The sequence below is a fragment of the Xenopus laevis genome, chromosome 3L (assembly GCF_017654675.1).
Source record: "Xenopus laevis strain J_2021 chromosome 3L, Xenopus_laevis_v10.1, whole genome shotgun sequence".
NCBI classification, from domain to species: domain Eukaryota; kingdom Metazoa; phylum Chordata; class Amphibia; order Anura; family Pipidae; genus Xenopus; species Xenopus laevis.
The window spans coordinates 134,046,557-134,190,735 of NC_054375.1; the positions used below are offsets into that span (position 1 = coordinate 134,046,557).

General features: G+C 40.9%; 7 protein-coding genes and 3 long non-coding RNA genes across 11 annotated transcripts; 5 read left to right on the forward strand and 5 right to left on the reverse strand.

Annotated features, from left to right (window-relative positions):
* Positions 1-4,216: 4,216 nt before the first annotated feature.
* nudcd3.L (NudC domain containing 3 L homeolog) lies at positions 4,217-24,134 on the reverse strand. 2 transcript variants are annotated; one of them, XM_018250938.2, is made up of 7 exons: positions 23,979-24,134; positions 20,426-20,626; positions 20,077-20,348; positions 18,875-19,007; positions 13,514-13,657; positions 8,702-8,890; positions 4,217-5,929 (listed from the first exon to the last, which is right to left on the reverse strand). In XM_018250938.2, the coding sequence occupies exons 2-7, from the start codon at positions 20,615-20,617 to the stop codon at positions 5,819-5,821; spliced, it is 1,041 nt and encodes a 346-aa protein (XP_018106427.1). In that variant the 5' UTR covers positions 20,618-20,626; positions 23,979-24,134; the 3' UTR covers positions 4,217-5,818.
* Positions 24,034-28,802, forward strand: LOC121401577. Its single transcript, XR_005966375.1, has 3 exons — positions 24,034-24,152; positions 27,959-28,164; positions 28,519-28,802. It is a non-coding gene; the product is annotated as an uncharacterized LOC121401577 (long non-coding RNA).
* Positions 28,803-31,416: 2,614 nt separating this feature from the next.
* On the forward strand, positions 31,417-37,939 carry LOC121401578 (protein spinster homolog 1-like; the record flags this gene model as incomplete). The annotated part of the gene is made up of 12 exons (XM_041586984.1): positions 31,417-31,681; positions 32,288-32,353; positions 33,582-33,718; positions 34,022-34,173; positions 34,311-34,380; positions 34,917-35,068; positions 35,222-35,374; positions 35,918-36,107; positions 36,268-36,333; positions 36,531-36,629; positions 37,193-37,379; positions 37,775-37,939. Coding segments are annotated over 11 exons (1,533 nt in total), but the record flags the coding sequence as incomplete, so codon positions are not given.
* Positions 37,940-41,670: 3,731 nt separating this feature from the next.
* LOC121401249 (protein spinster homolog 1-like) lies at positions 41,671-47,217 on the forward strand. Its single transcript, XM_041585586.1, has 9 exons — positions 41,671-41,681; positions 42,338-42,370; positions 43,310-43,551; positions 44,154-44,219; positions 45,432-45,568; positions 45,882-46,033; positions 46,171-46,240; positions 46,756-46,907; positions 47,061-47,217. Exons 1-9 carry the CDS (start codon positions 41,671-41,673, stop codon positions 47,215-47,217), a joined length of 1,020 nt encoding a protein of 339 aa, XP_041441520.1.
* Positions 47,218-47,763: 546 nt separating this feature from the next.
* LOC108710620 lies at positions 47,764-49,608 on the forward strand. The gene is made up of 4 exons (XR_001934766.2): positions 47,764-48,172; positions 48,370-48,468; positions 48,728-48,914; positions 49,355-49,608. It is a non-coding gene; the product is annotated as an uncharacterized LOC108710620 (long non-coding RNA).
* Positions 49,609-61,845: 12,237 nt separating this feature from the next.
* Positions 61,846-73,832, reverse strand: LOC108711580 (melanin-concentrating hormone receptor 1). Its single transcript, XM_018253458.2, has 3 exons — positions 73,425-73,832; positions 66,458-67,009; positions 61,846-62,601 (listed from the first exon to the last, which is right to left on the reverse strand). The coding sequence occupies exons 1-3, from the start codon at positions 73,796-73,798 to the stop codon at positions 62,385-62,387; spliced, it is 1,143 nt and encodes a 380-aa protein (XP_018108947.1). The 5' UTR covers positions 73,799-73,832; the 3' UTR covers positions 61,846-62,384.
* A 588-nt stretch (positions 73,833-74,420) lies between these two features.
* On the forward strand, positions 74,421-75,853 carry LOC121401579. Its single transcript, XR_005966376.1, has 2 exons — positions 74,421-74,568; positions 75,356-75,853. It is a non-coding gene; the product is annotated as an uncharacterized LOC121401579 (long non-coding RNA).
* Positions 75,854-81,640: 5,787 nt separating this feature from the next.
* On the reverse strand, positions 81,641-87,087 carry pgam2.L (phosphoglycerate mutase 2 L homeolog). Its single transcript, NM_001086617.2, is given in 3 exon segments — positions 81,641-82,262; positions 84,493-84,673; positions 86,562-87,087. Coding segments are annotated over 3 exon segments (762 nt in total). The 5' UTR covers positions 86,973-87,087; the 3' UTR covers positions 81,641-82,092.
* Positions 87,088-106,419: 19,332 nt separating this feature from the next.
* Positions 106,420-125,508, reverse strand: LOC108711581 (peptidyl-prolyl cis-trans isomerase). The gene is made up of 5 exons (XM_018253460.2): positions 124,726-125,508; positions 110,985-111,015; positions 107,529-107,617; positions 107,224-107,396; positions 106,420-106,839 (listed from the first exon to the last, which is right to left on the reverse strand). Exons 1-5 carry the CDS (start codon positions 124,792-124,794, stop codon positions 106,689-106,691), a joined length of 513 nt encoding a protein of 170 aa, XP_018108949.1. The 5' UTR covers positions 124,795-125,508; the 3' UTR covers positions 106,420-106,688.
* Positions 125,509-132,228: 6,720 nt separating this feature from the next.
* ppia.L (peptidylprolyl isomerase A (cyclophilin A) L homeolog) lies at positions 132,229-139,547 on the reverse strand. The gene is given in 5 exon segments (NM_001089190.1): positions 132,229-132,625; positions 133,353-133,525; positions 133,724-133,812; positions 134,564-134,594; positions 139,412-139,547. Coding segments are annotated over 5 exon segments (495 nt in total). The 5' UTR covers positions 139,481-139,547; the 3' UTR covers positions 132,229-132,492.
* Between the last annotated feature and the right edge of the window lie 4,632 nt (positions 139,548-144,179).

Consider the following 144,179-nt stretch of genomic DNA (forward strand, 5'->3'; position numbering starts at 1 on the left):
ACCCTATGAATGGCATACTTTATAGGGGCTATTACCGCACGCAGCACAGACTGGAGAATCTTTCCTTTCTTTATTTTATCCTAAGGTGCAACACTCACTCAAACACACAATCAGAAATGGAGAGCGGTGGCTGGTTGTCATGACAACAACTAGACAGATTTGTAATACTGTGGCTCTCATACACCCCCTCATGCCTCTCCCTCCCCCACACAGATTGTAGCCCCCCTATACGAAAAAGTCACTAGCTGCCTTCCCAGAGCCGGCAGAGAAACTAGGAAGCCTGCACAGGGCTGTGCTCAATATAATGATACTGGGTATCTCTCTGGCACATGTACTGAGCAGATACATTCATCATGAACATGCGGCTCCCAGGAATGACACTCAGTATTTTTAGTAACCAGTAATGAGCAGGATGCTGTGTATAATAAAACCGAGTACCTACACTGCAGGTTAGGAACATACGGCACTAGGGCATAGTATTTCTGCACAGTGATAAATAGCCAGGCTGGAATATGGTGCAGTGCTGCTTGTACATAGATAAAACACATGGGGATTTGTGCAAAGTTGCAGGTTCCTTTTGTACAGAAAATTTAAACGTGTGTGTGTGCATCATTTCTTCCCAGGGGCCACTCTTTCTGCCCCCCAGTACTGCGGCACAAAGGAATTCCCTTGATAAAGAGGATATATATTGTATATATGTCTTCCCCTGCCCACCCCTCTTGAATGCAGAACTGCCAGAAGCACAGGCATTGTTCCATTCAGGGCATATCCCTCAGGCCTGCAACTATTTGCACAATACCATACAGTGGGCAAAGTGCAAAACAATGGCAACTGTGGTCTTTTTATGCACTTTGCACACTATGGGGGCTAATTCACTAACCTCAGAAAATTTGCCAGCAACAGCTTCGCTCACAGCGCAACACTTCGCCAGGCGTAGATTCGGCAGGACAACGCTAATTCACTAAAATCCGAAGTTGCGTCCAGGGCGCCAAACGCTGGTGAAGTTGCACTAGTGTTACTGCGCCAAGCAAAGCGAAGTTGCGCTAGCATGGCGTAATTTGCATACGACGGGAAGTTAAAGTTCAATGGACGTATATGTTGCAGCAAATACACCAAATTACACTACACAAGCCCGGGAAACCTTAATAAAAAAAAAATAGAGTTGTTATATTGCCCTACACATGAGCCCAGTGTATATTCCTAAGTGCCACAGATGGTGGAACTCAGGGGTCCCCAACCGCCGGCCCGTTGACATACTTGAACTGGGCCGCTGAGGCGCAGTTCACGCCCCACCCCCCTTGAAAAAATTAGGGCAAAAAAAGTCCCTGGGGCAAAAAAAGGTTGGGGACCACTGGTTGCCCTATGTTGGAAACATCACATTCATCTTGTTCTAGTAGTTGTATAAACAACATGTCCCAGCATGCATAGCCACCATCAGCTGACCTGAATAATGCCTCTGTTCTTAGGCAGAGCTGTTTCTTATACAAAAGCAATGTACACTGCTTTATGGGCCCTTACTCACGGGTGTTTGAAGCTGCGCTCCTCTGCGTTCTTTTAAATAAATAGTGACTGTCTACGGCATCTTACAGCAGCCCCTCAGAACCCACAGATGGCCAGTTTGGGCCTGCTTGATATGGTTTTCATGTTCAGCCAGTAATCCCCATGTTAACCCTGATTGTTTCTTCTACATGTGCACTTTGCTGAAGGACCAATCAGCTTATAGGCAGCTTATAAGTAGCACGGGAAGTTAGTGGCTTGATCCCAAGTTAGGGCTCTTACAGACGAGCTTTGAAGCTGCGATTCCCTTCGTTCCAGTTTTATGCGTTCAGCCGCAGGGGAGCGCAGGAGTAGACGCATTCATTTTTTTTCAATGGGGCTGTACTCACACAGGTGCCGAACGCAGGTTGATACGCAACATGCTTCATTTTTCCTGCGTTCGGCATCTACATGCGCTTGTGTAAGTACAGCCCCATTGAAAAAAAATGAATGTATCTACTCCTGTGCTCCCCTGCGGCTGAACGCATAAAACCGGAACGCAGGGAATCGCAGCTTCAAACGCTCGTTTGTAAGAGTCGGGCAGCCCGGCGACAAATCTCCTCTTCTTTGGGGCGACTAATCTCCCCAAACTGCCTCCCGCCTGCTAGAATGTAAATCGGTGAAGGGATGGCACTCGGAGCGATTTGTTTTCCGAAGTCGCTCGAAGTTGCCTCATGAGGAAACTTCGGGTGTCCTGACCCTTATTTGAATTGTGTTGAACACTAACTTAACTGACCTATGTGAACATGCTGAATTATATTGTAGGTCTTAGAATTCATTGATTTTTTTTTACTGGGTATATTCTATTACACTGAATGGCAATAGGACAAGTCCATGCTTAGGATATAATTAGCTTGGCCTAACTAATCACCCAAAAAAACACTTCAAAGTCCTGAAGAATAGGGGACAGTATAGACATCGATGTTTAGCTACTGAGCTCTATACATTTATATCCATTACGTTACTTCAACAGGCAAGTCGCTGGCAGTTTCAAGGCTCATTTATTATCTTTGTTTACATTCAAAGGGAAAAAAACACGTCTGCTTTTCCCAGCAGCTCAATAAAAGCACTCAGTCATGAAGCTGTAAGCCAGTGGCCTGCAGGACTTGGCACAGTACTACAGCATTCCTAACTGGCAGCAATGGCAGTTTGGTGGGCTGTAAAACTCAGATTTAGTAACTTGAATTTCTGGGTCTGGTATTATCACCCCCCTAATTTTGCAATGAATTTGAAGGCAGGAACTGCATACCCTCAGCATGAACCAAATAAGTACGCCGTATTGAAAATGTATTCTACCTTTCACTCATCGTTTGAGAAGGCGAAATCTGCACAAGGGATTCAGTGTTGAAATCCATCCTCCATTGCCCTACAGCAGCAGGCAGCCATCTTGGGAAATGTATAACCTGCTCATACTCTAGTCCAAATGCATCCTGGGAGTCAGAGGAAACATAATGCCCATGGGCAGAGGAGAGTCAGCTCCCTGCTACTCAATAACCAGCACTAGGGGAAAGAGCAGTGATGTTGCCATCATTGATTACAAAGCCCCTGTCAAAAAGGAAAGGAAGCCTGACATGTCTCTTTTAGAGTGGAGCCATTATACATGTTTATATATCTTATAGGAGGCTTTAGTTTTCCTTTAAAGCAGCTAATGGATCATAGTTTTGTTTTAATCCTTACTCCCTTATGGGGATATATGAAACCTCTGTATAATAAACATCTTCCTTGCTATCCAAGTTACCCTTTGCCTTGAGAAAAATATACAATACAGTTAGAATCTGACCCAATAGGGTTCATTTACAAACAAACAAGTACAGGTATGGGACCCGTTATCCAGAATGTTTGGGACCCTAGGGTATTCCCAGGGGCAATCCTGGGCATTTTGCCGCCTGAGGAGGCCTTCCATTTTTGCTGCCCCCCTCCCCACGGCACTCACCTTTTCAGCGCCGGAGTGGGTCTGGGGCGGTCCACGCTGCACTGGAGGGGGTCGGGGGCGTTCCACCTCGCTAGTGCAGAGAGCGCAATTTCCGGGTTGAAAAAAGGAAATTCGGCTCTTAGTTACCAGAAGCAGCATTTTTGCTGCCCCTGGAAACCAGGGGGCGTTGCCGCCTGAGGCGAGTGTCTCAACTTGCCTCATTGGTGGAGCGCCCCTGGGTATTCCGGATAAAGGATCTTTCCATAATTTGGATATTCATACCTTAAGTCTACTACAAAATCATGTAAACATTTAAATAAACCCAATAGGCTGCTTTTTTTAAGTAATAATTATAGCTTAGTTGGGATCAAGTACAAGCTACGGTTTTATTATTAAAGAGAAAAAGGAAATCATTTTTAAAATGTGGATTATGTGGATAAAATGGAGTCTATGGGAGACGGTCTTTCCGTAAATCAAGAGCTTTATGGATAACGGCCCCATAACCTGAACTAAACTTGCCAACAGCAGCCAATCAAAATTAGTTTTGAACAACCTATTACAAAGAAAAATGAAAAGCAAAATCTGATTGGTTGCCATGGGTATCGACAACTGACAACCGAGCAGCTCTTTTCGTAAGACAGCCACATTCACATTTGCAATAAGGAACCAGGGGAAGTGGGATTAACTGTAAAATCTAACTATTCATCATTTGAGCTGTTTGAAACAACAAATGTTTTTTTTTTGGTAACAAATAATTGTCAGAATACATTTCCAACACAATTCTTATTTATTGGCTCAAAATAAACAAAGTTGTGTATTTCCCCTTTGAATACATGTAAACACTATGTCAGACCATAGGGTTCTTATATTATCTTTATGAATACAATGTTACCCATAGTGAACGCTTCACAAGATATAGAAATATGTTGTTTTCATCATGTAGTGTGGCATTAAACGTCTGTAAACGGCTTTAGGAGATCATTTTTGATCCAGTGTGCTCCCATCTGCCTGCCAAATATCAAAGAGGAAATATATTCATATAACTTACTGTAAAACTGCTCTTCTGGCCACTTTTGTAATTGACTAACTATTTGCAGCTTGGGTTTTTTTTGTTGTTTGAGAGCATATTATTTACATCATGAATGTGTAACAGGAGTGTCCTCTGTTCTATTGCTCAGTCAAAGAGGAGCCACATGACAGAGCTCAGAAGACCCTTCCTGTGTCAGAAATTATTTTTGCTGTTAGCTCCTATTAAAGGAGAATTCAACCCTAAATGGAAAAAGCCCCTACCCTCCTAACCTACATAGACCCCCCCCCCTCCACCCAGCCTAATTGCTACCCCTAGCAAATGCCCCATACGTTATACTTACCCCTCGGTAGAGTCCTGCAGCGGGTCAGGTACCTACGGGTTACCCGCAAAAAAAGCGGGCACCATGCGGAATGAGGGGTATAAATGTGGGTCTGATCTAAATTTCTTATCTTATGTAATATTGTCTATAAATTTTTAAAGTTTTACAAAACTTGTTTCTGTCCTCACCCACTTTTGATGCCTTCACTTCCGGTTTGCAGCACCATCACTTCCTGTTTGTTGGTGGTTGGCGGGTTGCGGATAAGGCAGCTGTGGGTCCGTGTCTGGTAGCGGATCAAAGTGGGTAAATATGCAGGTTGCGGTTCGGGTTCGCGGGCTGCAGGTTCAGGTCTTAGAAATTGGTCTCTACCCCCGTGGTGCAGATTCAGGCATCGGACTTCACAGGCGCCATCTTGTGCCGCTTCGGTAATCTTCGAAATGAGACCGGCGCTTCGGCAATTTTTGTCGCAAAACAGAAAATTGCTCCAACTGCGCATGTGCCGACATGCCGGTCTCATTCCGAAGATTACTGAAGCGGCTCAAGATGGCGCCCGTGAACCCTGATGTCTGAATCTGCCCCGAGGGGTAAGTAAAACGTTAGGGGGATTTGCCCGGGGTAACACTTAGGCTGGGGGGAGGTGGGGGTCTATGTAGGGCAGGGGGGTAGGGTTTGTTAGGTTTAGGGTTGAATTCTCCTTTAAGGGAATAAATGCTAAAATGACTCTGTGGCACACCAGTGATATAGGACAAAGCCCCCGGTAGGGTTACGTTATAATTCTATACAGACTGATCAGACCTCTCCTTATATGAATAGCTAGTTAAATAAAACCCATATGCGTGTGTAACTGCTCTGATACACAACATCAGGTTCAGGTAGAAAGTCATCCAGTCTCAGCAAGCACCAAAGTCACGTGTTTACCAAAAGACATGAAACTTGGTTAAGAAAAGGCAATCGTATCCCAGCTGGGAAGCAGTAAACTAATGCCGGGGCACCGATGATTTCCAGTAGGTGTTTTCTGAGCTCAGAACTGAACGGCCCCTGACGAGATGTTGAACATGCTCGGATCAAAATTCTGCCCTTTGAATGGTGATCCCTCTGCATCCCATCCTTTCTTCAGCATTTCATGCACTTTCTGCCAGGGATAAACACAGGAGGAGACATCTGAATGCTGCAATGCTAATGTAACATACGGGACAACAGGTCTATGTGTAGGGCCAATGCCGGGGGCAAGAGGAATGGCAACAAACTGCGGGACTGTGGAGAGATTTAGGGACAACTAGAGGGTGATATTCACAAGTTTGCTTTAATTATGGATTGACTCAAGCTATGTTTAGTGTATGTTTGTGTAACGCATATATATATATATATATATATATATATATATATATATAAAATTTTTAATAAATACATTTATTTTTGGCAGTTTAGTTTGTATGCATTTTAATACAAGTCCAAGTAAATAAAATTATGTGAAAATTGGGGAATTTGTTCAGTTAAGGGTAATGGCAATTGAAGCACTTTTCTGCCCACATGATTTCTAGCTCACGGGATAGGGTATTAAAATTAGGGATGCGCCAAATCCAGGCCATTTTTAGCAGGATTTGGATTCAGCTGAATCCTTGTGCCTTGTCGAACCGAATCATGTGACTTTTCGTGACAAAACAAGGAATTAAAAATTTTTCCCCGCGCACGGCTCTCTTTCCCCCCCCCCTTACTGATTTGCATATGCAAATTAGGGTCCGGGTTTAGTTTTCGGCCGAATCTATTACAAAGGATTCGGGGGATCAGCTGAATCCAAAAAAAGTGGATTCGGTGCATCCCTATGAACAGTAACATCAAAATATTAAAGTGTTTTAAAGTACAGGTATTGGACATGTTATCCAGAATGCATGGGACCTGGAGTTTTCCGGATAACGGATGTTTCCGTAATTTGGATCAGGCCACACAAGCAGATCCGCGGAGATTAGTCGGCCCAGCTGGACGACAATCTCCCCGAACTGCCTTCTCCCTGCCCTCCGCCGGCTTAAATGAAAATCTCCTGGGAGAAGGCACTCGCGGCGCTTCGTTTTACGAAGTCGCCCGAAGTTGAAACTTTGCTGGGGCAACTAATCTCCCCGAATCTGCTTGTGTGGTCAGACCCTTAGGAGCATATTTATCAAAGGTCAAAGTTAAAAAAACTTCGAACTGCGAATTCTAAAAGACTAATCGAATGTGGTTTGGGGGCGAAGTGGGCCGAATTCGGCCTACTTCGGATCATACGATTGTACTTCGGTCGAAGTTTTTTTAACTTCGACTTTCGATCTCCTAAACTCGCCCCAATTGCCGCCATACAGGTTCTAGGAGGTCCCCCATAGGCTTAAACAGCACTTTGGCAGCTTTTAGGTGGCAAATGGTCGACGTCGAAGTTTTGAAGAGACAGTACTTCAAAAAAAAATTTGAAGTTTTTTCAAATTTGAATCAAAGTTAGACTATTCCCTAGTCAAAGTACCCAAAAATTACTTCGAAATTCGAAGTTTTTTACTTCGAAAATTCACTTCAACCTTTAATAAATCTGCCCCTTAGAAAATCATGTAATAAACCCAATAGGCTGGTTTTGCTTCCAATAAGGATTAATTATAACTTACTTGGGATCAAGTACAAGGTACTGTTTTACTATTACACAGAAAAAGGACATTTTTTAAAATTTGGATTATTTCATTTCAATGGATTCCATAGGAGAGGCCATTCCAGCTTTCTGGATAACGTATCCCATACCTGTAGTACACATATAATGCAGTGTTGTCCTGCACTGGTAAAACTTCTGTTTTTGCTTCAGAAACACTACTATAGTTTATTAAAAAAAAAGCTGCTGTGTAGCAATGGGGGCAGCCATTCAAAAGGGAAAAGGCTCAGGTTACAAAGTAGATAAGCTCTGTAGAACATAATGGTGTTATCTGTTATCCACTATTTAACCTGTGCCATATAGCCTTTTTTCAATTTCCACCATTGCTACACAGCAGCTTGTTTATATGAACTATAGTAGTGTTTCTGAAGCAAACACACCAGTTTTACCAGTGCAGGGCAATAGTACATGATATTTTATTACTTTAAAACTAGGGATGGACTGAATCCACTATTTTGGATTCAGCCGAACCCCCGAATCCTTTGTGAAAGATTCAGCCGAATACCGAGGGGTGGGAAGGGGAAAACATTTTTTACTTCGGCCCAATCCGAAATCCTGCTGAAAAAGGCTGAATCCTGGATTTGGTGCATCCCTATTTAAAACACTATTTTGATGTTAATGTTCCTTTAAGTGATGGAAAATACCACTCAGCACTGTCAGCTTCTGCAAACTGACACAGAAAAACACATTATGTATTTGTTACATATTTTTCATTTAACACCGACACCTGTTTTTGTGGTACACCTAAAAAATAGTCGTTTGCCGTCCCATCGGACATATTGATAGTAAAAAGTAGGGATGCACCTAATTTAGGATTCAGCCTTTTTCAGCAGGATTCAGATTCAGCCAAATCCTTCTTCCCGGTCGAACCGAATCCTAATTTGCATATGCAAATTAGGGACGGGGAGGGAAATCACATGACTTTTTGTCACAAAACAAGGAAGTAAAAAACGTTTTCCCTTCCCACCCCTAATTTGCATATGAAAATCAGGATTCGGTTCGGTATTCGGCCGAATCTCTCACGAAGGATTCGGGGGTTCGGCCGAATCCAAAATAGTGGATTCGGTGCATCCCTAGTAAGGAATACATACGCAGAGATGTGGAAATGGAATCTAGTGAGCTTATAAATATAAATATAAAACAACCTTCCCCCCCAACACACCCACTCACATGTAAAATCAATAAATGAACAGAAGGAGGGAAATGTGTGTGGATCATATAACCTTTGTTTTCAGGACTTACCAGCTCATGGCTCTGAGGCTTCCCCTGAAGCTTCTGGTGATAATCAAATGTCAGTCGGTCCAAAACGGCATGTTCCTCATCATCCACAGTAGCCATGCTGCGTTCTTTGTTGATCTTGTCTATGTCAATCTTTTCTTCATCTTCCAATATGGCGTTCCACCAAACCTCTCCGCACTTACTCAAGCTGATCTGTGGGAAGTTAGCCCCTACACTCGTTATAAATGGCCTACAAAGCTCCAGCAAGTTCTGCAGTGCTGTACAATACATGGAGGGGTTACAGTAATAACTCAAGACAAGATTCGGAGATCACTGGTGTAATCTATAGAATTAGGGTATGTGAGAGACATTCTATCCCAATGACTGCGTGGCTTTCCTTAGGGTATTCATGTTTCGTCTCAAACTCTAAAACATACAGGCAGGTTAATTGGCTCATGATAATGTATGTGTGAATATTATAGAGATCTTAGATCGTAAGATACAGTGATGAAAGGGATTTTTTATGATGTCGTTTTTATTTCTAAATTTTCACTGCAAATAATTCACTCTACAATATAAAATTTCATTCCTGAACCAACACGTGTATTTTTTGTAGTTATAATATCGTTGTGTAGGTGCATTTTAGGTAATTTTGCCTGGTCATGTGATTTCAGAAAGAGCCAACACTTTAGGATGGAACTGCTTTCTGGCAGGCTGTTGTTTCTCCTACTCAATGTAACTGAATGTGTCGCAGTGGGACCTGGATTTCCTACTGAGTGCTGTTCTTAAGGCCCCCATACACGGGCCGATATAAGCTACCGACAGACAAGTCGGCAGCTTATCGCCCTTGTGTAAACCCCCCCCCCCCCGACAGGCAAAAGTCGGCCAGATGCCAATCGGGCAAGTTAGAAAATCCCGTCGGATTGCGGCCGCATCTTTTCGTTGTTGCGGTCCGCGATCCAACACCTGTTTGGCCTCTGTTCTGATCCAATCGTTGGGCCGTAGGGCCCACAATCGGATCAGCCCGATATCTCCCACTTCAATGTGGGCATATCGGGGAGAGATCCGCTTGTTTGGTGACATCTTCAAACAAGTGGATCTCCCTGTGTATGGCCACCTTTAGGTCTACCAGGCAGTTGTTATCTTGTGTTAGGGAGCGGTTATCTGGTTACCTTCCCATTGCTCTGTTAGGCTGCTGGGGGGGGGGGGGTGATATCACTCCAACTTGCAGTGCATCAGTAAAGAGTGATTGAAGTTTATCAGAGCACAAGTCACATGACTGGGGGCATCTGGGAAACTCACAATATGTCTAGACCCATCTCAGATTTCAAAATTAAATTTAAAAAAAATCTGTTTGTTCTTTTGAGAAATAGATTTCAGTGCAGAATTCTGCTGGAGTCGCACTATTAACTGTTTTGAAAAAAACATGTCGTTGCCATGACAGTATCCCTTTAGGGCTGGGACACACTGGGCGATTTGGGGAGATTTAGTCGCCTGGCGACTAATCGCCGCGACTTTCCACGACCAATCTTCCCCGAATGCCTCCCCTCGCTCTGCGCCTGGCTAAAATGAAAAATCGCCTGCGCTAATCACACGCGGCGATTTTTTTCCGAAGTCGCCCGAAGTTTCCTCGTGAGGCAACTTCGGAAAACGAATCGCCGTGTGTGATTAGCGCCGGCGACTTTTCATTTTATCCAGGCGCAGAGTGAGGGGAGGCATTCGGGGAGAAAAGTAGCTGCGATTAGTCGCCAGGCGACTAAATCTCCCCAAATCGCCCAGTGTGTCCCAGCCCTTAATGTGAATGACGTATAATGTAAATCTCTACAGAATGTGTTGCTGCTATATATAACGAAGAAGAATGTGTTTATGGCAAAGCTGCGTATGGATTGTTAATGTACAAAGAATGAGGAAGAGCAGGGATGAAGCAACCATTTTGCACCTTGACATAGAACTTCTAGCTGGCGCCTCATAATGCGCTTCTTATGGTCCTCACAAGAGCTTCAACCTTCAAAAGTTGAAGATTATATCCTAAAGTTACATATTTCCAGTGTTGGCTGAATGATTTACTCGACTTTGCCTCGTCAGGGTGGAAAAAACCAGGACAATGCAGGAAATGATATTGTTTGTACAAAGGAGAGGTAGGGAATGTGAAAACATCTGGAAGGTGTAATGGAGTATGGTTGGACAAACGGAAAGAATCATATCATGGGATGAACAGAAACTGAAGATTTAGTGGAATGCAAACATTAAGAAGGCATTGGAGTTTTTCACATTTAATTTTCTGAGAGGACTTTGGAGGCATTGTCAGAGAAGGGCTGCAGAGGAGGAGGAGGAGGAGGAACTATCAAGATAAATAAGCTTAACAGCAAGATTCACTGTAGACAGCAAGGCAGACAGTCTGCAGGGTGGAAGACCAGACAGCAGGGGACTGCAGCAAATCAAGATGTGTCAGGATTATGGAGTGAATAAAATCTTGGTGGAATCTGCCATTAGATACGACTTCACTCAAACTATGTTGGAAAGACAAAAACAACAGGAGTTCCTGAAAATGAAATCTGGGGAGCGAGGGAGGTGGCTGAGAGAAATGCTGGAGGATGTTCATTTAGAGAACCTGGAAGCTTCATGGAAAAGCCAAAAACATAGAATTTCTACAAAGCACAACAGGTCTAAGTTTAGGGAAACTTATATTTAATGCCAATTGTACTGTGACTAAAAACCCAGAAGTATATGATGTGTGCTCAAAAAAATATTGTATGTACCAACCATAGAGTGCTTGTAGTGTATGGCAGAAATGTGACATGCGCTAAATACCCAAAACAACTGAAAATAAAAATGGGGGTAAATTTATTTAAAAAAAAAAAAAACACAAAGGGGGTTATTTATAAACACTGGGCAAATTTGCCCGTGGGCAGTTACCCATGGCAACCAATCAAATTGCTGCATTCATTGTTCTACCTGCAGCTGCCTGAAAAAAAAAGCCAAGCGCTGATTGGTTACTATTGGTTACTGCCCATCAGCAAATTTGCCCAGTGTTGATAAATGAGCCCCTAAAGTGTTAACTGTGGAATAAACCTCAGGCCATAACGATTGGTTTCACCTGTGTATTTTATGGGTCTTTTTTTTATATCTATTCTCTAACCAAGGTCTGACCTATGTATCTAACCCAATTATCTACTCCACAATCTCATTTATACTGTTATTAATTTCATGTTCTTTCTAGGGATGCACCAAATGCGGGATGCAGTTCGGGATTCGGCTTTATCAGCAGGATTCGGCAAAATCTCTGTGCCTGGCTGAACCAAATCTGAAGCCTCATTTGCATATGCAAATTGGACACAGGAATGGAAATCACGTAACTTTTTGTCACAAAAGAAGGAAGTTAACGTTTTTTCCACTTTTTCCCTTCGCTAATTTGCATATACAAATTAGGATTCGGTACAGTATTCGGCCGCATTTTTGATGAAGGATTCGCCGGAATCCCAAATAGTGGATTTGATGCATGCCTAGTTCCACCCAGTGGTAGCTATTTATATAGGACAGAAGCAATGAAGGTGCAAATTTGGGTATCATTATTAAAAAAGAAACTCATGAGATGAAATAAAAACTATTAGGTATTTATAATGTGTAAATTAATTTTTCTTAAAAAACTGCTGCTCAAACACATCCACCCATAACCACAAAGGTTATAGGAGTAAGTGTGGCAGTAACCAAGGCGCTGACCAGTAGTAATGAGATGAATGGAGTTTTCTGGGTAGTGTGGTCCTGTTAACTCCAAATAAGCTGGTACAGGTATGGGACCTGTTATCCAGAATGCTTGGGACCTGGGGTTTTCTGGATAATTGATCTTTCTGTAATTTGGATCTTCATACCTTAAAGGGGTGGTTCAGCTTTAAGGTAAATTTTAGTATGTTGCAGAATGGTCAGTTCTAAATAAACTTTTTAGTTGGCTTTCATTATTTATATTTTCAAGTTTTTTAACTATTTGCCTTTTTCTTCTGACTCTTTGTAACTTTCAAATGGACGTCGCTGTCCCCATCGAAAAAACAAATGCTCTTTAAGGCTACAAATGTATTGTTATTGCTGCTTTTTATTACTCATCTCTCTATTGAGGCCTCTCCTATTCATATTCCAGTCTCTTATGCATGGTTGCTAGGGGAATTTGGACCCTAGCTACCAGACTGCTTAAAATGCAAATTGAAGAGCTGCTGAATAAATCAAAAACCTTAAATGATAAAAAATGAAAACCAATTGCAAATTATCTCAGAATATCACCCTCTACATCATACTAAAAGTTTAATAAAAATTAAATAAACCCAATAGGCTGGTTTTGTCTCCAATTAGGATTAATTATATTTTAGTTGGGATCAAGTAGAAGGTTCTGTTTTATTATTACAGAGAAAATCGTGTTTAAAAACTTGGATTATTTGGATAAAATTGTGTCTATGGGAGATGGCCTTTCTGGATGACGGGTTTCCGGATAACAGATCCCATACCTGTAATAACTTATGGTTAAACCATGGACGAGGGTCTTTAAGATGTGATCTATATGCAGGGTGGGACCTTGTGCATGGCAGTAACAGAGGGAGGAATGTGTATAGCAGAGTTAATGGTTACTGTCATCTTTTAAGACATTTCTGAAACTGTTCCCATAAACTGACCTAAAAAATGACAAGAAAGTGGCATGAAAGAACAGATGGGAAAGTGATTAATTCAGTTTGTGATTGACGCCACAAATGAATTAAAAAAAAACCCTGCTTATTCATAGAGATAATATTTGCCTTTAGAAGCTGCACACTGAAGTCAGATTCATGTTATTTTAGACACCCATTGTCTTACCACAATACACTTCCCAGGTTCCAGGCTCCAGAGAGATGTCTCTGCATTTATTTTGTGAGTAAAATTTCCCTCCATCAGAACACGTTCCCCTCCTCCTTCTCTCACGGACACACGGATGCAGCTACTGCGCAGGTCAACGGACACCTGAGGAAGAGGATACAGATACAGAGCAGTCATGAAGCTCATTAGAATCAAACAATTACCCAATACAGCCGCACAGATGGCACTAAGAGGCATCAAGGGTCGAATTTTGAATTCATGCGAGTTTTTTAAAACTCCCTTAAATTCGAATAAAATCGGCTTGGGGAAATATATTAGGGATGCTCCAAATCCAGGATTCGGTTCAGGATTTGGTCAGGATTCAGCCTTTTTCAGCAGGATTCGGATTCGGCCGAATCCTTCTGCCTGACCGAACCAAATCCAAATCCTAATTTGCATATGCTTCCTTGTCACAAAACAAGGAAGTAAAAAATCTTTTCCCCTTCCCACCCCTAATTTGAATATGCAAATTAGGATTTGGTTCTGAATTTGTCCGAATCTTTCGCAAAGGATTCAGGGGTTCAGCCCAATCCCATCACAAAACTAACTGGGAAAGTAGAGGCAAGTCCTTCTTTAAACCTTTAAGTTAACTTTTAGTATGTTACAGAATGGCCAATTCTAAGCAACTTTTCAATTGGTCATACATTTTTTTCAGAGTCTTTCCAACTTTTCAATTGGGCTCACTGACCCCATCTAAAAAAAACAAATGCTCTGTAAGGCTACAAATGTGTTGTTATTGCTACGTTTTATTACTCATCTTTCAGGTCTCTCCTATTCATGTTCCAGTCTCTTGTTTGAATCAATGCATGGTTGCTAGGGGAATTTGGAACCTAGCAATCATATTGCTAAAACAGAAGAGCTGCTGAATAAAAAGCTAAATAACTCAAAAAAACACAAATAATAAAAAATGAAAACCAATTGAAAACTGTTCCAGAGAATCGCTCTCTACATCATAACTAAAAGTTAACTTTAAGATGAACAACCCCTTTAAAGGAAAACTATACCCCCCAAACAATGTAGGTCTCTATAAAAATATATTGCATAAAACAGCTTATATGTAAAACCCTGCTTCATGTAAATAAACCCTTTTCATAATAATATACTTTTTCAGTAGTATGTGCCATTGGGTAATCATAAATAGAAAATTGCCATTTAAAAAAAAAAAAAAAGGCCACCCCCTGGGATCGTAGGATTCACTGTGCACACAAACAAACCATACATGTTAGGTCACATGAGCCAATTAACAGACAGAGTTGTGTCTTTTGCTTCCTCACTTCTTCCTGTTACAGTTAGAGCTGCAGTATTTCTGGTCAGGTGATCTCTGAGGCAGCACACAGACCATCACAAAATGGTGGTTAAAGGCAAGAGATGTAAAAGGGCAATATTTAATTAAATATATAGACCAGTTTGGTAAGATTATTTAATATGCCACTTAATTTAATATAAACTATCTGTTGCTTAAGTGTTCATTTTGGGGGTATTGTTTTCCTTTAATTAACTCTCCCATAAGCCTCAAGTCTCACTATACAATAATATGCAACTTGCCTTCCCTACTTCTGAATCCCCATGTTATGTGTGTGGGCAGGGCATACCATTATTATTTAGGTACAGTTTATAAACTCATTTTGGTGGCTGAAACACAGGATAATCACATGAGCTGCTAAGCATCACATGAATCTGATTCTGGAATTGAACCCAGGTTTTATTTTCTCAAAGTTCCATTCGATAGCCAATGTATTTCCCACAGCCAGTTGCTTGTTTTCCTCTGGACACATTTATACTGCAAGTGAATATGGCTGTATGTTCTGTTCTGAAACATTATGGCCAGGTATGCAGTCATTAAAGGGGAAGTAAAGTCTACAATAGAATAAGGCTAGAAATGCTGTATTTTGAATACCAAACATAAACATGAACTTACTGCACCACAAGCCTAATCAAACAAATTATTTATGTTTTCAAAATTGGCCACAGGGGGTCACCATCTTGTAACTTTGTTAAACATCTTTGTGGTCTGGGCTGCTTAGGGATCATCATAAATTATCAAAACAGCACAAGTCAAATAATATCTGCCAGAAGCTGATTCAACAAGACTGATTAATAATCAGAATATACAAACTGCACTGGGTCCTGTGTTGTCATGTAATCTAATGTGGATTTTATAGTTTTTCTATTGTTTAATACAAACTTTCTCCAGCTCTGCAGAACCAGTGGCTGCAGCAAAATATCCTCCAAATAGAATCCCAGTTTATCTGTTTAAATCTGGCTCCAGGATCTTTGTCCCTGCAGCTGGAGTTGCAAACAGTAAAGGGGATGTAAAGGCAAAAATAAAATCCAATACAAATCTTTACACAGTCACCAACTGCTCTACAGGGAAACAAACAAAGCTGCTTGAGTTCTGCATGGCTGGGAAGTAAGGCGGGGGCTCCCCCTGCTGTTCATAAGTATGATTGTTTCCCTGCAGAGGGACCGTCTGACAATTCCTATAATGGGAGAATTTCACTGCATACAGTCAGGTTTCTTTTAAAAATGGTAGACATTTTTTAATTAAAGTATATTGGAGATAGGTTTCTTTTTCATTAAAGAAAGTAAAAATGGGATTTTATTTTTTTGCCTTTACATGCCCTTTAACAGCGTTGTGTGGTTTTTATTTGTAAAAGTAGCAGTGAAAAGTGATAAACTATCCATACTTGCAATATATTATATTTGAAGGTTACTTAAAAATATATTTTCTTTCATTATGCAAACATACAGACATTTGCCCAGAAAATGTTTGCACGATTAAGAGACTAATCCTTGAAAGAAGTAAAGGAAGTACAGAAGTAGGGATAACATTATACAATGATTCTGTTATATAAGGTTTTGGTTTGAGATATTTATGCACTGCCACCACCAGTAATGGCCTACAGAGAAATGCATTGGACATCCCCCCCCCCCCATTATAATGAAAGAGATGACAGTTAGGTATGCTTTGTGGGCATGACTGCAGGTGGAGGCAGTTTTAAATAATAACTGGGTCCGTGTGCTGCACTTATGGGTGATTTCCATCAATAAGACTAAGGCTATTCTTGAGAAGGATCACAGCAAGAAAAAAAGAAGACAGGTGACATTACCCTAAGGAAGCTAACATGACATTGTGCAATGGACTGCAAAACTGTACAGCACTGCAGGTACAGACAGCACTACATAAAGGCAGATAAATATGCATAGATACACATTATCTCCCCAGGGATCTCTGTTCCCTCTATACCTCTGAATATCAATGGCAAATGCTGAGGTTATTTCTCTATGTTGGTATTTATGTCAGCAGTAAGTACACTGTGAGGGATGTGAACACATTTGCAATACATATACAGGAAGGTGTATCTTCCATAAGACGATTCCTATTTTTATACTTGAAAAAATATAAATATTTTAATATTAAGTTATATTATTAAATTATAGTTTATTCAATTATAATATTAAGTTTAGTCTTGTTTTATATTAAAATGTATTTTTATTAAAATTGCAGTTTAGTATTTAAACATGTAATGGACTATCAGTGTCACACTATGACCTGATAAAAGATCGTACAGGTATAGGATCTATAATTAAAATGCTTGGGAAGGGGTTTTAAGGATAAGGGGTCATTTTAAAATGAAGAGCGCCGTACCTAAAAGGAACAGTAACGCCAAAAAATGAAAGTGTTTTAAAGTAATGAAATAGTGTGTACTGTTGATCTGCACTGGTACAACTGGCGTGTTTGCATTTAGAAACACTATCATTTTTATATAAACAAGATGCTGGGGCAGATTTACATAGGGTGAATATCGAGGGTTAATTAACCCTCGATATTCGACTGCCGAATGTAAATCCTTCGACTTCCAATATCGAAGTCGAAGGATTTACCTCAAATAGTTTGATCGAACGAAAAATCGTTTGATCGAACGATTAAATCCTTCGATTCGAAGGATTTTAATCCATCGATCGAACGATTTTTCTTTGACCAAAAAAATTGTTAGAAAGCCTATGGGGACATTGCACCTCGGTAGGTTTTAGGTGGCGAAGTAGGGGGTCGAAGTTTTTTTTAAAGAGACAGTACTTCGACTATCGAATGGTCGAATATTTGAACGATTTTTAGTTCGAATCGTTCGATTCGAAGTCGTAGTCAAAGGTCGAAGTAGCCAAAAAAATCATTCGAAATTCGAACTTTTTTTTCTTCTATTCCTTCACTCGAGCTAAGTAAATGGGCCCCACTGTGTAGCAATTGAAAAAAGTCTATATATGGCACAGGTTAAATAGTGGATAATAGATAACACCATTATGTTCTACAGAGCTTATCTGCTGTGTAACCTGAGCCTTTTCTCCATTGAATGGCTGCCCCCATTGCTACACAGCAGTTTATTTATATAAACAATAGTATTTCTGAAACAAATACCAGTTTTACAAGTGCAGGGTAACACTACATTATATTTGTATTACTTTAAAAAAACTTTCATTTTTTGATGTTTCTGTTCCTTTAAGGCTACTAAAAAAGATTTAAAAATATAAACAAACTAGTAGGTTGTTTTGCCACCAACTGGATTTATGAAGGATTATTATAATCAAGGGCAAGGAAATGTTTAGCTATTACAGAGAAAATACATTCAGTCAAAAATGAAGAACTAATAATAAATCTGTAGTTTAGGGTCTGCAAGTAGGAATTGATAACTTACCACACACTCACCCTCAGCACGGGGAGCGGACATACCGAAAAAAACTTTTGGAGCAGGCACTCAATGAAGGCAATCTTCCACCGGGCAGATAAATTCAAAGTGAAGAGTTTATTGTGTCCACAGCCTTACACGTTTCGTGATAAACACTTAATCACAAAATCTTTATCCTATGATTAAGTGTTTATCACGAAACGCGTAAGGCTGTGGACACATTAAACTCTTCACTCTGAATTTATGTGGTGGAAGATGAAAAACTGTTTTTTTTAATGGAACGCTATAGAAAATGGCGCTTTTGTTTTTGAGTTTTCTGGATAATGGATCACGTACCTGGTATACGTCTTTGTGCCAGAGTATATGTCTGCCATGCAGAACGGGGCACTTACACACTGCAGCATAACATTCTATTTATTTCCGTTCCCAAAGCTGTTTCTAGATCCTTCATTCTATTGATCTCTGCTGGGAATCTGGGTCTTGCAGGCAAACCTTCCCAGTTGGCATCATTTCCATAAATTTGCTTACACTGCCCCCTACAGGACACATGTCCTTGAGATTTGTCTCTCCTCGAATTTTTGTTATACACATTTGCCCACCTGAATATCACGAGGCACAGAATAAATACGGTGCTGCTTACCTGCCGACCTTTCACTACAGCTTTAGGCACTGGAACTTTAATTTCTACATCAGTGTAATCCTGAGACCAGATGTAATTCTTTCGTACGGCTCCATTGTAACTGTCAGGGTCAACTTGGTTTTCTTCCTGTCCCCTGAATGGATGCAAATATTTATACACTAATATTTTTAGAGTTGACGTTTAATTGCTGAAACCAAACAATTCAACATATAAAAGGAGAGGATTAAAGGCAGGGGGTCAAGATGAGAAAAAAAAATATTAAGAGGGCAAGTATGGAGAGCAGAAACAGTCAAACTACAAGCCTACAGAAGTTATTAAGGGATGATGGGAGTTATAGTCCAACAACCTCTGGCAGACCTTAGGTAGACAACCCCTGCTGTCAAGAGAGATCAAGAGGATAAAAAGAGAAGCAGATATAGGAATAAAAAAAGAGAAAAAGTAGAATGCACCAAAGATCTATGGAAAAGCAAGACAAAAGGATTCAGGAACAATGAATAACGTACAAAGAATGGAGGAAAACAAACAGCAAGTAAAAAAAACAGGAAACAACGAAACAGCAAAACCTTTGTTTCCTGCTGTTTTAAAGGAAAACTATACCCCGAAAATGAACGCTTAAGCAACAGATAGTTTATATCATATTAAGTGGCATATGAAAGAATCTTACCAAACTGAAATATATATTTAAGTAAATATTGTCCTTTTTCATCTCTTGCTTTGAGCCACCATTTTGTGATGGTCTGTGTGCTGCCTCAGAGATCACCTGACCAGAAATACTGCAGCTCTAACTGTAACAGGAAGAAGTCTAGAAGCAAAAGACAGAACTCTGTCTGTTAATTGGCTCATGTGACCTAACATGTATGATTTGTTTGTGTGTACCGTGAATTGTATGATCCCAGGGGGTGGTCCTTATTTTTTAAAATAGCAATTTTCTATTTATGATTACCCAATGGCTCATACTACTAGAAAAGTATATTATTATGAAAATGGTTTATTTACATGAAGCAGGGTTTTACATATGAGTTGTTTTATGTAATATCTTTTTATAGAGAGCTACATTGTTTGGGGGGTATAGTTTTCCTTAAGACTACAACTCAAATAATATGGGAGTTGAGTTATTCAACAGCTAGTCTACAGAGGGCTGAACATACTTTGTTTAGAAAGATACCAACAAACAAACATTATCAGGGGACAACAAGTTTTACTTGGGCTCTGCAGCTGCTTGTCCTGTGCCATCACCACTGGTTTCTGGTTCTTCTGTTTTTCCTTTTGCATCTGTTTGTTGTGGCTCTCCTTCTGGCTTGTCTTGTTCCAGTGGTGCCTCCTCTGCAGGAGCCTCAATGATGACTTCCTGGACTGGAGGTGGTATGGCCTCATTCTCTGCCTCCTTCTCTTGCCTCTTTTTTAATTTCTCCTGCAGGTCGTGCGTCCTCTGCTCATGGTCCTTCAGTGCCAGTCTCTCAAAGTTTTTAAAATTCTAGGAGGGAGCAGGTGAGATTCACTGCCAGCACCAGGCCCAACAACCCAGCAAAGTAAATAGCAGCAAATACTTACCTGCATCACCATGGCCTGAGCAGCTCCTGGGGGGAAACCAAGGCGGTCCTGAGGGTTAAGGAGGAGCCTGTAAAAGTCTGTCTTGCGGTACAAGAAGCCAAAATAAATGTTTAGAAAGTCCTGGATGTTTCCTACATGCTGCAAAATTCCCAGCAGAGCATGGTCATAGCGATCGGACAGTTCTGGCTCCATAACTGCAGCCTGAAAGGGCAACAATATAGAGGTTTACAGGTACTTACTTGCAGAAAGAGGCACGCAACGTACAGGAAAAATAAACATATATATATATATATATATATATATATATATATAGTGAATAAAGTACCCCCTTTTGTAAAATATAAGGATATTATAAGTTACCGAGGAGTTTCATGACCATATAAAAAACACGAGGCCGAAGGCCGAGTGTTTTTATACAGGTCATGGAACTCCAAGGTAACTTCTAATATCCTCATATTTTGCAACTGGGGGTACTTTATTTATTATAATACACAAGTTTCAGTGAGTCATGTGACAGAAATGAAATCAGAACTCACCGTTTATAACTGATGACATCAGAACTCACCGTTTATAAGGATATAATTTACAAGATATTCATGGCTTTTGTGTATTATATATATATATATATATATATATATATATATATATATATATATATATATATATATATATATATATATATATATACATATACACACACATATATTAGAAAAAGTGTGGACAGCACTGCTTCCCATAAAGCTGCCCCTGTGCAATTTATGTAATTGATAGATAAAAACCAAAACAAACCAGCACCAAGGGTCTTAATGTGAAAAAAATTCTTATATTGTTTCCATGGAAGGTATAACCGACGTTTCGTTACCACTTTTGAAAAGGGTCCCAAGTGGGTCAGTTATACCTACCATTAAGACCCTTGCGGCTGGTTTATTTTCGATAAATATATATATATATATATTTATTAGGGATGCACCGAATCCAGGATTCAGTTCTACCTTCTGCCCGGCTGAACCGAATCCTAATTTGCATAAGACATTAGGGGCGGGAAATTGCGTGACTTTTTGTCACAAAACAAGGTAGTAAAAATGATTAGGATTTGGTTCGGTGTTTGGCCAAATCTTTCGTGAAGGATTCGGGGGTTCTGCTGAATCCAAAATAGTGGAATAGTGCATCCCTAATATATATATATATATATATATATATATATATATATATATATATATATATATATATACACACACACACAGTGGTGTGAAAAACTATTTGCCCCCTTCCTGATTTCTTATTCTTTTGCATGTTTGTCACACAAAATCTTTCTGATCATCAAACACATTTAACTTTTAGTCAAAGATAACACAAGTAAACACAAAATGCAGTTTTTAAATGAGGGTTTTTATTATTTATGGAGAAAAGAAATCCAAACCTGTGTGAAAAAGTAATTGCCCCCTGAACCTAATAACTGGTTGGGCCACCCTTAGCAGCAATAACTGGAATCAAGCGTTTGCGATAACTTGCAACGAGTCTTTTACAGCGCTCTGGAGGAATTTTGGCCCACTCATCTTTGCAGAATTGTTGTAATTCAGCTTTATTTGAGGGTTTTCTAGCATGAACCGCCTTTTTAAGGTCATGCCACAACATCTCAATAGGATTCAGGTCAGGACTTTGACTAGGCCACTCCAAAGTCTTCATTTTGTTTTTCTTCAGCCATTCAGAGGTGGATTTGCTGGTGTGTTTTGGGTCATTGTCCTGCTGCAGCACCCAAGATCGCTTCAGCTTGAGTTGACGAACAGATGGCCGGACATTCTCCTTCAGGATTTTTTGGTAGACAGTAGAATTCATGGTTCCATCTATCACAGCAAGTCTTCCAGGTCATGAAGCAGCAAAACAACCCCAGACCATCACACTACCACCACCATATTTTACTGTTGGTATGATGTTATTTTTCTGAAATGCTGTGTTACTTTTACGCCAGATGTAACGGGACGCGCACCTTCCAAAAAGTTCAACTTTTGTCTCGTCGGTCCACAAGGTATTTTCCCAAAAGTCTTGGCAATCATTGAGATGTTTTTTACCAAAATTGAGACGAGCCTTAATGTTCTTTTTACTTAAAAGTGGTTTGCGCCTTGGAAATCTGCCATGCAGGCCGTTTTTGCCCAGTCTCTTTCTTATGGTGGAGTCGTGAACACTGATCTTAATTGAGGCAAGTGAGGCCTGCAGTTCTTTAGATGTTGTCCTGGGGTCTTTTGTGGCCTCTCGGATGAGTTGTCTCTGCGCTCTTGGGGTAATTTTGGTCGGCCGGCCACTCCTGGGAAGGTTCACCACTGTTCCATGTTTTTGCCATTTGTGGATAATGGCTCTCACTGTGGTTCGCTGGAGTCCCAAAGCTTTAGAAATGGTATTATAACCTTTGAAATTGAACTCAGGTGTGATAAACCACAGTTAAGTTATTTTTTAACAAGGGGGGCAATCACTTTTTCACACAGGCCCATGTAGATTTGGAGTTTTTTTTCTCCCTTAATAACGTAAACCTTCATTTAAAAACTGCATTTTGTGTTCAATTATGTTATCTTTGACTAATAGTTAACGGTTTTTGATGAGCAGAAACATTTAAGTGTGACAAACACGTCGATCAAATAAAGAAGTAAATTTTGAAAGAAAAACCCTGGTGTGCATCAGCATTCTATTGTTATATAAGCCGTCCTGTCTTGCACCCAGGTGAAAGCTTTTTTGAAGTGTGTGCTCAAGCCTTTACACATACATACATATATATATATATATATATATATATATATATATATATATATATATATATGTGTGTGTGTTGCTTGTCATTTTTTACTATTTAATCTTTTTACCTTGCACCCAAGGCAAACTCCTAAAAAAAAATATATATATATATATATATATATATATATATATATATATGTGTGTGTGTGTGTGTGTGTATAGGTATGGGATCTTTTATCCGGAAACCCTTTATCCAAAAAGCTCTGTAATAATAAAACAGTAACTTGTACTTGATCCAAACTAAGATATAATGAATCCTTATTGGAGGCAGAAATAAGCCTATTGGGCTTATTTAATGTTCCCATGATTTTCTAGTAGACCTAAGGTATGAAGATCCAAATTACTGAAAGATCTGTTATCCGGAAAGCCCCAGGTCCGGAGCATTCTGGATATATATATATATATATATATACTCATGTATCAGTCTTATAACTATGGCTTTAAATACAGAGCACATAACAGGAATGAAATAATTCTGACTGAGAACTGGGCTCTGGAGTGTTACAGAAAGGGAAGGTATTAGGCTTAGATTGTAACCTCCATGTAATATGGCTCATGACAATGTACAAACTGGAGTCAATAGATGAGAATAATAAGCTCTGGTTGCAAGGAGTATGGCAGCCCCCTTAGACACAAAGACAAAGATTTGTAAAGACAATGCAAGAGACCAGAATCCCCAAGCAAGCAGCATGCGAGACAATGCGGCAACTACAGTACAACAACAGTTACAGTTATTTCAATGTATCACACATGACTGATCTGTACTTACTATTTATCTCTCCTGTGTCTAAGCTCAAAGAGGCGCTTCCGGCGCGATGCTTGACAGCCAGCTTCCGCTTCCGCTAGCAAATCGGCGCGTCGGCTTCGCTCATTTTGTTCTGCGGGAGAGGTTTGCCAGTAACAAATGTGGCTCCCCTCTGACTGGCTGAACTCCACGTGCGCCGTAAGTTTCAGCGTTTCGTAACCATGGATACAGCATGAGTTCTAGGCTAGCCCTGGCGCCTATACATGCTTTTTACTGCTTGCGTGGACTTCATTTAGCTTTGCTCAATTGCTGAGTGTGGTGCCCGCAGTCAATCTGAAACCCCAGGCCCAGCACGTCAACTTTACCAAGGTGGACGCAAATTGGAGCTTGTTTCCCAGGCAACAGATATATTACACTGAATTTTGGGGAAAAATGCACGGTGTATTGGTAAACACGACCTTGAAAGTTTTAACCACCTCTTTTCAGAAAGGAACTGATATAATAATACTATCATACCTCCTAACATCTGAATGAGGGACAAAAAGGTCTGGTTTGACCACGCCCAATTTGTGGCCACACCCCCAAAACTCCAGGTACATTTTACAACATTTGGTAGGTTGCGGAAAGTTTGAACATATTTCTGGGAGTTTTGGGGTCATGTTTTATGTTATTACAGTTTTGCTAATAAAGTTGAATTGCCCTTTCAGACCTGCTTACAATACAATTGTATCTAGGTGCAGGTGCTGAGTTGGCTCTAGGGTTCTAGTAGTGATGTAGGCCGGCCCGAAACCTGCGGGTTCGGGCCGACTCCTGCACAAAATCTGCACAAAATCTTCAGAGCAGCAGCGGGGCCTGGGCCGGTTGCGGATTGGGAGGGGGTGGTGCCATGACATCAGCGGCGATTCTGACTAAGGAGCCCCCTAAAGCGGCTCCTGCAATGCCGCCCCCCTCTCACCAACTTACGCGTCGGGAGGGGAGGCAGAAACACTATTGCGGAGAGCGCAATTGCGCTCTCTCACAATAGTACAGCCGAATTTCCGGTTCAAAAACCGGAAATTCGGCTCTTAAAGGTGCAGGATCGGCTTTTTGCCGCCCCTGGAATCCTTTCAGGCACTGCCACCTGAGGCGAGCGGCGGGCCCCTGCATGACATTGAGGGGCGGGTCTATGATGCAGCGATCGCGATTAGCTGATTGCCGTGTCAATCATGCCATGTCAAAATTAGGAAAACCGGGCAGGATTTTGACCTGGGCAGCCCTTTAAAATACCGAGCTGTCCTGGTCAAAACCGCTCACTGCCAAAAGCTTCTTATTTATATAAGTTTCAGAAACGTATCTTTTTCTGGTGTCAGTGCAGGAGATCAAAGAGAAACTCGTGTGAAAAACGGAACAGTTGGGAGGTATGTAAATACTTCTGTACTGGTCAGTTTTTTAAAAAAAAAATTAGGGACCTTTTCAGGGTCAAAAATTCCCAGGGACATTCTCAAAAACAGGGACTTACAGTTGGTAATGTTAGCTCTATAAATGACATCTAGTAGAAGTAAATCTAGAGCAACTGGACTTGCTGATTAATCAATGAAGGCATTTCACTACTCATCCGAGCAGCTTCTTCAGTTCAAGTGACTGGTACGGGAAATCCTCGTCATATAAACTCATCCAATAATCCAATAACAATGATGCAGTTTAACTATCCAAAGAAGTGACAAGCAACGCACTGAAACAAAAAACTGGTACACCCGAAAGATCAAAGAACACCATAAAAAACCAAAGCAATGTGGTTTAACTTTTTAGAATGGGGATGGCACTACTCTCAGCATATATAATTGCAGGGTTCCATAAATCAGTTCTGTCCAACTGGTGGCCCATCTGGCTTGCGACCCCTTCCTTGTGTGGCCCTCACATGAAAGTCTGCCTGCTTACCTTATGTAAGCTTTAAAACGTATCAGTACTGAGACTAACTGGCCCCTGCAATCTCATTGTTTATTGCAATGAATTTCTGACACTGGAGGGCAGCATGTTTATGTATTAGGAACATATACATTTCTATGTCCAATATGCCAGTCAGCTCCCTGAATTATTCCCTGTGTGTTTCTGTGTTGCAATAGACATCGGAAATAATGGGTCTTTGGTTAGTGGACTGATAGTACCAACTAGCTCCTTGTAGCCTTAGCATGTCCCTTTATTGCCATGTTCCCCAAAAACAGCAACACAAAGGGGCTGATTTATTAAGGGTCCAATTGGAAATTAAAATTTTCTGGTCTTTTTTATGATTAAAAGTGTCAAATTCAACTAGGGAATTATACAAAAAAAAAAAAAGAGATTTTCCAGATTTATCATACTCGGGCCATTTAAGAATTCGAATTCAACTATTCACCACATAATACCTGCCGAATTACTGTTTAAGTCAATGGGAGAGGTCCAGGGATCAATTTGGAGATGTTTGCAGCCTTCCTGACATTCGAATTTTTCTCGGAGAAAAAACACAAATCAAGTTTGATCGAATCGAATTAGATTCGAGTTTTCGGGTCGTTTAAATTAAAGTTTTATTAATACATTTCGCCAGGTTGAATTTAGAATTCATTCAAATTTAAGGGAGTTAAAATAAGCTCACATGAATTCGAAATTTGACCCTTCATAAATGTGCCTCCCCGTGTTCAGGGTGCCTAAGCAAGTCTTTACAACGCTGCATAAAGTTATTATAGGAATAAATAAAGTTCAGCTTTTGTAAGGGTGGAATATTCATATAACCAACTCTGACACAAAGCTGCATGTAACAGAAATTTTATTAAAGGGGAACTCCGGCTTCCAAACCAAAATTTGATAAAGAGGCCCATATAACACAGAAACCCCTAATATACGCATCACAGTTACCTGTTTCTTCAAAACGTATGATTAAATGCCATTTTCTATGCTGAAATCCAGCTGTTTAACAGTTCTTCTCTTTCTGCATCATTTGAAATCCTGGCAGGGAACGAGGGACTAAACACTGATGTTACAAATTGTAACAACTTCTCCACAGCTTACAGACAGCATGCAGGAACTACATAACCCACAATGCATTGCACTGGGATGTTCCTTTCCTTATTGAAATCACGTGTGCAGGGAATTGTGGGGTATGGAGGATGCAGGCTAAGGACAGATGGCTGTTGATACAAAGTAACAGTAGTCAGCCAGCTCAGCACAGTAGTCAGATCAGCAGGAGAGCAGGGGGCTAGGCTTAGAGAACTGATTCAAACCATTAAAAATTATGAAAAGTCTGCATATTTTTTAATTGTTGTATATTGCAAAGTTACTTGAAATTATGTTTACTTTTCAAAAACCCAAATTAATGTTTGTGTGGAGTTCCCGTTTAATATAAATGCAAGGTCTGGCATTTTGTTTAACTAATCTCCTATTCCTCTTCCAGTCCACCATTCATACTACAGCCTAGGGTCAGTGGTTCCCGTTGCAACAAGTGTAAAGGGGTAATTGCTGAAAATAAGTTTGTAGGCTCTTGTTTTAATTAGGAAGTATGTAAGTTCTGTGTTATTTATTGCACTAAACAGGGCAAGAAGTCACAAGGGGTCATTTACAAACACAGTGGTGATGCTAATTATTGTACTTATTGACACTATTTATTAAAACATCCAAACAGGATTCCTGCACTTCCGTATAGTTGTGCCAAATACCACTACGTGCCTTCTGCCTCTTCTCTTGAATTGCGCACCTATTGATGTTGTGAAACCCTAAAGTTACTGCCACCCCAAATGTAGTGGTAAATCCAGGCTTCCCACAGCGTGCTGCCTCAAAGGGCTTCTCAATGGTACAATGTGACTTTACTTTAATTTTTTGCCCTGCTTAGTGCAATAAAAAGCAAAAACCATAGATATTTCTAATAAAAACAATAGTCAGAATATGTACAGCACAAGCCAACTGGCAGCAATAACAGGTGTAGGCCTTTTGGGGTTAGTATGTAGCAGCTCTGCAGTTAATCTTATTTCTGCCTCTTTTTTTTTTATGTCTGACAGGTCTCTGCAGAAATACTGGAGATCCGTCCTAATACCACTAAGCTGAGCAGTATGCAGTTTCCTCTGGCATTTTTACCAGTAGTGGCAGTGATTGGAGGGGTATTTTTCTTTATTACGCCACATCGCATAAAGAAGAAACAGAAAATAGCAGAGGAGACGATAGCCGTCATTAGCAAGAAATAACCAGGGTGCCGTAAGGAGATTTGGTACAATAAAACGATCCTTTACTTCATATTATTTTGATTTCTGTACGGCAGTGCCCCTATAATAAAATAAATGTACTATGTGCCTGTGTACTTTACTTAAAGTAATACATACTAGGGATCCACTGAATCCACTATTTTGAATTCGGCTGAATCCTTCGCGAAAGATTCGTCCGAATTATGGGTGGGATGGGGAACACATTTTTGACTTCCTTGTTTTGTGACAAAAAGTCATGCGATTTCCATCCCCGCCCCTAATTTGCATAAATTGCAAATTCGGATTTGGTCTGGCCAGGCAGAATGATTCCTGGATTTGGTGCATCCCTAATACATACAGTATTTTAATTTTTCCTGCAGACAAACTGAACAGAACACCCAGGGCTGTGACAAAGATATTTAATCTTCATTATTTGGAGACGCAATCAAAACCCCTCCATAATTCGCCAGTCCATAACTCAGACCAAGGCCTCAATTCTGCACTGAAAAGACTGTTCGGGAATTATAGACATTCACAGAATTGCAGGGAGACTGAGTATTCCCTGTGAAGATTTCATTATGTAACAGTTGTACGTCACCAGTATAGAACATGTACAGAACTGCCTTGAATGTGCTCAACAGATATTTTTTTTTATGTTTATATATATAATATTATATTTTTATATACATTTTATATTTTTATACTGACATTTTAAATTAAAATATCAACTTTTATGTGTGTTTTTAGTTTTATATTTTCTATATACCATTTTGTATTAATAGGGCACGTATAAATGTCATGAACTTCTATTTTGTAATACATATAGCAAGAGAGGTGTCACTGCTATGCACCATCCTGACTAGGATTTCCACCTTCGTACGAGTGGAAGACTGGGTGGGGGGGACAGGCTCTTAAGGGGGGGCCCATAATTACACTTGCCCTGGTTGTTAAAGCACCTTGGGTTAGCTGTGCCCTAACCATACCGCTGTAGAAAGACAATAATACAACAGATGCTACATTTGAACTTAAGGGTGTGTTCACTAATCAGCAGTGAACTTGACCACCTTCTGGGGAAAAAAAAGATTTTCACAACCCCACAACATGCATATTTCATAAACATTACTTTGAAAAGGAGAATGCATGAGAAGTCACTCTCTGGAATTATTTCCCCATAGGTGTATATAGTTCTATTTAGCTCTATGAAGTGTGTCTTGAGGCCGTCTGATTAATTGTGTACAAGAATATTCTAATACAGTTCCTTTATTTACTCCCCTATACCGCACTACAGGAGCCCAGTGCCTCCACCATGAAACTGGGATGATGCCTTTCCTAGCAGATGTGTTAGAGCTCACTCAATTAACCAACTACAGCACAAATAAATTGACTGAATTGACACACATGTTGCAAGTAGAGAGGCAGTGTTTCTGTTAAAGTCGGTTATTTTGAAGAGTGAGCTCTAATACATCTTCTAGGCAAAGGGAGCCCACCCATATTAGTCCTGTCAATCAAAATCTGACTCAAATTCTTGCATGAAAACTGCATCAATGTAAATACAGACTGCTGAGAGGGAAAGAGTGAAGAGTGATTTCAGAAACAGTACAGAATTTTGAATTGATAATATTTAGACATTTTCTTATTTCAGTACGATGAAGTTGTTATTGCATTTTCATATTTATGATATTTCCCCTTTAAGATCTTAGCTGCATTGTCAGTGAATGACCTTCCATTGTTACATCATAGTGATGTCATAAAGGGTGCTGATGTTGTTTACACAGCTGGTCAGTTATAAATCATTCATATTTTAGCTGTGATACTGTGAAGAGCAAGATGTCTTCCGGGTAAGTCAAAGGTCTAATAAATCTTTTTTTTGCTATCCTTTGTAGGGAAATTACCTTTTGATTCCTTCATATTGTAGAAATTGTTTTTATTATTATCGTAACTGTAATATTCTGGGTTTTATGACCTTGGTTAAAGACCGAAACTTAAACTTGGGTTAACATAGCACTTTTTCTAATATATGTGTGTGTGTATATGTATATATATACAATAAAATATAAAAATGTACCCCTATTGAAAAATATAAGGATATTATACGTCACCGAGAAGCATTTTGATCATATAATGGTTTTGCACAGGTTATTAAACTCTGAGATAACTTTTAAGTTCTTAGCTGCATTGTCAGTGAATGACCTTCCATTGTTACATCATAGTGATGTCATAAAGGGTGCTGATGTTGTTTACACAGCTGGTCAGTTATAAATCATTCACATTTTAGCTGTGATACTGTGAAGAGCAACATGTCTTCCGGGTAAGTCAAAGATTTGAGGTCTAATAAATCTTTTTTTTGCTATCCTTTGTAGGGAAATTACCTTTTGATTCCTTCATATTGTAGAAATTGTTTTTATTATTATCACACTTTTTCTAATATATGTGTGTGTGTGTATATGTATATATATATATATATATATATATATTTATATATATATATATATATATATATATATATATATATAAAACATACAATAAAATATAAAAATGTACCCCTATTGAAAACTATAAGGATATTATAAGTCACCGAGAAGCATTTTAATCATATAATGGTTTTGCACAGGTTATTAAACTTTGAGATAACTTTTGAAGGGAGAGATTTATTAAGGGGCCGATTCACAAAGGGTCGAACATCGACGGTTAATTAACCCTCGATATTCGACTGGGAATTAAAATCCTTCGACTTCGAATATCGAAGTCGATGGATTTTAGCGCAAATAGTACGATCGAAGGATTATTCCTTCGATCGAACGATAAAATTTTTAATCCAACGATCGAAGGAATATCCTTCGATCAAAAAAACTTAGGGAAGCCTATGGGGACCCCTTTTTTTGGAAATAGCTCAAATCCAAAAATACACCATCTAATGTTTGGGTTTTATCGGTGGGTTTCACTCGACAAATCGTTCAATACAAGTGATTCAAGTTTTTTCCCTGCAGAAAACTAGATTAATTAACCCCAAACTCGCTGATTTGAGTTTTTTCTTAAATAATAAACCATTCAAGTTTTGAGTTTATTCTAGTTCATTTATGGTTTTAAAAAGCTCCCATAACTCCAAAATTCAACCTTTGATAAATAACCCCCCTAACATCCTCATATAATACAATGAGGGTCCATTATTATATGTGAAATAAATGACATTACTAAGCACTGATTATAAGTGATGACATCACTAAGCACCATTTATAAGGATAGAATTTGCAGGATATTTATGGCTCTTGTGTAAATAATATTATCTGTCTTGTCTTTTCAGTATTTTCAGCTACTTTGGATTTCCATTCAACTTTTTCAACTTATTTCGACATTACAAAGAATCAAAGCAAAGTCCTCAGGAAACAGACATAGAGAGAAATGTAATAAACGAAGAGCAGAAAGATGAGCAGAGAGTAGAGACGAAGGATCCCCATCAAATCTCCTATATACGTGCCGTGTTGATGGTGGCATTATTTGCCTACCTACACTTTGTTGCCTTTGTGGACCAGTATATATTTGTGGGTAAGCGATTCAACCAAATTTGTGCTCAGTGTGTGCTGTGTAACTGTATTAGGACATGTTTTGTCTCAATTAGGTTTCTTCCTCATTATCCAGTTAGTGTATGTATACTAGCAGTATTGTGTTGCCCCCACTGTGATATCTAAGGATATCATAAGCCATGAAATAGCTCCATAATCACTGAGTGTGTAAGTTTATCATTTATAGGCTACATTTATCTGTCATCAATGACTACAATAGTTTTAGATTGTAAGACATCAGTTTTAATTCATAAAGCATATTCAGGGGTATTTCTCCCATAAGACAAGGCCATAAGGGTGACATTTCCCAAGGGTAGCAAAAGGCTGCCTGCAGGAGGAGTTAGCTTTGCTCCCATGGAGGGCAAGTCATTTTATAGATGAACTTCTCATTTTCTTAACACTAATATTAAATTTATTAGAGCACAATAAGACTATATACACTAGAGAAATCTCCCTTCTGAGGGTGAGTGGAAGTGTAGGTAATGGAGAGGCTACATAATGACACAAGGTGGTCCTGAGCATCTGAAAAATTAAAATCTGTATTAAAATGTGTAAAATTAAAATCTGTATTTGTTTTCTCATTTTATAGCAATTCTACCAGTTATAAAACAAGACTATCATGTCGTCGGATATACATCACAATTTATAACTTTAGGTATGACAAAACTTTTCATTTTATTCTATATGTCTGTTTATAAATTCTTTCAACTCACACCACCATATGTAATAAAATACATTTTTGCCCAAGTGACCAGTAAATGCTGCTTGCTGCAATTATAACTGTAGCAAACTTTGCACTTATTATTATAACATTATATTATATAACTCCAATTTTTTTATATATATATATATATATATATATATATATATATATATATATATATATACAAAAGCAATGAATATGTTGTAAATTATATCCTTATAAACTTTGACTAGTGATGTCATCGGTTATAAATGGTGAGTAGTCATTTTTGTCACATGACTCACTAAAACTTGTGTATTATAATAAATAAAGTACCTCATGTTGCAAAATAAGAGGATATTAGAAGTTACACAAATTCAATAGGGGTAATGAAATGAAGCTGAGCTCACACCCCCTCTCTAGTGTTGTAGAATATTCCTGTAGGTTTATGATCACGTGGTAAGCCGGCCCATCCAAAGCGGAACTTGCATCAGTCCATGTCGCCCGCAATTCAGCGCTGACCAATACTTGGACTGATATTAGAAGTTACCTCCGAGTTCCATGACCTGTATAAAGACATTCAGCCTTCTGCCTCGTGTTTCTATATGGTCATAAAACTCCTTGTTAACTTACAATATCCTATCCTATATTACTATATTATCCTATATTACAAGAGGGGGTACTTTATTCACTATATATATATATGTCTATCTATAAGGTCACTTTCTGTGATTTCTTTTAACTCACACCAGTATATGTAATTAAAGACATTTTTTGCCCTGGTGACCAGTAAATGCTACTTGCTGATTGGTTGCTATAAGCCATTATAACTGTAGCCAGCAACTTGTGGGGGGGTCCAGGGCCCACTGAGGCTGCCATCTTAGGGGGTCACACATCCCCCCCAACCGCTGGACCCCCTGCCCCAGCCATAACCCCCACCTCCCCCCTTGAGTACCTTATAGTCTGTGGGGCCCACCAGGCTTTTTCCTGCTTTCTTGCCGGCCTAGTCCAGCCCTGATTGTAGCAAACTTTGCACTTTTATTACGTAACCCCCATAATATCATAATGTGCAACGTTTTGGGGGGGGCAACTTTTATTTAACCCATATTTATGCATCTGTCAACTCAGCCAGCTGTTACATGTGGGTTTTGACAATATCTGTGTTAGTCTCTTCTCTCACAATGTTTTGTTTTCCCAACAGGGTATCTGGGCACTAGAGTGACCCTTTCACCATTTATAAGCTGTGCCACATCTCGCTGTGATCGTAAAATGGTGACGTGCATCGGACTATTTTTCTATACCCTTCTCTCCTTGGGATGCACATTTATTCCCCAGCAGGTAACCGTGTGCTTATTTACTATCCCTTCAACCTATTTTACCCTCCCCGGGGGGAGAATTGTTTTCTCCTCCCGTAATATTATTTTGACAAATCCTCCCCTCCCCCTATGACTGGTTTTAGCTTATTTAGTTCAGAGAGTGTAATGGCACTTTCTCTACAATCAGTTTTGGGAGGAAATAAAAGGTCCTCTGCCTTAAGCATGAGGAGGGCCAGAAGCTCCCCTTTTTTGCCATTTACTGCATAAAGATTCCTTTTTGGGAATAATAAAGTGTTGTATTTGTTTGTGCCTTTCCTATCTCTAGGGGTTCTGGCTCTTCATGCTCACACGACTATTTCTGGCTTCAATGGCGGAAAGCTGCTTAAGTACGGTTCCTTTGGTGATTGCCGATCTATTTTATCCAGACCAGAGAACACGCGTACTAGGTTTTTACACCTGTACTAAATCAGTTTGCTGGTAAGTTCTAGATCATGCCTGTACATGGGTGTTTTTATGTTGTAAACTCAATTTAACACTGAATTCCCATAGACTCCTCTCATGAACGCATGTGTACACTCATACTTATGTCTTTTTTTATTATCTGTCTATTACAGTATGCTTGCTTGCCTCTTTGGAACGCCCGTAGTTGAGTTGGCATCTTTACACTGGCATTATGCACTATGGGTAAGTAAAACACCTCTTTTTAAACATTAAGCGGCTTTTATTGGGTCTCACAGATTCAAATATTCAAACTAAGGAAAACTTGTATTAATATGCTATAAATATATGATATATAAAAATCATAGTTTATAGCATAACTAAATGGATAATGGTTTCTCATCTTAAGCATTAAAGTTAATTCACCTACTGCAGCCACTGAATCAAACCTGGACTGTCTCATTTAATGGCAGTGCATCATTAAATATAAGATGAGAGAGTAACTCTCTGTACAGTCATGTATATAATATGACCCAATTATAATAATGATGTTATCCAGGTCCGGACTGAGAATTAAAATAGGCCCTGGCATTTCAGGTACACAGAGGCTCAATCAGCCCACATAGAGGCCCAAACAGCCTCCATCAGCCCACTAAATAGTGACTTTCTATGGGACCTTATAGCAGCCCCTCTGGCATTTGCCAGAACCCACAGATTGCCAGTCCAGGCCTGATGTTATCCTAGTATTATCACTAATAACTGGCATCTTCATTTTAATACAGACAACCCCAGGGCTTGGCCTTTTGGGTCTGGTGCTGGCAATAATAATTATGAAGGATCCTCAACCAGAAGGAATGGACGAAGTGGAGAATGACAGTGAAGATACTGAATTAAGATATTCCTGTTTTTCGGACCTAAAGCAACTGCTGAGCAAGTGAGTGTCTCTTCACGTTAAATAAGAATAAAAACTTTAACTTGATAGAAACAACATTGTTTTTATTCTTATTGGTCCTTTAATGTGAGATAAATAACACGAGAAATGTAAAAAGAAACATGTTGGTCACTAACTTCAACTCTTGTCTTTCAGTTGTAGCTTTCTCACCTACACAGCTGGAGCATTATGCTATGTTTTTGTGTATGGTGCAAAGAATAGCTGGGCCCACCAATTAGTTAAAAAAACCCGGCAAGAGCTACTTATCGAGACACAGTGTTTGACCACAGGCTGCAGCTATGATGACAAGTAAGTTCTACTTTTATTAAGTAAAGATAGATGTATTAATGTGTATTCCATCACATACAGAGAATTATGTCCAACTCTAGTGCAGACATATCATTTTGCAGCCTATGCAGCAACACAGGGGCCCCTTAATGTCCGGTGAAGTCACCTATCGGGTTTCTAGTAAAGGTAAAGGGGCCCTGTGTAAATATGTCTGCCACTGGTTCAATTCTTTCCTTTACCCCAGAAAACCTGGAGATTTGTATTAAATTACTGACCAATAATTTGTAAAGGTAGGATACCTTTATCAGTAGTACAATGCAGATTTTTAAACAGGCAAAATAACTTCGTAATGACCAGTGCGTTAGGTCAGAGTTGATACAAAGCTTTAGCAGTAACATATTTTATATACATTGAAAACTGGTAACCGATGTTGATATGACAGTATAACAAAGACAAACCTTCCAGTTTTCTGCATTTGGTTCTTGCTGATTTTTCGAAAATTTGTTCTGGTTTCTGTTCGCTTTTCATTCTGGTCCCTTGCTTATATGTAATTTATTTTTCTAGCCTCTTCTATGGAATCATCAAATGTGTAACGGATCTAATTGGACTTCTTCTTGGCATGGAATTCAGCAAGCGTTACAAGAAGTGGACTCCTAAAATAGACGCAGTATTGTGTGGAATAGGGCTCAGCGTCTGTGCCCCCATGCTTATGGCGTTTATATTCTTCCCAGGGTTCAACATTCCCATTGCCTATGTGAGTATTATCAGTCTGTTCTTTATGGCTGTAAATTTAGAGGCACTTATATATAATAATGCACATGGATTTCTCCTGTTATATTTGATCTGCTATTTATGAGAAATTAGATTATATTAATTGTCAATTTTTCTTACTCTTCCATTTTTTATTTTTCTAGGTTTTCGTTGCCATCTCTGGAGCATTTCAAGCTATATGCCAAGTCCCGTTGCTTAACATGAAACTGGTAATGTAAACTTTACTGTTCTATATTTTACCTCCAAACTATTTTTCCCCCTACAGTCATTTTTTCTTGTTCCTTACTTCTTATAGAAATGAATGAAGGACTCTGTAGCTCCTATAATATGTTTCTTTTTGGCATTAAGTACTTCTGAAAATAATCAGTGGAATATGATCCTAACCCTTTGCCTTCTCTCTCTCCAGAACATAGTGAGCCCAAAACTACGTGAGACAGCCAATATTTTCCATCAGTTCTTCTCTAAGCTGTTAGGAACTGTCGGGCACATATTCTTTGTTCAATTGGTAAGTAGAATCTTTTATCTCTTCTATTGTAAGGTCTAGTGCAGTGATCCCCAACCAGTAGCTCGCGAGCAATATGTTACTCACCAACCCCTTGGATGTTGCTCTCATTGGCCTCAAAGCAGGTGCTTATTTTTTAATTCCAGGCTTGGAGGCAAATATTAAACCTGGTGTCATGCCAAACAGTCTCCTGTAGGCTGCCAGTCCAAATAGGGGCTACCAATAGCCAATTACAGCGCTTATTTGGCACCACCTAGGAACATTGTACCTGCTTGTGTTGCTTCCCAACTCTTTTTAAATCTGATTGTTGCTCACGGGTGAAAAAGGTTGGGGACCTCTGGTCTAGTGAATAGGGCAACCAATCAACTGGTAGCATTTATTGGTCACCTGTTTAAAAGCAAATATCTTATTGGTTGCTGTGGGTTACTGCTCCTGGGCAACTTAGTGACTTTTAATACATATGGGGGTACATCTTATGGAATTAGCAGCAGTTTCTTTGCTAGAATAATGTTCCCACATAACCTGCAGTAAAATCTTATTTCTGTCTCTTTTTCTATGTCTCACAGGTCTCTGCAGAAATACAGCAGATCAGTCCTCATGCCACTAAGCTGAGCATTATGCAGTATTCGCTGGCATTTTTACCATTGGTGGCAGTGATTGGATCGTTATTATTCTTTATAATGGCATATTGCATAAAGGAGAAACAGATAATGGCAGAAGAGCCAATAGCTGTCATCAGCCAGAAATAACCAGGTAATTTGGGGTGTAGTGGAACAGAGGGGGGCTGTGAGTTCTGGTACAATAAAATGATCCTTTACTTCATATTATCTTGATTTCTGTATGGCAGTCAGGGGCATTTCTGCCATGAGGCATAGGTGAGCACCTTGCCTCAGATGTCAGCTCCCCAGAAGGTACCAGGGGCGGCAAAAAGCCGCTCCTGGAAACTTTAAGAGCCGAATTTCGAGTTTTTAAACCAGAAATATGGCTTTTCTAGCGCAGTGAGCGAAATTTCAATATCAACGGGCAGTGGGGAGCCGCCATTGCTGCCAGAAATGCGCCTGATGACAGTTCCCCTGTAATAAAATAAATGTACTATGTGCCTGTGTACTTTTCTTCTAAAGTAATACAAATTTCCATTTTTCCTGCAGACAAACTGAACAGAACATCCAGGGCTGTGACACAGAAATTTGATCTTCATTGTTTGGAGAAGCAATCAAAACCCCTTCATAATTCGTCAGTCTGTAACGCAGACCAAGGCCTCAATTCTGCATTGAAAAGACTGTGTGGGAATTATAGACATTCACAGAATTGGAGGGAGATTGTTTTTTATATATATGTTTAATATTGTATTTTCATATAAATTCTATATTTTTATACTGACATTTAAATAAAAATATAAACTTTTATGTGTGTTTTTAGTTTTATTTTTTCTATATACCATTTTGTATTGATAGGGCACGTATAAATGTAATAAACTTCTATTTTGTGATACATATAGCAAGAGAGGTGTCACTGCTATGCACCATCCAGACTAGGATTTCCACCTTCGTCCGAGTGGAAGACTGGGTGGGGGGCAGGCCCAATGATGTCTGGGGTGATCTCGGTGATGTAGGGGACAGGCATATGACATCAGACGGCAGAGCAGGTGCCGGTCAGGGGGTGTGCACATGTCATTAGGGGGTATATTTATCAAAGAGTGAAGTTAATAGTGAAGTTCTGCCACTAGAGTGAAATTCATAGTGGGATTTTCATAGGTGTATTTATCAAAGGGTGAACTTTCACTTCACCCATTGATAAATACGCCTTTCAAAATCCCATACAAAATGCACTGAGAGCTGCGGAATTTCACTCTAGTGGCGGAACTTCACTCTTTCATAAATTTACCCCTAGGTGTGAGGTTATGACATGGGGATCACCAATTGGCTGGTTGCAGCTCCATTCCTTTTAAATCCCTGTCCAGATTTCCTAATTTGCAGCCTGCCTTGTTAGCCTATTGAAGTTGAAGTTTTTTTAATAACTGCATCAACATGGAGCAAATCTGGGGGCTGAGCAGGAGATTTAAAAGCAGCAAGGAGCTGATAGGGCTACTACTGCCAGCCAGGAACTAAATTGCCAGTTTGGTTCTAGAGCTACCAACCCTACAGCAAGAGACATTTGTAAGCATTGCAGAACCATAATGATTTCTAAATGAGCAACATGCTACATAATGAGAATAAAATCACTAAGAAAATATGTCACCTAAACCTTGGGATTTTGACACACTGACCCTGTTGAGGATCATTGTTGGTCATCAATAGTTACACCACTGACCACAATTGTTCCACGTAACCTCTGATTATGCGCTTATGTCTGTGCGGAGCAACTTAGGGCTTGTATTTAGTTCCGTATCTAAATCTTTTAGTCAGGGATATTAGATGCAACCACATACGGTATAATCCTATTTCCTGGGAACTGCCAAAGTTTCTTATACTTTGTGATTTATGTAGTGGCATCTAAAGTTTTGAGTTAAATTAGGTTGCACCAATACTACATCTGACAGTGCAAAAGAGGCCTGTAACAATTCATAATTGCACTATATATATATATATAAATGTCCCATTTTTTGTGCGGCACAACTCGAAATAAATGCCCAGGTGTAAATAGCCAAATCTTAAGTATCAAATCCGAGCAAGGGCACGCACTCACAGGAAAGATCAGAGGAGTTTATTTACAGCAAAAAAATTACTAATGTTTCGGTTAGCACTCTAGCCTTTCTCAAAAGTGCTCAATGAAAATCAACCTTAAATAACACCAGTGGCAGGAAAGGGAGTGTGATGACATCAAATTGCTTCCCCTCTTATAGGCCACTCTGGGGGGTAACTTAAATGGAGGTGGGAGGGTTTTGACCAGAAGATCGTCCTGTGAGTAAATGAAAAGAAATATAATTTTGAGCTATTTTTGTATACTTTGGCTAGGGAATAGTCCTAATTCGATTCGGATTTGAAAAAAATTCAAAAATTTGAATATCGTAATTTATCATGTACTGTCCCTTTAAAAATTCAACTTCGACCATTTGCCATCTAAAACCTGCTGAATTGCTTTTTTAGCCTATGGGGGACCTCCTAGAACCTATTTGGAGTCAATTGGCGGACTTTGAAAAATCAAAGTTTTTTTGGGGAAAAACTTCAAATCTAATTCGATCAAATGCGCTATTCTTCAATTCGTATGATTCAAATTCAAATGAACTTGTATTAGGTGAGTAGGTGGTGAGAAATGTGAGTCTGTCATCAATAATGTTGGCGTGGGGTTGTCCTTCGTGACCAGAAGATCGTCCTGTGAGTGAATGAAAAAAAAAATAGAATTTTGAGCTATTTTTGTGTACTTTGGCTAGGGAATAGTCCTAATTTGATTCAGATTTGAAAAAAATTAAAAAATTTGAATATCAAAATTTATCATGTACTGTCCCTTTAAAAATTCGACTTCGCCCATTCGCCATCTAAAACCTGCTGATTTGCTTTTTTAGCCTATGTGGGACCTCCTAGAACCTATTTGGAGTCAATTGGCGGACTTTGAAAAAACGACGTTTTTTTGGGAATGCACTATTCCTTCAATTCGTATGATTCAAATTCAGCAGAATACGGACCTATTCGATCAACAACTAACCTATTCGACCAAAAAAAAACTTCGACTTAATTTCGGTTGGTCTGTTTGAATTCGAATTTCGAAGTTTTTTCAATTCGAAATTCAACCCTTGGTAAATATGCTCCTTAGTGTTATTTAAGGTTGATTTTCATTTGTTTGAGCACTTTGAGAAAGGCTAGAGTGCTATCCGAAATGTCAGTTATTTTTTTGCTGTAAATAAACTTTTTCAGAAGTCCTGTGAGCGTGTGCCCTTGCTCGGATTTTATATATATATATATATATATATATATATATATATATATATATATATATATATATATATATATATATATAATGGAAAATACTTTTTTTTCAAGCCGAAGATCCAGAAAATATTTGTAGTACATTATGCAGAGCAGCACAGTATTTAAGACACACATCATTAGACCTGTTTGTATCTCCATGTCTGTGTCCCCACTAACTCTTTCAGGCTGCAGGTAATGATGAGATTATACTATTAAGGGGGCCCATAATTACACTTGCCCTGGTTGTTAAAGCCCCTTGGGTTAGCTGTGCCCTAACCATACCGCTGTAGAAAGACAATAATACAACAGATGCTACATTTGAACTTAAGGGTGTGTTCACTAATCAGCAGTGAACTTGAGCACCTCGCAGGTAGGGTTGCCACCTTTTCTAGAAAAAAAAAGATTTTCACAACCCCACAACATGCATATTTCATAAACATTGCTTTGAGTCGGAGAAGTCACTGTCTGGAATTATTTTCCCATAGGTGTATATAGTTCTATTTAGCTCTATGAAGTGTGTCTTGAGGCCGTCTGATTAATTGTGTACAAGAATATTCTAATACAGTTCCTTTATTTACTCCCCTATACCGCACTACAGGAGCCCAGTGCCTCCACCATGAAACAGGGATGATGCCTTTCCTAGCAGATGTGTTAGAGCTCACTCAATTAACCAACTACAGCACAAATAAATTGACTGAATTGACACACATGTTGCAAGTAGAGAGGCAGTGTTTCTGTTAAAGTCGGTTATTTTGAAGAGTGAGCTCTAATACATCTTCTAGGCAAAGGGAGCCCACCCATATTAGTCCTGTCAATCAAAATCTGACTCAAATTCTTGCATGAAAACTGCATCAATGTAAATACAGACTGCTGAGAGGGAAAGAGTGAAGAGTGACTTGATGATTTCAGAAACAGTACAGAATTTTGAATTGATAATATTTAGACATTTTCTTATTTCAGTAAGATGAAGTTGTTATTGCATTTTCATATTTATGATATTTCCCCTTTAAGATCTTATGGTCAGTGAATGACCTTCCATTGTGACATCATAGTGATGTCATAAAGGGTGCTGATGTTGTTTACACAGCTGGTCAGTTATAAATCATTCGCATTTTAGCTGTGATACTGTGAAGAGCAAGATGTCTTCCGGGTAAGTCAAAGATTTGAGATCTAATAAATCTATTTTCTGCTTTCCTTTGTAGGGAAATTACCTTGTGATTCCTTCATATTGTAAAAATAGTTTTTATTATTATCGTAACTGTAATATTCTGGGTTTTATGACCTTGGTTAAAGAACGAAACTTAAACATGGGTTAACATAGCACTTTTTCTAATATATGTGTGTATGTATATGTATATATATATATATATATATATATATATATATATATATATATATATATATATATAGATAGATATATATATATATATATATATATATATATATATATACATACACACATATATTAGAAAAAGTGCTATGTTAACCCATGTTTAAGTTTCGTTCTTTAACCAAGGTCATAAAACCCAGAATATTACAGTGTATGTATATATATATATATATATATAAAACATACAATAAAATATAAAAATGTACCCCTATTGAAAAATATAAGGATATTATAAATCACCCAGAAGCATTTTGATCATATAATGGTTTTGCACAGGTTATTAAACTCTGAGATAACTTTTAAGGTCTTAGCTGCATTGTCAGTGAATGACCTTCCATTGTGACAGCATAGTGATGTCATAAAGGGTGCTAATGTTGTTTACACAGCTGGTCAGTTATAAATCATTCACATTTTAGCTGTGATACTGTGAAGAGCAACATGTCTTCCGGGTAAGTCAAAGATTTGAGATCTAATAAATCAGTTTTCTGCTTTCCTTTGTAGGGAAATTACCTTGTGATTCCTTCATATTGTGGAAATAGTTTTTATTATTATGGTAACTGTAATATTCTGGGTTTTATGACCTTGGTTAAAGACTGAAATTTAAACTTGGGTTAACATAGCACTTTTTCCAATATATGTGTGTGTGTATATGTATATATATATGTATATATATATATATATATATATATATATATATATATAAAACATATATATAAAATATAAATATATAAAACATACAATAAAATATAAAAATGTACCCCTATTGAAAAATATAAGGATATTATAAGTCAGTGAGAAGCATTTTGATCATATAATGGTTTTGCACAAGTTATTAAACTCTGAGATAACGTTTGAAGAGACAGATTTATTAAGGGTTGAGTTGTGTTTTCAGGGAGTTGTGTTTTGGGGTGATTTTTCAGTTAAAAATCCATTTTTCGGGGGGGGGGGGAAATTAAAAAATGTGAGTTTTTTTGGAAATAGCTCAAATCCAAAAATACACCATCTAATGTTTGTGTTTTATCGGTGGGTTTCGCTCGAAAAATCGATCAATTCGATTGATTCAAGTTTTTTCCCTGCAGAAAACTAGATTAATTAACCCCAAACTGGCTGATTCGAGTTTTTTCTTAAATAATAAACCATTCAAGTTTTGAGTTTATTCTAGTTCATTTATGGTTTTAAAAAGCTCCCATAACTCCAAAATTCAACCTTTGATAAATAACCCCCCTAACATCCTCATATAATACAATGAGGGTCCATTATTATATGTGAAATAAATGACATTACTAAGCACTGATTATAAGTGATGACATCACTAAGCACCATTTATAAGGATAGAATTTGCAGGATATTTATGGCTCTAAATAATATTATCTGTCTTGTCTTTTCAGTATTTTCAGCTACTTTGGATTTCCATTCAACTTTTTCAACTTATTTCGACATTACAAAGAATCAAAGCAAAGTCCTCAGGAAACAGACATAGAGAGAAATGTAATAAACGAAGAGCAGAAAGATGAGCAGAGAGTAGAGACGAAGGATCCCCATCAAATCTCCTATATACGTGCCGTGTTGATGGTGGCATTATTTGCCTACCTACACTTTGTTGCCTTTGTGGACCAGTATATATTTGTGGGTAAGCGATTCAACCAAATTTGTGCTCAGTGTGTGCTGTATAACTGTATTAGGACATGTTTTGTCTCAATTAGGTTTCTTCCTCATTATCCAGTTAGTGTATGTATACTAGCAGTATTGTGTTGCCCCCACTGTGATATCTAAGGATATCATAAGCCATGAAATAGCTCCATAATCACTGTGTAAGGTTATCATTTATAGGCTACATTTATCTGTCATCAATGACTACAATAGTTTTAGATTGTAAGACATCAGTTTTAATTCATAAAGCATATTCAGGGGTATTTCTCCCATAAGACAAGGCCATAAGGGTGACATTTCCCAAGGGTAGCAAAAGGCTGCCTGCAGGAGGAGTTAGCTTTGCTCCCATGGAGGGCAAGTCATTTTATAGATGAACTTCTCATTTTCTTAACACTAATATTAAATTTATTAGAGCACAATAAGACTATATACACTAGAGAAATCTCCCTTCTGAGGGTGAGTGGAAGTGTAGGTAATGGAGAGGCTACATAATGACACAAGGTGGTCCTGAGCATCTGAAAAATTAAAATCTGTATTAAAATGTGTAAAATTAAAATCTGTATTTTTTTTCTCATTTTATAGCAATTCTACCAGTTATAAAACAAGACTATCATGTCGTCGGATATACATCACAATTTATAACTTTAGGTATGACAAAACTTTTCATTTTATTCTATATGTCTGTTTATAAATTCTTTCAACTCACACCACCATATGTAATAAAATACATTTTTGCCCAAGTGACCAGTAAATGCTGCTTGCTGCAATTATAACTGTAGCAAACTTTGCACTTATTATTATAACATTATATTATATAACTCCAATTTTTTATATATATATATATATATATATATATATATATATATATACAAAAGCAATGAATATGTTGTAAATTATATCCTTATAAACTTTGACTAGTGATGTCATCGGTTATAAATGGTGAGTAGTCATTTTTGTCACACGACTCACTAAAACTTGTGTATTATAATAAATAAAGTACCTCATGTTGCAAAATAAGAGGATATTAGAAGTTACACAAATTCAATAGGGGTAATGAAATGAAGCTGAGCTCACACCCCCTCTCTAGTGTTGTAGAATATTCCTGTAGGTTTATGATCACGTGGTAAGCCGGCCCATCCAAAGCGGAACTTGCATCAGTCCATGTCGCCCGCAATTCAGCGCTGACCAATACATGGACTGATATTAGAAGTTACCTCTGAGTTCCATGACCTGTATAAAGACATTCAGCCTTCTGCCTCGTGTTTCTATATGGTCATAAAACTCCTTGTTAACTTATAATATCCTATATTACTATATTATCCTATATTACAAGAGGGGGTACTTTATTCACTATATATATATATGTCTATCTATAAGGTCACTTTCTGTGATTTCTTTTAACTCACACCAGTATATGTAATTAAAGACATTTTTTGCCCTGGTGACCAGTAAATGCTACTTGCTGATTGGTTGCTATAAGCCATTATAACTGTAGCCAGCAACTTGTGGGGGGGTCCAGGGCCCACTGAGGCTGCCATCTTAGGGGGTCGCACATCCCTCCCAACCGCTGGACCCCCTGCCCCAGCCATAACCCCCACCTCCCCCCTTGAGTACCTTATAGTCTGTGGGGCCCACCAGGCTTTTTCCTGGTTTCTTGCCGGCCTAGTCCAGCCCTGATTGTAGCAAACTTTGCACTTTTATTACGTAACCCCCATAATATCATAATGTGCAACGTTTTGGGGGGGGCAACTTTTATTTAACCCATATTTATGCATCTGTCAACTCAGCCAGCTGTTACATGTGGGTTTTGACAATATCTGTGTTAGTCTCTTCTCTCACAATGTTTTGTTTTCCCAACAGGGTATCTGGGCACTAGAGTGACCCTTTCACCATTTATAAGCTGTGCCACATCTCGCTGTGATCGTAAAATGGTGACGTGCATCGGACTATTTTTCTATACCCTTCTCTCCTTGGGATGCACATTTATTCCCCAGCAGGTAACCGTGTGCTTATTTACTATCCCTTCAAACTATTTTACCTTCTGTAAACTTTAGAATTGTTTTCTCCTCCCGTAATATTATATTGACAAATCCTCCCCTCCCCCTATGACTGGTTTTAGCTTATTTAGTTCAGAGAGTGTAATGGCACTTTCTCTACAATCAGTTTTGGGAGGAAATAAAAGGTCCTCTGCCTTAAGCATGAGGAGGGCCAGAAGCTCCCCTTTTTTGCCATTTACTGCATAAAGATTCCTTTTTGGATTTCTGAATCATAATAAAGTGTTGTATTTGTTTGTGCCTTTCCTATCTCTAGGGGTTCTGGCTCTTCATGCTCACACGACTATTTCTGGCTTCAATGGCGGAAAGCTGCTTAAGTACGGTTCCTTTGGTGATTGCCGATCTATTTTGTCCAGACCAGAGAACACGCGTACTAGGTTTTTACACCTGTACTAAATCAGTTTGCTGGTAAGTACTAGATCATGCCTGTACATGGTTGTTTTTATGTTGTAAACTCAATTTAACACTGAATTCCCATAGACTCCTCTCATGAATGCATGTGTACACTCATACTTATGTCTTTTTTTATTATCTGTCTATTACAGTATGCTTGCTTGCCTCTTTGGAACGCCCGTAGTTGAGTTGGCATCTTTACACTGGCATTATGCACTATGGGTAAGTAAAACACCTCTTTTTAAACATTAAGCGGCTTTTATTGGGTCTCACAGATTCAAATATTCAAACTAAGGAAAACTTCTATTAATATGCTATAAATATATGATATATAAAAATCATAGTTTATAGCATAACTAAATGGATAATGGTTTCTCATCTTAAGCATTAAAGTTAATTCACCTACTGCAGCCACTGAATCAAACCTGGACTGTCTCATTTAATGGCAGTGCATCATTAAATATAAGATGAGAGAGTAACTCTCTGTACAGTCATGTATATAATATGACCCAATTATAATAATGATGTTATCCAGGTCCGGACTGAGAATTAAAATAGGCCCTGGCATTTCAGGTAAACAGAGGCTCAATCAGCCCACATAGAGGCCCAAACAGCCTCCATCAGCCCACTAAATAGTGACTTTCTATGGGACCTTATAGCAACCCACAGATTGCCAGTCCAGGCCTGATGTTATCCTAGTATTATCACTAATAACTGGCATCTTCATTTTAATACAGACAACCCCAGGGCTTGGCCTGTTGGGTCTGGTGCTGGCAATAATAATTATGAAGGATCCTCAACCAGAAGGAATGGACGAAGTGGAGAATGACAGTGAAGATACTGAATTAAGATATTCCTGTTTTTCGGACCTAAAGCAACTGCTGAGCAAGTGAGTGTCTCTTCACGTTAAATAAGAATAAAAACTTTAACTTGATAGAAACAACATTGTTTTTATTCTTATTGGTCCTTTAATGTGAGATAAATAACACGAGAAATGTAAAAAAAAACATGTTGGTCACTAACTTCAACTCTTGTCTTTCAGTTGTAGCTTTCTCACCTACACAGCTGGAGCATTATGCTATGTTTTTGTGTATGGTGCAAAGAATAGCTGGGCCCACAAATTAGTTAAAAAAACCCGGCAAGAGCTACTTATCGAGACACAGTGTTTGACCACAGGCTGCAACTATGATGACAAGTAAGTTCTACTTTTATTAAGTAAAGATAGATGTATTAATGTGTATTCCATCACATACAGAGAATTATGTCCAACTCTAGTGCAGACATATCATTTTGCAGCCTATGCAGCAACACAGGGGCCCCTTAATGTCCGGTGAAGTCACCTATCGGGTTTCTAGTAAAGGTAAAGGGGCCCTGTGTAAATATGTCTGCCACTAGTTCAATTCTTTCCTTTACCCCAGAAAACCTGGAGATTTGTATTAAATTACTGACCAATAATTTGTAAAGGTAGGATACCTTTATCAGTAGTACAATGCAGATTTTTAAACAGGCAAAATAACTTCGTAATGACCAGTGCGTTAGGTCAGAGTTGATACAAAGCTTTAGCAGTAACATATTTTATATACATTGAAAACTGGTAACCGATGTTGATATGACAGTATAACAAAGACAAACCTTCCAGTTTTCTGCATTTGGTTCTTGCTGATTTTTCGAAAATTTGCTCTGTTTTCTGTTCTCTTTTCTTTCTGGTCCCTTGCTTATATGTAATTTATTTTTCTAGCCTCTTCTATGGAATCATCAAATGTGTAACGGATCTAATTGGACTTCTTCTTGGCATGGAATTCAGCAAGCGTTACAAGAAGTGGACTCCTAAAATAGACGCAGTATTGTGTGGAATAGGGCTCAGCGTCTGTGCCCCCATGCTTATGGCGTTTATATTCTTCCCAGGGATCAACATTCCCATTGCCTATGTGAGTATTATCAGTCTGTTCTTTATGGCTGTAAATTTAGAGGCACTTATATATAATAATGCACATGGATTTCTCCTGTTATATTTGATCTGCTATTTATGAGAAATTAGATTATATTAATTGTCAATTCTTCTTACTCTTCCATTTTTTATTTTTCCAGGTTTTCATTGCCATCTCTGGAGCATTTCAAGCTATATGCCAAGTCCCGTTGCTTAACATGAAACTGGTAATGTAAACTTTACTGTTCTATATTTTACCTCCAAACTATTTTTCTCCCTATAGTCATTGTTTCTTGTTCCTTACTTCTTATAGAAATGAATGAAGGACTCTGTAGCTCCTATAATATGTTTCTTTTTGGCATTAAGTACTTCTGAAAATAATCAGTGGAATATGATCCTAACCCTTTGCCTTCTCTCTCTCCAGAACATAGTGAGCCCAAAACTACGTGAGACAGCCAATATTTTCCATCAGTTCTTCTCTAAGCTGTTAGGAACTGTCGGGCACATATTCTTTGTTCAATTGGTAAGTAGAATCTTTTATCTCTTCTATTGTAGGGTCTAGTGAATAGGGCAACCAATCAACAGGTAGCATTTATTGGTCACCTGTTTAAAAGCAAATATCTTATTGGTTGCTATGGGTTACTGCTCCTGGGCAACTTAGTGACTTTTAATACATATGGGGGTACATCTTATGGAATTAGCAGCAGTTTCTTTGCTAGAATAATGTTCCCACATAACCTGCAGTAAAATCTTATTTCTGTCTCTTTTTCTATGTCTCACAGGTCTCTGCAGAAATACAGCAGATCAGTCCTCATGCCACTAAGCTGAGCAATATGCAGTATTCGCTGGCATTTTTACCATTGGTGGCAGTGATTGGATCGTTATTATTCTTTATAATGGCATATTGCATAAAGGAGAAACAGATAATGGCAGAAGAGGCAATAGCTGTCATCAGCCAGAAATAACCAGGTAATTTGGGGTGTAGTGGAACAGAGGGGTACTGTAAGGAGTTCTGGTACAATAAAATGATCCTTTACTTCATATTATCTTGATTTCTGTATGGCAGTCAGGGGCATTTCTGCCATGAGGCATAGGTGAGCACCTTGCCTCAGATGTCAGCTCCCCAGAAGGTACCAGGGGTGGCAAAAAGCCGCTCCTGGAAACTTAAGAGCTGAATTTTCGGGGTTTTAAACCAGAAATATGGCTTTTCTATCACAGTGAGCGAAATTTTGCTCTCTGCACTATCGATTCGCCCCCCCGTCGGCTTTTCTAAGGTAAGCGTGACGGGCGGTGGGGGGGCGGCATTGCTGCAAGAAACAATAATAAAATAAAAAAGTAATAAAATAAATATACTATGTGCCTGTGTACTTTTCTTCTAAAGTAATACAAATTTCCATTTTTTCCTGCAGACAAACTGAACAGAACATCCAGGGCTGTGACACAGAAATTTGATCTTCATTGTTTGGAGAAGCAATCAAAACCCCTTCATAATTCGTCAGTCTGTAACGCAGACCAAGGCCTCAATTCTGCACTGAAAAGACTGTGTGGGAATTATAGACATTCACAGAATTGCAGGGAGACTGAGTATTCCCTGTGAAGATTTCATTATGTAACAGTTGTACGTCACCAGTGTAGAACATGCGGAGAACTGCCATGAATGTGCTCAACGGATTTAATTTTTTTATATTTAATATTGTATTTTCATATACATTCTATATTTTTATACTGATTTTTAAATTAAAATATAAACTTTTATGTGTGTTTTTATTTTAAATTTTCTATATACCATTTTGTAGTAATAGGGCACGTATAAATGTAATGAACTTCTATTTTGTAATACATATAGCAAGAGAGGTGTCACTGCTATGCACCATCCAGACTAGGATTTCCACCTTCCACGTCCGAGTTGAAGACTGGGTGGGTTGGGCAGCCTCAATGATGTCTGTGATGTTGGAGACAAACATATGACATCAGAGGGTGGAGCAGGTGCCGGTCCGGGGGTGTGTACATGTCATTAGGGGTGAGTTTGTGACATGGGGATCACCAATTGGCTGGTCGCAGCACCATTCCTTTTAAAGCCATGTCCAGATTTCCTGATTTGCAGCCTGCCTTGTTGCATACCTCCCAACTGTCCCGGTTTTAGAGGGACAGTTCCTCTTTTGACAGCTCAACCTGCAGTCCCTCATTTGTACTGGAAAGTCCCATTTTTCTCTCTGCACCGAACAGCCAGAAAAGGAACAAAGATTCTAAGTGAATTGGCTTTTGGTAGAGAGCCCAGAACAGCGACAACAGAAGATAAGATACATTTGTAACAATTCCAATGTATCTAGATAATCAAATAAGTAATTGTGACAATATAAGATAACAGGTCCCTTGGGAAGAGTAAAGCTGGCCATAGACGCAAAGATCCGATCGTACGAATCAACGTACGATCGGACTTTCCCATCTCCCGACCCTCCACTAACCATTCAGATCAAAGTCTTTACCATTCCGATCAAATAAGAACAGATCACCCAATGTTCTGCCCCTGACAGCAATCGTACGATACTTATGTCTGACAACACTAGTGACAGTCTCCCTCTGAAAATCGTACGATCGGCAATACACGCAGAGATATTATCGGCAGGCGACAGAAATTTTCTAACCTGTCCGATCGACCAAACGACCGATCTCCGACGGACGAAAAATGTCGGGACTCTCCACACATGGTCCGAAAATCGTACGAATCCACGATTCGTACGATCGGATCCACGATTCGTACGATCGGATCTTTGCGTCTATGGCCAGCTTTAGACTCACCGCTTAAAGGGCAATTCACCTTCATTAGCAAAACTGGAATAACTGGAAAAAAACCACAGAAATATGTTCAAACTTTTATAACCTGCGAAATTTTGTAAAATGAACATGGTAATTAGGGGGCTGTGGTCACAAAAATGGGCATGGCCAAAAAAAATTGCCGCGCTACACACGGCCACTTTTTGTCCCACTTTTTATTTCCAAAATGTTGGGAGATATGTTGTTACCCTATTGAAGTTGTATTGCTCTGCCCAAATGCTGCATAAGCTAGGTACTAGTTACAAGGCCTGAAGCCAGACCAGGGAGCTTTTTTTTGGTGACTATCCTCCTGATTGGATCCGCTATAATGATACTAGAATGTAGCTGAAAGCAAAATAGAACAGGGCATCTAAAATGGAACTGGGATTATGTAACTGCGCCTCTTCCTTTTTATTTAAAAAACAGTCATCAGACTGTGCAGCAGCATATTTATGGCGCCCCCGGGGTAAATTCTTAAATCCCGCTCTATCCGCTAGTTACCTGCGCTCCAATACCCACCAGAGTCAGCGGCTGTCACTGATTATGCAAATTCTGGCTGCTCCTGCTGTGTATACCAGCACCTCTGTTGAGATTTAGCAGCGCGAGTAAAGCCTGGGACTCGCATGCTCATGAACCCCGGCCACAGCCGCACCGGAAGCGCAGACTGAACCAGAGCTTCCCTCAACAACCCCACAGACTGGGCAGGGACACCTGTGGAGGACCAGCCAGCGGTGAGTGATAATTAGCCCCGGGGGTGCCCTTCTCCTGCCCAAAACTGTACAGGAAGCAGCACAACATCTGCAATCTCTGCACCCAGCTCAGTGTGCGTAGACTGTGGAGAGACTGTACCAGGCACATTAAGCCTCTGGATTGACACTGAACTGGCTAATATAGCAGACTGCTGTTCCACCTGAGATGCAATACTGTATGTACTATATAAAGATGTAACAAGGCACCTATATAAGCGCATGCTGTACATGTGAACCATCTATACTTGGACTGTAGCACTCTGATCCTGTTGGTCCGGGCCCAAACTGCTTCATATACACCAGTGCTTTCCTGATATATTAACAGCACCAGGATATGTCATCCCCACTAAGCATTTATATGGGGAAGAACACATATAAGGTCAGGGCAGATGTGGCCTCACGCTTGGAGCAATATGCCCATAATAGTAGCCAAGATACTGCTACCTCCTCTCCTCCAACCCCCAGTGCATCCCCTCCACTCCAGACTGACTCTGACAAGGAATTGACTTCAAGCTCACCCATAACTCCAACTCCTGCAGATCTTATGTCAGCTATCCTGCAATGTCAAACTACCCTAACATCTACTTTTACCTCTAAAATTGAGGAATTAAAAGTTGACCGTAATTAAGCAAAACATGTAAAATATGCTGGAATGAACCTGGGCCCTTGAGGAAAGACTGAGTGGGGTGGAGGATCATACGACTAATCTGCCACAAGACCTAAGCCAAATCAAGATTCAACTTCAAACTGTAACTGATCGTATGGATGACCTGGAAAATAGACTGTGTCGTTCCAATGTTTGGATCCTTGATCTCCCTTTGAGAAGCGAAGGCTCCCAACCGAAAATATTTTGCTGAAAAATGGCTTATGTATTGGGGCAAGACATATTCTCCCCGCAATTTGTAGTTGAATATGAACACAGGATGCCTCTGAGACCACTCCCTCCTGGTGCATCACTGCGGGCATTCCTGATTAAATTGCTTAACTACAGGGACAGAGATGCTGCCCTAAGAGAGGCCAGAAAGAAGGGAGAATTACACTATGAGGGTGCTCGGATCTCCCTTTCCCCCGACTCATCTACAGTGCAAAAAAAATGAAGCTAATACATGGGAGTTAAACACAAGCTTTGAGACCTCGGCTTAGATTAACCGGAACAGGCTCTGGATTGGTTGGAACAGAGGCCAGCGATGCCCCCGAGACCTCTGTGAGAGCAATGCTACGGTGCAGTAACGCTAGGGTGGAATTTGCTGGATCCCTGGAGAAAACATGGTCTCATTGACTTTCCCTTCATTGCCAGCAGTTACATGCTCTCAGGATGTATACACTCCAATCTTATAATGCAACAAAATACTGAGATACTTCGGGACTTTGTGGGTCTGTCAACTAGCCAAACTTTACTTTCTTTGGTACTTGAGACAGATGTTGGACCACTGGAGCATAACTATGTAACTTGCAGGTAACCCCTGCTGGATAGCTCTGCAGGGAATGAGCCAATTGAGCCTGATGTTTCTGTTCTTGGAGGATCGGTGAGTACAACTCCCTACACTAAACAGTGACATACTTCCTTTCAGTAATTTTAGCAGATGCAGAGTTGGTGCAATAGACTATGTACAACATCCCTATATAATTGTTATACTTTTGCTTGTTTTTTTTTGCTATTCCCCTGTTGGGTTAAACTCTGTTTTGGGAAGATGTGTCTCCAGATTATGTGGAGGATGCCGGGTGGGAAGGGTATTGTTGGGGTTCAACTGTTATGACTTTTCATCTCTTTTCATCCCTAACTTAATGAGGCAAGGCTTTATAGTGTACAATGACTGGGGTGAGGATCGTAGAGGGCTGCTGTCCCTTGGGGTTCTGCTGCGGAGCCTGAACCCTTTTCAACACCACACATTTCTACTGGAAGTACTTCCACCATACACGGGCGAATGCTCCTTAGCAACCCCTCGGCTGTATGGTCTACTGATATCTTTAATGACTATATATGGCTCAACATGGATTTAAACTGTTATCCTGGAATGTGCAGGGGATTATTGACAAAGTTAAAAGATCTGTGATTTTAGATATTGCTAGCAAATCCGAGGAAGACCTTATATTGATACAGGAGACCCACCTTATCGGGCAGAGAGTCCGGGCCCTCAGGCGCAACTGGGTCTCCCGAGCCTACCATGCAGAATTTTCTAGCTACTCCCGGGGGGTTGCTGTACTAGTTAGAGAATCCTTGAATTTTAACTTTGAGACACTGATTACGGACAGAGGAGGCAGATATATAATTCTAAAAGGACAAATAGTAGGTAGTACTACAGAAGGTAGCTGACCTAGGCAATTTTCCAATAATATGGGCGGGCGATTTTAATCTGGTAATAGACCCGGCACTGGATAGGCTGCACACCTCTACACATGACACTTGAATTTTTTCCAGTTGGGTGGAGGCCACTGGGCTCAAAGACATCTGGAGGTGGAAGCACCCCCAGCTCAAACAATACTCTTGCTAGAGTGGCCTCAGCTGCAATGTCTCATATTGATTTGTGTTTGGGCTCGGGATATATTGCAATATGTAGACACCATAGAGTACCTCACCAGGATGTGCTCTGACCATGCCCCTCTGCTAGTATCTATAGGTAGGTTCCCTCACACTTCCATGGGCCAATAGAGACTTCCTCCAAAATGGATAAATAACTGCAACGTAGATGAACAATTCCTTCTCCAGTTAACACTATACAGGGAGGTAAACCAAGGCACCTCAGATAACCAAGTAGTATGGGATATGGTGAAGGCCTTTGTCAGAGGTACCTACATCTCCGTAATAAAGGCAGCCCTTTATTGAGCAAGCTCTCTCTCTTGCACAGAATGTGTTTGCCAGGGAGGAGGCTGATTTAGTGCTGACACAATCTGATGAAACTAAACAGTCCATACAGATAGCACAAAGAGACATTGATTTGCTCCGAACAGAGAACTATACACAGCTTGAACTATATAAGACGGCTGCTTGGTACGATAAAGGGGACAAAAATGGGAAACTCTTGGCCCTATTAGCTAGGGATGATGTGCCTAGAACTGTAATACATAGTGTCACTAAGGGAACAAATACATTCACAGACCCAGCCCAGATGTTTCGGCAGTACTCTCAGTTGACATATCAGATACCCATTGATGCTACACTGTAGGGACTTACTGATTATTTAAATAATATTGATTTCCCAGCAGTGCAGGACCTAGCAACAGTGTTGGATAACAATATCACAGTGGATGAAGTTAAAGATCCAATTAATGCATTTCCCGCAGGCAAAACTCTCGGACCCGACGGGATTCCCATAGAATGGTACAAGAAATATATGGACTTTCTAGCACTTAGACTGGTAGAGCTGTTTAATGGGTCTGGCAGACTTGGTACACTGCTGGATTCTTGCTATGATGCATATGTCACACCGATCCTGAAAACAGGCGAGCGTCCGATCATTGTGAATCATACCGACCTATCTCACTACTAAACTCTGATGTAAAACTTTTTACTAAAATTCTAGCTAGCAGATTTAAATCTTTGGTATCAGAGCTAATTCACCTGGATCAGACAGATTTCATGCCCTCTAAGGCCACAGATATTAATATTAGGCCCTATTTACCAATTTAGCTACTCAGCATGACAACTCTGGGTGTAGAATTGTAGTGTCACTGGACACAGCAAAAGCCTTTGACACAGTTTGATGGCAATACCTCTGGGAAGTTTTGGCCTGCTAAAAATTTGGCCCCAAATTTAGACAGGGGGTGCAGTTTCTCTACGCTCATCCTCGAGCTAAGATCATGGTGAATGGAAGGTTAACCGAGAGTGTATCTCTAGAGAGAGGCTCATGTCAAGGGTGTCCTCTCTCCCCAATGCTCTTTGCCTTGGCTATTGAACCATTGGCCATTCATAAAAGGACAAATGAGGGGATAGAGGGCTTGCGACTAGGGATTTTAACAGAAAAAATTATCTTGATATGCAGATTATATGCTGCTGTACCTGGCAAACTCACACCAGGTAAAAACGCAAATCAGACCGCACTTACTTTTCTGCCCAAATTTGATAATTGGGTGCACGTCTAGTAGCCTATTCCAATAACTATAAGTAAAAAAAGTAAGCAAAACTTTAAAAGGATTCCATTTGTTAATCAGTATAATATGTTAAGTGGAGAAATCTCGAGGATTATACGTAAGGAGTGGAGTCTTCTAACTAGGAACTTTCCAGATAAGGATATCTTTAAATCCCCACCAGTGATGTCCTATACAAGGGCTGAAACAATAGGGACACAATTGGTTAAGGCAGATTTGGGCCCTTCCACAAAATATGAACAAACCGTACTAGCACCAAGAAAAAATGGGACGTTTCCGTGCTGTGGATGTAGCCACTGTAATAATGTCCTAAAGGGTGAATGGATCTATCATCCACTGAGAGGTACACGTATTCCCATTAGGGGGTTCTTTATCTGTGCATCCACTTATGTGTGTATAGTATTAAGTGCCCCTGTGGGAAAATTTACGTGGGAAAAACCATTCGATGTATACGCGACAGGCTTACTGAACATAAATCGGCGATTAGAAATAGATTGAACCAGCCATTAGCTAAGCACTTTAATGAAAGTGGTCACACTATAAGTCAACTTCGGTTTCAAATATTAGATACAGTCTCAAGAAAGAGACGTGGGGGAGACTGTGTGATAACACCAGGGGGCACTGTTAACATGGTGATTTATACTTGACAAAGAGTGGAGTGCCACTCGAAACGTTGCATGATGTTGCTGTCCAAATAAGAATAAAGACGGTTTTATCGAAAAGGGAGTGCTGTCTACTGGATGAAACTCACACCAGGCCCTGGAGAACCTCCTTATGGTTTTACTGAATTTGGTTGGTACTCGGGACTTAATATTAATCGCTCTAAGTTGGTCATCTTCCCTATAGACCCTCTCCCCTCAGGCAACCCCGACTGTATATCACGTCTTCAGGTGGTGACCTCATTTAAATACCTAGACGTAACAATACATAAAGATCTGGATTGGTATGAACAATTAAACTTGTACCCGAAAGTGCAGACATTAACCAACAAAGTAGGTATATGGCAGGACTTACCTCTCTCTCTCCCAGGTAGAATTAACATCTTTAAAATGATTTTTCTACCCAAATTTATGTATGCTCTACATAAGAGTGGGTACACAACTCAAGACCAATTTGTTTAGAAAAACAACTGATAAAAACAGTCTATTACACTATACCAGTTTTAATCCTAAACCACTAAGGGATTCATTACCATTGACCCAATACACAAGGTTGAAACGTATAGTTAATAATGACACTGATTTACAGAAGGAAACCGTGGAAATGACGTTGCAATTCAGTGAGAGAGGTTATCCCCGGGAAGTACTTGAAACAAGTCAAAGAAAAATGCTAAATAAAAGCAGGGATGATTTACTATCCCCTACCAAAAGGGATGCCCAGTAAGTAAATACACTACAGCTAGCAGACATGTAGGTAATATTATCCGCCGACACTGGCACATTTTACAGTCATGCCATTCGAATATACCGGCTTTCCAACAGGTACCCATGCTAGCATACAAACGGGGAAGGAACCTAAAGGACCAATTGGTGAAAGCAGATATCGGAGGTAAAACTTCTTGTAAACAGTTGTTTTTGCAAAATCCAAAATTTGGCACCTTTCCTTGTTTGCACTGTACTCAATGCAATTCGGTTACAAAAGGCAATGTTTTCTATCATCCACACAGAGGGAACAAATATGAGATAAAGAAATACTTTACCTGTGAATCTTCATATGTAATCTATCTGTTGAAATGCCCGTGTGGCTTACTATATGTGGGGGAAACTACACAAAAGATACGGGATCGTATCTCCAAACACAAGTCTACCATTCGCAGGGAATTAACCGCATTACCAGTCCCTGCACACTTCCATACAGCCCGACACTCTGTTAGTCAACTTAAATTTCAGGTGATTGACTCTGTGGAAATACCAAGAAGAGGGGGGATAGACTCCTAATGCTTAAAGGGATACTGTCATGGGAAAAAAAATTGTTTTCAAAATGAATCAGTTAATAGTGCTGCTCCAACAGAATTCTGCACTGAAATCCATTTCTCAAAAGAGCAAACACATTTTTTTATATTCAATTTTGAAATCTGACATGGGGCTAGACATTTTGTCAATTTCCTAGCTGCCCCAAGTCATGTGACTTGTGCTCTGATAAACTTCAGTCACTCTTTACTGCTGTACTGCAAGTTGGAGTGATACCACCCCCTCCCTTTCCCCCCACCCCAGAAGCCAAACAAAAAGGTAACCAGATAACAGCTCCCTAACACAAGATAACAGCTGCCTGGTAGATCTAAGAACAACACTCAATAGTAAAAACCCATGTCCCACTGAGACACATTCAGTTACATTGAGAAGGAAAAACAGCAGCCTGCCAGAAAGCATTTCTCTCCTAAAGTGCAGGCACAAGTCACATGACCAAATTAATTTTTCACTGGACTATTACTTTTTTTTCACTGATTGTATATAACATCCCGGTGATGTCACGAGGAAAGGGTGGAGCATGGACTCTCACACCCCTTGCTCTCACTTTAAAAGGATTGGACATGGTGTAACACATGGCTTGATAAAGGGACAGGTGGGCCCGAAACGTTGCCTAATTGTTTGATGTGGGCTTAATAAATTTTTGGTGCACTTTTGCAACTTAAACACAGAGTGCTGCTGGTTCCTTTTTACATATTGTTATGACCCAGCGACAGGAGTGGGTCCTCCAGTCCAGCGCCTGACACTACAAGAAGTGTGTATCAGTGAGGTGAGCGCTCCACGTTAACAGGTGTCTACATAATTCCCCTGTCACTCCAAGGGCACGTTGGAGCTAGTCTATGCTCATTGGTGGATGGTCCCCGATGTGACCCTATGTAGGGTAAGGGGGTAGGGTTTTTCAAATGTTAGGGTTGAATTCTCCTTTTAAATGAGATTCTCCATATGGTTTTGTCTCTTTTTGGAGCCCATTTGCCTGTTGGAGTGGGTAGATGGTGCTGAAGAGCCTGTGGTAGGAGGCATCAGTAGGACAGAAGCTAGAATGAGATTAAATGCTGTTATAGTTCATTATAGGCTGGTATATGCTAAGGGTAGTTAGTTGAGTAGCCTGAGGCACCAAGGAGGAGAGCAAAAGGGTTAGTACCCTCGGAGTAGGGACTCACTTAGGGATTGAGAAATTCCATTATGAGATCTTTGGACATTTTCGAGTAGTATCCACTAGGTGTAAGCAATGCCTTGCAAGTATCATCGAGAGAAGTAACATTGTGAGTCTGTGTCTTACAATAACCCCCTAATGATTGGTTTAAGAGCCAGCAAATTAACAATTCACTATTGTTTAAAAATGCAGGGGGTGCAGGGAGTTGGAGCCCACCAGACTTGTGCAAAAAGCAATATTCTTGATCCAAAGGTAATACGGAGTATAGTACTGGATTTACAGACGTGTTACCCTTTGAAAAAGTTCGTATAAGCACAAGCACAAAGCAAAATTGAGTATGCATTGACCCTATACAGTAAGGTATTTGCTTCCATACATGTTTCTGGACAGCCTTGACCTGTCGGTAACTCCAGGGTACTTTAAGGGTCAGGGCACACAGGCAGATTCAGGGAGATTAGTCGCCCGGCGACAAATCTCCTCTTCTTCGGGTGAATAATCTCCCCGAACTGCCTTCCTGCCGGCTAAAATGGAACTCGCCGGTGGGATGGCACTCAGAGCGATTCGCTTTCCGATGTCACCCGAAATTGCCTCACGAGGAAACTTTGGATGACTTTGGAAAACCACACGCTCCGAGTGCCATGCCGCCGGCAATTTTCATTCTAGCCGGCGGGGAGGCAGTTCGGGGAGTTTAGTCACCCTGAAGAAGAGGAGATTTGTCACCTGGTGTGCCCTTACCCTTAGTAGGTTTCATCAATAGCACCAAGTAAATAGGAGACCAATTTAATTATTAGGGCTGGAAGTCATAGATGAATGGAAGTAGTAGCACAGTTGGCATAGAATACACAGTAGGGCTCACACTGGGAAAATCTGCACCTAGGCAGTAACCCATAGCAACCAATCAGTGATCAGCATTTTTCAGTCAGCTGCAAGTAATACAATGAAAGCAAGCATCTAATTGGTTGCCATGGATTACTGCCCAGGTGCATATTTGCCCAGTTTATTGAAATGAGCCCCACTGTATTCCATAACCCAAACACTACTAGAATAGCCACTTACCCGTGTAATAACAATGAAAAATTCAGTGTGAAGCAGAGGCAGCAATTAGCATGGGGATGAGGGAGAAGGTAGGATTACTGGAGATCTGTATCACCAGAGGGATGTGACTGCTTTACAAACACCACCTTTTCACGCAAAGAATAGGAAAAGATTGCAGATTGTGGGTTTACAGGGAAGGTATTTTCAATAAACAAGAATATGTAACTAATATTTTTTTTCTTAACCAGATACAAGAGCTATGATCAACGAGGACATAGTACAGATTCTGCTTTAAATCTCATTTTGTCGCTTCAACAAGCTGGAAAATCCACAGGAACGAAAACCGTGGCTTTCATGAACATTTAGAGGTAAACACAGTATAACAGCGGCTTTCATTTAAAATCTATCGCATGGATCAATGTCCATTTATTTTCACTTGAGTTCCTGCTAGTACTGGGTTCCTGACATAGTAGTAGCCTGAAGCTGTGCTGAGGAAGAGGCCGAGCTATGTTCAGTGTCCTACAAGTTTCCAATGCTTAGCTGTGACAGGCATGAGGCATTTCTATGTGAACACAGGGAGCCTCCTGACTGCCAGGGCTCAGCTTCATCCTCTAACACTGAACAGGAGGACACTTTTCTACATCTTTGTCCCAACAATCCCTGAACCCTAGCCAGAAACCAGAGCGTTATATTGTAACATGGGCAAATGTTGCATGGTCCAGTATCCCATAGCAACTAACCCAATTTTTACTTTCATTATAAACCTGTGTGTGAGAGACGTTGGGTTTTTTTCTCATACCCATCAAACAGAAAATTCATGCAAATTTTTCCTTATATGGTACATTGTTATGTTCATCTTTGGACAGAGACTATTGGTCTTCCTGATTGAAGTAGTTGTTGGAGACCAGTGTGAACATCGCACAGAACTGTTGACAGTGTGGCTATCCACGCTACGGACCACAAACTCTAGTGACCCAGTTGGGCCTGCGGTTGGTTTGATGATTATGTTTAAAGGGGTTGTTCACCTTTGGGTTAACTTTTAGTATGATGTAGAGAGGGATATTCTGAGACAATTGCCAATTGGTTTTCATTTTGTATTATTTGTGTTTTTTGAGTTATTTAGCTTTTTACTCAGCTGCTTTATAATTTCAGCAATCTAGGGTTCAACCTCGCCCCTTTATAACCGAACACATATGAAATCCACAGCCTGCATGGCAAATTAGCAATTCATTTAGATGCATGATGCAAACTGAACTGATTTATGTGCAGCCATGCTAATTCATCTAAATGAATCGCTAATTTGCCATGAAGGCTGTGGATTCCATATGTGTTCGGTTTTAAAGGAGAATGAAAGGCTTGTTGCAAAAAGTTAGGCACCCCCAAGGGAATGTATTGACTTACCTGAAACACCGGGCCGGTGCTCCTATCAGCAGAAAACTGCACCGGCCTGGGGTTTTTCTAGCGAGCACCACTGAGCGATCCTCTTCCGGCTTCTTCTTTCTTCAAATTTCCCATGGCAAACGCATGTGCAGTAGAACTAAATAGCCGACTTCTTAAAGTTAAAGTTAGGCTTTTCGTTCTACTGTGTATGCGCAACCGCGTGAAGATGAAGAAAGAAGATCTCTCCGTGGTGCTCAATGGTATTACCATGGGCCGGAGCCTGAGAACCACAAAATATATACAACCTTGGCAGATCCGAGATGCCGGATTCAGACTTTTTCCATCATCTGGGTATAATAAATTCGGAAAAATTCTAGTTTTTTTTTCAAAATGTATTTTTTTCGAGTTTTTGGTATTAAGACTTTAATAGATAACCAGTAGTGTGCAGAAGTTGCCAGTTATACTGATACTAAAGCTTTGCCCGGTAACCCTTGCTAGCACCAGCCATCAGGGAACTGCAAGTCATACTTCTACCTGTGAGTGCAAAAACATTTATTGGGTGGAAATCCCATATAACAGCTGTTTTCAGATCATACCTGGACACATTTTCACTAGTCCCAGTGGAAATTATTTCTTGACCTTAAATGGAAACTTCAGCTACATGCAACGGGTGCCTTTTTGCACCTAGGATGAAATACTCTTTCTTCACTCAAAGGCACAACTAAAATAATCTTTTTAATTTGAGGTCAGCTGATAACAACATGGCTGCCATCCACCATACAGATCATTTATGTCTCTAAAAGTGTATGATACATAACCGGTAAAATATAACAGGACAACAAGAGACGGCTCTGAAGCATTGGAATAATGAGAAAGATACTGAATACAAAAGGTTTTCACCAGTATAATACTATAGAATTCTTCTTTTTCTTCATTTTCTTTCCTTTTTTTTGCATACGGCTTATTGATAATAAAGAGAATATATATTCAGACTGCTATGCAGACTTTTTTTAATGATCAGTACAATCCCCAACTGTCTGTAATAGGGTAATAATACCAAATGGAAGATGTTGAACCTGTATCATAACAAATAACTCCAAGTGATGGAAACCTGCCGAGAGCAGCCAGTCACTCCATATCTCCATGTCCTTCTGGTTTTCCCTCAATCCTGCTCATTTTACAGCAGATGTAAATAGTAAAGGCCACCCAACGGGACATTTTACAAATGTGACTTTTAAGTTGTACGGACAGGGGCTCACAGAATACTGCTTTCATCCCGTATGCCAGGGCTCAGTCTGGTGTTTTCAGTAACAGAGAACGGAGGTGTCTCCAAGCTGATAGTCCTTCGCCGGTGCTGGGGGGCACAAATCCCACTCGCAGGAGGGCTGTTGATAGCAGAATTGGGGCCCTGTGGAGGATAGGCAGATACGGGCCAGAACCCAGCCCAGCGGCGGAAGAGAAATTGACAGCACCTTCCAGAGTAGAAATAAAGGCATTAATGTGATTATTATCATTAAAGGGGTTGTTCACCTTTGAGTTAACTTTAAGTATGATGTAGAAAGCGATATTCTGAGACGTTTTGCAATTGGTTTTCATTTTTTATTATTTGAGGTTTTTGAGTTATTTATCTTTTTATTCAACAGCTCCCCAGTTTCTCTCTAAATTACCCTAGCAACCATGCATTGGAGTATGAATAGAGGAGGGTCCGAATAGAAAGATGAGTAATAAAAATTAGCAATAATTTCATAGGCTTACAGAGTATATGTTTTTAAGATGGGTCAGTGACCCCCATTTGAAAGCTGCAAAGGGTCAGAGGAAGAAGGCAAATATTTAAAAAAATGAAGACCAATTGAAAGTTGCTTAGAATTAGCAATTCTATAACATACTAAATGTTAACACTCTCTCTCTCCCTCTCTCTCACTATATATATATATACACATACACATATTTATATTACCACTTGCTGACCACAGTTCTATAATCTGATACAGCCTGACATATAATTTAATTAAAGGAGAAGGAAAGGTTAAAATTAAGTAAGCCTTATCAGAAAAGTCTATATAAATACACCAGTAAACCCTCAAAGTAATGCTGCTCTGAGTCTTCTGTCAAAAGAAACACAGCATGTCTTTCCTTCTATTGTGTACACATGGGCTTCTGTATCAGACTTACTGTTTTCAGCTTAAACCTGCAGGGCTAAGGCTTGAGCATGCTCAGTTTGCTCCTCTCTCCCCCTCCCTCCTCCCCTCCCTGCTGTAATCTGAGCTCAGAGATATGAGAGAGCAGGGAAGTGATGTCATAGCTGGCTAATATGGCATCTGCTGTCCTAAATAAACAGAGATAGTGTCTAGAGCTGTTTACTCAAGCATTCTAAATTATATAAATATTGTTTTAGCTTGGACTGTTGTGGCTAATCTATTGACAATAAACTGCCTTGGTAGCTTTCCTTCTCCTTTAAAGGACATTATTTTGCTTATCATAAGTTTAATTGAAATCCCATTCTATTATTTAAAGCAGTTGGTTACATCCTCCCCGTCTCAGAATACCTGCTTCCATCTCTTCCCTCTTGTACCACAATAAACACAGCATTTCCTCTGCAGAAGAATTCCATTTTGTGTTATTCATCACTGAACCATAAACACTGCTTGCTCAGAGCTATTTCTCAGCTTATCCCCCCCCCCCCATTCTACTAGATTTTTAAACCAGTTGCTGATTAGATCTATTTGCAGTAGAACATTCCGTGTAGATATCACCTTAGAGGCATAAAGCTGAGAGCTGAACGTGGTTTAATTGGCTGGAAGGGAAGACATAGTAACCAGTGGCTTATATGCAGTAATAACACCTCGGTGCATGTCAGTGTTTCATCATGGGAGATGTACTTGCCAAAGATATTAGCATTTTAAAATATTGCCAGATAAAAGGGCAACTAAGGCTGTTAAAAAAAATATACAGGAAAGTATATCCTTAAAGGGGAATTATCGCGAAAACTAAAATTTTATATAAGCTTCCTCATACTGAAATAAGAAACTTTCTAAATAGAATCAATTAAATATGCTGTACCATTTCTGAAATAATCAAGTTTATATTCACTATCCCTCTCTCAGCATCTGTTTCTCTTCATTTTGTCTTCATGCAGCAGTTTGGTTTCAGATATAAATTGACAGTTAGATCCAATATATCTTATGGGGGGGCTCCTTTTGCCTAAAAGATGAATTAGAGCTCACTCAAATAACTGATTCCAGTACAAACAAAATCACTGACTTTTGCACAAATCCTGCATGTAGAGAGACATGATGTCTGGTGATTTTAATAGAGTGAGTTCTAATACATCTTTTAGGCAAAAGGAGACCCTGTATAAAGGTGGCCATACACGGAGAGATCTGCTCGTTTGGCGATGTCACCAAACGAGCGGATCTCTCTCCGATATGCCCACCTTGATCGTGGGCCCTAACACAGGGGAACAGGGGTCGGATCGCGGGACCGCATCATCGAACAGATGCGGCCGCGATCCGACGGGATTTTTTGTCCCATCCGATCGAGATCTGGCTGACTTCGGCCAGATCTCGATCGGGGAAGCCCGTCGGAGGGCTGTCGGCAGATTTTATCGGCCCGTGTATGGACACCTTTAGATATATTGGATCTAACTGAATATTTGACACCCAACTGCTGAATGAAGAGAAACAGATGCTGAATGACTTGATTATTTCAGAAACAGTACAGAATATTTAATTGATTGTATTTAGAAAGTTTCTTATTTTAGTATGCCGAAGCTAATATTAAATTTTTATTTTCATGATAGGAATTTTGCAACCAAGCGTTTTTTTTTACAAAAGAAAAGACTATAAAGGCCTCTTTTCCTCATTTTCCCCTAAGCTGCAGGTAGGATGGTTCAGCGTTAACTCCTGTAAGCCTGTCCAACCCTAAACTGCCGTCTCTCCCAGTGTCACCCGTTCACTGGGCTCTGAAAGTGCAACGTTTTGATGGTTCTTCTGTATTTGCGTCCTTGCCAGTGATGCGACAGTATCAAAAACTAAGGTGACATCAACGGTCAGATATTTTCAGGCAGGATTCATTTATATGATTTCTTTTCCTTTATGCCCCATCTGATAGTACTATATTGACCACCTGGATCAGCTTATACACCTGTCGCAGAAAAAAACTCTACGGTTTTCCAGTCTCAGGTGATTTTGACAAGAAGCAGAGGCAGAGCTCTCCTGATAAGGAGCTTAAAGGAGAACTAAACCCTACAAATGAATATGACTAGAAATTACATATTTTATATACTGAACTTATTGGACCAGCTTAAAGGTTCAGCATCTCTATAGAAGTAATGATCCAGGCCTTTAAATATGTTACGGGAGTTTCCAATCTTGGATTTTTTTAGGAGTGTCAGCGACACGCACATGCTCAGTGTGCATTGAGCAGTTGAGAAGCTTAGGGGTCATTGCAAATTATGAAGCAGAAAATGAGGTTTGTTTGTAATTCAAGCTGATGCTATAGGACTGATTCTGATTCTAATTGTGCTGCCACATACCAATAATCTGAATTATTTACAATCTGCCTTATATTGTGACATTTCTATTCTATGAGTACTGCATATTGTGAGTGGGTCCCTAAGCTCAGTAAGTGACAGCAGCACAGAGCATGTGCAGTGAATCAGCAGAAAAGAATATGGGGAGCTACTGGGGCATCTTTGGAGACACATCTTTACTGCTAAAGGGCTGTGGTTGCCTTGGGCTGGTACAGAAGCACAAAACATAATGTAAAACATTTTTAGCTACTTCTTTAGTTCTCCTTTAAGTCTTTTCAACTATAAGGTTGCCACACCTTCATAGACTCTGATTGTTTTGGCCCTGAAGCTCGCCAGAAGAGTGGATCTTTAGATGTATGGTCATCTTTACCTAATGATCCCTGTGGCCTAATATCTTTATTCTCATCTCTGGCCATGACAATGCCTGCAGCTTACTGTACACATGCTTAGCAATCAAAAGCTCGTTTAGGGTTATTAGCATCATTGTGATGTAGGTCGCACGCTTTCTTGACAAAAATATGACATGACATGTGAAAGTTCTGGGATATTATTAATGTCAGTGCAATTAAACACAATAACATCATATGACAAGCAGAATGCTAAAACCTTCACAGATTTACTGGATATGTAAACAAGTTGATACCGGGGTGAAATGGTAAAATAGATGTTTCAGGATCCAATAAAACTATTTTTAGTTTTGTTCAGTATGGCACAGGGGGCCTCAAATGTTATGGCCCTTCTAGAAAAGAATTGTTTCTCATGGAAGCCCTACTTGAAGTAGTATATGAAATACATACCGTGCATGCGGCAGCCGCTCCCGGAAGCCCTCAGTACAGCAGATAACAAGCAGGGGGCTGACACAACTGTGTGCATATCCCAGGCATATTGCTGCCTGGTTGAGGTAGAAAGCTGAGTTGGAGGGTGGCCCAGTGGAGATCAGATTGAGCAGCTGCACAGCATGGAATGGGGCCCAGCACAAAAGAAAGGCAGCCACAATGGCCAGTGCCATGCGGGTTACCCGGCGGCTGCGCTGAGATGGAGCCCGCTGGACTCTCTTCATAACTCGGGAAAGGTGGTGCAGGGTGAGTGAGTAGAGCACCACTATAACTGACAATGGAAGGAGAAACGTCAGTAGACTGTGCACCAGTGTGTACCAGTACAAGGACAGTGGAGCTCCAGGAAGGTCCAACACACACAGGGCCACACCTTCACCCCATCGCACCCCAGAGTATAGGAGAGCCGGCGTACTGAGGAGCAGGGAGCAAACCCAGACACAGCCAGTCACCAGCCACGTGCATCTCACACTCCGACGCTGACCCATAGTAGCCGAATGCACAACCGCCACATACCTGTTGAGAGACAGGATTGAGGGAAAGGATAGACTGAAAGGGAACACACATTCCACATAACTATGTACAGTGATATTAAACTGAAAATCAGATGGAAACATAGCGCTGTTTCTTGACTGTGACTGAGTTTTGAGCTCAGCTGATCTTCAAGTGGGGCTTTCTGGTGTATCAGTAAATAGTATGTTTTCCCAATTCTTACCTTAAAGGAAAACTATACCCCCAAAATGAACACTTAAGCAACAGATAGTTCATATCATATTAAGTGGCTTATTAAAGTATCTTACCAAACTGGAATATATATTTAAGTAAATATTGCCCTTTTACATCTCTTGCCTTGAGCCACCATTTTGTGATGGTCTGTGTGCTGCCTCAGAGATCACCTGAACAGAAATACTGCAGCTCTAACTGTAACTGGAAGTGTGGAAGCAAAAGACACAACTCTGTCTGTTAATTGGCTCATGTGACCTAACATGTATGGTTTGTTGGTATGTTTGTGAGTACAGTGAATCCTATGATCCCAGGGGGCGGCCCTTATTTTTTAAAATGGCAATTTTCTATTTATGATTACCCAATGACACATACTACTAGAAAAGTATATTTTTATGAAAATGGTTTATTTACATGAAGCAGGATTTTACATATTAGCTGTTTTATGCAATATCTTTTTATAGAGACCTACATTGTTTGGGGGGTATAGTTTTCCTTTAAAGGAGAAGGAAAGGTTAGAATTAAGTAAGCTTTATCAGGGAGGTCCATATAAATACACCAGTAATGCTGCTCTGAGTCCTTCTATTGTGTACTCATGGGCTTCTGTATCAGACTTCCTGTTTTCAGCTTAAACCTTCAGGGCTAGGGCTTGAGCATGCTCAGTTTGCTCCTCTCTCCCTGCTGTAATCTGAGCTCAGAGCTCTAAGTGAGGAGGCAGGAAATTATGGCATGCCAAGCTAATATGGCAGCTGCTATCCTAAACAAACAGAGAGGGTTTCTAGGGCTGCTTACTCAGATATGTTAAAGCATTCTGCAGAATAAATACAGTGTTATAGCTTGTACTATTGTGGCTAACCTGTTGGCAATAAACTGCTTCTGTAGCTTTCCTTCTCCTTTAAATGGTCTTCAGGTTGATCTGCTCTGAGCCCCATTAGGAAGACCAGCCTCGCTGTTTTAAGATCACTGCTCTAGATCTTGTTGAAGCCCAACTCCCAGCACCCCTTTGACAGCCAAAGAACTTGTAGTGTAACATCATCTAGAGCAGGGGTCCCCAAACTTTTTTTTACCCATGAGTCACATTCAAATGCATGAAATGCCAAACAAGGGCTGTGATTTGGTATTTGGTAGTCCCTATGTGGACTGACAGCCTACAGGAGCCTCTATTTGACAGAACACCTGGTTTTTATTCAACCAAAACTCAAAGCCTTGGAATCAAAAATAAGCACCTGTTTTTAAGGCCACTGAGAGCAACATCCAAGGGGTTGGTGAGCAACATGTTCTTCCAGAACCACTGGTTGAGGATCACTGATCTAGAGGGATTCATGTTGCCTATCAATGGCTTTACAAATTGATTCATACTTTAATCTGCAGGGGAACATGATTTTATTAAATAAGGAGGTTATTAATTCTGAAAGGGTTGTGCACAGCTCCTCTATTGCCTGGAACACAGGTCCAACAAACATCAGCCCATGCTTAAGTTCTAACCACATATTGTCAGCTTGTGGTATTTAGGTTATAACTTTAGCATGGGCTGGTGTTTGTATTTATACCTTTCTTTGCCAGTTGGGATGCAGACTTGTACATGGTTGGCATGTACTGTATATCTAAGGCACCATGGGGAGGTCATGTAGACCCTCCACACAAAGGCAGGTATATGCCTTCATGAGTCTTAAAGGAAAACTTTAATGTATATTTAAGCAACAGATAGTTTATATCAAAGTAAGTGGAATATTAACGACTCCTACCAAACTGGTATTATATACAGGTATTTAAGTAAATATTACTCTTTTACATCTCTTGCCTTGAACCACCATTTTGTGATGGTCTGTGTGCTGCCTCAGAGATCACCTGACCAGAAATACTGCAGCTTTAACTGTAACAGGGATAAGTGTGGAAGCAAAAGACAGAACTCTGTCTGTTAATTGGCTCATGTGACCTAACATGTATGGTTTGTCCTTATTTTTTAAAATGGCAATTTTCTATTTAGGATTACCTGATGGCTCAAACGACTAAAAAAGTATACAGGTATTATTATGAAAATGATTTAGTTACATTAAGCAGGGTTTTACATATGAGCTGTTTTATGCAATGTCTAGTTTTCCTTTAACTGCAAAAGACCAGTAAATATTAACTGATAGGTTGCTATGGGTTACTGCAGCCAGGCAAACTCTCTGTATATTTCTTTTTATATATAGCTCAATATAATACAGCTCTCTTCTTAACCCTCTCGACATGTAATGGTCATTTAAACTGCCATTGTGCTGTAGTGATGATATCTATTAACACCCTAAATATTTGCTCTTCTCTGTAATAATACCCCTCTGCCACTTTGCGCCTGTTTCTAGGGCTACTAAAAGGGTCTCTCTTTTTGTGTCACTACCTTGTATTAAGTTGCTTTTTTTGGTTGTTGTCGCCTTTCACATAAAGGACAACTCCTCCTCCTTGATTTTTAGCCTGTCTTTACTAAATAGCATGTAACCTAATATAGCAATATCTCACTCCTGATTTCCACTGTATGCACAATGACTCAGTATCCGCAATACCCAAATTAGCCATTGCCACCATTGTATTCAATTCTTTCATGCCGTTTCTGCACTGCCGAGAACTCTATTGAAATGTGTGTGTGTCACATTTATACAGAAGAGATGCGTTTAAAGCTCTGTCGACTGTTTCACAGTTATATGTATTCACAAAAATCAATCTAGCCTTCAGTCTTAGTCTATAGGGATGCAGACGCACAAGCTCAGTTTTATGGGGGGCAAATGCAAGAGTTGTGGGGTGCTATGTTAAAGGAAAACTATACCCAGGCCCGGCGGGAAACCGGGAAAAAACCCGGTGAGCCCCGACTCTTAATGGGTCCCTGCCGGTCCAGTCCCCTCTCCCGATTGGATTTGACAGCGCCATTTGCACATGCGCACAGCACCTATTGATTTAGGCACCTTCATTCATGTGCGCTTGGTGCGTCATAGTAGGGGGGCGGTGGGGGGTCAGAGGGGGCCCTGCACATTAGTCCAAGTGGGCCCTGGGCCCCCCAGTCCAACCCTGACTATACCTCCAAACAATGTAGGTCTCTATAAAAATATATTGCATAAAACAGCTCATATGTAAAACCCTGCTTCATGTAAATAAACCATTTTCATAATAACATACTTTTTTAGTAGTATGTGCCATTGGGTAATCATAAATAGAAAATTGCCATACATGTTAGGTCACATGAGCTAATTAACAGAAAGAGTTGTCAGGTCAGGATAGAAGTAAAAGGGCAATATTTACTTAAAAGGCATGTAAATGCAAAAAAATAAAATCCCATTTTTACTTTCTTTAATGAAAAAGAAAAAACAATGAAAAAAAAAAGAAACTGCGTACCGTTTTTATAAGAAACCTGACTGTATGCAGTGAAATTCTCCCTTCATTTACTGCTGTGGATAGGAATTGTCAGACGGTCCCTAACTGCTCTGCAGGGAAACAATAATACGTATGAACAGCAGGGGGAGCCCCCGCCTTACTTCCCAGCAATGCAGAACTCAAGCAGCTTTGTTTGTTTCCCTGTAGAGCAGTCAACGACTGTGTAGAGATTTGTATTGGATTTTAGTTTGCCTTTACATCCCCTTTACTGTTTCCAACTCCAGCTGCAGGGACAAAGATCGTGGAGTCAGATTTAAACTGGGATTCTATTTGGAGGATTATTTTTCTGCAGAGTTGGAGAAAGTTTGTATTAAACAATACAAAAACTATAAAATCCACATTAGATTACATGACAACACAGGACCCAGTGCAGTCTGTATATTCTGATTATTAATCAGTCTTGCTGTATTGGCTTCTGGCAGATATTATTTGACTTATGCTTTTTTGATAATTTATGACGATCCCTAAGCAGCCCAGACCACACTGAGCATGTGCACAGTCTTGGTCTTGCAAAGATGTTACAAGATGGTGACCCCCTGTGGCCTTCATTCATTTCTTTTATATAGTTTTTTAAGTTTTTGTCTTCTGACTCTTTCCAGATTTCATATTAGATTTCATATTGGGGTCACCTACACTATCTAACAAACAAATGCTCTGTAAGGCTACAAATGTATTGTCTTTGATACTTTTTTTTTACTCATCTGTCTATCCAGGCCTCTCCTATTCATATTCCAGTCTCTTATTCAAATCAATGCATGGTTGCTCAGGTAATTTGGACCCTAGCAACCAGATTTCTGAAATTGCAAACTGGAGAGCTGCTAAATAAAAAGCTAAATAACTCAAAAACCACAAATAATAGAAAATGAAAAACAATTGCAAATTGTCTCAGAATATCACTCTCTACATAATACTAAAAGTTTATTTAAAGGTGAACAACACATTTAACTAGTCTGCAGGCTGTTGGCCATCTATTAATCAAGTGTTTTCTCTTTTTATGAATGCTCAAGTACCCACCTCCCCTCATAGCAAGGAAATATTGGTACATTGCATAAATCTACAGCAGAAGCAGCCTGGATAACAGTAAAGTACCAAGACTTGCAGTGTAGTCCTAATTGACAATAGCTTTAAAATGACAACTTAGCTTTACTATTCAAGTTATTAGTTGCAGCTACTACAGAAGCCTTAGAGAGTATTCTAAGATAACAACTATTATTCCTTTCTAGGTATTCATTGTCAATATATATATATATATACTACTATATATATATATTACTCTGCAGTAAAAAAACTTATATATACAGTATATATATATATATATATATAGCCGGCACAACACGTCAAGCGGTCGAAATTGCCTGGGTGCAAAAGGCGCAAAAATTAAACAGATGAATGAAGAAGCTCGCTCTCTCAGGACTTATCACATCAAAAAAAGTGTTTATTCAAAAATAAAACGACTAACGTTTCGGCTCGCACTCAAGCCTTTCTCAAAGTGAGAAAGGCTTGAGTGCGAGCCGAAACGTTAGTCGTTTTATTTTTGAATAAACACTTTTTTTGATGTGATAAGTCCTGAGAGTGCGAGCTTCTTCATTCATCTATATATATATATATATATATATATATATATATATATATATATATATATATATATATATATACATATATATATAGTATATATAGGGACCCATAGGGTTGATGTGCCCCTATGGCTTTAAGTCCCTACACTTCCTGATCTCCCTAGTTTCTGGGCAGATGCCCATGTAGCTAGTTGTAATTTACTATCCCAGTTATTGGCCAAGAGGTGTTGTGACCACTTCCTGTCACACTTTGGTATAGTGAGTGAGAAGGGGTGGATCTTCTTCTTTGGCTCCTTGTTTATGACCCATACAGATCTTTCCAGGGAGCCTGGGTGCACCAAGGTCCAGCAAAGCCAGCTTGCCCTAGAGGGACCTGAACCTCTAGTGTGGAAGTCGGGGAGCAGGGACCCCGTGAAGCTAGTGAGTAGCAGGAATATAATTGTTATAGACTCTCTAGGAGTATAAGGCAGAGAGGGAAGAGAGAGCAGTTTTGTGCTCCATCAAGGAGGTGTAGCAGGTAATAAGAACTCATCCACTTTCTATTCATTCCCATGGGATTTTTAGAACTGCATTTATCAAATGGTGAATTCTAACTTTTACCTAAGAAATGCAATTCTAAAAATCCCATAGGAATGCATAGAACGTGGCCGAGTTTTCGTTTATTAAGCTCTAAACTCACATTTTGATTAATCACATTGAGCAATTTCTTCTTGTGCGTTGCTGCTCCTTTAAAAGGTATGGATACTTCCTAGGCCTGCTAAACTCTAGTTCATGGCACTGAAATAGGCACAGACCATTGCCACTGGCACTCTTGCCAAACCATTAATAATCAATTATTTGCAAATAGTCTATATGTTTTATTTTGTGGGGGTTTCTAAATTGCTGCTCTGCAGTTTCAAATCTTGTTGCTAGGGCTCTAGTTATTCTAGTAACCAGGCACTGGCTTGAATGGAAAATGAATAGGAAATGGCCGCTATATAAAGATAATAAAATGTAATAATACAAATATAGCCTCACAAAGAATACATTTTTTCAAATAGTATTTTAAATGCTAAGACGAAAATAATAATAAAAAACAATAAAAATATAAAGACCAGTTGCAAAGTGGAATAATCCATAATCTCCAACATATAAAAAGTTAAATTTAAGGTTAACTTCCCCTTTAAGCAGCAACAGAAGAGATACAGTAAATGCAGACCTAAACAGCACATATGGAAGTAGATATTTACCTGTCCACGCAGAGAGCTGTGATGATTCCCACTCCTGTAATCTGGTTGTTGAGGTCCAGAGCAGTGACCGCCCGGCACAAGAGATCCCCAAACACCCACCCTCTGTCATGGAGGAGCTGGTGAATAAGTAGGGGCATGCCAAGCAAAGACAAGAGGTCGGCTAGTGCCAGATTCACCACATACAGGTCAGATACCAAAGTGTGCCTGCAGCTAAGCAGCACGACCAGGACCAGCCCATTACACAGAACCCCACAGCCACAGATCACCCCATACACCACCCCCCAGACTGGACTCCTAAGCGACAGTGAGGCTGGAGAGGGTGGCAAAGTTGTGGGCATCCAAGGGAGGGAGGGAGTCACATTAGGGACTGACATTAGCTGATAAAACCAGAGAATAGTAAATTGCTAGGAAATGAATATACTGCCTCCCCACATAGCGTATAGATTGCAGGGCTTCTTTTGTCCTGTAAATGTATTTCCTGTATTGCAATTCTATTTGTAGAGCTTTAGAATGCTCATCAGTCATTAGAATAATAATGATATAAACATGCAAAGTGAGCCCCTCATTCTTCCTGCTATCTCCTGCCTGTTTCTCTCAGGCTTTATTCAACCCCGTTTCCTATTCCCTTATTTATTGTTCTCTATCCCTTCTGTTGCTCAGTTCCCTATAAACCCACCCTCTGCCCTTTTCTATTCTTCACATTCTTTCTGCCTGTCTCTTCTAACTCTCTCACTCTTTCTATCCTCTTCCTCCCCGTCCGTCGGTTCAAATCCCTCCAATCGTTTAGCAACTGCGGCCTCTTGGCTTGCGCTCCGGTCCTTCGGGGAAATGCAATTTCCACTTCCTTCCAGTTGTCGAGAAACTACATCCTTCGCTTGCTCGTCAGTCATTTAAGTGCAGCTTCCACCTGCCCTTCAGTAGTTTGGGAACTGCAGCTTCCACTTGTCCACCAGACATGTAGCAACTGCAGCCTCTAGTTGCAGTCCTCCGAGACCTGCTGCATACAAAAGAAAGAGTTAAAAAAAAACTACTTATCCTCTGGCACCGGGCACATTGCAAAAGTGCAACCTCTACTTTGAGCTCAAGAAACATCCTGCATGCAACAGCCCATGGGGGTATATACTATACCTAAACTGCTCTACAGGTATACGCAGGAACCATAAATATGAATTAATATACTCTGTACTGCTTATACAATGACATGCTTGTACATGTACCAATAGCTATGCTCAGAATATTCATGTGTATATATAGTAATATATATTGTTCCAGACAGAGGATCTGCAGAGGCATCTGTTCTATGGAAGGCTTGTATATCACTTCTGCTGCACTATATATATATATATATATATATATATATATATATATATATATATATATATATATATATATTGCATCAATAGATGCAAATACTGCAGGGAGCAGGGCATTATTCCAACTACTGGCACTGCACAGCATTACTCCATTGACTGCATTAACACTGCATAATGGAACACTTTGATTTGGCACAATTATCTGCCGCTATGCTCACCATAGGATATAAGATTCACTCAACAGTTTTCATGCAATTTCTAGAGTTAGTTGCTTTATAAAGAGATAGCACTGAGCATACAGTACATACATACAGTCACACACAGACCAGGTCGGGTCGAGCTCCTTACCTCCTGCAGCACTGTTTGTGTGTGTGTGAATGTCAGTGTCTGCTGCTCCCTCTCACATTTAATGTGACTTGTTGATTGGAAGCCAGTGAGAATAAAAACGGAAGATAGAGAGGGGGTAAAGGGGGAATAGCAGGAGAGGCAGGCAGAGGGAGATGATAGGTATGATATACTCCTAATTCACGGTTATTCTCCACGTCTACATCCTCCCTCTCTTAGTAAATCCATCATCTCTTCCCTTCTCTCTCTCTCTCTCTCTCTCTCTCTCTCTAGAAGCAAAAGGAACAGGCAATCGGTGAAATCTTTAGCATCCCACTGCTGGAAATTGCTCACCATCATTCACAGACCTCCCAGCGCTATTACCAGAGGGCAGCTCAAAGGAACACAAATGCAGATGAATGAAGCTCTTAAATAGAGAGAAGCGAAGACAATAAAAAGGCGCTTTGCTGAATAGAATGCACGGGGGCTAGTCGCTGGCGTTTCACTGCCCAGGCATTTCTTAATCATTTTACATCACTCTTTTAAAAGACAACATATGTTTTATAGCCGGCCTTTCTGTAAACAAATGTGAAATAAAATGCAGTTTGTAGGTGCCTGGGGGCATAGATTACAACATTGTGTGCATCTCCCTTCATATACATTCACTAAGAAAAAATATTGGAGCTTTGAGCCCCTAAGCTTCTTTTTCCTCCCCCTCCCCATCTTTTCTTATTTCCTGTCTGTTGTTCTTTGTACTATATTTTTTCTTGTAAATAAAGTGTATGCAGTTTGTTTTTCTTACTCTTTTCTTCCTTCATTCCATAGTTTATTTCCTTTTTGTCTCTGTTTGCTTTCCTATATTTCCTCACTCACTCTCTATACTCATTACTAGGCAACTGTTTCCTTTTATAGATCCCCTAATTGACTCTTCCCCATCTTCTACTGTCACCATTTACCCTCACAGATCCCAGAAGTGGTATTCTATGCCATCTTGTACTGCCACCATTTGCTCTCATAGATCCAACCAACTACACCATCCTTTGTCACCATTTACTCTTTCAGATGCCTAAAGTAGCTCTTTTTACTCTATTTTGACAACTGCATTTCCCCACATGGATTCCCTAAACTCTACTTTTCCATAATATGTTTGTATGGATCCCCTGACTCTCTATCCTCACTACTTTTCCACCATTTGCTTTCATGGATCTTCTGACTCTCTATCCTCTCTTCTTTTACACCATCTGCTTTCATGGATCTCCTTACTCTCTATTCTCGCTTCTTTTCCACCATCTGCAATCATGGATCTCCATAATCTCTATACTCTCTTCTTTTCCACCATCTGCTTTCATGAATCTTCTGACTCTCTATACTCTCTTCTTTTCCACCATCTGCTTTCATGGATCTCCTTACTCTCTATACTCTCTTCTTTTCCACCATCTGCAATCATGGATCTCATGACTCTCTATCCTCTCTTCTTTTACACCATCTGCTTCCATGGATCTCCTGACTCTCTATTCTCTCTTCTTTTCCACCATCTGCTTTCATGGATCTCCTTACTCTCTATTCTCGCTTCTTTTCTACCATCTGCAATCATGGATCTCATGACTCTCTATCCTCTCTTCTTTTACACCATCTGCTTCCATGGATCTCCTGACTCTCTATTCTCTCTTCTTTTCCACCATCTGCTTTCATGGATCTCCTTAATCTCTATATTCTCTTCTTTTTCACCATCTGCTTCCATGGATCTCCTTACTCTCTATCCTCGCTTCTTTTCCACCATCTTCTTTCATGGATCTCCTTACTCTCTATCCTCTCTTCTTTTACACCATCTGCTTCCATGGATCTCCTTACTCTCTATCCTCGCTTCTTTTCCATCATTTGCTTTCATGGATCTCCTTAATCTCTATACTCTCTTCTTTTCCAACATCTGCTTTCATGGATCTTCTGACTCTCTATCCTCTCTTCTTTTCCACCATCTGCTTTCATGGATCTCCTTACTCTCTATCCTCTCTTCTTTTCCACCATCTGCTTTCATGGACCCATAACTCTCTATCCTCTCTTCTACCATTTGCTGTTTTAGATCTCCTCTAGTAAAATGTTTTATTGAGATTTTCCAGTAAAACTTACAGAACATGTTAGCAGAATCATTACTGCTGAATAATATACACACAGTTGAAGTTTAAGAGTGTTAAAGACAAAGCAAAAGGAACCAAATTGCTGATAGAATATTACTGAAATTTAGGGATGCACCAAATCCAGGATTCAGTTTGGGATTCGGCTTTTGTCAGCAGTATTCGGATTTGCCTGAATCCTTCTTCCAGGCCGAACCGAATCCTAATTTGCATATGCAAATTAGGATTTGTTTTGGTATTTGGGCCAAATCTATTTCGCGAAGGATTCGGGGGTTCAGACGAATTTAGGCTGACAATATATCTCGCCCCATGTCAGATTTCAAAATTGAATATAAAAAAAATCTGTTTGCTCTTTTGAGAACAGGATTTCAGTGCAGAAGTCTACTGGAGTAGCACTATTAACTGATGTGTTTTTTCCATGGCAGTATCCCTTTAAGATCTAATCCCTTATATTACTCCTCAGTGGAGCCAAAGCTGCTCAATATAGGTAGCCCTAAGCCTTGAGACTGCATGGGACAGTCCTTTTATATTATTTATGTTAAACCTGGTATAGCTTGGGGTCATACTGTGACCCAGGATATGGAGACTAAAGGTTGCCATAGACATAAAGATCCTATCGTACGAATGGAGGATTCGTACGATTTACGGACTGTGTGTGGAGAGTCCCAACATTTTTCGTCCGGCGGAGATCAGTCTTTTGGTCGATCGGACAGGTTTGTTTTGTCCCGACCAATTCTGCCTGAGCCCATTGCGCTCTCATCGTAATCTGATCGTTCGGCCATAGTGCCGAACGTTCAGATTACCCCCGATATAGCCATGCCCGTTAGTGGCATATCGGGGAAAGATCGGCTCGTTTGATGATGTCGCCAAAGGAGCGGATCTTTTCATCTATGTCCACCTTTACTCCCTTCCTCAGACTCAAGCTGGCCATAGATGCAAAGATACCATTTTACGTTTCGTATGATTTTTGGACAGTGTTTTTCGTACCATGGAGATCAGTCGTTCAGTCAATCAAACAGGTTAATAGCTTTATTTCAGCTAATGATAATATCTCTGCATGTATTGCCTATCTGACAATATCAATGGGAGATTGTCACTACTATTTGTCAGACATAACTTTTGTATGATTGCTGTCTGTCACTTAATGGCCTGAGCATTGTGTTCTCTTTACTTTATATTAATCTGAATAGTTTGTTGCAGGTCGGAAGATTGTCATGGACTATCGTTCGTCCGACATAGGCTACAATCTGTACATCTATGGTCAGCTTAAGAGGCCCCTGTGGGCACAATCTTTGGGGAATGCAAAGTAAATGGGGATACATTTATTGGTCCCCTACATTATTTTTACTGTATAATATACATTTAGATTTGTTATCCAGTAAAATGCATGACTACAACCATTTTGCCTGAAGCTTTCAGTATGGTATCAACTCTCCTACCCAGTGATCTTGTACAGTTTTGTGGCATTGCGAACACTGGGAGGCTCCATTAATTACAATACAATTATTATTGCTATTAAAAATGAAATTAAAGTCCTGAGGCGCTTCTCCTACATTACTGGCACAGACTGAAAATATCCCATCAATCACAATTCTGCTCCTCAGCCAAATTATTGTCCCCATACCAACAAGGACACTATAATTAAAGCACCTTTTAAACAATGCAGGGGTTGGCTCTAGAAACAGGTTTCTGCCACATGGTGCCAAGGGATTACCAGTAGTTATTTTGTTCCTTTATATGATGTGGCAGAGCTCCAGTCAAGCCTTTAGTCATACCTGAACTAAAAAGCAGGAGAATTTAAGCCATACCCCAGATCCATTCCCAGTTAAGCCCTGATATTCCTCAATACACCTTTCCAGTTTTCAATAAACCTTTCCCATCATGAGATCCACAGTTCCAAACCCCCCCAGTGAGACCTAAATGTGTCTTGCTAAACCAACTAGTGATGTGCGTGTTGGGCCGACCTCGCACCCCCACTTGGGGGTGGCGTGCAGGTCCGGGTTAAGCTCTTCTTCCTGCTCTCCCGGGCTGCCACCTTACACTGCTGGCTTCCAACTTCCAGCTTCCACTTTTATAGACGCGCGCCTGATCACCTTGTCCCATTTGTGATGTCATTGGCAGGGTGTCAGGATCCCTTGGCGCGGTTATTCCGTTCTGCTCCGCCGTAACATCCAAGATGGCGGCGCCCATTGACTACACATGGGGATGCAGGCGTCAAGACGTTACGCGCTTGGCCGAATTTCAAAGTTAAAAACCCTTCCGGGTCATGGGTTCAATGCCCGAATATAGCATTTGTTTGGAACATTCCTGTGTGTGCTATAATTCCTATTGAACTGATTTCTGGACTTTGACCCTGCCTGATTATCTACTTTGCTGTTTATCTGCCTGCCTTTTGAACTCTTGCCTGGACTTGGATACGATTTTGCCTGAAACCTTTTGTACTTCGATTTTGGACCTTTATCCCATAAGCTTCCTCCCGCTGGGAGCCGATAGGTCCTCTGACACAGGGCAGGTCGGTGCGGGTTGGGCACAGGTGGAGGGAGGGCGAGTGCGGGTTGGGTTGGGTTTTACTCGACCCACACATCACTATAACCAACCACTTAATGTGATCACTTGTTGGTATAATTAATTGATTGTCTGTTGCTATTATATCAGACATGTGTCTTTCCAAAATATTTGACATTTGGCTGTACTAATCTCTAATGTGTATTTGATTAATGGTACAATTTAGCAACTGATAATAGTGGGGTGAGGTGGGCTCTGGTGTAAAATAAATTCAGCAAACGCCACTTGCCTACTCCGATACAATAGTATCACCCTCCTTATCAAGAAGAGATGGAATAGTCATCATTTGTTAATCTGCTTGTGAATATATAATTGAAATGACTGAACAACTACTGGGCCCCTTTATTTTCACAGACCCTTCTTGTTATGGTTATGGTTTATAGGACATTGGTATTGAAAGGCATACCCTCATCAATTCAGGGGAGGAGGCCTGGACATTGCACCAAAGCACTTGGGATTGGCATTAAGTTAATTTCACAAGAGAGGTAATTTACAAAGACCCCAAGCAGATGGGCAAGAGCACTTAATGCGCCTGCCGAGAGCATTTTGCCAGGATTCTTGCTGCACTCCAATCCAGCGAGACACAGTCCTGCCATGTCCTTATGGCTGCTATAGGTTAGCTATAACCCTAAGAGACACAAGAGGGACCATTTATAAAGACCCCAGGCAGGAATCAAAGATCTCTAAGTTGTACCAGAATTTCTCACTTCTGTCCGGGGTCTGAAAAACAAATATGGCATAAGGTGCTGAGTTCAGAATCAGCGGGCACAGACCAGCCTTCACCTATATACCTGCCATAGGGCAGCATTAAAGAGGCTGTTCCCCTTTTAATTAATTGAGACAAATTGCCATTTGTTTTCATTTTTGATTATGTGTGGTTATCTAGCTTTTTTGTTCAGCAGCTCTCCAGTTTGCAAATTCAATCTGGTTATTCGGATCCAACTTACCCTAGCAACCATGCATTGATTTGAATAAGAGACTGGAATATGAATAGGAGAGGGCATGAAAAGAAAAACGAGTAATAAAAAGTAGCAATAATAATACATTTGTAGCCTTACAGAGCATTTGATTTTTAGATGGAGTCAGTGGCCCCCATTGGAAAGCTGGAAACAGTCTGCAAAAGAAGGCAAATACTTCAAAAACTGTAAAAAGTTGCTTAGAATGAGCCATTCTATAATAAGTTAACTTAAAGGTGAACTGCCACTTTAAAGGGGAAGGAAACCTAGTAGGCGCAAACCCCCCACCCCCCCTCCCGTTTGTTGCCCACCCTCCCCCTGGCCTACCCGTCCCGCTGGGCAAATGCCCCTAACTTGTTACTTACCCTTCTGCGCAGGTCCAGTCCAGGGAGTTCACAGACGACATCTTCTTCCACGAGATCTTCTTCCTGTTCTGACCGGCGTTTTGGCGCATGCGCAGTAGGAGCATTTCGCCGGTACGATCTACTGCGCATGTGTGTGACTTTTGGCGCATGCGCAGTAGATCCGTACCGGCGAACTGATCCTACTGCGCATGCGCCAAAACGCCGTTCACAGCAGGAAGAAGATCGCGTGGAAGAAGATGTCGTCTGTGAACTGGGCCTGCGCAGAAGGGTAAGTAACAAGTTAGGGGCATTTGCCCAGCGGGACGGGTAGGCCAGGGGGTAGGAGGGAGGGTGGGCAACAAACGGGAGGGGGGGGTGGGGGTTTGCGCCGACTAGGTTTCCTTCCCCTTTAAGGACAGGACCAGACTGCGGCCTTTGTACACTACCAATTACTATGATAAAGTTATATTGCATTCATTCATGTCAGTGCATATTAACACACTTACAACATAGAACTGTGGCTCTAGCTTAGAAGCAGGGAGATATAGAAAAACACACACATCTGGTTTTATTTCTTGTTTATTTGGATAAAAATACAGAATTATTGAATTGGTGACGATGTGAAAAGAACATTCAAAATGGTTCTAAAATGCACAGAAAGTGTTCACAGCCCTGTGTGTGTGAACAGTGTGAGCTCATAATGTTACTTGTGAGTATTAAAACATTTGGGGATTGTTTGTTCTTTAACACAAGAACAAATGGGTCCAAGTGAATATATTATTTGTTATTTCATATCTACACTGCCCTTATATAGTTCTGTAATAATAGAGCCAAAGAACAGCTACATAGTGGCTACTCCTTTTTATGAGCAAGAAGCAATCTCCTGTCCCTACGTTATTTCCCACAATATCATATTCTGATTTTATTTTAAGAATAACATGGGGACTAGAAAGGTTTTTGTGTGTCCTGCTGTCCCTCTCCTTAACCCCCTCTCTCTTGAACTCTAGAACCCAAAACCATCTCTGGCTCCTCATCTATTTTTTGGCCTTTCCCTGGGCTGCCACTGCCTCCATGGCTTTCCGTACAGTTTCCTCATCCCCAAGGAAGCTCATGGGTTTGGTTGGCTTCAGGTTATCATCAAGTTCATATACAATGGGAATTCCAGTGGGTAGATTAAGTTCCATGATGGCAGCATCAGACATCCCTGAGAAAGAGAGAGAGAAGGACAGATGAGTAACTGTGGAAATTTTTTTACTTATTTTTATTTTTCTGTCCCTGGTAATGTGCCTTTGTGTACCCTAAGGGCTACAGGGAGAACATACAAACTCCTTGTAGATAAATTACTAGAAATAGGACCCCTGTGCTACAAGAATCCATGCAAACCATTGTGCCTCTGTGCTGTCCATGTATATTGTGGTGTTTTAATATGTACTTTCCAATACAAATATATTTTATTTGTGTTGACTGTACTGTTTCCAATATAAAATGGCAAATTGCTCCACTTTCCCTTTACTTGAGAAACTAGTAGCAGTATTACCCATAACAGCCACTGGAGGCCAGAGTAATGGAGGAGAGGTTCAATGAAGGGAGCAGATGTGATAAGAGTATACATACCGAGAGTGCCACTGATAAGTGTATCATTAAAGGAATAGTAACACCAAAAAATCACAGTGTTTTAAAGTAATGAAAATATCATGAAGTGTTGCCCTGCACTGGTAAAAAAGATGTGTCTGCTTCAGAAACACTACTATAGTTCATATAAACAAGCTGCTATGTAGCAATGGCGGAAATTGACAAAAGACTATATGGCACAGGTTAAATAGTGGATAACAGATAACACCATTATGTTCTACAGAGCCTATCTGCTGTGTAACCTGAGCCTTTTCTCCTTTGAATGGCTGCCCCCATTGCTACACAGCAGCTTATTTATATAAACTATAGTAGTGTTTCTGAAACAAATACAGAAGTTTTACCAGTGCAGGGCAACACTGCATTATATTTTTATTACTTTTAAACACTTTTGTTTTTTGATTTTACTGTTCCTTTAAGCACAAGAACAGGCAGCTCTTCAGAAAGAGAAGGTTAATAGGAGAGAAATGGGAATCTAAAGTTTAGCATAAGAAATAACAAAGACCATTCTGATTAATGAGTTTCTCAGGTTCTTGCTACTTGCAGCTGAGGTCCTCTGTGTCCCAGGACACCCCCACGAGTAAAGAGTTAAAGATACAGGGCACCAGAGCAATGGTTAAATAGCTTACCCCTCCCTCTGTCCTCCACACAGTGCTCAGAAGGTCATGTTGAACTTATTTTGGTATAATGTCTTAAGGAGGTCCCATGAAAAGGTCAGAGTTACTGATATAGTAACAGGACAGTCAGAGCATAGACAGATGGGTCAGAGGGGACAGTATGAGGGCAGATGGAACTGATACAGTAATGTCACTCAGGTATGTTGCTGCTAACAGTCATGGGTGTCAGATAGTTATAAAGGTGGATAGGACACTGGGTAGGAAGCCTGCCATTAGAACAGTACAATTAAACACCTTACATTGAGATAAAGGCTCTGTGCCGATGAATGCAGTATAGGGTTGCCATCTGGCCAGTATTTTACGGGCCTGGCCGGTAAAAATTATGCTTGATGCCAATGTTATCAAATAGAAAAAAACTTCAATAATATAGGAAGGCCGTTTTTTTTTTCCAGAAAAGCTGGCAACCCTAATGCAGTGTGGGAACCCCAAATTCTATTTGACAGAATTGAACCCTGCACCCCCACTAAACAGGAACAGGCATGCTTAGGTTGAGGGTGTAGGAACATGCAGATGCATTTCAACAAATTAAGAACTACAGGTTGATCTCCACTGAGATGAAGTGTTAATCGTGTAATCTTGCTCTATAGTTGCTATATTGACCTTCTATGGGTAATGTAATAACAGGTACAATGTTTGATACTGGTCTAGGAAGCCATGCCAGCAGGCAGCATTTACTGGGCACCTGTCTAGGAACAAACAGTGGTTGCTTTGAGTTACTAGACCAGGGCTCCACAACCTTTTTTTTTACCCGTGAGCCACATTCATATGTTAAAAGAGTTGGGGAGCAACACAAGCATAAGCAATTAAGGTCTCTGGTTGGTTATTCAGTAGCCCCTATGTGCAATGTTTGGCAGTAGACAAGGTTTTTATGCACCCAAAACTTGCCTTCAAACCAGAAATTCAAAAATAAGCACCTGCCTTGCGGCCACTGGGAGTGACATCCAAGGCATCACTGTACTAGACCAAGGCAAATGTTGTATCTTTTATTATATAACTCCGTATATCTATTATCGTTTTCTTTTTCTACCTACAGCTGCTACTCTGCATGTCTTCCTTATGCATAGGGTTCAGGGCAATAGCCCTTTATCAGCTCCTGGGAGAACAAACACTCTGTAGACCGTTTCTTACCATCCAGGTGCTTTACAATGCCTCTCAAGCTGTTTCCATGTGCTGCGATCAGTACTCGCTTTCCAGCCAGGATCTGGGGGGCAATCACTTCATTCCAAAAGGGTAGGGCACGGGCAATGGTGTCCTTCAGACTCTCACAGGAGGGCAGCTCTGTAGAGGTGAGATCTTTGTAACGCCGATCCTGGGGCAAGTAGAAGAATAAAATATTATGAGGATTCAGATGAGCAGGTGCCGTTTTGATAACTATCACACCCCAGGCCATGGTGTATAGATAATACATTAGCATGACTGTCACCAAAGAACCCTACAAAGTAACGGGAATTTAACAGAAAATATCAGTATCATCAAGTAACCCAGGACATATTGTTTTGTGAAGGAAACCTTATAAAATGCTCACCAGGTTAGCCTGTATCTGTGCAGTGTGTTTCCTACAGACAGATAGACCAGTGATAGTAGCTTGCCTGGCTCAGAGCATTAGGCAGGTATTATATATATATTATTTTCAGTATCTGCGTATCCCACAGACTGATACTGAAATGGAGGCTCCAGCATCCCATTGATAGTAGAGTAAGGGGCCACGAGTTGGACATCTTTGACTTACAGAAACTTCACCTCGCCTAGATGGGGTGCATGCATTTTCATGGGGCCATCTCTTTTCTAATGCTTTGTTAAAGGTGGCCATAGACGCAAAGATCCTATCGTACGAATCAAGGATTTTCATACGATGTCGCCAAACGAGCGGATCTTTGCGTCTATGGCCACCTTTACTCTTGAACTAGCAGGAAGCCAAAAGGAAATCTCAAAGCAAATGAATGTCAAGTTGCTCAGAGAGGTCTCTGCTATTTTTTTCTTCCGATAGCCGGATGAAAAGGAAAGTCATGTGATGTTGCTTAGAACATGAAGTTACTGAGCAGAGAAGAGTCATCTGACATTTATCTGGTCAGTTCTAAAGGTGGCCAAAGACGGCAATGTCTGGGCCAGATATCAATTGGGGAAGCCCATCGGATGGCCGCACACACGGGCCAATAAGCTGCTGACTCTGTCTGTCTGCAGCTTTTATCGGCCTGTGTATGGGGGCCTTCAGCAAGACTTTCCTTTTTTTCACAAAATTAATTTTCAGCCGACTGTCAGGTAAACTAAGGGCGGCACTGTTGCTTAAGATTCATGATATTAGCAGTTACTATGGCAATCCTCATTTGCAGGTTCTGAAGTGCAAGTGAATTGAAATATTCAATAATCACAATTTATACATTTTTGCTTTAGATTTTAGAAACCAGAATATAAAAAAATGTTGTATGAAATTTGCCGTGTGCAGATACATCCAGGGTGGGAGTTAGAGAAGCACGAGGCCCTTGTAAATGCAGTAAGGCTGGAGCTCCCTCGAGAGGTGTGTTTACATAAATCAAAGATGCCCATCCTCCAGCTATTGTTAAACTACAACTCCCACCATAACTTGATATAACTTGATATATATACTTTGCTGGGTCTTATTATCATCTCCAGGTAACTGTAAAAGCTTGCAGATTTTCCATGAAGTGCAGGAGGACTGAGAAACCTCTATGACACATGTATTATTATTATTACCATGCACTAAATAGCTACTTAGTACTTCAAGTGCAAAATGCTTGCATTACCAGCAAGGTAACAGGCTCTCTGTCTTAAAGGTGCTGATTCTGTCTCTATAGTAACAAGTAGTGGACCATAGCAATACAGCATCTAGTTGCACAGCAACAAAATTAAATACCCTGTCCATACATAGAAAATTAGGTGGAATTATAGAGAGAGGTCATATGTAACATTAGAAGAAACAGCAAAGTATAAACTGGGCTATGGCACGCTGAATAGGAAGATATATAGAGCAGTAGGGAAGGGTTATTTAAAATATTAGGAGGAATTACAGGGTGGAGTTATATGAATCAATAGGATGAGATATATAGAGAGAGAGTATATAGATAAAGTATATAGAGAAATAGTGGTATTAGGTATTTGTTTATGGAGGTGTAGAAGGCACTTGGCAAAACATGAGGAGAGCAAGAGAGGGTTAATGGGAGAAACTCACATCTGCTTACCTTACTTATCAGCTTGTAGTATGGGTGATCTTCTCCCATGACTGGTGGTGGGGTGTCATAAGATCGTCTCCAAATCTTCACCTGCTCTTCCCCATGTTTCTCCGCAGTCTCTGCCTTGTTGAGGCCTGTCAGTCCCCCATAGTGGCGCTCATTCAGTCTCCAGGTCCTGACCACTGGCAGCCACATTTGGTCTACTCCGTCCAAGATGTACCACAGAGTACGCACCGCTCTCTTCAGCACGGAGGTGTAGCAGATGTCAAACTCCATCCCGGCCTCCTTTATTGCCTGAGCTCCTCTACGGGCCTCCTCTGCCCCTTTCTCACTCAGGTCGGCATCAAACCAGCCACAGAACCTGTTCTCCTGATTCCACGAGCTTTCTCCGTGGCGTACGATTACTAGGCGGTGAGGCATAGTGGCCGTTAAAGATGACTAGTATCAGCTGAATGGAGGCTCAACCAATGTAGAGGTTTACTGAGGACGTTTATTGGACAGAATGAACCTCAGCCTGAAGTCTGGTCCCTGCGATGTTCCAGATACTCATAGGATATCTGTCTAAAATACCCAGTGCTGCTTTAAATAGTGACCAATCAGGCAGCAGCCACAAAATGCCAAGAGGAGTGATGGAGAGGCCGGGCACTCAAAATAGCTTCAACCCCTTCACACAGCAAGTGACAGCTGGGACTGACCTTTACTTGAGTCACTGCAGGGTTATCTGTTAAAGGTCAACCTGGTGGAATCTCTGCTACTAAAAGTGGGTTTTGCTCCACATTGATATATTGATATGCCTTTTACCATTCCACTGCTTAGAATAATATTACTTTATATAAGTGTGTTTAGCACCATGAGCTACAGATAAAGGGCAACTTTATTCTCTGCCCATCTCCAGAGATGCCTGGTTCTCTGTGGTCCTTTAAAGGGCTTGTTCACCTTGGAGTTAACTTTTAGGGGCAGATTTACTAAAGAGCGAAGTGACTTTTTTCCAGCGTTGCCACCCGCAGGGATATCAACAATTCATTAAGAGGCGCAGGTGCCAATTCGCTAGCCAAACGGGACAGTCACTAGCGGTTATTTGTACTCTGTCTGCTTTTTCGCCCTGCGAACGAATGTTACTCCGCAAATTCACTAAAGTGCGGATTTTAATGAACATTACTTCTTGACTTCGCCACCTCAGACCAGGCAAAGTGCTAAAAAGAAGCTAAATTTTCCTCAATCTTCTGTCAGTTACATCATATCCTGTGAGCCGAAAATGCATTTAAGTTCCAAAAACGTCCTGACTTTAACTTTTTTTTGGGTAACCCGTTTTCTCCACATTTTATAACATATGGAACATTCATTTTACAGTGGGCTCATGTGTAGGGCATTATATTAACTCTCTTGTCTTTATTTAGGTTCCCTGGACATGTATAAGATAAAGTTGTAACTTCAAACATTTGCACCAACATTTATAATAAAGACGTCCATACAACTTTAAATTACTTGCCGTATGTTGACCTAAGGGCAAGATCACTAGCGAATGAACAAACGAACGCAAGCGCATCTTCGCTATAAAATGCTCGCACTGCCAAAGTAACGTTAGCAAAAAGACGCCAGTGTCTGGCGCCCTGGGCGCAACTTTGCATATTAGTGATTTAGCGTAGTGGTATAGAATTTGCCGAAGTGGTGCGATGTGTGTGAAGCAGTCGCTGGCGACAATTCGCCCTTTAGTAAATCTGCCCCTAAGTATGATGTAGAGAGTGATATTCTGAGATAATTTGCAATTGGTTTTCATTCCATATAATTTGTGGTTTGTAAGTTATTTAGCCTGAATAGAAAGTAGCAAAGACAATAAGGTGGAATTTTAGAGCTTTGTGAGCTTTTTTAGACCTCAAATCAACTCCCAACTCCAATGGTTTCTATTTTAAGAAATAACTTGGCTGTAAAAAACCTGAATCAGTGTAGTTGGGCTGAAAAACTGAAATACTCTAATTGATTGAGTTTTTCATGGGAAAAAAACTCAAATCGCTCGAATTGATCGAGTTTTTGAGCGAAACCCACCAAAAAAAACTGGAACATCATGAAGGCTAGTAACATCTTCAAATGGTTCAAGGGACCTCTGCCATTGACTCCGACATGACCTCGACAGGTATTTTTGGATTCAACTATTTCAAGCTTCGGGGTATAATAAAGAGGTTTTCAATAAAAAACTCGGAAATCGGGGGCGCATGCGCGCGGCTTAACAGGAAGGATGTGCCTGTAAGAGCTCCGTGCCTGACCCGCTGAACTTAGCAATATTTAGCTGAGAAAAGCTGCAGTTTCGCTCGAGAAACAACCACTACAGCTCTGTGAACCTACTCGGACCAACAGTATGGCCCCGCCGTCCACGAAAAAGAAGCAGCAGCTTCAAACTCCGCCAATGTTTAATCGGCGCGCTACTGAATCCTCCCAGCGGCCATCTTTGTCTCCATGTGCCGAGCAGAACTCGGACTCTGACCAGCAGCCGACAGGTACTGACACGCAGGCAGCGCTCCAAGCTGTTCAGCTCCTGTTCAAAACCGAACTTAAGGCGGCAGTTGCCGAGTTCTCCCAACAAATTCGTGAACTGGGAGACAGAGTTGACAGGCTGGAATATACTGCAGACGGCCACGCGGCAGCCCTCCAAGAGGACCAGAAAATGCTGTCTGCGCACCAGGCCCAAATGGCGCACCTGGAAAACAAACTGGAAGACCTGGAGAACAGGTCACGGAGAGGTAACTTACGGGTTAAGGGGGTCCCCGAAACTGTTACCGATCTCATGGGCCTCATGGACACTACACTACTGCAACTGCTACCGGACCTACCCGAGGGGCGCCTTCACATCGAACGTATCCACAGGGCCTTGGGCCGTCCTCGAGATCCTAACCTCCCCAGAGACATTGTGCTCAAGATGCATCATGTTGAGGTTAGGGACCTCGCTCTTCATGCAGCCCGCGCTGCGGGCAAGGACTCGCTGCCGCATCAAATGCAATTGTTTGCGGACTTGGCCCCAGTTACTCTTCAAAAGCGGAGGCTGCTGAAACCGGTGACTGCACTACTGATAAAACATAAAGTGAAGTATAGGTGGGGGTTCCCTTTCTCGCTGCAATTCCCATGGAACGGGAAACTACAGTCTGTTACTACCCTGGAAGCAGGCCTGTCTTTGTTGGAACCCTCGGCCTCTCCCCCCGCGAGGGACAGCCGCTCCCCATCCGCCTCTCCACGACCCGACCCTGAATGGGCTACCACTCCTCCAGCCAAACAACAGAAGCCGCACTCCTCCGTGTCTCCACCGAAAGACCAGCGGCTTTCTCGTCAACGGCCTGACCTGGGCGCGACCTGATACCTCCCTGGGACTTTGTTCTTCAACAATCCACACTGTGGGCGATTGCCACGTTTCCTGATATTCTCTCCCCCTGTACGGGGCCTACCAGTTGGTTTTTTCTCCTTCACTACAGTTGTTCTCCTCTCCCACCAGCCAAGCTAGCTGGATGACTTCTCTCCCCTTTTTTTTTTTTTTTTTTCTCTCTCATTGATGCTTCTCAGCGGGCCCGGGATGTTGTTGCCCCCCTGGGAACATTTCTGCCGTGGATACCCCTGCAGAGAGGGATTTCATGGTGGTTAAATGTTTATATTGTGTATTTGTCTTTTCTTGTTTTTTTTCTTTGTTTTTCCTAAATTTTTCGTATTGCATTTCTATTATAAAAGTTGATTTTTTTTGGCGGCTGGGCTACAAAGTACATGTAATGTTGTTTTTACCTGTTACTAGTGCACACTCTTACTGGAGAATCGAGGGCTTGCTTTCCTTAGCTTACTATGAGCAGACCTCCAATACATTCCACAATGGGGATTAAAATTATCTCTCACAATGTACAGGGCCTCAATTCTCCAAATAAGAGACGACTAGCTTTCAATATGTACAAAAACCTTTCTCCAGATATCCTATGCCTTCAGGAAACACATTTTACCCAAAGGTCCTACCCAAAATTCTTCCACAAGCTATACCACACCCACTATCTGGCTTCCACCACTAGCAAGCATAGGGGCGTTGCTTTATTTATCCATAAAAACTTCCCCTTTATTACTCTTGACTCCACCTTAGATGCTAATGGTCATTTTGTAATACTTCGAGGTACATTATACGATCAACACTATACCATCGTCTCCAGTTATGCCCCGAATGCTGATCCTCTCCAATTTTTTGACTCGCTTTGTAACCTATTGCCGGACTTAGATAACACCAGACTCATTTGGGCGGGAGACTTTAACTTGTCCTTTAACCATGCCCTCGACCGATCCCAATCTAGCTGCCCTATGCGACATAGGACAATCACTAAGCGGGTTGACCAACTACTCCATACCCACAAGCTCCTTGATTCATGGAGGGAGGTTAATGGTTCGACTCGTGACTATACCTTTTACTCCCACGCACATAACTCCTACTCCAGGATCGATTACATACTGGTTAACGCTTCCGATGCCCCTTCACTTATAGACTCTAAACACATACAGTGTGCCTGGTCGGACCATGACTTAGTATTGACTACATTAGACTTACAAGTCCCCTTGTTCAGGCGTCCCACCTGGAGATTGAATGAGAGCCTATTGGCAGACCCTGAATGTGTAGACTTTATCTCGCAGGAGTTAACCCACTTCTTTCAAGACAATTTGCGGCCCGAGGCTTCGATAGATTGGGTCTGGGTATCACATAAAGCCTTTATCAGGGGTTGTTTGATAAAGTATGCGTCCCGTAAAAAGAGAGAGAGGATGCAGGTTCAAAAGAGTCTGGAGGTCGAATTAGCATCTCTGGAACAAACCAATAGACTCCACCCATCGAAGAGACTTAGGCAGCTGATAGATGAGACTAGGCAAAAACTACATGCCTGCCAAATTGCACAAGCCGAGAAGGCTATCCGTAAGACTAAGCACAAATTTTACAGGTACGCGAATAAAGCTGACAAAATGCTAGCTAATTTACTTAAATCTGAATTACGGCAGGGCCAAATCCAAAAAATCAGATTATCTAATGGTACGATCTCCTCGAATCCTGATAAGATTCATGATACTTTTATTTCCTTTTTCCAAAAACTATACACCTCCAGCTCCCCTGGAAAGCCAGGTGCGGTGGAGGCCTTTCTGGATCAGTATGCCCCTGAGCCCCTTTCCGATGACCTGCAGCAGATCATGACCCAAGATATTACCTATGAGGATATTGAGTATACGATTAAACATTTAAAGTCGGGCAAAGCCTCAGGCCCTGACGGATTCTCTTCATTGTACTACAAGAAATTTGCGACCCAGCTAATCCCACAACTCCAGAAATTATTCCAGCACGTCACCGCTGGTAAACCCCTACCTCCTGAAATGAACGAAGCTAGCATTTCCCTTATTCCGAAACCCAATAAGGATTCCTTGAACCCCAAAAACTATAGGCCAATCTCTTTACTCAATTTGGACATTAAATTACTCGCCACTATCTTAGCGAATAGATTAAACCGGGTCCTACCCTCTACCATTCATAAAGACCAAATTGGATTCATCCCCACCCGCCAAGCCCCAGACAACATTAGAAAGTCCCTGAACCTAATAGCATACGCCAACAAACATAAAATCCCTACGTGCTTCCTGGCGCTGGATATAGAGAAGGCCTTCGATACGCTTAGCTGGCCCTACCTATTCTCCCTTCTTGGCAGGGTGGGTCTAGGGTCTACTTTAATCAATACACTCCAGGCTTATTATCAGGACCCAAAGGCTTCCCTCTCTCTCCCCTCTACTAGCAAGGTGACCCACATCAAGATCCAGAGAGGTACGAGACAGGGGTGCCCTCTTTCCCCAGCCCTTTTTGCCTTAGCGATGGAGCCTCTAGCTAGGGCACTCAGGGATAATATAGATATTAAGGGCCTTCCTGTGAAGGGTAGAGAATACAAACTTTCGCTTTTTGCTGATGATTTACTCATGCATGTAACTAACCCTCTTACTTCTCTGCCCAACCTCCTTCATGTCTTATCACATTTTGCAACAATGTCAGGCCTTAAGATCAACCCGGAGAAATCGGAAATGCTTCCCTGCAATCTTCCACAGCCTATCCTTAAGCTAATCGAACTGAACTTTGGATTCTCCACTAGGACTGATTACCTACAGTATCTGGGGGTGAAGCTGACGTCTTCTCTCTCTACCCTGTACAAGACCAATTACCCTTCATTAATTCATCTTTTGATGCAGAAGCTTTCCTCCTGGGATAAATATAGGATTTCCTGGGTCGGCAGAATTCATTGTGTAAAAATGGTGTTACTGCCGAAGATCCTTTACCTATTTAGGACTTTGCCTATTCCGGTGCATGTAGCTGATATCCGAAAGCTGCAGGCGGCCATTTACACCTTCATCTGGCAAAATAAGGTTCCACGGATTTCGAGGCGAGTCATGTACCTACACAAATCGAACGGCGGCCTTTCGGTGCCGAACTTGATTAAATATTATAGAGCTTCCAGACTTGCCCAATGGGCTCCTTCGCATGCTGGTGCAGCTGCCCCTTTGTGGGTCCAGATTGAGGACGACCTGCTTTACCCCCACCTTACCAGCCATGTCCTGTGGCTCGGCAGAATCCCTTTGAAGAGCTTTCCGGAAGCATCCCCCATCACACTTGATATGCTCAGCTTGTGGATTAAACACCGCAGGAGTTCTCAACTATCTTCACTCCCTTCCCTCCTCAGCCCTATAATTAACAACCCGGACTTTGCACCAGGTCAGTCTAAGAAGGCTTATGCGTGGTGGCTCGGGAAGGGTGTGACCACGCTGGAGTCCTTGGTTCACCGAGGCAAAACCTCTCACTATGCAGGGACTAACTCAAAAATTTGATCCGCCCCAGCAGGAGTTATTTAGGGCTTCGCAACTTATTCACTTTGCCCATCGGCTAGCTAAGCAATGCCGTGACGGCTCCTTCACGTCCACTTGCTTTGAATCGTTTTGCAGGCAAGCACCATTGGCACCAGGCATTCTCAGTTTAACGTACAAATTACTCAACAGGCTGCCCACTGAATCTTTCAAACATAACTACATGCTACAATGGGAGAAGGATCTCCAAATTACACTCTCGACCCAGCAGTGGTCTCAATGCAGCCTTACGGCGAATTTGGGGAGTACTTGTGTTTCCAATAGAGAGACCTCGATCAAACTCCTGCACAGGACCTACCTGGTGCCCTTGCGACTGCATAAGATCTACCCGTCTTGCGACCCGCATTGCTTCAGGGGCTGCCAAGCCACAGGCTCCATGCTTCACATTTGGTGGACGTGCCCAGTTATCTCCATCTTCTGGGATCGCATCACCCAACTATTACCCAAGATCTTCCATATTGACTTTCCCAAGGACCCCGCCACTTTTCTCCTGGGGAAAAAACCGGCCAAACTGTCCAATCCGTCTCATAGGCTGTCACAGCACATTCTCACAGCTGCCAGGTTGATTATTGCTCGCAACTGGAAAAAACCCACTATCCCTATTCTCATGCTTAAAGCAAAGATAATTGACATTGCAGCTAACGAAAGATTGTCTTACATGTTGCAAAATGACCTGGAGGCCTACGATAAGATTTGGTTGCCCTGGTTAATGTATGAAAATGACCCCTTGCTTTTCTCAGCATTGCATGTATAACCTGTCTCCTTTCCTTTGGGTCCTCTCACTGCATGTGCCCTTGATTATGCTCATGATTATTGTTCTCGTTTACTTTGACACCTAGCCCAGCCGCCGTTTTTACTTTTACTTTTACTTTTTACTTTATTTTCTTTTTCTGTTTTTTTTTTTATTTATGTGTTTAATTTCATACTGTTACTGTACTCATGCGACAATGAGATGTATTCTTTCTTCTTTTATTTTTCATTTACTGATATTTTTGGAAAATCAATAAAACTTTCAGTTTAAAAAAAAAAAAAACTCGGAAATCTATTTTGACTGAAAAATACCCTCGAAAACTCGAATTTTTCATGGAAAAATCAACTCGACAATTGATAAATAAGCCCCTAAGTGTATAGCCTTACAGAGCGCTTGTTTTTTAGGTGGGTCAGTGACCCCCATTTTAAAGCTGGAAAGAGTGAGAAGAAAAAGAAAACAAATAATTAAAAAACCCTTAAATAAATAAATAATGAAGATCATTTAAATAGTTGCTTAGAATTGGACATTCCATAACTTACTAAAAGTTAACGTAAAGGTGAACCACCCCTTTAATATAAAAACACATTGACAGCACATCATTTGTCCCCTGGCCAATCACAATGCCTCATTTTCATTTTATGTTATGTTCTATTTTCCATTGCTGCTAGCATTCATATTTATTCACATACTTGATATATATATATTTATCTGTCTCAAGAAATCTGTCTGAAGTCTGTTTATGTTTGGTCCTGAACACCAGCACAGATCTTGGAAATGTCCTGTGGGCCCAGAGTTTTGGAAATCAGTGCTTGATTACAGGTCTGTTAAATGAAATGATGACTCTCATGGGAACGAAGCCATAGGAGTTCACTGTGCAGCCATTGAGCGCCGGCATTTTGAGTGACCGGCAGTTTGATGTTTGGAGGTTGAATATGTAATTTGCTCTCAGCAGTGTTACCCTATAATATGGTGTCATTAATTATTTAGTTGTGCAGGTATGGGACCTGTATCCAGAATGCTCATGACCTGAGGTTTTCTGGGTAATCGATTTTTCCAAAATTTGGATCTTCATTCCTTAAGTCTACTAGAAAATCATTTAAACATTAAGGGGGTTATTTATCAAAATCTGAAAAGTTATCACAATTTTCTGAAAACTACTCCGACCAAATCCACATTGATTATTGCCCCCTTTTTATTAATACATTTTCCCCGAAAATTTCTTGTGCGGGGAAAAACTCCAAATACCGAAACTTCTTCAGATTTGACGCCTGAGTACCGAGACTTTTTCTGATTTGATGCCCGAATACCGAAACTATTTCAGATTTGACGCCTGAAAACCACGGCTTTTTCGGATTTGACGCCCGAATACCGCAACTTTTGCGGAAACCCAATGCAGATCAGTTTATCTTCAGGACATCTGCCATTGACTTCTACATGAACTCGGCAGGTCTGAGTACTTTTTTAATATAACAATTCTATAAAATCGTGAATAAATCCAAATACCGCGACTTTTCCGTATTCGACGCACGAGTACCATGACTTTTTCAGATTTAACGCCGAATGCCGCAACTTTTGCGGACTTGATGCCGAATACCGCAACTTTTCCGGATTTAACGCCTGAATACCACGACTTTTTCGGAAACCCAATGCAAATCAGTTTATCTTCAGGACAGCAGGCAGGTCTGAGTTGGAGTACTTTTTATATTTAGACTTTTAACACCATCGGGGTTTAATAAATCATGACAAATTCTAATTTCTCCATGAAAAAATTGTGTTTTTCTACTTTTAGGGGCCGATTCACTAAATTCGAGTGAAGGATTCGAAGTAAAAAAACTTCAAATTTCGAAGTATTTTTTGGGCTACTTCGACCATCGAATGGGCTACTTCGACCTTCGACTACGACTACGACTTCGAATCGAAGGATTCGAACTAAAAATCGTTCGACTATTTGACCATTCGATAGTCGAAGTACTGTCTCTTTAAAAAAAACTTCGACCCCCTAGTTCGGCAGCTAAAAGCTACCGAAGTCAATGTTAGCCTATGGGGAAGGTCCCCATAGGCTTTCCTAAGTTTTTTTGATCGTAGGATATTCCTTCGATCGTTGGATTAAAATCCTTCGAATTGTTCGATTCGAAGGATTTTAACGTTCGATCGAAGGAATAATCCTTCGATCGTACGATCGCAGTATTTGCGCTAAATCCTTCGACTTCGATATTCGAAGTCGACGGATTTCAATTCCTAGTCGAATATCGAGGGTTAATTAACCCTCGATATTCGACCCTTAGTGAATCAGCCCCTTAAAGTACAAAAATTGGACTTTGATAAATAACCCCCAAACAAACAATAGGATTGTTTTGCTTCCAATAAGGAATAAATGTTTCTTAGTTGGGATCAAGTACAAGCTACTGTTTTATTATTACAGAGAAAAAGGAAATCATTTTAAAAAATTGGATTATATGGATAAAATGGAGTCTATGGGAGACGGCCTTCCTGTAATTTGCAGGTTTCTGTATAACGGGTTTCCAGATAACGGATCACACATTCTGTTATTAGGGTTAATAAATGTTTCTTAGTTGGGATCAAGAACAAGCTACTGTATTATTATTACAGAGAAAATGGAAATCATTTTAAAAAATTGGATTATATGGATAAAATGGAGTCTATGGGAGACGGCCTTCCTGTAATTTGCAGGTTTCTGTATAACGGGTTTCCAGATAACGGATCACACATTCTGTTATCAGGGTTACATTTATCAGTGTATAATATGGTCATATGTTCTATCTGAGCCTTGCACTGGTTCCATCCCCGTATCAGCCCCTTGTCACCTTCTAGAGACCTTGCCATATTTAGACGTTAGGACATGGAGGGTTTTTACAACCAAAACAGAAGGGTTTAATTTGGGATTTTATTTTTATTTTGTAAATTCCTTTTGGGCCTTTATCTGTGAGTGACGGAGAATAGAGCAACCGCACACAGGCAAAGAATAATGGTAACAACCTGGTCCAACTGCCCAGACCAAGGCAACTTTCCAGTTGGAAAACTGGTAAATACCGTAGATTTAGAAGGAGATTTTGTGGCCAAATGTATTAAATAATATTAAATGACATTAATACATTGAGTCATGTGAATGTCACAGCTTGGGGTGGTGCTATCTCTATATGCGACATAGCTCACTCATATTAAAGGGGTTGATCACCTATAAATTTACTTTTAGTACAGAGTGATATTCTTAGATAATTTGCAATTGGTTTTAATTTTTTATTATTTGTGGTTTTTAAGTTATTTGGCTTTTTATTCAGCAGCTCTCCAGTTTGCAGTGTCAGCAGTCTGGTTACTAGGGTCTAAATTCCCCTAGCAACCATGCATTGATTTGAATAAGAGACTGAAATATGAATAGGAGAGGGTCTGAAAGATGAGTAATAAAAAGTGCCAATAACACTAAGGGGGTTATTTACTAAAATCCAAATGTATGTTATATTTTATTAAAAAAAACCACGATCGAACTACCATGCCCCGATTTTAGCTTATTAATAAATAAAAAAAGCGCAATTTAATTGGATCATGGAAAAACTCGATAAGATCAAGCAAAAACCCGAATTGCTCCAATTTTTCTGTATTTTTTCCCAAATTGCTCGAGGTTTTGCCTGAAAACCATGAAAAAGTCGGATTTTCGGGCTAAACCCAGCGCAAACCTCAAAAACGTCAAATTGATAGGTGCCTCTCTCATTAACTTCGACAGGTCTGAGGTGGCAGATTTTCAGATTTGGGCTTTTTTGCACCATTGATGTATAATAAATCTCCAAAAATGTAAGGTTTTTTCCCCTCTAAAAATGTTGTAAATGATTTTAATAAATAACCCCCTAAATGTGTAGCCTTACAGAGCATTTGTTTTTAGATGGGATCAGTGACCCCCATTTGAAAGCTGGAAACAGTCTGAAGAAGAAGGCAAATCATTCAAAAACTATAGAAAAGAAAAAAAATGAAGGCCAATTGAAAAGTTGCTTAGAATTAGCCATTCTGTAACATGCTAAAAGTTTACTTAAAGGGCTTCACCTCTATGTTAGATTTTACCGTGTTACAGAATGACCAATTCTAAGCAGCTTTTCTATTGGATGTAATTATTTATTTTGAATAGTTTTTAATTATTTGTTTTCTTCTCAGGCTTTTTACATTTAAATAGGGGTCACAGACCCCATCTGAAAAAACAAATGCTCTATAAAGCTACACATTTATTGTTTTTGCTACTTTTAATTACTCACGTTTCTATTCAGGCGTCTCCTATTCATATTCCAGTTTCTTATTCAAATCAATGCATGGTTGCTAGGGTAATTTGGACCTTAGTAACCAGATTGCAAACTGGGGAGCTGCTGAATAAAAAGCTAAATAACTCCAAAATCACAAATAATAAAAAATGAAAACCAATTGCAAGTTGTCTCAGAATATCCGTGTCTACATCAGACTAAAAGTTAACTCAATAGTGAACAACCCCTTTAAAGGCAATGGTTAAAAAAAATAATTGGCGTAAACTTACTCAGAGTGTTTCTCTGAGCATATTTGCATTTTTAAATTTATTTTCTATTTTTAGTGGTTTCTGAAATATTACCAGAATTTAGAGTCTTAATTCATGGCTCAGCAACTGCAGGGTTAACATTGCTATACAGGAAGGGAAAATCCTTATCGTACGATTTTTTTTAACTTTTTTCCCGAATCACATGATTTCTTTGGGTTTTTACCCAAAAACCCTGAATTTATTGGATTATCGTGCTAAACCCAGCGCAGACCAAAATACCTTCCAATTGGGATAGGGACATCTTCTGTTGACTTATACATCACCATGACAGGTCTGAGATGGTGGATTTTCGGATTCAGGCTTTTTGCAGCATCAGGGTATAATAAATCTTGAAAAATTTGAGTTTTTGCCCTAAAAAGCCCAACCAGATAAATTTGAGGTTTAGTAAATAACCCCCTTAAACTCCTACACATTATATAAACATTAAAGGGATGGTTCACCTTTAAGGTAACTTTTAGTATGTTATAGAACAGCCAATTCTAAGCAACTTTTTAATTGGTTTTCATTATTAATTTCTTATAGTTTTATAGTTATTCACCTTTTTCTTCTGACTCTTTGCAGCTTTTTTATAGGCGTCACTGACCCCTTCTAAAAAACAAATGCTCTGTAAGGCTACAATGTATTGTTACTGTTACTTTTTATTACTGATCCTTCTATTCAGGCCTCTCCTATTCATATTTCAGTCTCTTTTTCAAATCAGTGCATGGTTGCTAGGGGAATTTGGACTGTAGAAACCAGATTGCTGAGATTGCAAACTGGAGAGCTACTGAATAAAAAGCTAAATAACTCAAAAACCACAAATAATAGAAAATAAAAACAAATTGCAAATTGTCTTAGAATATCCCTCTCTACGTCATACTAAAAGTTATCTCAAAGGTGAACAACCCCTTTAAGGGGGTTATTTATCAAAGGTCAAGTGGCAAAAAACAGATTTTGCAACTTCGAGTCCCCCAATCCGAAAACTCAAATGAATCGAGTTTTCAGCAAAAAGAAATTGGAGGCTATTGACATCTTAAAATGGTTCAAGGATCCTCTGTCATTGACTCCTACATGACTTCCACAGGTTTTAGATGATGTATTTTTGGATTCAAGCTATTTTCAGGGTCGGGGCATAATAAAAAAAAAAAAAACTCGAATAACTCGAGTTTTTTTTAACCTGAAAATTTAACTTGAAAACAAAAATTTTAGTGGAAAAATCAAACTGAAACCTTAATAAATAATCCCCTAAATAAACCCAATAGGCTGATTTTGCCTCCAATAATGATTAATATATCTTAGTCTGGATCACGTACTAGGTACTGTTTTAATACTGCAGGAAATTATTTTTACAAATTGGAATAATTCGATTAAAATTGAATCTATGGGAGATGGCCTTCCCATAATTTGGAGCTTTCTGGATAAAGGATCCAATTGCTGTGCAGTAAGGGGCTGATTCACTAAGGGTCGAATATCGAGGGTTAATTAAGCCTCGATATTCGACTAGGAATTTAAATCCTTTGACTTTGAATATCAAAGTCGAAGGATTTAGCGCAGATAGTTCGATCGAAAGATCGAAGGATTATTCCTTCGATCGAACGATTCGAAGGATTTAAAACCAACGATCGAAGGAATATCCTTCGATCAAAAAAAGTTAGGCAAGCCTATGGGGACCTTCCCCATAGGCTAACATTGACTTTGGTAGCTTTTAGATGCCGAACTAGGGGGTCGAAGTTTTTATTAAAGAGACAGTACTTCGACTATCGAATGGTCGAATAGTCGAACGATTTTTACTACGAATCCTTCGATTCGAAGTCGTAGTCGAGGGTCGAAGTAGCCCATTCGATGGTCAAAGTAGCCCAAAAAAACCTTGGAAATTCGAAGTTTTTTTACTTCGAATCCTTCACTCGAAGTTAGTGAATCGGCCCCTAAGCGTGAGTGGCACGCCTGTGCAGTGGTTTCTCGCAATGGAACCCAGTCAAGGTTAGTATAGAAGTCTGATAATGAGATTATTTCCTGGAAAGAGAAATATGTAGTGGTAGGATAATACAGATATTGTGAGCTGCAGACGAGTGTGAGAATTATAAAGGATAATAGCTGTCTCACATCTCTTTGCACTGACACGTCTTTGTGTTTCTCCGTCTGTGTGAATGTTGTCATGGCTCTGTTACATATCTCTGTATACAGTTACCTTACCTTCATAATCACATTCTTATTCCGCTCTCATTACCGTACAAACAAGAGGCCTGTTGTCAAGCTTTCTCATGGAAGTCTAATTGGTGCTTTCAGCTCAGAATGCCTTTCAATAGTAAAGAATCTGGTGTGTTTTTATCCAAATGTGCAGAGAGAAGCTTCAGCCGGATAAATACAGCACATGCACACGCTCCCTGCCACTAGCGATAAACTAATCTGTACTGTTACGCTTTGCTGAAAAATTTGCAAGAAATTTCGCAAATATATATATATATATATATATATATATATATATATATATATATATATATATTAAATCAAAGAAACCGCACTCCTAGGACTTTTTCACTGAACAAGTCCTAGGAGTGCGGTTTCTTTGATTTACTATGTATTAACCTTTCTAGCCAGCACTCGGGCGGTTGCCAGCAGGTCTAGAGTGCACCGGGTTGGATTTTTTACTATATATAGTCTGGAGGACTTATCTTTTGCATACTTTTGCCTATAGCCCAGATGAACAAGTTTAAACTGCTGAACTCTCCAGCTCTCAGAGAATCATATTGTTATAATCATATATAGACTGAACGAGATCAGAGGGAGATGCACAATGTTGAAGAAATCCTGACCATTTAGAGGAGATTCCTAATAAAGGATGATTATCCACCCAATATACATCCCAAAATCTGCTAGAGAGTGAATCAATTTTTATACTAGAAGGATGTGCCATAAATTCCAACAAAGCTTTAGCCAACCAGTGATCAGACACAACAAAATTGTTCTTGTCAGGAATCAAGGAAAGACCACATTGGCACTCTCTCCAAATGCATTAAAGTCAATGGGCGTTTTTTATGGCAACTTTTTTTTGGTCTTAATGCATTAGTCAATAGGCATTTTTCCTTATAGTGACTTTTTCTCCAAATGCATTACGACAGAGACACATGCTGCTATTTCGGGAGATTAGTCGCCTCATGAGGCAATTTCGGGTGAGCGGAGAACGAATCGCTCCGAGTGCAATCCCGCTACATTCTGTCCGGCGGGAAGACAGTTCGGGGAGATAAGTCGCCTGAAGAAGAAGTGACTAATCTCCCGAGCCACTATATTCTAAAGTCCTACTAAATTGGCCCAGTACAGAGGAACAACTACAGTGCACTAATATAATGTTAATGTATCTCTCTCTATAGCCATTGAGTAAAATTAGGGGGGTGTTCCTGGTCTTCTTGCACCATTTCCCACCAGTTTTAAGCTCAGTGCACCCCAGACACCCCAGTCCGACACTGTTTCCAGGGAACTCCTAGTGGGCCCCAGCCAATGACAAATGCCTTCAGCCTTTTCTTATTTCCACCATAGCCCTATATAAATCCTATTTGCTGTGAGAAGGGGCCCCAATATCAGATTCTCTGGTGGGCCCTAGGAGGCACAATCCCCAACAATATCAGACCACAGTCGCCAAACTACACACCGGCTTGTTTCTTGTGGCACAGTCACCGGTGATGAGGAAGGGTCAGGTATAGACAATGGAAATTTCATACAAAGCAGAATCTGCCGACAAAATCACAAAGAAGCAGAAAATGACACAGTCATCTCTGCTTCCATTAGACAAAGATATAAGTGTGCTACATGTGTGTAACCGATAGCTTGGCACCTACATATCGACATACGTACTACACCCACGTACAAATAAGAATCCGTTTCGCTGACTGCAGAGACCACACAAAACGCTGCAGTCTCACCTGACCCTTATGACTCAGTGACTAGTGACTCACTATAATGTTCTGCAGGAGTCCTTACTCTGAGCAGCCTGATAGGTGGGTGATGTGCAATACAATACAATGCAATGTCACCCCTTCATGATTATAATAGTATATCAGTACAGAACTTAGTGTCCATTAACACAGGTACATTCTTGCTCCCTTGACCACTTACCTTCTCACCTCCTTTGCCCAATTTCTGATAAACTAAGCCCTGCACTTACTCACCTAATTAACCTTTCACTTTTTTGTGCTACTTTTGAATCCTAATTCAAACAAGCAGTGATAAACCCCATCCTCCAAAACCCAGGTCTCCTACCAACTGTTGGCCAGTTTCTCTACTTCTTTTTCCCCCCGAAATATCAGAAGGTCCAGCATTTTACAACTTCATTCTTGACCCACAGCAAACTGGAGGCCACCGAGTCTTAACCCCTTCATGACCAAGGACCATCACCTGGCAGTTTCTGAAGGTCATCTGGCAGTTTCTGAAGGTCACTTATTCAATACTCATCCTTTGAGATCTCTTGGCAGCTTTTGACATCATTGACTACCCACTCCCCCTAGACATTTTGGACACATTCATGAGAGAGCTTAGCAACAACCAGCACCGTTTCTGGGGCTCCTGCTGCCTGAAGCCTGCCTTTTTTATTTCTGATATTGTGTGCCCCTGAGGAAGACCGTTTATGGTCAAAACACGTAGGGCTAAATATCCTGACTATGTAATAATGTTTGACTTAATAAAACTTTGAATTTTTCATACAGAGTGTGCTTTCCCCTTTTCTAATTTAGAGGCAGCAGCTCCGATGCGCACACCTCTTCACCTATGCGCTTAAAACATTAGCGTGGGGCAGGTCCACATCGCTAATGCAGAGAATGCTATTGCGCTTGCTGTACTAGCAGAGAATTTCTGGTTAAAAAAACAGAAATTCAGCTCCTAAAGTTACAAGAGGTGGTTTTTAGCCGCCCCTGGTAACTCGCCGCTTACTTGCCTCATGCAGGAGCAGCTGTGACAACAACCAAAACCTATATTCAGCCTCATTATTTCCCACATTGACTACTGCAACGTGTTCACTCCATGGACTTGCATTTTCAGAATTGCTGTTTCACTTACTATGCCCTATCTCATTGTAGATTAGTTATCACCAACCAGTAGCTCATGAGTAACATGTTGCTCACCAACCCCTTGGATGTTGCTCCCAGTGACCTCAAAGCAGGTGATTCTTTTTTAATTCCTGGTTTGGAGACAAGTTTTGGTTGTATAAAAACCAGGTGTACTGCCAAACAGAGCCTCCCGTAGGCTGCCAGTTCACATAGGGGCTACCAAACAGCCAATCACATCCCATATTTAGCAGCACCCTGGAACTGTTTGCATAGTTTTTGTTTTCAACTCTTTTTACATTTGAATGTTTCTCTTGGATAAAAAAGCTTGGGGACCCCTACTGTGGATACAAGCTGTCTTACTAACTGTGATCTCACTATCACCTCTCACTGTAGATACAGGTTGTCTCACTAGTTGTGTCCTCTCACTGTAATTACAGGCTGTCTCACTAGCTAGGACCTCTCACTGTAGATACAGGTTATACCACTGACTATCACCTTTCACTGTAAATACAGGTTGTCTCGCTGGTAGTGATCTCTCTCTCTCAATGAAGATATAGGCTGTCTTACTGGTTGTGAGCTTTCTCTTAGTCAAGATACAGGTTGTCTCATTGGTTGTAAGCTCTCTCAATTAATATACAGGATGTTTCATTGGTTGTGAGTTCTTTAAGTGAAGATACAGACTGTCTCACTGGTTGTGCGCTCTCTCCGTGTAGATACAGACTGTCTCACTGGTTGTGCGCGCTCTCTCTGTGAAGATACAGACTGACTCACTGGTTGTGAGTTCTCTAAGTGAAGATACAGACTGTCTCACTGGTTGTGCACTCGCTCCGTGTAGATACAGACTGTCTCACTGGTTGTGCGCTCTCTCTGTGAAGATACAGACTGTCTCACTGGTTGTGGGCTCTCTCTCACAGTGAAAATACAGGCTGTCTCATTGGTTGTGTGAGCTCTCTCTCTCAGTGAAAATACAGGCTGTCTCACTGACTCTTATTACCAGCTTTTGCCTATGACTTATCCCTATGACTTATGCCTATGACAGATACACAGTGTTTGTCTCTAGCTCAGTACTGCAGTCTCTAGTTTAGAACAGGCAGTGGAGCTCCTGGTCTTTCAAATGAAATCCTATGTACGCTGGCACCATGTGGTGCTACAAACTGACATTTGTTATGTGACTCGCTGATTTTTATCCCATCTGGTTGACGTCAGTTTTCTCTTAACAGAACTGCTCTGAGTTTGTAGAACAATTCCCTTTCCCCCTAATTTTACAGGATTTTTCCGATTGCAGCTACACTCCACGACGCTCTCTTACAAGTATTCAATTGGCAAAGTCGCTTGGCTTTAAACAAGCGATAATTTGGTTTGTCCTTATCTTCCCTCCCAAAATGCACTCCGTAATGGAATTTCGAAAAATGCCAGATTGGAATACATCTAGGCTTGGTAATTGATTCAATGGACCTGATTTTTGTGTTTACAGCTCCCTCTACTGCATACTTTTTGTAGTTACAGAACACACATACACACACAAACACATATACATTCCCTGACACACACACACACACAACACACACACATATATGCAGTGAGACACAACACACACACACACAGAGGCATTCATGAATATGCCAGCACCATGCAATGTATATTCTGCCGCAGGCAAGTGGCTAAGGACACCCAGCTTATGGGTAGGGTTGTTTGTAATGATTTTTATGACATTGACTCATTTACAAGAACATTGTTGTAACCTCTGTCCAGCTAAAACCACAATTCACCGTACATATACTTTGCCTGCAAATCAGTTGTAAAGTATTAAGCTGCTTCCAATTCCCAGCTGTTGCTGAAGGTGTAAACAATGCCATAGAGAGTAAAGAAAAGAGACTACAGAGAGAGAGGTCTAGGAAAAGCATAAAATCAATGTAAAGAAAGGAAGCCATCCTCAAACCCAGGACCTGTAGATTTCCCAGTTTGTATATTTGGAATATTTAAGTTCATCTTTGCAATTGCTCTTTATTATACTAACAGAATAAGTCTTCTTGTGGTGGGGGCCAAATATATTGAAAGGCACAACCAAAGTAGTTGCATTAGGAGACAATGGGGCAAATTCACTAAAAACGATAGCGTTAATTCACTAGCGTAGCGCATTTTCGTTAATTCGCCGATTCACTAACGGATGCTGGCATAAATTCGCTAGTGTTACTTCGCACCCTTACGCCTGGCGAATTTGCGCAACGGACGTAGCTACGCAAATTCACTAAAAGTGCGCTTTTTTCTGAACGCTACCTTTTATGCCAGACTTCCTTCGCCATCTCAGACCAGGCGAAGTGCAATAGAGTAGATAGGGATTGCTTTTTTATGGGTGATGGGCTGAAAAAGATCGAAAAAATTGGGGCTCCCCTCCTTTCCCCCTACATTTCCTAACTCATGGCACCTTAACTATACAGTGGGCACATGTGTAGGGCAAAATAAAAATTTTATTTGCTGTTTTGAAGTTTTCCCAGGCTTGTGTAGTGATGCTTCATATACCTCCATTGTAACTTCAATTTGGCTATGTATGCAAATTAAGCATCGCTAGTGTAACTTCGCTTTGCTTGGCAATTTAACGCTAGCTCAACTTCGCAACCTTACGCTTCCCCTGAGCGCAACTTCGGATTTTAGTGAATTTGCGTAGCGCTGGCGAAAATACGCCTGGCAAAGTGCAGCGAAGCGGACTACGAATCTTAGTGAATTTGCCCCAATATGTCAAGCAATGGGTGGGACAGAGGAGAAGGATATTACTATTGGTGGATAGAAGTAGTACAGGAGGGCACCCAGCTTCAGGAATCTGGTCAAGCGTTACTGTCACACATGTGTAGTTGCACGTCGTAGTATCTGTCAAAAGTCCAAACCAGCATGGGTTGTGTCTTTAAACAGGGTCATACAGAGGGTGAATCTTGAAGGATCCCACAGTCAGAGATAAGTATCTTCTTGCTGGTTTTCCCACTGTTTGATCCATAACTTTCCATCTTCTTGACAACTTCCATCCCCTCAACTACATGACCAAACACCACGTGCTTTCCATTCAGCCTGACAGAGGGGAGAAAGGGCAAAACATTCAAAAGTGCAGAGAGTTGGAGCATCAGTGTAGAACAATGTTTAATCATCTAGGCCTATGGCATTCAACGTCTTCTGACTGGCACAGCACTCACAGGCACAGCACAACTCTGTCAACATTTCGACTGGAATGAATAGAGGAACCCTCAACTATGGCCAAAGCAAGATGTTCCCACCATTTTATTTTTTTTATCAAGTTGGTTTTGGGCACCACTATTCTCCATGAATGCACCTTAGTAGTTAAAACAACATTTATACCCCAGGTCTTATAGTTATCATTTGCCTCCCTTTGCCACCCAAACCAAATATCAACTAGCCAGGCTCCCTTTATTCCTGCATTAAGAAACTGCCACTCACCATTCAGCTTTGATGGTTGAGATGAAGAACTGGGAGCCATTGCAGTTTGGCCCGGCATTGGCCATAGAGAGAACACCAGGGGTATTGTGTTTCAGAATAAAGTTTTCATCCTCAAATTTGCCATCATAGATGGACTTGCCCCCAGTACCATTGTGATTTGTGAAGTCACCTCCCTAGGGAGAGGTAATGACAATATTGAGATATGACAGTCATTCAGTGACAGTCAGTGAGACAGCCTCACTACAGTACTGAACATGCCCCATGATTGATGTGAGTTTGTCCCAGAAGTAGCTACATCCTCTTACCTGGCACATGAAGCTGGGGATGATGCGGTGGAAAGTGCAGCCTTTGTAGCCATAGCCACACTCCCCTGTGCAAAGCTTAAGGAAGTTCTCTAGGAGAAAAAATGGATAAGTAGAATAAGTAGAAAGAATGTACATTGCAAAAGTGCTTAGCATAGCACCCTCATCAATTTTACATTCACTTATTTTTAAGGTTTACTTATCCTTTATTGTTACATGATTTTCTAGTAGACTTAGGGGCAAATTTACTAAAGGGCGAAGTGACTAACGTCGGAGAAAATTCACCAGCGTGACGTCATTTCAGTACTTCGCCGATTCACTAATGGGCACAGGCGTAACTTCGCTAGCGAAGGAGACTGACACTGGCGCTCATTCGCACTCAATTGCTAGGTGAAGTTGCGCTCTGGCGAATGGACATAACTGCGCAAATAAGATGCGGATTTTATTGAACGTTACCTCTTGCGCCAGACTTACCTTCGCCACCTCAAATCAGGCGAAGTGCAATAGAGTAGATAGGACTTCCTCAAAATTAAGTTGAAAAATTCCTATAAAACGCTGGCGTCTTTTCCTTTTTTCAGGGTGATAGGCTGCAAAAGAGCATAACATTTTTTGGGGTAACTGGCTTCCCCCCTATATTTCCTAATATATGACACATAAACTATACACTTGGCTCATGTGTAGGGCAATATAATAACTTTATTTTATTTTATTAAGGTTCCCTGGGCTTGTGTAGTGTAATGTATTTGCTGCAACATATACGTCCATTGTACTTTAACTTCCCGCTGTATGCAAATTAGCCAACACTAGCGCATGTCAAATTAACGCTAGCGCAACTTCGCCACCGTTCGGCACCCTGGACGAAACTTCGCATTTTAGTGAAGTAGCGTTGTCTGATCGAATTTTCGAAAGTGTTGCGCTGCCTGCGTAGCCGTCGCTGGCAAATTTTCGGCGCTTAGTAAATTTGCCCCTGAAGGTATGGAGATCCAAATTACGGAAAGGTCACAAGTATCATGGATAACAGGTCCCAAACCTGTACGGTATATAAAAAAATATACAAAGTAAACAATGGACACCAACTGAAAGCTTGCTTAGAATAAGATTACAAAATAAAAGTTATTGCTCTCACTGGTAGCAGTATTGAATGTTTATTCACTAATTGCAATAATAAAGTAAAATGATATAATTATATATTACCCCCCCCCCCTGAAAGTCCCTGCTTCATTACTATTCTCAATGTATTTCCTTTGAGAGGAAATATAAAATAATTACATGTGGTTTAACTGTGATATAAGAAAAAGGAAACAGGAAGGAACAAAAAAAAGACAAAAACAAGTTCTCTTAGGACCAATAAATATCAGTGTTGTAAAGCAACAATCAGCGAGACCAACAATACAAGAAAAGAATTTAATGCTACACTTGCAAAGATCGATCCACCCTGAAGGTTTCAGTATATGAGCAAGCTGAGAATGTGGGGGGTCCACCTAATGATTTCTTTCCTGTGTCTCTATAATAGAGGAACCAGAGCTCACACTGTAGTAGTACAGAAGGCCAAGCAAATTCTCAATGGCTGACACAGGACATGGTATAGGGAGTGTGTGTGTGTCATTTCTCTATATGATGTTATAGTCCGTCTGACAAGGCATGTGATATAGGAAATATGTCTGGCTATAAATAATATACAGGACAAGAAGGACTAAAGAAAGGACATGAAGGATACTGTGATAAGGAATCTACACAGATGACCATTCACTGTGCATCATAAATAGCTTAATTGCATGGGGGGTCAAGATAATTTGGGATGCAAAAGGGACACCAATCAGCCTGGGCTGTAAAACATCAAAGCTGGCTTTGATGTGTAAAGCTTCCCATAGACGCGATGATTCTTCTTGCCGAACGACCAATTTTAGGGAAGCCCGACCAATCCTTCGAATCGTACATCTTACGATTTTTCGGCCGACATCTGTCAGGAAATTGATCGGCCAGGTCAAAAAATCTTTGTCGGTCCCAGTGCAATCTATCTATGTTTGCAGGGTCAAGCAGGCAGATCCCCTTTGTTTTCCTGGAAAATTGGTCTTTTTAGTTGTTGGTAAATACGTACGATTGTACGATCGTTCTGAGAAGATCGTGGTCTCACGATCAGGATCTGATCTTTTAAAAATCTCAACATCTATGGCCAGCTTAAGGCTTTCCCAAGGATCTGTGCATATATAGAACTTGTACTCCATCTGTACCACTATATTACACTAGTGATGCCCATCCATCTGGCACAATAACCAGATTGTATTTACACTGTGCTGTACCCTGCTCACCTAACAGAGACTTGGAGTCGGGCTCAGCTTTAAAGGAGAAGGAAAGGTGTTTTTACTTGGGGTGCCAAAAGTTAGGCACCCCCAAGTGATTGTATCTCATTACCTGACACCTCAGGCTGGTGCTCCTATCAGGAGAAAACTGCACCGGGGTTAGTACAGCGACTACCACGGCACGATCCTCTTCCTGCTTCTTTTTTCTTCAAATTTCCTGGGGCAGATGCATGCTCAGTAGAATGAAATAGCCGACTTCTTCGTTAAAGTTCAGGTTTTCACTCTACTGTGCATGCATACCTGCGAGAAGAAAGCTGGAAGAGGATCGCTATGTGGTGCTCGCTGGAAGAACCCCAGGCCGGTGCCATTTTCTGCTGATAGGAGCACCAGCCTGGGGTGTCAGGTAAGTAGATACAATCACTTGGGGTGCCTAACTTTTGGCACCCCCAAGTAGAAAATGCCTTTCCTTCTCCTTTAATAGGGGGACACACATGCCAGATAGGGCACACACATTGCATAGTTGTGTCACATTTTTGTACGTAATTGTACTGCTAGTGTTATGTCAAGGTGTCAAAAATTGGAGACACAGTGGTATCAGTGAGGCTTTTAAAGGGGTTGTTCACCTTTACATTAACTTTTAGGATGATGAAGAGAGTGATATTCTGATACAATTTGCCATTGGTTTTCATTTTTTATTATTTAAGGTTTTTGAGTTTTTTTGCTTTTTATTCAGCAGCTCTCCAGTTTGTTATTTCAGCAATCTGGTTGCTAGGGTCCAAATGACCCTAGCAACCATGTATTGATTTGAATAAGAGTCTGGACTATGAATAGGAGAGGGCCCCAATACAAAGATGTGTAATACCTACTAGCAATAATAATTAATTTGTAGCATTTGTAGTCAGTGATCCCTTTTTGAAGCTGGAAGAGTCAAAACAAGAAGAGGGCAAAGAATCAAAAAGAAAAATGAAGGCCAAGTTACTTGGAATAAGCCATATTGTTGCTGTTCGAGGTGTCAGTTGAGGAGATGAAATGAAATGTATGTAAGAATGGTAGGGAAGGGAGATGTGATGAGGCAGAGGGGATACACAGTGAGTAGAATGGAAATGCTACTTTTTGGGTAGGAATACACCACTGCCAGTGAACTGGAGCCTCTCCATACCTGCAGTCTTGGGCACCACATCAAACCGGAGCTGAAATAAGAACAGAGAATGGGGACACAATGAGTACATAATCCACTTCCACTGTGACAACGCTTCTGCTTTCTCCTGCTCCAAACAACTCATTGCTTTACCCCCCCCCCCACTGCCTCTTAGTACAGTGTTGCGCAAACTCTACAATTGGGTCCCCCAAGTAAACATTTTTGGGGTGCTCAACTGTACAAGCTCAGCTATCCAAAGTTAGGAAATAGAAGCAATGGTCTGATAATTTGCTATCGGCAACTGCAATGCTGCAATTGGTCATGTATGTATGTAAGTAAACCAGACTTCTTCATTATATCCGATTATGCATATAGGATACACCTTAACATTCAGTCCTTACATGGGTTTACTGATTGAAGTTAGGAGCATCCCTTGGGAAGACAGTGGCTGTTGTGACTGAGTAGCTGATACAAGCTGTCTCTATTAGCTCATGAAAAACTGTCAGTCATACTAGGGAGAGTTACCCTTGTGTTAGGCCAATATGGTGGCCAGCCATGGTGCCATAAACATTCTTGATTGTTCTTCTGCCATTCACAAGCGACCAGACTGAAGTAAAATGGCCAAGCATAATGGCTTCTAACTAGGCCCAGACTGGCAATATTTGGATTCTGGCAAATGCCACAGGGGCTGCTGTACAATGCCATAGACAGTCACTATTTATTGGGTTGGTGGGGGCTGTTTGGGCCTTTGTGTATTTGGAAAGCCAGGACTTATTTTGACCTTCAGTCCAGACCTGCTTCTGACCCTGTTGAGCAACGATTCCTTGGGTAGCATTTAATGGTACAGGGTTGTTGCTGTTGGGGAGGGGGGGGGGGCATATACAGCCCTAAGTGGGTTTAGTAATTCCTTTAGTGAATAAGACATCCCCCATATGTAATAAAATGCATAAGTTTGCCCAGGTGCAGTAACCCATAGCAATGAATCGAATGTTTGTTTTTAAAAAGGTGACCAGTAAATAGAACCTGCAGTTTGGTTGCTATAGGTTATTGCATCTGGGAAAACTTGGTGTTTTTTTTTATTACATACCCATGTAGTGTTTTTTTATATACACTGACTTCTTGTACAATAGTAGGTGCATTATAAAAATGATAACATTCCAAATCTGGTTGGATAGATCAGACAGGAAAATCTATTGCCAGTGACCTCTATTGATGCAGTAGTAGCTGCCCCTTTGACTGTGTGCTCTGCTCTCTCTCAGTACTGCTGGATAGTGGGATTTTTTACAAGTTGTCTGTTTAGTACCCAAACTGTTCTCAGATCTATAATTTCCTAACTGCAATGCCCCACCTGCTCAGCTCCTTATTCCCTCTGTATCTTCCTTGCTGTAGTCCCCCCACACACTCAGCTCCTTATTCTCTTTATGACTTCCTTACTGCAGTGTCCCCTACTCAGCTCCTTATTCTATTTGTATCTTGCTTGCTGTAGCACCTACTCCATCTATTGCATCTTTACTGCAGTCTTCCTCGCCATTCAGCTCCTTATTCCCTCTATAGCCTCATTACTGCAGTGCCCCACCTGTTCAGCTCCAAATACCCTCTCTATATTTCTTGCTATGGTGCCCCCATTCAGCTCCTTATTCCCTCTATAGCTTCCATATTGCAGTGTCCTCCCACACAGCTCCGTATTCTCTCTATAGTGTCATTACTGCAGTGACCCCTCCACTTAGCTCCTTATTCCCTCTGTAGCTCCCTTTCTGCAATGCCCCAGTTACTCAGCTCCATATTTCCTCTATAGCTTCTTTACTGCAGTGCCCCACCTGCTTTGCTCCTTATTCTCTTTACAGTGCCCTCTTGCTCAGCTCCTTATTGCCTCTATAACTTCTTTACTGCAGTGCCCCCACGTAGTCCTTATACCCTCTGTATCTTCCTTTCTGCAGTGTCCAGCACTCAGCTCAGTATTCCCTGTATAGCTTCCTTACTGCAGTGCCCCACCTGTTTAGCTCCTTACACCCTCTTTAGCGTTTTTACTGCAGTGCTTCCCCCCTCTCAGTTCCTTATACCATCATAATCTTCCATGCAGCAATTTTTCCCCTCTCAGCTCCTTATTTTCTCTTTTTCTCTGTTCTTTTTTTCCCTTACTGCAGCATTCCTTCCCTTTATTACCCCTCCCATTATCACCCTGCTTTTTCTATCAGTAAATTCTATAAATACTGCCCATATTTACTGGAGAAGGGCAATATGGCAAAGTCTAAGAACTTTTCTGTTCATGATTCTATTGTTTCTGATGCTGTCTCCCCATTCCGCTTCCAGCTCTCTGTCTCAGCTCCTGCCAGTCTGCATGGCATTAATTCATTTATCTGCCTGGATTCCTGTGCCACCTGGCTCTCTCAATGCCCTGAGTGCCTTATTACTATTTTGCATGTGATTTCCCTCCTCCAGCACCTGACTACCATATGATTCAGCAGAGCATGAATTCATCATCCCCCCTGTGATACCACCTGCTGCAGGAGGAATAATTGCGCATCTACTTGATATGGTAATGACAGAACGAGACGCACGGTGCCTAATTGCACTCTGATCCGATTCTGCAGCTTCCTTACGATATAACAATCTCTTGTTTCACTATCCAGACTCCTTATCAAGAGTGTAACCAACACCTAAATTAGTGCCAGCGGAGGGGGGTATCCATAGTGATATATTATGTATATGACTGTGTGAGAGGAGGCTATTGGTATGCCACTGTCATTAACAATGAAGCTGCATCCATGGTTCTGCAATCTGCTCCCACGCACAGGAGCTTCCTCACTACAGAACTCACACACTGCAGCTCACAGCCTGGCACCACATTACTCATTAGGGCACACACACAGGGGGTACAAGCAATGGCAACTGTACAGGTCCCACGCTGAGAGAAGCCCCACACACTAGCAGCTGTATACAGAAGGCAGGGGGTAAAGATGTTCTGGGACTGCCTTCTGGGAAAGGACTGTGGCTGTGAGAGACGGCATCTAGTAATTCGATTTAACCACTGAAACTTTAAACCAGGCTTGTCCAAACTGCAGTCGCCAGCTGTTGTTCAGCTACATCTACCAGCTGTTACTGGAACAGCTGAAGGACCACAGGCTAGAAAAAAAAAAACCTGTTTTATACAAAGAAGCCCCTCATATTCCAATGGACGGCCCCAGGAGCCAAAATCGGATGTTTTGTGCCTATCTGCCGGTGACAGATATATAGTGCACTCATGTGACTCCACAAGTTCCATCCAGCCCTGGAAAAACAGACAGCTGTGCCAGACCCTTTCAAATCTCATCCAACACAAGAGAGAAAGATAAACCATATTGCCAGTAAAAACAGGAAAACTGCCCCAAAAACAGATCCATTAATATTATTTGAATTGGTTATTTATAAAGCACCAACAGATTCCATAGGTCCAGACAAAAGAAATCCATGTACATCAAACATACAAATGCTAATGCTAAATAAAGTTAACAGGTCCCTGCTCAATAGAGCTTGCAATCTAAATGTTAGGTGAATCGCCATGTTTAGTTCTGCCTCTCTCTCTCTCTCTCTCTCTCTCTCTCTCTCTCTCTCTCTCTCTCTCTCTCTCTCTCTCTATAGGAATAGCCACAACCGCAAATGAACCACTGCCTTGGATCTCCAAAAGAAGAACTATGAAAAACGGACCGTGTATAAATTCCACTAGAGGAGTAAAAGGGGGTGGCACCACCTGAAATATGTCCAATAGTTTATACAGTATATAGAGTGGAGTTAAGGAGGAGATGTCACTGTCCACCCCAGTCTGAGGGTGCAACCGAAAAGGAAAAATATAGTGAGATCCCCCAAAAGTCAAAACAAAAAACAATTAGAAAGCAAAGTCGTTAAGTAGGACATAAGCCTAAGGCGTTTCGTGCCTGATTCGTCACAACCCCCATAATAGATATGTGTAGGGGTTGCCCAGTAGCCTATAAGTGCCCCAACAGGCACAAAATGCATTAGGCTTATGTCCTTATAAATAACCTTGCATTGTTTTGACTTTTGGAGGATCTTACTATATCTTCCTTTACTGCCCCATAAGAAGCGCAAACCCACTGTTTGGGAATCTGTGGCTAAGTTGGGTTATTTGAGTAAGAATTTCTTATCTCATTCCCTGATGTGCTATTTGTACTTTTTTGCAAACGCTGGAACCTCCCAATGTTCACCTGCAACCTATGCCAATCAAACCGAGATTTGCTTTCCCTTTTCTATCTCCAATAGACTGATCAAATCTAATTGCTGATTGGTTGCTATGTGTTACTGCACTGGTGATTATAAGTAAAAGCAATTACCTGTTCATTCAGCGTTGGTGTTGGAGCTGGGGAAGGACTGGTGGAGAGTGATCAAAGGTAATATACCATGTGTATGTTTGTGTTAGGCCTAAACATCGGGATAGAGTAGCCATTCACCGGGGACTGGCTGGATATTAAAAATAGTTGGATGCCTTTCTAGTAAGAAAATGCATTTTTAGTTCTGATTATTTAGTGCAGTTATTCTAGATTAATCCCAGATGGATCCACTTGTCAGTTAAGGGTCAGGGAGGAATTTTTATCCCCCTGTGAGAATAATTTGGCAGTCAGCCCGCTGGCAGGTGGGTTCTTCTACTGGAACAGTTGGGTGAGATTGGGTGAGATTACCAGAGATTACCAGAGGCTGAACACGGGGGGCACCATGAGAGATGTTACTGTGAGAGTGCTGCACCCTTACAGGCACATACTATGAGTAAATTCATACAACTGGAGATGTCTGGTTCCAAATAATAACCCATAGCAACCAATCAGCAAGTAGTTCTTAGAAGCAAACTGCATGTCACTAACATTGTGACACTTGTGTTGGAAGACAATTATACAGTAAGGCCAGTCTGAAATTCATGGGCTCTGCAGCAAAATCATTTTAGCTCCTCATAATAATCTTCTTCAAAAACATAAACTGAAATTGCTGATCAATCAGGGTCCTTCTGGTCCTTCTACATGTCTGCCCCCCCCAAGCACACCCTGTTGCAGATACTCTCAGACACGTGTTTTATGTATGGCGTGTGAATAATGATAAGGGCTCTTACACATGAGCGTTTTTACCTGCGCTCCCCTGCGTTCCGTTTTTCGGCGTTCAGCCGCAGGGGAGCGCAGGAATAGATGCATTTAATTATTTCAAATGGGGCTGTACTCACACAGGCGCATGTAGGCTCCGAACGCAGGTTGAGACGCAACATGCTGCATTTTTCCTGCGTTCGGCGCCTACATGCGCCTGTGTGAGTACAGCCCCATTTGAAATAATTAAATGCGTCTATTCCTGCGCTCCCCTGCGGCTGAACGCCGAAAAACGGAACGCAGGGGAACGCAGGTAAAAACGCTCATGTGTAAGAGCCCTAATAAGGGCACATTTTGGCAGTTAAATAATAGCCTTGTTAGGGATACTTGTGGGCCGGGATTGTGAAAGATTCCGTGTTAGAACAGGCCCAGTATCAGATGCAAGCTCCAACCTCTGGTGTAAATCTCAAATAATCCTCACGCCTGATCTGTCCCCACACAACAGGAGAACAGGGTGCCAGTTGTACAGTACTTACATTATATTTCAACAAAACCAGATGGGACTTATCCTCCAATAGTATGGGCCCAATTATTTGCAAAATACACACATAATCGTATTAAGGAGTAAAGATAAAAGGCAATATTTATTTAACTACCATGCCACAGATACTTAAAACCATTTAAAATAAATAAAAAACAGCGCTGCGCTGGGTTCAGGGATCCCTTTAACCCCAAATAACCACTTATAAAGAGGACTCCTCTATGTAGGATTTGGTGGAAATTTGATTATGTCTAGGTGGCTCAACAGCCAGTATTCCAATCAAGCGTTAGTAGATACACATGTAAATCCAATTGTTCATGTGAGGGAACGAAAGTGCATCCTTATAATTCACATCCGCAAAATATTGCAGAGAAGAAAATCCTGGTTATATAACACTGAATAGCGTGCTGCAGCTTAGTGAAGGTTACTATCTCCCGCGGGTACAATAGTCCCCGTGATGGTTTGCGGTGCAAAGCCAGTATATCAGGTTTAATGTCTTTGCGGGTAACTGGATTTGCCAATGTCTACTGTCCCATCCATATATTTACAGCCGCCTATTGCTCTCAGTGGCCAGCTGAGAGGTTGCGGCTTCGTGATACTGCGATCACTGACAGTCACCGTATTGTGCCAGCCCAGGTGTAACAGTTATCCCGGCTATCACCAGACCCGAAAATAAAGGTATACAGACCACGTGTCTTTGAGAGTTTTTCACCCGATAATTTCCGCGTTCCATCAACTGGCAGGAGATCTTCTGTCTGCGCACTTAAGTTCCCAAAATAGGGGAGCAGGGTATCCCAAACGACTCAGTGTCAGCGCTGTGCTGACACTGAGTCGTTTGGGATACCCTGCTCCCCTATTTTTATCGGGTGAAAAACTCTCAAAGACACGTGGTCTGTATACCTTTATTTTCGGGTCTGGTGATAGCCGGGATAACTGTTACACCTGGGCTGGCACAATACGGTGACTGTCAGTGATCGCAGTATCACGAAGCCGCAACCTCTCAGCTGGCCACTGAGAGCAATAGGCGGCTGTAAATATATGGATGGGACAGTAGACATTGGCAAATCCAGTTACCCGCAAAGACATTAAACCTGATATACTGGCTTTGCACCGCAAACCATCACGGGGACTATTGTACCCGCGGGAGATAGTAACCTTCACTAAGCTGCAGCACGCTATTCAGTGTTATATAACCAGGATTTTCTTCTCTGCAATATTTTGCGGATGTGAATTATAAGGATGCACTTTTGTTCCCTCACATGAACAATTGGATTTACATGTGTATCTACTAACGCTTGATTGGAATACTGGCTGTTGAGCCACCTAGACATAATCAAATTTCCACCAAATCCTACATAGAGGAGTCCTCTTTATAAGTGGTTATTTGGGGTTAAAGGGATCCCTGAACCCAGCGCAGCGCTGTTTTTTATTTATTTTAAATGGTTTTAAGTATCTGTGGCATGGTAGTTAAATAAATATTGCCTTTTATCTTTACTCCTTAATACGATTATGTGTGTATTTTGCAAATAATTGGGCCCATACTATTGGAGGATAAGTCCCATCTGGTTTTGTTGAAATTTTGAAAAGTATATGTGGACACCTCCAATTAGGCCATTTCAAATTGGAGAGACACCTTGCGCAATCAATTTAAGTATATAAGTACTTACATTATAGACAAGTCAGGAGTACAGGGTGACAGTTGCACAGTACTTACATTATAGACAAGTCAGGAGTGCAGGGTGCCAGTTGTACAGTACTTACATTACAGACAAGTCAGGAGTACAGGGTGACAGTTGCACAGTACTTACATTATAGACAAGTCAGGAGTACAGGGTGCCAGTTGTACAGTACTTACATTACAGACAAGTCAGGAGTACAGGGTGCCAGTTGTACAGTACTTACATTATAGACAAGTCAGGAGTACAGGGTGCCAGTTGTACAGTACTTACATTACAGACAAGTCAGGAGTACAGGGTGCCAGTTGTACAGTACTTGTTACATTATAGACAAGTCAGGAGTACAGGGTGACAGTTGTACAGTACTTACATTATAGACAAGTCAGGAGTACAGGGTGACAGTTGTACAGTACTTACATTATAGACAAGTCAGGAGTGCAGGGTGCCAGTTGTACAGTACTTGTTACATTATAGACAAGTCAGGAGTACAGGGTGACAGTTGTACAGTACTTACATTATAGACAAGTCAGGAGTACAGGGTGACAGTTGTACAGTACTTACATTATAGAGAAGTCAGGAGTACAGCTGCGTGATCATGTTCTACAGTACTTACGATGTATAGAGAAGTCAGGAGTACAGCGGGGTTACGACAGTTGTACAGTACTTGTTAAGTTATAGACAATCAGAGTACAGGGCGACAGTTGTACAGTACTTACATTACAGGACAGTCAGGAGTACAGGGTGCCAGTTGTACAGTACTTGTCTACATTATTTACAGACAAGTCAGGAGTACAGGGTGCCAGTTGTACAGTACTTGTTACATTATAGACAAGTCAGGAGTACAGGGTGACAGTTGTACAGTACTTACATTATAGACAAGTCAGGAGTACAGGGTGACAGTTGTACAGTACTTGTTACATTATAGACAAGTCAGGAGTACAGGGTGACAGTTGTACAGTACTTACATTATAGACAAGTCAGGAGTACAGGGTGACAGTTGTACAGTACTTACATTATAGACAAGTCAGGAGTACAGGGTGCCAGTTGTACAGTACTTACATTACAGACAAGTCAGGAGCACAGGGTGCCAGTTGTACAGTACTTGTTACATTATAGACAAGTCAGGAGTACAGGGTGACAGTTGTACAGTACTTACATTATAGACAAGTCAGGAGTACAGGGTGACAGTTGTACAGTACTTACATTATAGAGAAGTCAGGAGTACAGGGTGACAGTTGTACAGTACTTGTTACATTATAGACAAGTCAGGAGCACAGGGTGCCAGTTGTACAGTACTTGTTACATTATAGACAAGTCAGGAGTACAGGGTGCCAGTTGTACAGTACTTGTTACATTATAGACAAGTCAGGAGTACAGGGTGACAGTTGTACAGTACTTACATTATAGACAAGTCAGGAGTACAGGGTGACAGTTGTACAGTACTTACATTACAGACAAGTCAGGAGTACAGGGTGCCAGTTGTACAGTACTTGTTACATTATAGACAAGTCAGGAGTACAGGGTGACAGTTGTACAGTACTTACATTATAGACAAGTCAGGAGTACAAGGTGGCAGTTGTACAGTACTTACATTATAGACAAGTCAGGAGTACAGGGTGACAGTTGTACAGTACTTGTTACATTATAGACAAGTCAGGAGTACAGGGTGACAGTTGTACAGTACTTACATTATAGACAAGTCAGGAGTACAGGGTGACAGTTGCAAAGTTGCACAGTACTTACATTACAGACAAGTCAGGAGTACAGGGTGACAGTTGTACAGTACTTATTACATTATAGACAAGTCAGAAGTACAGGGTGACAGTTGCACAGCACTTACATTATAGACAAGTCAGGAGTAGAGGGTGACAGTTGTACAGAGACATTAGTACTGTTTTTACATTGTCTGAATCTGCACCGAGGGGTAAATAAAAAGTTTGGGGCATTTACTCCTTCGCGTGATGGATTATGATACATTAGATCACAGAGGCAAGCTTAGGAGCGTTAGATGTTGACATGCATGTGAGTGAAGTTTAGAGAGAAGGCATGAATGCACCCAGAGATAGGATCCAATTCCCTTTCGCAGGGCAACAGACGCGATTGCTTTTTAGAAACAACAAGGTACCGTCTAAGCATCTGAGCGATTATCTCCCACAGTATCCCTAACCGAGGCGGCAGCTACAAAGGCAAAAGCAGAGATTACAGGTGTCTGGAATCCATCCACCCCCCTGCATTCCTTGAACTGAAATATGCAATGGACTATTTGAAATATGAAACATTAGCCCCTGCACGGCCATTTGTGGCTCTGTCTGGGACACCAGGGCTGGCTCCTCTTTGCAGGGTGCTGTCATGTATTTCTCAGGCATTACAGATAAAAAGGAAAGAGAGGAATAAAGAGGTAAAAACAAGAGTGTTTAGACCCTTGATCTAGCATGGCGTTTTGGCATAGAGCAAAATGACTGGTAATTTCAATTGCAGGTGAAGTGCTTGGGGTGTTCAGGCCTCACCAAAAGTGGAAGGTGTAATTAAACTGCTTTAACAAAAGGTTTCCACAATTCTTAGTGGGGGGCAATATCTTGTAATTACCACTTTACTAGCATTGACACTGATAAAAGCTAATTGCTGATTGGTTGTCATGTGCTGTGTGTTGCCCTCTGGTTTAAATGAGTTTCCCCCATAAGCACCACAAGGGAGATGCCCAAATGCTGAGCTGGAGTAAACCTGGTGCTATGTGATGCCTCTGTGTATTTATATATAGAAAGGAAACAAGTTCCCTACTCATCAATCTACTCATTTCCTCTTATTAATATGGAGTACAAGTGCCTCCCAAACTGGCACATGGGTCAGGGCAGGTGACGGGCCCATGAAAGGAGCATGTGCACTTGGGGACAGGAACGTTAATGCCTAAACTGGAGATAGAACAGGCTCCAGCACGACTCAGCGGGATTAATGAGATTTGGAGTCTTTTGTTTAATCAGCTGGCCACTCATCTGAAATATTCCACCCAAACACTTGCATGAAGAAGTGAGGCATTTATCCTGTTAGCTTCACTCCAGAACTGGACTGTGGCCCTGGATTTGTCACATCATCGGCTCTGCGCTCTCTGCATAGCACAACATTAGCCTGAGCTCTGCCCTCATGCAAGCTGTTGGATGACCATGAGGATCTCTGCTGGTTGGGCTGAAGTAAGAACAGGGAAGAGACAGAAAAATGCCAGCAGCACACTGAGTCTGGTTGCAGTAGTGTTCAAAGATGAAAATTTATTAAAGGGGAAGGAAACCTCGTTGGCGCAAAACCCCCCCCTCCCGTGTGTTGCCCACCCTCCCTCCTCCCCCCTGGCCTACCCGTCCCGCTGGGCAAATGCCCCTAACTTGTTACTTACCCTTCTGCGCAGGTCCAGTCCAGGGAGTTCACCGCCGACATCTTCTTCCACACGATCTTCTTCCTGCTTTGAACGGCGTTTTGGCGCATGCGCAGTAGGAGCATTTCGCCGGTACGATCTACGTGAATTTTGGCGCATGCGCAGTAGATCCATACCGGCGAAATGCTCCTACTGCGCATGCGCCAAAACGCCGTTCAAAGCAGGAAGAAGATCGAGTGGAAGAAGATGTCGTCTGTGAACTCCCTGGACTGGACCTGCGCAGAAGGGTAAGTAACAAGTTACGGGCATTTGCCCAGCGGGACGGGTAGGCCAGGGGGGAGGAGGGAGGGTGAGCAACACACGGGAGGGAGGTAGGGTTTTTGCGCCAACTAGGTTTCCTTCCCCTTTAAGCCCATATGCAAGAAGGCAACGTTTCAAAGCCTACCAGGCCCTTTATCAAGGGCTGCTGGCATTTTTCTGGATATTGATTTGACCTGGTGACAGGAGTGGGTTTCACAGTACAGCACCTGGCACTACAAAAGTGTGATTTGGGGAGGTGAGCGCTCCATATAAGTGAGTCTGTAGAAGTGAGAACAGGGGACTTGGTGCTTTTTTTCCATTTTAACTACTATGACTGTGACATCATCAACTATCATATTGGGAATCATGGGACTTGGACTTTGACATCCACGTGCCTCCCAAAGTGGTTCCTAAAAGACATCATGTTCTCACCACATCTTATCTGGTTCCCCAGCACACTGCAGTTCTGCAAGAGCTGGAGGGTAAAAGGTTGGACACTTCTAGTTTATCTAATGATTATTACAGACATTTTCTTCCCCAAGAAGTGGCCCTCATTCTGGGAGCAACACTTAAAACAAAGGCTGGACATTGTATTGAACTTGTAAGTCGCGCCGGGAGATCTCCTGAATTTCTTACCTCCCGGCGCGTATCTTCCTGCAGGAGTGGGCGTAGGCGTGGCCAGTGCTGACTTAAAGTGACGCTGGTATCGCTCTCTCATTGTCGACGATGAGCGCCATGACGTCATCACGAGGTGTGAGATTTGAATCTTTGGCGCCAAATTATCTTTAAATAGCCAGTTCTCCATTCTTGCAGTGCCCAAGCTGGCTTCAGTTTTACTGTTCCTGCTCAAGCGTCTTTTTGACTACTCTGGTTTTTGACTCCTGCCTGTTTCCCGACCTTGATTCCTGCCGCCTGCCTAGACCCTTATGCCTGATTGATTACGCTTTTTGCCTTATCGGTACATCATTACTGACTTTTTGTTATCTAAACGCACTCTTCCTCTGTGGTTCCGCAGCAGAAAGCCCGGGGCCCCCGAATGGGCGCCGTTAAACACCAGAAACCCTAGTGCATCTGAGTGTACCCATCGTCTTCTGAAAGGTTCCAGATTGACGTGAACATTACAGAACTATTACAGCCTCAGTTGGGGAGATTAGATTGGCCGTTGTTCTTATAACAAAAACAATCTGAAATAAATAGCCCAAAGTAAAGGTAGCCAACCTTGGCCTGTATTCCAAATAAGAGATAGAGACAGGATGCGATGTACACCTTTGACTTAAAGGGGTTGTTCATCTATCAATTAACCTTTAGTATGATGTAGAGAGTGATATTCTGAGATAATTTGCAATTGGTTTTCATGTTTTATTATTTGTGGTTTTTGAGCTTTTTATTCAGCAGCTCTCCAGTTTGCAATTTCATCAATCTGGTTGCTAATGTCCAAATTACCCTAGCAACCATGAATTGATTTGAATAAGAGACTGGAATATGAATAGGAAAGACCTGCAAAGAAAGATGAGTAATAAAAAGTAGCAGTAACAATACATTTGTAGCCTTACAGAGCATTTGTTTTTAAGATGACCCCTGTTTGAAAGCTGGAAAGAGTCAGAAGAAGGCAAATGATTAAAAAACAATAAAAAAAATGAAGACCAATTGAAAATTTGCTTAGAACTAAGTTAACTTAAGTGAACCACCCTTTAATGTTTATTATGTTATAGAATGCTCAGAATTTTTTAATTATTTGCCTTCTTCTGACTCATTCCAGCTTTTAAAGGGGGTCACCAGCTAAAACACAATTGTCCTGTGAGGCTACAAGTGTATACTTATTGTTCTATTTTATTACTTATCTTTCTATTTAGGGCTCTCCTATTCATATTCTAGTTTCTCAATCAAACCACTGCCAAATTGCTAGGGTAATTTGGACCCTAGTAACCACACAGCTGCTGAAATTCTGAACTCGAGCTCCTGAACAAAGAGCTCAATAATTAAAGAAATCCCAAAGAAAAAATGAAGACCAATTGCAAATTGTCTCAGCATATTCCTCTCTAGTTCCTACTGAAAGTTAATGCCAATGTGAGCAACCCCTTATGGCTTCTGGATTGCCAAGGGCTTTGGCTTTCACAGCCCTTATGGAATATTAAAAGGGTTATTCCTTTGAGTAATACTATAGTAATACAGGTATGAAACCTGTTATCCAGAATGCTTGGGACCTGGGGCTTTATGGATAATATATCTTTCTGTAATTTGGATTTTCATACCATAGGTCTACTAGAACATCACGTAAACATAAAATGAACCCAATAGGCTGGTTTTGCTTCCAATAAGGATTAATTATATCTTAGTTGGGATCAAGTGCAAGCTACTGTTTTATTATTACAGAGAAAAATGAAATTATTTGGAAAAACAATTGAATTATTTGAAATGGAGTCTATGGGTTACGTCCTTTCTGTAATTCGGAGCCTTCTGGATAACGGATTTACAAATAACGGATCCCATACCTGTTCTATAAAACTATAAAAAAAAATAAAATAATGAAAACCAATGGAGAAGTTGCTTAGAACCAGCCATTCTATAAAATACTAAAAGTTAAATCAAAGGTGTACCACCACTTGAATATCGTATCCGCTATGCATTTCCTTGTCAAACCTCTCACTACACAAATTAGCCAATAAGAGCTCTCTGTACGACGCAACAAAAGGGGGTGATTTCACCTCTAAACTTTTACATTGGTTCAAGCCAATATTTTTTTTTTTTGTTTAAAGCATAACATTCCCTTTAGAAACCTGTCTGATTCCCAGCCCATTGGTACATGTTTGTGGGATATCCTTACCTCCATCACTATCCGACCAAGAGGAATATCATTTGCAGATATATCGAAAAACACGCGTTTGTTCTCCATGGCGAGGCTGGAGCTTGAGGAGTGAGGGGGACGCTGTACTGGGGATGGTCGAAGTCCCTGCTTTATATATATCTATACCTAGGCTTCCCCCTGCACAAGCTGTCAATCACCGGGGATAGCAGATAAGACTCAGCAGCCTCGCCAAAGCACTGGAACCAAGAATATTTGATCCCAGCTGAGTATATTCCTTTTATAATCCTCTAGGATATGCTGTGGGTAGCACCAAATGCTATGTGATTAATGTGGGGGGAGCACATGTGCAATGAACACAATGCTATTTCAGTAACATCTCCTAGCTGGGAAACATTTATTGTTCTCCTGATGGAATCAAGCAAATTACTCATTACAAATGACCTCGGCTACTGTTAGGCCCCTCAAAGTCCAACGCAAACCCAAAAATAACAATTGAAATAGAGCTGCTTGCTATGAGGCCTTTCCCATGGTCGGGCACTGCCGAGCTTACCGCTCATAACAGTGCTATGTGTCCCCAGGCGCTAGTCTGGCTGAAATTAAAAAAAAAAAAGAACAGTGATATAAATGTGTCCTTAATGGACTTAGAAGATGGCAATGTAAGTAATATATTGGAGTTTGGTGTAGGCAGCCCAATTAATTCCATGCAGGATCTTGACAAACTGGCAATCTGGGAGGTTAAGTGGCAGATGAGATTCAGGGGGTTATTTACTAAACCTCAAATTTATATGGTCGGGTTTTTTGGGGCAAACACCTTTTTTCATGGGGAAAAAAACCTAACATTTTTCACAATTTATTATATGCTGCAAAAGGCCAGAATCCGAAAATTCACCATCTCAAACCCGTCAATGGGAGATGTCCCTATTCCAATTTGAAGATGTCATTTGCACTGGGTTTAGTCCAATAATCTAATAAATTCAGGGTTTTTGGGCAAATCCCCCAGAAAAAATCTAGCAATTTCGGAAAAAACTCAGAAAAAATGACACAATCTGGGTTTTCACTTAATTTTATCAGGTTTTTTCACAATCCGATTTATTCAAGTTATTTTATTCATAGATAAGGCAAAATCAGGCATGGGAGTGTGGTCGAGATGTCAATAAATGTAAAGTCATGCACCTGGGATTAATGGGACTGCACTAAGCAAGTACATAATGAAGAAGGACCTCTGGGTTCTTGTACATAACTAATTTAAGGGGACTGTTGGATGCTTTTTTTTTTAGCAAGGGAGGGAATATGGTTGATCCAGGGACTGGTTGGATGGACATCCTTAAGTCAAGAAGGAATTATTTCCCCCTTTTGAGGCAAATTGAGGAGGCTTCAGAAAGAGTTTGAGCCTTCCTCCAGATCAGCTAAAAGGCAGGTTCTCTCTGTAATTTTGATTCCATGTTGATCTGTCAATAGATTTCTTCTGAATATCACTGGTAAAAAAAAAACCTGCAGCGTTCTCTACTTTGAAGAGATACCCATAAAGGATGCCCCTTATCTCCCTAGCTTTTGCTCTGGTCATGAGGCCTTTCCCCATCTGGCTTATCAATAGCACATGGCAGAAGAGTGCAGTGCCTTCAATGCTGAAAATAGCCAATTGATCCTATTGAGCTACACTATCACCTAATGAGTCTCTTGCTCTGTTCTCTATACATATACAAATAGAAACACACTCATACTATATATATGTCATGCTAGATATATATAGAGGACAAGGCATCCCCCTAGTGTCATTTATAAGGCTCCTAAAAGTCACCAAGGTGTTCCGTGACCATTGGTCTCATGCCTTTATAAAGGTCACACTAATCAGAGGAGTCTTTTTTTACCCTTTTACATTTCAGTAGGGAAGCCATACTTATTTATAATCTACAGTTCACCAGCATTAGTGGGTGTTCATTCTTTGACAGGGGAGTATGCAAACTGAGTTTTAAATGGGCAAAGCAGGATCTGGTAGTTAGTGGGGCAGGAGAAACCATTTGCCTTTATTGCTGCACCCCATTTGCTGGCAAAATGAAAAAGCAGCAGAGTTGGTGACTGGTGGTTTCATGGTGGTGGGTGGTAAGAAAGAGGAAATAGTCCTGTGTTTTGTTATACACATAATATAGTGAATAATGTACCTACTGGTTTTATACAGGTCATGGAACTCCGAGGTGACTTCTGTTTCCCCATACAGGCCTTATGTGAAGTTGCTATTAATATATGAAATGGATCAGCATGGTCAGGCTTGACTCCCAAAGCTAGTAATCAATTCATCGCATAGTAATACCACTTATATAAACTTCCTTTAAATACTAACCCCCATGTGTAATAAAAAGGCACCAAGTTTGCCTAGGAGCAGTAAACCATAGCAACCAATATAATGTTTGCTTTTAAACAGGTGACCAGTAAATTCCAATTGCTATGTGTTACTTCTCCTGGGCAAACCTTCTGACTTTAATTACATAACCCCTTAAAGGAATTGTTTAGTGTAAAAATAAAACCTGGGTAAATAGGTAGGCTGTGCAAAATAAAAAATGTTTCTAATATAGTTAGTTAGTCAAAAATGTAATGTATAAAGGCTGGAGTGATTTGATGTGTAACATGTCAGTCAGATCACTACTTCCTGCTTTTCAGCTCTCTTGGTTTACACTGATTGGTTACCAGGCAGTAACTAATCAGAGACTTGAGGGGGGGCCACATGGGTCATATCTGTTGCTTTTGAATCAGAGCTGAATGCTGAGGGTCAATTACAAACTCAATGAACAGAAATGTACCATGTGGCCCCCCTTCAAGTCACTGACTAACTCAGAGTTATAGAGCTGAAAAGCAGGAAGTTGGATTCTGGCTCTTTTATTGGACATCCAATAACTCCAGCCTTTATATATTATATTTTTGGCTAAGTAACTATATTAGAAACATTTTTTATTTTGCACAGCCTGTCTATTTACACCGTTTTTATTTTTATACTGAACAATTCCTTTTAGAATTTTGTGTTGCCCCCACACCCCAAGGCACCAAAATGTGCTACTCCTGCTGGAATGCTCCCACCAGCTCAAGAAGCTGCAAGCTGGCTAGATTTACCCAATGGTGTCATGCTACATTCATCATGTTGAAAAATATGTAGATTAGGGAGCACCTTCCATCATTTGGAGAAACAGAGGATGGTGTGCAGGGTCTGAATTGTGAATCACAAGTGAGAGAAGAAAAAGAACTAACCCTAGAAATTGCACCTCCCCATCTCATAATCCAATCACTCAGTGAAAAACAAACCCAGGAAAAACATTAAAATCAGGTAAGGAACAGGGAAACAGAAAGACTAGAGGTAGGTGGTTGGTGTTTAAAGGCTTCAGAGTGGTCTCAGACCCGCCTAAACGGCTTGCAACTAGCGTCACCTAGGAATAGGCTGGAGGAAAGTAATGGGTATATTAAAAAATGTGGTTGTGCTATGATTATCATGATCACATCTAAGAGGATATGCGACTGTATTATTTCATAATTGAATCCAGTACAAATTTGTATATTGTAATCGGGGTATTTGGATAAAACCCAGTAAGACAGCTAAGTATATCTACTCATTAAAGGAGTGGTTCACCTTTAAAGTAACTTTAAGTATGTTATGGAACGGCCAATTCTATGCAACTTTTTCATTATTTATTTTTTATAGTTTTAGTTATTTGCCTTTTTCTCTTTGCAGCTTTTTAATGGGCGTAGCTGACTCCCTTCTAAAAAACAAATGTTCTGTAAGGCTACAAATGTATTGTTGTTGCTACTTATTATTACTGATCCTTCTATTCAGGCCTCTCTTATTCATATTCCAGCCTCTTATTCATGTCAATGCATGGTTGCTAATGTAATTTGGACCCTAGCTACCAGATTGCTTAAGATGCAAATTGAAGAGCTGCTGAATTAAAAGCTAAATAACTCAAAAAACACAAAGAAAAATGAAAAAAAATATAGTAAATTGTCTCCGATAGCCGGGTTGAGATAGCAGATAGTATAATTGACAGATGAATAGAATCAGCATACAGGGATCCTGCCTCTGAGCTGAGACGCTCTGTTACTGGCCAGTTTGAATCTTGATTGATGTCCTCTTGCTTACTTATAGATGTGACCTTCAGGCAGGTCCATGCCTTTGACAAAGCCGGCTCTCTGCGGGCAAAGCGTACGTCAGGCTCGTTTTAGAACGGTTAGGCAAGGGGTTCCAACAAGACATATCAATTTTCCACACGCTGCACCTGGAGGGGAGCTTTGTGGGTAAAGGGGTAGGTGATGAACAGAGCTTCAAGGGGTAGAATTCCTCAATATTACTTATATTTGAGCCTTTAATGCAGATCAGCAATTCAGCCAGGCAGGCTTGATATGTGCTTATATGCACATGGTGCTGAATTTACCCATCTTTACACAACCGGGAGGAATTGATTGCGGGTGAAGGGGTGGTTGTTTAATTGTGGTTCCAAGGGGTAACGTCAGTAAGCCGATTAGGTGGGTCTGAGACCCATTCAGAAGTTTTTATATACCCATTACTTTCCTCCAGCCTATTCCTAGGCGACGCTATTTGCAAGCCGTTTAACCAACCACCTATATCTCCAGTCTTTCTGTCAGCCTGCTCCTTACCTGATTTTAATGTTTTTCGAATGTTTTTCCTGGGATTGTTTTCATTTACCTAGACCTTTGGGCCGTGCATGTATATTATTCTAAAAAAAAAAGCACAGGCTCAGCCAAGCAAGTCAGTGGTAAGACTTAATGGGACGGCGAGAGATCTCTATAGAAAGGATGCAATTGCAGATGTTTACCGCCATCATGAGTGGCCTACAAGGCTTCTTGGTATAGTTCCCAGGGCTACAATTATCTCCATTTTATTTGTATAGATTCATATATAGGTGAGCTAGTGATGTGCTGACCAGCGCAATACCATGGGTCGGGCAGATCTCGCTGCTCCTCTTGCATGTGGGTTCAGATTGAGCTGCTCTTCCAACTTCTTCCATAGTGAAATGGCAGTTAGAGGAGAGCACTCATAGAAGCAGATGCCCGAAACATGACGTGTGATTTGTAGTCAAAAATAAAATGTTTTAGCAGTATCTGCTTCTATGAGAGCTCTCCTCTAACGTCCATTTTACGGATCAATATGGGATTGCGGTAACCCTTCATTGAGGATTGAAGCACTGACAAATTTATCCTAGCACCGGCAGATCGAAAGAACAAGCTCCCTGTTTTATAGGCTTGCGCCTGCCCTGTGGCATCATTATGGGGGTCAAATTTTTCTCGACCCACACATTGCTAATGTGATCTATATATGCGCTCAGATCACTTGTACTTAACTTAAAGGGATACTGTCAGGATTTTTATGGTATAGTTTTTATTTCTAAATTACACTGTTTACACTGCAAATAATCCACTGTACCATATAAAATGGCTTTCCTGAACCAGCAAGTGTATTTTATTTTTTAGTTGTAATGTTGCTGCGTAGGCAACCATCTCAGGTCATTTTGCCTGGTCATGTGCTTTCAGAAATTTAAGCACTTTAAGATGGAACTGCTTTCTGGCAGGCTGTTGTTTAATCTCCAACTCAATGTAACTGAATGTGCCAGTGGGACCTGGATTTTACTATTGGGCGCTGATCTTAGAGCTACCAGGCAGCTGTTATCTGGTTACCTTCCCATTGTTCTGTTAGGCTGCTGGGGGTGATACCAGTTCAACTTGCAGTGCAGCAGTAAAGAGTGACTGAAATTTATCCGAGCACAAGTCACAGGACTAGGGGAAACGGGTATGTCTAGCCCCATGTCAGATTTCAAAATTAAATTAAAAAAAAAAATCTGTTTGCTCTTTGGAGAAATAGATTTCAGCGCAGAATTCTTCTGGAGCAGCACTATTAATTGATGCATTTTGGGGGGGAACAAAAAAGCAGTTTACCCCGGACAGTATCCCTTTATGAAACTTAACCAATTTATTAAGTAAACTATTTGTGTCCATGTGGTTAGTCACATTTACAGGTGATGGCCCAAGACAGGAATTTTTACTGCACATGTTTTCAGGATTAGGGATATTTCTATAAAATTGCTTTGCCACCAATAAGGATTCCTGAAGCCTGCTGACCATCTGCTAGAGAAATACAAAAATGTGATGTAAACTAGTTATTGACCTGGGTCTGTCATGTGGATAGTATATGGGCTCTTTTGACTTGAAACCAACACTCCCCAGCCTATTGAAAGATTACTATTTGGCACAGAAAACTCACATCATTGGTGAGAGCACAGCTTTCTACACAATGGTAAAAACATTGCAGACATAGGGCATTAGAACAGTAACATCAAAAAACATTTTTAAAGTAAATATAATGTATTGTTGCCCTGCACTGGTAAGACTGATGTGTTTGCTTCAGAAACACTACTATAGTTCATATAAAAAAGCTGCTGTGTAGCAATGGTGGAAATTGAAAACCGCCTATATGGCACAGGTTGAATAGTGGATAACACCATTTTGTTCTACATAGCTCATATGTTATTTATGTAAACAATAGTAGCGTTTCTGAAGCAAATACCAGTTTTACAAGTGCAGGGCAACATTGCATTACCGTATATACTCGAGTATAAGCCAAGTTTTTCAGCCCCCAAAATATGCTGAAAAACTCTACCTCGGCGTATACTCGGGTCAAGTGCCCAAGAATAGTCTCCAAAAATATTCGCCAGCGTCCAAGAATGGTCGCCGGCATCCAAAAATGAGACGCCGGCACCTCCAATCGGAGCAGAAATCCTCAATTTTTTGATTGAAACTTACCAGAAGCTGCTGCATTTCTTACCCTAGGCTTATACTAGAGTCAAAATGCTTTCCCAGTTTTTGGAGGTAAAATTAGGTAGCTCGGCTTATACTCGAGTATTTACGGTATATTGGTACAGGGCCAGATTAACATAGAGGGTACTCCTAGGCCCGCTGATGTTTGTTGCCCCCTCCCGTCCATTCATGCAAATTTTCATCATCTGGATAGGAGCAATAGGGAAATTTAAAAACCAATTTTATTGGAGCATTAGTGAAACCCGTGGGCCGGCTCCTGCACAAAATCTTTAGGTCATGGACGGGTCCGGGTCAAGCTCTTCTCCTGATCTCCCCTCCCACGTCCTAGCAACCAATGTGGGTGTGGTTGGACAGCATGCTGCCCACTAAAATCCTGCTGCCGAGGCCCGGGCCTTTCCACAAATCCAGGCATGTATTTGTATTACTTTAAAACTTTTTTGGCGTTACAATTCCTTTAATCTCTCCCTACGCCATGTCATTTAGTGCCCCTGTAAAGATCAAAGTAACTGGCTGCACAGACGTAGGTTGATTGGTTGGTTTCAAGTGTCCTGCTGTATCGATAGGGAAATTAAGGGTCTTATGCAAAACTTTAGATTTTGGCTCTCACCTTTGTCACTCCAAAACAAGTCAGCAGGAACCCCCCCCCCCCCCAAACATAAACCCACAAGAGCCCAGTTAGAAACCATCTGCCCAGATAAAGTCACCATTCCCTTAACAGATTTAAAGACAAGACGCCATATGTTGTGAGCATCAGTTTAACCTTTTTGACATAATTTTGGAATTTGTGGAACATCTGGATGGAGTAAGAACTGGTTAAGCACCACAGAAAAATGCAGTAGTTTGAAGTGCACTAGGATTTTAAGTACTGAATGGGGTGTTCTGAAGCTACCAGTTAATGTTGCAAAGGAATGCTTGTTTTTAAGACCAGAAGGAAAAAATAAAAACAAAGACTAAAAAAAAATACAGATGTTTCTTTTAAAGCTGACCAGAGTTGGTGATAACTACTTTTTTGCTGGGTTTTCCAGACTGAGAACCTAGTCTATCCATAGTTTTCACGACATCCATGCCTTCGATGACCTGCCCAAACACGACGTGCTTTCCATCAAGCCTGGGGAGAGAAGAAACCATAAGACATTCTACCAACACATCACACCTCTGAGTTAAAATATACTAATTGGCAACTTAACATGTTACTGCATAGTGACTAATAGCTAGATCAAAGCTTAAAGGGCAAGTAAACTCCAAAATAAAAATCTGCCTAAAAAGAAGGCCATGCTAAACTTCCAATAAATGTTTATTAAACATTCACTGCTTTTAAAAGTGAAAGCATCATTTGCTTATCTCCTGGTTGTTACTTTTTAAACAATGTTGCAAAAGTCATAATTTCCCAGCAAAGACAGGCCTGTTAATCAGCTGCCTTGTCTTATATTGTATCAACAGTCTGAGCCACCAGTGCAGAGAATAGAAAGGACAAACAAGGCTTTCAATAACACACAATAGCTTAAAAACCATAAAACATGAATATATACTAAAAACTTGCTTAGAATTAGGTTCTTTTAGTAGGCAAATTTTTATTTTGGGGTTTACTTGCCATTTAAAGATAACATTTTTTAGGATAACCGCAATTGAAGACATTTGCACGTTTCACAGCTCAGAACCCTAGCTACTCATCTGTTAACTAAGTTTTACAAAGAATAGACCTGAACAGAGTTCAGTCTTAATATCCTGCCAGCACCTATAAGAATGGATTTTTAAAAAAAAAAATATATAAGCTTGAGCCAGGTTTCTGTAGTTGCACAATAAAGAAAAAAAAAAAAAAAAGAATAAAGTCTTACCAGGAGGTCTTAGCAGTGCAGATGAAGAATTGGGAGCCATTTGTGTTTGCCCCAGCATTGGCCATAGAGAGGATTCCAGGGCCAGTGTGCTTCAGGGTGAAGTTCTCATCAGCAAACTTGTTCCCATAGATGGATTTACCACCAGTTCCATTGTGGTTGGTGAAGTCACCTCCCTAAAATGAGAAATTTCATTAAAACCACTACTAAAAAAAAAAAAAAAGCTACTTTTTCATAGTTAGCAACAGCATTCCACTTCAGCAGACCAGACATGCTACTTATGAACCTTGCAGTACAAGTAGCCGATTACTTATGGTAATAACAGAGCTTGTAGCGCTAGACAGGGAAATAGTGTCTTTATAAGAAGGACTTACCTGGCACATAAATTCAGGGATAATTCTGTGGAAGCCGGAGTTCCTGAAGCCAAATCCTTTATCATGTGTGCACAAAGCACGGAAGTTCTCTATCAAGAAACATAACTTAGTAAGATGGCAATGATATTACAAGTTGTCCTGTTTGTAACACAAGAGTTACTTGCAATAATATTTAAGCTTGCTACTTTTGACTTTACATGGATTCTGTCAATTTTTATGACGTAGTTTTTAATTCTAAATTACACTGCAAATCATTCATTCCACAATATAAAATGTAATTCCTGAACCAGCAAGTGTATCTTTTTTAGTTGTAATATTTGAGTGTATGCAGCCATTTCAGATCATTTTGCCTGGTCATATGCTTTCAGAAAGAGCCAACACTTTAGGATGGAACTGCTTTTTGGCAGGCTGTTTCTCCTACTCAGTGTACCTGAATGTGTCTCGGTGGGACCTGGATTTTACCATTGAGTACTGTTCTTAGATCTACCAGTCAGCTGTGGTTTGGTTACCTTTCCATTGTTCTGTTAGGCTGCTGGGGGATAAAGGAGGAGGTGATCTCACTCCAACTTGCAGTAAAGAGTGACTGAAGTTTATCAGAGCACAAGTCACATGGCTGAGGCAGCTGGGAAACTGACAATATGTCTAGCCACATATCAGATTATATATAAAAAAAATATATTTGCTCTTTTGAGAAATGGATTTCAGTGTAGAATTCTGCTGGAGCAGCACTTAACTAGCCACCCCACACATGACAATACAAAATGGCAATGTCAATATGGCTTCATGTGGCCTCAAGTCAATATTTATACAACTTGTGCAGTTATTTACAGGAGAACTTACCAGCAGTCTTTGGAACAACGTCACTCCTGAGCTGTAGAAGAAAAATAGATACATGTTACAACATGTGACTGATAACTGTATCTGAAAGAAGTAGAAGTTTAGTACAGATGCACCGAATCCACTATTTTGAATTTGGCCAAAGCCTTTCCGAAGCATTTGGCTGTATACTGAACAAGAGTCCTAATTTGCATATGCAAAAAAAAAATCTAACAGTTTAACAAATTAAGGATGTGCACATGAGCATCCTATTTTACAATGAAGTGTCCCCTGGTAACCTCTACTGGTTTATGTAGCAGTTTATTCTTGAGCTATGAGCGGCTTAGTAGTACTACCATGATGCAATCACACGGATGTTTGGGGCCTCCAGAGCTCAAGAGGGTAGGAAATCCATCCTAGGAATTATTTGTAGGGATGCCATGGGACAAAGTGGTTTAAAACCGAATACCAGAGGCACAATGACAGCTGTGGGCATGAATCACATGTCAGACTGCAGACAAGTGTTAATGGGCATGGGTTCCAATGCATTCTTTTTTAGTCTGTACAACAGCTGATGCGTCCAAATACCAAACCCTAATTTGCATATGCAAATTAGGGGTGGGAAGGGGTAAATTTTTACTTTCTTGTTTTGTGACAAGAAGTCAACGTGATTTTTCCCTCGCATTAGGGGCAGGGTTCGGCCAGGCAGAAAGATTCCTCTGAATCCTGCTGAAAAAGGCCGAATCCTGGCTGAAATGGATGTGCGCTAGCATTGCCGGAATCAACTTAGTTTCAATGAAGGTAGCATTTTTAGCTATACTGTAAAAGCACTGAATTGATGCTACAAAGTTTAAACAGACCTGGCATGCCTTGAAGGCCTATATGCACCAATAAAGCCCATCTGCTATACAGACGCGTAATAATAGCTCAACAAGCACTTTAGGCGGAAAAAGTTGTAGGGACATATAGCCTATATACTGTCTCAATATGCCACAGAGAAGTGACTTACTTCTGGATGTTGCTCACGAGTTCTAAAGGTTGGGGGATCCCTGATATCGGCCAATGTTCAGCAGTTCTTTCTCTGGAAACCTGCATTAAGGTATCACCCCTGAATCACGCTAGTAAAGGTAATGCCCAGCTGGGTGAGCAGATAAGGCAGAGCAATTGCTAGAAAGATGCCCCGTTGCAGCACAGAATACAGCGGCTATTTACGAAGTGTTGATCCTTTGCAGATTCCTTGGGAAGTGATGAAGACAAACAATAAGATGCTGCCAAGAGACAGAACGACAGGACTAAAGCAGATGACTTGTCCCCATGTTGCACTGCTCAGCCTTAAAGGGTAAGTTCACCTTCCAAACACTTTTCAGATCACCCGAACAGCACAGAAAGTGGCAGTGTGTATAGGATGACCCATACTTTATTAATGTGGGGTCTACTTTTAGTGATGTTGTTCCATTACGATCTACAGCCATAAAAGAATTCCATGGAAAAATATGACTAAATATTGATTTATGGGAAGACGTAGTTATATTTAAACAACTATTTCTTATGTTATGTATCCAAATGAAAAGCGTGAAACAGGAGGGCGATTTAGACAAGCTCAGTGTCTTGAGATCTACGGATCACAAACTAAAGGTCTACTGGTAAATCCCGATATACCTTTTGGACACCCCTGAGCTAGAGGACTGTTGACCAGCACATGCCCATCTTTATTCCAAAGAGACTACAGTATGCCTGGTATTATCCAAGCACATAACATGTTATTGCCTCAAGTCCCCTCTGCAGCTTATGCCATTGCCATTATGCCAACATTTGCAGCAGTATTAATATTTAATGTAAAAAGAGGTTGAAGAGACAGCGCCTTATATCCTTTCTAAGCAGCACCTATATACTGTGGGTCCACCGATCCACTTGTCAAATAAAATTATTCAAAAAGCGGGGGGGGGGGGGAATAGGTGCGCTAAAACAACAGTGTTCCAATCTCCAAACCTGAAAAAAAAAAAAAAAAAAAAAGGACCTTTTTATTTTCAGGTTTGGAGATTGGAACACTGTTTTAGCGCACCTATTCTCCCCTTTTGAGTATTAATAATTAACCATAAAGGGCACAGCCATGCCAGGCAGTTAATTGCACAAGATTACATAAATATTAAAGTAGACCTTTAACCAGAACTAGAGTCTGAGATGGTTTGCATCCATATAGACTGATACAGCCTGGGCACCAATATGGGCCAGTGTATTGCCTTCCCAGCACTGAAGTATAAGCTAGCTCCCAATGACCCATTATGCTGCAGCTAAAATACAATTTACAATGTCCCAACACTAGTTTCTCTGCTGAAAGGCTCCTGGTACATATCATGGGCAAGCAACTGTTTTATGGTTTGTGCCAATGCATCGGCAGAGTCGTGTCCTTGCTTTGGCAGTGGACACATGAGATTGGTGCCATGTTGCTAGCACTGCACACCAGTGTTACAGGGGGGGCACAGGCATGTTTGAGGGCAACGCTCTGGCAGAGATTAGACCACCACGTGGAGCAGACAGCTATGCAGTGGAAGGATTACAATGACTGCAGAACACTGAAAAACGCCTTATATGGATTGAGTTACATCCCTATAAATAGATTAAACTCCTGTATGGAGTGCAGTATGATATCATGGAGCCATGCTGCAGCAGCCATACAGTTGTGTATAGAGCAAGCAAGAGCTCACTAACATGTACTAGATTAGCCCACCCATATATAGAACCAATTACCATATTTAACATTATGCATTACATGTACATTAATTTGCTACAGGGGCCAGCAATGCTACTCATCAGCACGCCACCAAGGGAGGAGATTAACCTCGACAGCAATTCACTTACTTGCCTTTAAGGCAGGAGTGCCCGTACTTTTACTAATGTGAGGTCTACTTTTATAGTGATGATGTCCCATTATGATTTACATCCATTAAAGCATCGTTAGCATTCTGTTCCATGGAAAACATTACTTAAATTATATTGATTTATGAGAGAATTGATAGTTGTATTTAACAACTATTTCTTATGTAACCTGAAGTAACATGCTTTTCTGAATGGAAAGCATGAACAGGAGGGTGATTTAGACAAGCTCAGTGTCTGAGTTCTACTGATCACCAGCTAACGGTCTACTAGTGGGCACCCTTGAGCTAGAAGACTACAGTATGCCTGGTATTATTTTAGCACATAACATGTTATTGCCTCAGGTCTCCACTGTAGCCTATGCCATTATTTAGACAAGTTCAGTGTCTTCACGATCTACCGATCACCAGCTAAAGGTCTACTAGTAGATCCCGATCTACCTTTTGGGCACCCCTGCTTTAAGGGGCTACACCTGAAGTGCAAGACATACATGCAGAGCAACAAGAACAGTTAAGGTGGCCATAAACACGCATAGATATCGTGTTAAAACTAATTTTCATACGATATTCGGTGCGTGTACGGTGGGAAAACGGCTGACCGATATTGGCAGAAGACTTGGATATCGCTCGGCAATTGAGAACATTTTGATCAAGTGTCTTTGAAGGCATCTGAACATCGGCCATTGTTAAGTGATGATACAGGTAGAACTGTATTGTTTCTACCTGTAGATCTGATAACTCAGCTCCACACGTGCTTACAGAATCAAACAATCTTTCTTGGAAAGATCTCCACAAAAGATCGTAGTTAAGTCTATGGCCACCTCAAGACATTCCTGGCACCATGAGACAATAGGCCATTGCTTTATCCCACACAACATGCACTGCACGTTAGCCACAAAGGTGTATAAATACAGGACTCCCAGTTAGAGAACAGCGCAATTGAATGTTACACCTGTGGGCGCATGCCTGTAAGTGAATGTGCCACTCATGGGCAAGTAGGGTTGCCACGTTTTCTGGAAAAAAAAAATACAGACCTTCCTATATATTTTTTTCCCGCTATTAATAAGATTGGGATCAACCACCATTTTTACCGGCCAGATGGCGAGCTTATGGGCAAGCCTTTGGTGCATGGATAAAGGCCTGGGGCGGCTGATCATCCAAGCAGACATTTTGAGAACAAGAAAGCCTGACATTGCTCCATTTCTTCTAAAATGGACTCCTCCTCCCCCTCAGCTGAAGCGACACTCACAGGAGGCGGGGCCTTGCAGACAGCGAATAAAGGGCCTTGTATAGAGACCGAGCAATAGACACTGCCACTCTGTATTCCCTATTAACGACAAGGGGCAACATTATAACCCCAGCGGTCCATACTACAACTTTAAGCTTCCCTCAACATGAGGCTGAACTACTCATTCCCTACATGAGACTGAACTCTGACAACCCTAGCTGAGGCTGCTGGGAGTTTGAGTCCCAGTCTTTGTGCAAATGCTATAACCAATGGAAGCCTTCAAATAACCATAAGCGTGTCATGCGGGCATTACTTTATTACAAGGATGTTCCCTTCATGTTCACCCACAGGCTGTAAAGACGAGTCAAATCAGCCTCCCCGAAACAAAAAGCCTGATACCACGTGACGAGACCAAGGCAAAAAGATGCATTAGACGTTTATTAAAGCGCCCAATATAAAAGCCTAGCGCCGAGGCGGAGGGAGACAGCCGCCTAAAGCCGCAGCACTGCGGATCAGTGACGCCACAGGCTCATGCAGCAAACAATGGAGGCTCTACAATCGACGCCACCGCGTTACAGATGCAGAGTCACGTGAGCAGCCGGCGCCACCGCTGCTTCAGGAAACCCTGAGAATTCGCTCAGCCTCAGAGCCGCACACAGACACGCACATGGCATCTCTCAACGGAAATACCACAGCCGGTTCGCAATTTTAGATGATCCCACAAGTGGCGCCAAACCCTCCCCTCCCAATAAAAGCGTCTGCCCTCATTACCTCCATGACTATACGACCCAGCGGGCAGCCGTCAGCGGCGACGTCGAAAAAGACCCTGGGTAAAGCCATAGTGCAGAACGATAATAAACAGTGCTTGCCGGGAGCGTAAATGGCTGCTTCCTGAACTCTAATCAGCACAAGAGAACGACCAAAAAGAGCTTAAGCACGGAAGCGCGGCTGCTGTTATATGAGACGCCTGGCCCCGCCTGCCATCGTTCCACGGAACGCGCCAATAGAATGTTCCCAAGGCTTTGGTAGACAGTCTGGCGCACCAATAGTTGGCTGCAAGAGAGATATTAAGGCGTGGCTCCAGAGCGCGGGAGGCCTGGGCGCGGCCTGTAGAGGTGCGGAGAGGGCTAGTCCAGCTGTGACGCGGGGAATGGCAGCCTTTGGACTTGGCAGATTTTTTTTTTTTTTTTTAAATAAGTATTTCTCGCGGCTAAGTATTTGTGGTTCTCGTGGCTTTTCAAAACGTTTAAATGACTTGCTGCGCGTGCACCATGACAAATTGCCGCCGAGTGGGTGAGGGCGATGATAAGTGTAGTGTTTAAAGGAACAGTAGCACCAAAAACAGAAGGAATCTTAAAGAAATGACAATATATAGTGAATAAAGTTCCCCTATTGTTAAATATAAGGATATTATAAGTAGGGATGCACCCAATCCAGGATTCGGTTCGGGATTCGGACAGCATTCGGCCTTTTTCAGGAGGATTCGGATTCGCAGAATCCTTCTTCCTGGCCGAACCGAATCCTAATTTGCATATGCACGGGGAGGGAAATCACATGACTTTTTGTCACAAAACAAGGAAGTAAAAAATGTTTCCCCTTCCCACCCCTAATTTGCATATGCAAATTAGGATTTGGTTCGGTATTGGCCGAATCTTTCGTGAAGGATTCGTGGGTTCGGCCGAATCCAAAATAGTGGATTCGGTGCATCCCTAATTATAAGTCACCGAGGAATTCCGGCCGAGTGCTTTTATACAGGTCATGGAACTCCAAGATAGCTTCTAAAGCTGGCCATAGACGCAAAGATCCGATCGTACGAGCCGTAGACGCAAAGATCCGATCGTACGAATCAACGTACAATCGGACTTTCCCCATCTCCCGACCTGCCACTAACCATTCAGATCAAAGTCTTACCATTCCGACCAAATAAAGTAGTAAAAGAACAGATCAGCCAATGTACTACCTCTGACAGCAATCGTACGATTGGATCGTTGCCAGGGGTGCTTCGCCAATGAGGCAAGTTGAGGCTGTCGCCTCAGGCGGCAGCGCCCCACTAGGTACCAGGGGCAGCAAAAATGCTGCTCCTGGTACTTTAATGGCGAATTTCCGGGGGAGGGGGGGCAGCAGCAACTGCTGCCTCAGGCGGCGGGTGGGCCAGGATCACCCCTGATCGTTGAATCTATGGCCAGCTTAATATCATTATATTTTCCAACAAGGGATACTTTGTTCATACCTCCCAACATTTTGGAAATAAAAAGAGGGACAAAAAAGTTGCCGCAGGTAGCTGGCAAAATTATTTTGACCATGCATATTTTTGTGGCCCCACCCCCTAATTACCATGTTAATTTTACAAAATTTCACAGGTTATAAAAGTTTGAACGCATTTTCCAGTTATTACAGTTTTGCTAACAAAGGTGAATTGCCCTTTTTTTCCCAAGGGACCTGCTATCTTATATTGTTACAATTACTTATTTGCTTATCTTGAAATTGTAACAAAAGTATCTTATCTGCAGCTGTGGCTGTTCTGGGCTCTCTGCCAAAAGTCAATTAAATTAGAAACTTTGTTTCTTTTACTGGCTGTGAAGTGCAGAGAAAAACGGGACTTTCCAGTACAAATGAGGGACTGCTGGTTGAACAGTCAAAAGAGGGACTGTCCCTCTAAAAACGCGACAGTTGGGAGGAATGCTTTATTTATTATAATACACAAGTTTTAGTGAGTCATGTGACAAAAATGACATCACTACTCACCGTTTATAACTGATGACATCACTATTCACTGTTTATAACTGATGACATCACTACTCACTGTTTATAAGAATATAATTTATAAGATATTCATGGCATTTGTGTATTGTAATAAACTGTTGCCCTGCACTGGTAAAACTGGTGTATTTGCTGTAGAAACTATAGTTTATATAAACATGTTTCTATGTAGCCATGGAGGCAGCCATTCATGCACAGGACACACAATGGATAACAGATACGTTCTGAAAAATCCCATTGTGTACAACTGAGCTTATCTGTTATCTACGGTGTAGCCTGTGCCTTTTCTCCCTTTTCAGTTTCGAATGGCTGCCCCCATGGCCACAAAGCAGCATGTAAACTATTGTAACGTTTCTGAAGCATGCACACCAGTTTTAAAAGCACAACAGTACATTATATGTTCATTACTTTAAAGGACTTTCATTTTTTGGTGTTATTGTTATCTGATAAGCTGTTCAACATTCCTCTTTATAAAGGTGAACTTGGAAACATTTATCAGGTGCGCTACTTTTGTTGCGACGTTGCGGTAAAGTGTAGGAGGGTGTTTTGTATGATGCAAACCGTACACTGCTACTTCTTAAAGCGAAGGTTCACCTTTAAGTTAATTTCTAGTATGTTATAGAATCGACAAATCTAAGCAACTTTTCGATTGGTCTTCATTATTTTTGTTTTTATCGTTTTTGAATTATTTGTCTTCTTCTGACTCATTCCAGCTTTTTGTTGGGGGTCACTGACCCCATCTAAATACAAATGTTCTGTAAGGCTACAAATGTATTGTTATTGCTGCTTTTTTTTACTCCTCTTTCTGCTCAGTACCTCTACTATTCATATTCTAGTCTCTTATTCAAATCAGTGTATGTTTGCTAGGGTAATTTGGACCCTAGCAACCAGATTGCTGAAATTACAAACTGGAGAGCTGCTGAATAAAAAGCTAAAAAAAACTCAAAAACCACAAATAATAAAAAATGAAAACAAATTGCAAATTCACTCTCTACATCGACTAAAAGTTAACTCAAAGGTGAATAACCCCTTCTAACTCTGAGTTAGTCAATGACTTTAAGGGGGGCCACATGGGACATGTGCCCCCCCCCAAATCACTGATTGGTTAGTGCCTGGTAACCAATCAGTGTAAACCAAGAGAGCTGTGACTTTAAGGGGGGCCACATGGGACATAACTGTTCCGTGAATTTGCAATTGCTCCTCAGCATTCAGATTCAAAAGCAACAGTTAGGACCCATGTGCCCCCCCCAAATCACTGATTGGTTAGTGCCTGGTAACCAATCAGTGTAAACCAAGAGAGCTGCAAAGCAGGAAGTAGTGTTCTGGCTATAATGTTAGACATCCAGTCACTCCAACCTTTATATATTAAATTTTTGGCTAACTGTTAGAAACATTTTTTATTTTGCACAGTCTGTCTATTTACCCAGTTTTTATTTTTACACTGAACTGTTCCTTTAAGCATTTTGTACCGATGTCACCAGTAAAGCAATTATATTTCGTTTGTAGCCAGATGGCAACTGTGAACACAGTATTTACACACTTTAAAGGAATTGTACAGTGTAAAAATAAAAACTGGGTAAATAGATAGGCTGTGCAAAATAAAAAATGTTTCTAATATAGATAGTTAGCCAAATATGTAATGTATAAAGGCTGGAGTGATTTGAGGTATAACATGTCAGTCTGAACACTACTTCCTGCGTTTCAGCTCTTTTTGTTTACACTGACTGGTAACCCTGGCTACCAGGCAGTAACCAATCAGAGACATGAGGGGGGGCCACATGGGTCATTTCTGTTGCTTTTGAATCTGAGCTGAATGCTGAGGATCAATTGCAAACTCACTGAACAGAAATGTACCATGTGGCCCCCCTTCAAGTCGCTGACTAACTCAGACTTATAGAGCTGAAAAGCAGGAAGTTGGATTCTGGCTGTTTCATTAGACATCTGTTCACTCCAGCCTTTATATATTACATTTTTGCCTAACTAACTATATTAGAAACATGTTTTATTTTGCACAGCCCATCTATTTACACAATTTTTATTTTCACACTGAACTGTTCCTTTAAAGGGATACTATCTCAGTATTTTTTTTTTCAAAATGCACCAGTTAATAGTGCTGCTCCAGCAGAAATCTGTACTGAAATTCATTTTTTTAAAAGAGCAAACAGATTTATTTGTATATTTAATTTTGAAATGTGGCATGGGGCTAGACATGTTGTCAGTTTCCCAGGTGCCCCCAGGTCATGTGATGTGCTCTGATAGATTTCAGTCACTCTTTACTGCTGTACTGAAAGTTGAAGTGATATCACCCCCACCCCTCCTCCCAGCAGCCTAACAACAGAACAATGGGAAGGTAACCAGATAACAGCTATATGACTCCACTGCTGAAGGATTTCTTGCTCCCTAACCACGCATAGTTGTAGATGTGAAAATAGCACCGAAGAAGGAAAAACCCTAGTTGTTCCTGTTGGGGTGCTATTCTCATGTCTACCACTAGGTAGCACAACGGCCAGGGTAAAAAGGTTTTATCAGTCCCAGTGCAATCTATCTATGTTTGCAGGGCCAAGCAGGCAGCTGCCCTCAGTTTTCCTGGCAATATAGCCTGAAATTGTGTTTTTAGTTGATGGACAAATCGTACATTTAAACGATCGTTTCGAGGTAATCGTGGTCTCACCATAACGAAAAGATCTTTTAAAAATCTTTACATATATGGCCAGCTTTAGATCCAATATATCTTATGGGGGGGGGGGGGCTTCCTTTTCTACCAGATGTTTTAGAGCTC

Coding starts and splice junctions, on each gene's coding strand:
- LOC121401249 (XM_041585586.1), top strand. Junction 43,552..44,153: donor GGACCAGTATATATTTGTGG/GTAAGCGATTCA, acceptor CTCATTTTATAG/CAATTCTACCAGTTATAAAA. Junction 45,569..45,881: donor GCACATTTATTCCCCAGCAG/GTAACCGTGTGC, acceptor TCCTATCTCTAG/GGGTTCTGGCTCTTCATGCT.
- LOC108711581 (XM_018253460.2), bottom strand. CDS start 124,794: ATGGAGAACAAACGCGTGTTTTTCGATATATCTGCAAATGATATTCCT. Junction 107,397..107,528: donor TCCCCAGCTTCATGTGCCAG/GTAAGAGGATGT, acceptor ACCTCTCCCTAG/GGAGGTGACTTCACAAATCA. Junction 106,840..107,223: donor TCAACCATCAAAGCTGAATG/GTGAGTGGCAGT, acceptor CCCCTCTGTCAG/GCTGAATGGAAAGCACGTGG.
- LOC108711580 (XM_018253458.2), bottom strand. CDS start 73,798: ATGTCAGTCCCTAATGTGACTCCCTCCCTCCCTTGGATGCCCACAACT. Junction 67,010..73,424: donor ACAGCTCTCTGCGTGGACAG/GTAAATATCTAC, acceptor GTCTCTCAACAG/GTATGTGGCGGTTGTGCATT. Junction 62,602..66,457: donor GAGCGGCTGCCGCATGCACG/GTATGTATTTCA, acceptor CTACTCTGGAAG/GTGCTGTCAATTTCTCTTCC.
- nudcd3.L (XM_018250938.2), bottom strand. CDS start 20,617: ATGGAGCCAGAACTGTCCGATCGCTATGACCATGCTCTGCTGGGAATT. Junction 20,349..20,425: donor CTCAGGCCATGGTGATGCAG/GTAAGTATTTGC, acceptor GCTCCCTCCTAG/AATTTTAAAAACTTTGAGAG. Junction 19,008..20,076: donor CAAGCAGCTGCAGAGCCCAA/GTAAAACTTGTT, acceptor GCATCCATTCAG/GGGACAGGAAGAAAACCAAG.